The sequence below is a fragment of the Cololabis saira genome, chromosome 14 (genome assembly GCF_033807715.1).
Source record: "Cololabis saira isolate AMF1-May2022 chromosome 14, fColSai1.1, whole genome shotgun sequence".
Classification (NCBI taxonomy): Eukaryota; Metazoa; Chordata; class Actinopteri; order Beloniformes; family Belonidae; genus Cololabis; species Cololabis saira.
The window spans coordinates 20,945,320-21,050,245 of record NC_084600.1 but is presented as its reverse complement, the minus strand read 5'-3'; the positions used below and the strand labels follow the sequence as shown (position 1 = coordinate 21,050,245).

The following is a 104,926-nucleotide window of genomic DNA, read 5'->3' as shown; positions in this document are numbered from 1 at the left end:
AAACAACTTTACCAACTGGTTCAGATTTTTTTTAGTAAAGAAAAAAACTTTTTTCACATAAAATAAAATGATGGGCTTTTTCAACATTTCAGATTATAATAATTACAGCCTCCTAATAACACTTGTCTTTACGTATTAAGTAAATCAATAATTCACAAGTCCTCATAATGATGTCAGCATTGCTGTTTAGCAAGTTGACAAACTTCTGTTTTTGAGTTTTAAACACGACTGCCGTCGGGTTTCTGCTGCAGCGAGCTGGGACCCCGACCCACTGAGTGCTCCTAATGTCTTTATGAAAGTTTCATGTCCCAAACCGTGTGTGTGTGTGTGTTTTTAAAAAAAAAAGAGATTCTGGATCCCAGAAACCCAACCAGGTTTAAATTTTTTATCAAAAAGGATGCATTGCCTTATTTGTAAGAGTTCCTGGAATTCCAAAGTGTGCGGATAAAGAACCTCTCCATTATCCTCAGCAAGAGCCTTATTTTGAAAAAAAGAAGCCAGTTGTGTTAGGAAGATCTTCAAGACTCAATTTTAACTCAGGAACAGAAAATAAAGACGTATCTTTTGGAAAATTCATGTTGACAGTTTGGTTGAATGAAACCTCCCAGATTACCTGATAGTGTCTCTCTCTGTCAGTGTATTAGTTTGTTGGAATGAATGTCTTGTTCTAGTAGTCATATATCCACAACACCACTCCTGAGCAGATATCCAAGTTAATGATTCAAATATAAATGATTTCCACCAAGGATGTTTTTATTTTTATATCCTGATAGGAAGCGGGGTTGGGGTACGCAGGGTGGATCTCCACATGATGTCATGGATTTATGGATGCCCAAGCATTCATTTTAGATGCATTTTAGATTATTTTTTTAGATCTTTTTTGGTAAAACTGAAACCCCATTTTATTTCCAGTCACAGAACAGCCTTGTTTAATCAAACCTCCAACAGGTTCCTCTGATAATGACAGATAAACACAGTTAGTTGCACAAAGAAAACATCCTGTCCTTTTTTCCCCCCACAGGCGCCATAAAAAAGCAAAAAAAAAAACATATCAATGAATGCAAATGGAAAGTTGTAAAAGAGTAGAAGTATTTCTCCCACAGATAAAGCAGCTGGAGGCAAAGCCAACCACCCAGATAGTCCCACATTATCTGCGTCTCCAGGAGGACCACTCACACCCCACAACAGATCCCACACCCTGACCGGGGAGGGTTGCCGTAGCAACCGCCATGTCCCGTCTGACCCAGGGGCTTTTTGGAGAAAAGGTTACAACAGTTACTGGCCTGAATTACTTGCTTTTGTCACAAATGCTAAGTATGGCAGTTGTTTGCTTTGAAAGTGCACATATGCAGCCCTGATAAATGACGTGACCTTAACGTGGCGCGTGAAGACGTGACCTACAGTGAATATTTCTACATTAATGACCTGGTGTTGAAGCCGATGCATTCATCACCAGTGCCCTGTACCTGCAGGAGAAGTGGTTATGAGCTGTATTCTTGTCCACTGCAGGACTGCGATCTGGTTCATTTGTAGTTTTTATGGAGGTTAAGTTGAACTTCTCAAAAAAAAAAAAACATAAAAACCTAAAACAAATCTATTTTTAAGTCCTGTTGAGAAACTGTCAGGAATTAAAGACGAATCTCTGCAGGTGACATGCTCCATCGGCCTCCAGCCGTGACTTTAACCTCTGAATGTGACGTCTCCTTACAGGAACCCACCTCTGGGCTGGTTCTCTACAACCTCGTTGGAGCGAATGAAAAAGAAATATGCTGCTTTTAACAAGTCAGATAACATGCGATCAGCTGAAATATCGTGGTATTAAATCCCAATCCATGAATCCATGGCGCATAAATCCAATGAAGTTATGAGATCCAGAGGACTGAAGAGATGCTGAACATTAGATTTATTACTACATTGAGAGATGAAGTTTCCAGCATCTTTGTAAGACAAAGCATAAATCTTGTTTCAGCCGGCTGCTTAGTTCTTTAAATCAGACGTGTGTGAGAAAGAAACTAGGAGACGAGACTGGGTTTAAAAAAAACTGCATTTTAGAAATTCAGAGTAACTCTGACATAAAGATGGGCAGATTTCACAATTCTGTGAAATCTGTATAGATTATAGTTTTAGAAAAATGTCCGTCGGTCTGAAATATTGAAGACTTTGAACGTGTCATCGTCTACACAGTACATCAAAACATTCAGGGAATCAGGAGGAATCTCTGTGCGCCGGGGACAAGGCCCAAAATCAGTTTGAGCTGCCAGCGATCTTCAAGATGATGCTAAACTGCAACCATTACAAAAACCTTAATTGTGAGAAAGGAGTCTGGTGGCCAGACTGGTCTCCCCTCAGTCAAGACCTTTCAAGACTCAAGAAACCAAAAACAAGGACCGATGACTGTTGAGTTGTGATGTGAGGATCAATACTGATATATCAATACTTCTGATACCAGATCTGTATGCTCTGAAATATATTCTCGAACTAAAATGTTGATACTTTTAATACTTCAGTTATTTGTGGTGATGTATATCATTAACAGGAATACGAGGGAAAGTAACTAAACTATTCAGATTTTGTCTAAATGACACGCTGCTGGTAGGAAATACTTTTTTATAGTACTTCTTATTTTTGTTTATTATTCTCTTTTATTTCAATGGTTTTATATTTTACTTAGGATCTTCTTTTAGTGATGGAAACACCTTTTTCAAACAGTTGTAATAGCTTGGCTGTATAGTGAATGAGGCTGCTACCTCAGTATACTTCTGACTTTAAAATAAATAGCTAAATAAGCGACTCTTTTATTCTCAAGCTATCTAAAATACACCAATTTTTTTAGACTTACCGGGCACATAAGGTGTTTTGGCACAATGTACGGGTATCGAATCGGTCTCGCCAATACCAGCCTGAATTTTACTCAATATTGGATCGGAAAGGAAATCCGTGGTATTGAACATCATTACTGTTGAGCAGCATAACATTCCTACCGATGAGACGTCTCCCAGAACTCCAGTAACTGGTCTCCTCAGTCCAAACTTTTACCAGATGTGTTGCTGCCATCAAATCAAAAAAAAAAATTTCTCATTATGGTTTAAATATTTGACGTGTTTTCCATGTTGTCAGGAATAAAATCTAAGAGATTTGCAAGTCGTTGGAATCCGTTTTCATTTACATTTTTCAGTATTGCACCGTTTATGGAAATGAGGTTGTAGAAAACGACTACTCTGCCTAAACGTGAGCTTTAGCACTGGGAAATCAATACCTCAAGCACTCTTTTCCCTTCATAATTCATATGCAGGGACCAAAAGGGCCAAAATGAGAAGCAGATTCACGTGTCATGTTTCTGGAGCCGGTCCGGCTGGGTGTAGCAAGGGTGTGGGCCCTCATCTCTGGACTGAGGCAATCAGGTTGAGAGCAGATAAGACAAAAAAAAGTGCTGTCTGGTCCACCCCAGATGTCATCACGGTATGCTAATGAGCCCAGGGGGCCTTTAAGTGCCGGAGCCCAACCGCCACAGCAGTCGGGAGACACGAACTGGACGTGGACCCCATTAAAACAGGACAGCCATGCACCCGGGGAGGTGAGTGCACGACAAACGCCGGACTAAACGGGGCACTTCTGTCCTAACTCTGACAGTTTCTTTCTAACCTTTTCTTGCAGATTACAAACCCGACAGGGAACCGGCTGCTCCGCCGTTATGTCTTGTGCCCCGGACAGGATATCATCTTATACTGTAAGTTTATTATAGAGACACTACAGTATAGATGATGTACTATCCAGGGTTTCATTCCACCACCGGTGACGTTACGCAGACTCGGGGCCCGGATCACCGGAGGCCGAACACACTACAGAGGAAGGCCGTTAAACCGTTACCATTACTGAGTTGTAGTAATGGTAAGGGTTCTCCGGCTTTCGCTCAATCTCATCAATCGCCGCCAGGATGAAGGAAGCTGATGTGTTCTCGATTTTACAGTTTTCACATTCATGTAAATAAAGTTTATGAATTTACTTCTCAAGCGAGTGCCTCTTTTTTTCCCCTTAAAGACCTTTTTTTAAATGACAGAATCAGGATTTCTGTTTAAAGGGTTACTTTATTACATTGACAGGCAGACAGCAGCCGTAACATTTGAAACTACAGTTGGCTTGTCTGAGCAGTCATCTCTGCTCCGTAACCGACTGGTCTAATCGCTGGGTAGCAGCCGTTAGAGGGCAGGGACAGCTCAAGGGGGTGACACAGCTGGGACCCTCCCTTCCTGTCTTTACTTAGGGCCGCTAGCTGGTTATTCATGGAGATGGCCCCGGATAGAGTCACCATCGAGTTAACTCGCTGGCAGAAGGAATGAATCTAATCACCATTATCTGACCCATTTTAGCATCAGGTTAGAGCTCCACTTTGCCATCCATTAGGGAGACGATTCAGCCCTCGGGGGGCAGAGCCGGGGCTTTATGCGAGCCAAAAGAGCAGAGGAGAGGGGTGGGTGGGGTGATGGGGGAGCAGAGAAGAGGAGAGAGGGATAAAAAGCAAGAAAGCAGCAGACAAGATGTGATCGTCGCAGGGATGGATGGCCACACTTCAAAGGCAGTAAAGGAGGCTAAAGTGATGTGGGAGTGTGTCTCTGTGTGCATGTGTGTGTGTGGTGGGGTGTTCAGGATTGGACGGTACATCAGGGACATCTGAGCGAACATGACTGTGCAGGTCTCGCCTCGGTTTATCTACAGCTCAGCTCTGTGCCAAGTAAAAAGCTCTGAGAGCCAGAGATAAAGCATCTGCCTTTTGTGGGCTCGCCAGACCTGTTCAGCCATGAACGCAAATCCATGTCAAAACATCTATTTAATGAGCGCCTGAGGCATGTTTGTTTGTCCCCACAAATGCTGCACAACATGAATATTTTATTTAGTTTATTCTTCTGCAGCATTCAAAATCCGTCAACTGTCTGCGTGAATTTGACGGGCCGCTGAGCCCGTTTAAAAGCGTTTAAGTGGTATCTACTGGGACGGCGTGAGCAGACGCTGCAACGGGAAGGTAAATGAAAACAGTCACAACTTTCAGAGGTCCAGGTCCAGGTATGCAGCACTTCACAGTTCCACAACAGACTCATCAGGGGATCTCACTCCCTCTCCCATTCGAGCTCTCTCCGTAATCCAGCAGGATCGGCTCCAACGTCTCAGGATTTCCCCGTGGAAAGTCCCACTACTTTCTTCACTTCCTTATCTTGACGGAGAGCTTGAGCCTCACTTCCCTCAGGTAGACTCGGCTGAGGTCCTCGCCCGCCTCTCTGGCGATCCGCGCTACCATCTGGCCACCTGTGCCGATCAGCATCCTCTGTGGACACAAGATGACTGGACGTGTCAGTCTTAAACTTAAGTTTAATATTGTGAAACAATGACGTTCACATATTCACAGAGCTTCGATTCGCTTCCTCACCTAAACCTCTATCCTGGTTTCAATTCCATGTTTTATTGTTTATTTATTTTTGGGTGGAGGGAGGAGGTCAGTGGCCTCGAAACATTTCAGCCTTACACATGTTGTTTCAAATATTTCTCCACATCAAATATGCATAGTTCAGAAAGGCTGGTGAAATATTTACAAGTTAAAAAACACGGGGAGGAGGGAATTTGGAGATGTGGAGGAACATGAGGAGCCATCAGAGGCAACAGGTGCGACAGATGAGAGGAAAGGGCTTCGCTCCCTCCAGGCGGTCCTTCCTCCACCCCGAACGCCTGAATTAGTCAGTATTATTTCAAAACCGAGCTACATTTGAAAACGACAGACTCAAAAAGTGTGTAAGGAAAGATAAAAAGGCTAATCAGGAAACAGACTGATTATAATCACAGTGTGGGAGTTTTTTTTAATCATCTAGTGAACATAAATGCACCTTTAAACGTCAAACCAACGTCTCATCTGCATCTGTTTTATGTATTTATTAGAAATTCATTTGTATTTAAGCTTTCTACTAAAAAATATTTGTAAAAAAAGTAATAAACTATAGCAGAGTTATAAAGGTTTGGAATAGTTTTTATTATTATTTTGTTTTTCAGTTTGTTTAATTCAGTTTAGGTTTAGTTAGTTTAACAAACGCAGCAGTAGTTTTAGTTTAGAAAAAAATGGTTAGTTTTAGTTTTTGAGATCTTGGATTTAGAGATATTGACAAAAAAAAAATCTAGGATAATAATAATAATAATAATAATAATAATAATACATTTTATTTATAGGGCACCTTTCATGGCACTCAAGGTCGCCGCACAACAACAAATACAGTCAATAAAATAGTTAGATGTATTAGGATGAAAGAATCTTATCAAGAACAAAACAAACATCCTCTGCATTGCCTCGGTGTCCAGTGAGAGGAACCAGGACACAGTTCTGTCCAGTCACTCATAAGAACCTGGACGACATCATACGTCACCTGAACTCCACCACCTGCTGCCTTGATGCTCTGCCAACAGGGTTTTTAAGAGTGTTGGACATTGTATAACCTCAGAGCTTCTAGACGTCGTAAATACGTCTCTGGTTCAGGTATCTGTCCTCAGTGCCTAAAAACAGGCATGTTTAAGCCGCTTTAAAAAAAAGAACAGTCTAGACAGGTCACTTGTGAACAGCTATAGGTCCGTATCAAATCTGCCCTGTCTTAGTACGTAAGTACGGATAACGGCAACATTTCAGTCTTGGATCTCAGTGCTGCATTCAATACTGTTGACTATATCATATTGATAGAGCGGTTAAAGAACTGGGTGGACACTTCCCTGGTTGGAGTCCTATCTAAAAGACAAGAAGTGTTTTGTGTTTTTAGGTAACTCTGTCAAATCGGAGTTAACAGAAATAACAATTGGAGTTCCTCAAGGTTCAATTCTGGGGCCTCTGTTTTTTAACATCTATATGTTCCCATTCATTCATTCAACTAATGTAAAAGAACAAAAAGTGGTACCATAACTATGCAGATGACACAAATCTACATCATCTCACCAGGAGACTATAATCCAATTCAAACATTGATCAGGTGCATTGATCAAATTAAAGAGCAGATGAGCCAGAATGTCTTCAGTTAAATGAAGACAAAACAGAAATAATAGTTTTTGGAGCCAAGGAAGAAAGATTAAAAGTCACCACTCAAGCAAGCAATGAAGCTAAAAACCAGTAGCCAAGCCAGAAATCAGGGAGTGGTTCTGGACTCAGTAGTGAAGTCAGCCTATTATCGCCTAAAAAACATATCGAGCATTAAAGGACTGATGTCTCAGCAGGATTTAGAAAAACTTGTCCAGGCTTTTATCTTTAGTAAACTGGACTATTGTAACTCTGTTCTCACGGGTCTCCCTAAAATATTAATCAAACGGCTGCAGTTAGTCCAGAACGCTGCAGCCCAAGACCAAGAGAGTGGACTATATAACTCTGTTTCTAAGATATTTACACTGGCTTCTTATCTGTCACAAAAAAGATGATAAAATCCTGCTGTTGGTTTATAAATCTCTGAATAGTCTCAGGCCAAAATACATCTCTGATCTCCCGGTCCATTATGAACCAACCAGAACTCTCAGATCATCAGGGTCACACCTACTTACTGTACCCAGAGTTAGAACCAGACACGATGAGGAAGTGTTCAGCTTTTATGCTCACCTGCGGAACAAACTCCCAGAATGCATCAGGGCTCCTGAAACTCTCTAATTTTCTTTAAGTCAAGGTTGAAAACCTTTTTACTTAATGCTGCATTTCAGTAATCTCCCACAATGCACTGTAACCTTTATTTGTATCATTCTTTTCTAACTTATGTCTGCCTGTCTTAAATTCCTGCTTTTAAACTCTTTTACTTTTTAAAGCATTTTTTTAAACAATCTTTTTATGTAAAGCACTTTGAATTGTTTTTACAAACAAACTCACCTTTATTCTTTCCTTTGATTAATAAAAATTAGAAAAAAAGAGATAGTAAATAGAGAAATGACACGCCAAATATCTAAAAGGGCACAAAACGAAAAAGGAAACAAAAACAACAAAAACACCTGGAATTCCATCGTGTTTCAGTTAGTTTTTCGTTTTATAAAAAAAACTTTAGGTTTTATTTTTCATTTCAGTTGACAGGATTATTTTCCCACTTTCAGTTTTAGTCTTAGATTTAATTCACTAACTCTAAACTGAACATAACAATGAAGTAAAGATAAATGTGTTTGGGAGACTTGACTTCAGTTTTTTGGAAATTGTTAAAGGTCACATGATCATTTTAATTAAAAGCACAACTGTCTTTTTTTATTGGTTAGATGTTTTGATATTTTTAAATTTTAATTACAGATTGATAAACCTATTTTACTATTTATACGAAAAAGTGAAAATAAATATACAGCAGCAATGTTTTATAAAGGTCATAAAACACATTTAGAAGATCGAAAACATAATTTATTACAGGAGTTTCACAATTTCAGGGAAGCGACAGCCAAGTTAATAACTTTGGGAGGCTGCACTTAAGTGCCGAGCTTAATGCCAGCAGGTAAATCTATAATCACATACAGCTGATGTCTGGAGATGAGAGGTTCAGGGATCGCCCATCTCATTACAGTTACTGCTGACAGCATTGAGATCCCTCCAACTGAAGGACAGTTGAGACCGTCATTTCATAAATACAGGCGAAACTGAAGCAGAACACACGTCCAACAAACTAAATCATCGCTTTACATCCGACAAAAATAAAGAAATGTGGAAACCACTCACCACATGAGTCTCTTTCTGGGCGTAAAGTTTCACACAAACATCAAGCTCCCCATTTTCTCCATCTTGCCACAGCTCAACAGACTGAAAAAAGCACATACACACACCTTTTAATATCAAATCCCATAAACAATGATAAAGTATGGGATATAATGAACAGCTGTGGAGTTACAACAGGGTGCAGAAGCAGTGGACTACATTTCCCAGCATTCTTTGCTTGTGTGTGGTGTTTCCTAGAAGTACTCATGCTACATGCTACCATAGATATATATAAAGGCTAGATGACTCGCCCGCGCTGCTGCCAATGCAGAGCGACGTCGTCACACGGCGGCCATCTTGCCTCGGGGGAGCTCACTCGCTCATAACATTGTGTTTAATGGTGCATGTACTGCTTAAACAACCTTAACTTGCTCAATTTTCAACAGCTTTTTCAAACAGTTTGGTTTGTTATGAACGTCAGAGATGTAGTTATGACACTGCATACTTGTGAATAATTATAAACATTGACAAACGTACTTTTATATGAAAATAACAAGAAACGGATAGCTATGACATGGTATTTATATTAATTCAATATTTCTATAGTATTCTTAGTAATATTTATATTTACATTATAAACATATATACATATTATTACCTTATAACATGTATATATATATTATTACATTATGATGTATTTATATTATGATATGATGACATTATAACATATATATATATATATATATATATATATATATATATATATATATATATATATATATATATATGCGCATGCTACAGTAACTGCAAGTGCTGCTGATAAGTTTAAAAAAAAAAATCAGAATAGTGAACGGTGGTATTCTACAGCTGCAGATAAATCTGAGCATCTCACAAATATCACTCAGAAAACAGAGACGACGACGACGACGACGACAAAAGTAGACCTTGCAGATGTTAACGAAACAGACGAAAGACCAACACATGAGTCAAACTCAGAAGAATGTGTTTTATCTATACTGTACACAAGCCTGAGAACGAGTGCAGTGATAGGCGTCCCCCGTTTGCCGTCATGTCTGATCACGTGACGTGAGAGCGTCGCTCCAGAAGTGCGTCATTCGTCACCTGCGTCACTGAGTAGGGCACTTCCTGGGGGAGGTACTCCAGCAGCTTCTCTCTGATGGTGTTGGTGCAGATGTCCTCGGGTCTCTGGTCAGTCAGGACCTCGCTGTGGTACTGCCATGACCCCGGCTGAGCCGCAACCATGAAATAGCTCTGCAGGCACAGAGGACGCGAGTCGCCACATATTAAACAGGAAACTGCATCTATTATAACTGGAGGTTGGTTGGCCTCCACCCACCATCACAACAACAACATTGGAGTGTTTTAATTTGCACTTATGAGGAGCTGAAATAGAAATTCAAGGCAGCCTTTCATTGAACATGAAATAAATATATTTTTTTTAAATTGTATAAAGCTTTTATTTTAATTGTTCTGATTCTGGGGGAGGTGTCAGAATATCAATCACATATGATACATCAGGACTTTAAAGGTTTTTACCAGCTGTTTTAAGCATCTTCCTTTGTGATCAAAGTAGGGCTGCACGATTAATCGTTTAAAAAAAAAATCGCGATCTCGATTCATGCTTGAACGCAATCTCATTTCCAAATGACGACGATTTAAATTTTTTTTTTTTTTTTTTTTGGATGTTTATTGTTTTTATGTTCAATGTCAGCTGTTACAAAGTTGATGTCTTTTATCAGGCACCATCATATTTTTTGTAACGTTTACCTTTTGTATCGGCAGCTTCTTAATAGCAGCAAAAGGCAATGGGGGGTTCATCCCAGCCAGAGGAATAATTTGTTGCCTCAGAACTACAGGATCTGTTACAAGTCCCCTTTCTGAAAGGGTGTTCAACTCAGGGAGGAACAAATATTGTTCAAAATTGTTATTATTGTTTAAATTATTCAAAGGTTTGTGTAAAGAAGACAAGAGATGTTTATTGTTATTATATTTTTGTTCAGCTGTTGCAAAGTTAAAGTAATAAGTGCAATACATTTTATATTGGAAAAAAATCGTGAGAGAATCGTGATCTCAATTCTAAGCAAAAAAATCGTGATTCTCATTTTGTCCAGAATCGTGCAGCCCTAGATCAAAGGTTGTTTACCTTCAGTGTCTCCACGTCCTCTGCGTCCAGAGACGACAGCATGAAGACGTCCCTGAAGTGAGGCCAGCCTTGTTGGCCCCTCAGATGGTTCAGCTGCTCTTTGTTCAGCACCGAGTCGGACTGAGCGGTGTCCTCAGCTGCTGCGCTCTCCTCCTCTCCAGACAACTCCACCTCTGGCTCTCTCTCCGGCCTCTTTTCAGCCCACGGGGGCTTGATAACCGGCCTGACCCGGACTTTCCGTCCGTTGACCACTCCACATGTCAGATGGCCTGTGATGTCCAACAGTCTGTCCTTGGCCTTGACCTGGTCCACCTTGAACAAACGGGACAAGTGTTAGGCCACCGAGTACCAGGTATTTCCCTTGTTCCCTTGTAACCTCAGTGCAAGTTCAAGATATATTCTTTTGAACAGATAGGAGCTGCAGATGGCAAATAGTCCAGATATTAAGAATTTCCCCACTTTGGCATCTATGTGTCAGGACGCTTGTATCTTGTAGTTTACAAAGGGTTCAAATGGGACAGCCGAGGTTTGTATTTTAAAAATAAAGCCACACCTTTTAATTTCAAAATGGCGCCTCTCAATCATCCTGATTACCATGGAAACATGTTGAAAACACACGTTCCTGCTCCAGACGAGGACAACTTTAGAGTCTCAGACTGAAATCAGCCGTGAAAACCACAGTCGTGGAAATAGTGAATCTACAATGATATCTGCCAGGATTAGGGGTGGGCAAAAATATTGATACGGCAATATATTGCGATACATAGTCTCCCGATACGATATCGATATTCAATGTATGTATCGCGATATATTGCCGTATCAATATTTTTGCCCACCCCTAGCTGCACTTTATTTTATGATTTCAGTGTGGGTGAGACACTGGATTTTATTTTTGTCATTTTAAGTCAGTGGCAAGTAGCTGTACTGTATTTTTGTGATTTCAATTTCAGTGTGGGTGAGACACTGCATTTTATTTTGAGTATTTTGTATCTAAAAATAATGCACACACTGCACTTTTCATTGTGTGTGTTTTTCATGCAAATATGTTGCATAATTAAAATGGAAAGTTTGAATTACATTGTTTTGACTCAGTCTGTCCAATGCATTATCACTATCATCTGATGTACATATATACAACTTGGATTTTAAGATGTGTAATGCATTTTTAAATTTTTCGGTGAACTATGTAGAATATCGCGATATATCGCATAATCGGGATATCGCAATTTGTATCGTATCGTGGCTCAAGTATCGTGATGCGTATCGTATCGTGAGGTCCTTCCCAATACCCACCCCTAGACAGGATCAGAGCTGGTAGCCCTCGTTTCCACCGGTACAGAACGTACCGAACCAATCACAACGAGCTGGAGCAGGCTTTATGAGACGACTCATGCAGCTGTCACATTAAAGCTGGTTGTCAGAACAAAGTTTTACCTTGTTGCTAATGCTGTTTAAAGTCCTGATACTACAGAAGATAAAGAGGACATGATAGAAAATGTAACATTAACTGTAATAAATATGTTGGTTTTTTTATCCATTTACTTTGATTTGACCAAATCCTAAAGATATTTCCACACCTGCAGGTTATGAGATGGTGTCAGAATTGTCAAACTGTTTTATTTTGTTTTATCTGGTTTATTTATTAAGTTTAAGAACTTTAATGTGAAGTTATCCCAGTAAAAGGTAAACAACTGTAGAGAGTGAAGGTTACAGTAAACAGCTTATTTTAACTGACTTGTTTACACCATCAACAACTTTCTGTGAGCATTCCTCTCATTCCACATTCACATTTTCCACTTTCGTGAATTGTGGTTTTGGTTTATTCCTCATACCCCTTCATTTAAACATCCTATTACACTTGGATGAATTCACTGGCAGGCGACTAATGGACTATTTCGTGAGCAGGAAGTGTCAAAAGGCACATCCAACACCCCCTTTCACAGCTGCACACACTGAGACTTATCAGTTCAAAAAAAAAAAAAAGAGTGCTAGGGCTGATTATATGGCAGAAATGTAATATTATTCTATGAAAGGATACCTTGTTGAGGACCAGGACTGCTGGGATACGTGGGTGCTGGGCCAGACATTTCAGCACCTCCAAGTCGAGCCTGCTGCACATCCATCTGTCTGCCACATCCACCATGACTACAACTGGCAACGAACAGATATCAAGTTAAAAGAAACGCACCGCCTCGTTACAATTGAAGAATTCAAAGAGCATATAAAAAAAAAGGAAAAAAAAAGTGCAGCACAGGTCTAGTTAATTAATGGCTCAGACAAAACATTTCCTACTCAGGTCAGCCTCTTTAACAGAGTCCCAGGGATCCACGAGCAAAGACTTCTCCAGCTGGTGTCTGTGGAGACAGAGGGGCCATTCATATCTTTCACAGGACATTAAAACCACCAGGAGACGAGAGACTTAGAGTAACACAAAATAACTAATCAGGAAAAGCACCTTTTGACCTTTGAGGGGGTTGTGAGACCAGGAGTGTCCAGCAAAATCTGCAGAAACATGCACAAATTTAAGCCACAGGCATTTTTTCCTACAGACTGCATTATTCACGTACAACAGGACATGAAAAAGCTCTTACGATCTGCGTGTCATTCTCCGTTAGGACGCCCAGGGCACGTGACCGTGTAGTGTGCACTTTCTTGGACACAGCAAACACCTTCAAGAAACAATGATTGATTTGTAAATGCCAGTTTCTCCACAGTAACACCAGTGCGTTGCAGCATGTGGGTTTAAGGAACAAGACAAAGACCTTTGTCCCGAGGAGCTGATTGGACAACGTGGACTTGCCAGCATTTGGGGCACCGATTATAGCCACTTTCAAAACCTTTGAGTCACGAGGCTGATCAGGATGTCTCAGTAACAAAGATAGCTGCTCACCTAAAAAGACAAGAACGGCATGATTCATTAGTCAGGAAACGACTCGGAAAGAAAATAATATCATTAGTTTGGCAGCAAGATGACATCCGCGTTTTTTTCGGAGGAAGCTGAGGCTGAATGACCAAAGCAGTTTAGAGACATAAATCTCCGAGGCAGCGGTCTGCTTACTGCCGTCTGGCGGAACTGAGGCTGGAAGGCGATAAGTGCTGCCGTCTGCCTCTGCTGCTTTCCCTTTCATCAGTCTGCTGAGAAATGCCTCAGATGTAATAAAACAGGCAGGAGTGAAGATGAATCCGGCCCGTCCTCCTTGGCTGCAGGCTGCACTTCCTGTAAAGACATCAAGATCTCCATCAGTTTGATGCCAGCAGCACTGCAGGCTGACTGATTATGCAGACTCATTGTTGATGACACAATAATATAATCAACTCAGATGTTTTTGGTCAAAGATGGGATGGGTTTTTTTTTTTTTTTTTTTTTTTTTTTTTTTTACAATTAATCACAGAAACACTTTGCTGAAAGCCAAACCAGCTTTTGTGTGTTTAAATCGTCTTTTTATTTTTATTTAGATTGTATCCTGAAATGTTTCCTATTATTATTTATTTGATAAATCAATCCTTTTTATTATTCAATTAATTTAAAAAGAAATGTTAATGATTTGCTGGTTACGCAAAAGTAAGTATTGGCTAGTTTTCATCCAGGCTTTTATTTTGACAGAGTACATTTTTTATGTGCTATCAGCTATTTTCAGAGTAAAACGATTACTCAACCAACTGAGAACACGTTAGATTAATACCTGACGAATACAGGACGCCATAGTTTGAGCAGAGGACCTGGGCTGGTGCAGGTGATGAAATTTGGGTGATCAAGCATCCCTCACTAGAACATAAACACCAAATCACCAAACGCTTTAAGATATACATAGACACTCAGCTTAACCTTAAATTTTAAATTATATTCATCACTTTTACTTCACCGACATTAGACTAAAGTTTAACGCCTCGCTCACAGATGTGCGTTGGCAGCAGCGTTGCAGACTTCTTAAATGGGGAAAAGTCAAGTGTTACCATCTAAATTGTGGGTATGTTGGATTTTGTTGGAAGTTATAACTGACACATGTGTGTCAGTGCACGTGTGAGTACACAGTTACTGCTGGACACAGTTACTGCATCCTAATTCAGTCCAAACACAATGAGCGTGAGCTGCAGGCAGAGAAGGTTATGTGTCTGGCTCCCTAAGTGGTGTCACAAAATGATGCTCATATGTGCACGTGCGCTTTTCCTTCAGCTGATAAACAGGAAACAGCCTTTTAGAGTCTAAAGGACAAGAGCCATAATTAAATAATAACACAATTTCAGGCGTTAAATTCATATTAATCCATCTACATTCAAAACAAAGTGATCAATGTTTTTTTTAAAGAAAAGAAAATTAAAACTAAATCTGTTTTTCACTGTGGACATGTTGCCTCATTCAGCATCTAAGTAAATTACTCAAACGGAGGAGTTTAATGCAAATTTGAGATAATTGTACCTCATATTTTTGTCATGTACTAACAGCATTGTATGAAGCTCTTCTTCTTTTTTAAAACAGGTTGACACAACTTTGTGAGGTTTTAAAGCAACACAAGGGACTTCTGCAGCTTTTAGCTCCGCAGGTGACCCTGTAGACGTGGAGGGTAATTACTTTCTTTGGTCTTTGCTCAGTCATTCTCCAATTTTCTCTCGTCATCAATTTCTTTTTTCTTTGTTTCTAAACCATCTTTACCATGATGTAAATTTTCTTTGGCTCTTTTTTTTTGCCAATATTCAATTCAATTCAATTTTATTTATATAGCGTCTAATACAACAGATGTTGTCTTCAGACGCTTTCCAGAGACCCAGAACATGAACATAAACCCCCGAGCAATTATTACATAAACAATGTCAGGTAAAAACTCCCCTAGTGGGAGAAAAGCCTTAAGCCAAACAGATACCTAGACCTATAGTCTTTTAATTCAAGGGGTGGGCAATCCTGGCCCTCAAGGTCCGGAGTCCTGAATGTTTTAGATGTCTCCTTGCAACAACACACATGATTCAAATGAATGGTGGTCATCAGCTTGTCATCAAGGTCTGTCTGTTGTAGGGCTGCACGATTAATCGTTAAAAAAAATCGCGATCTCGATTCATGCTTGAACGCAATCTCATTTCCAAATGACGACGATTTAAAAATTAAAAAAAAAAAAAAAAAAAAAATGTTTTGGATGTTTATTGTTTTTATGTTCAATGTCAGCTGTTACAAAGTTGATGCCAGTCTTTTATCAGGCACCATCATATTTTTTGTAACGTTTACCTTTTGTATCGGCAGCTTCTTAATAGCAGCAAAAGGCAATGGGGGGTTCATCCCAGCCAGAGGAATAATGTGTTGCCTCAGAACTACAGGATCTGTTACAAGTCCCCTTTCTGAAAGGGTGTTCAACTCAGGGAGGAACAAATATTGTTCAAAATTGTTATTATTGTTTAAATTATTCAAAGGTTTGTGTAAAGAAGACAAGAGATGTTTATTGTTATTATATTTTTGTTCAGCTGTTGCAAAGTTAAAGTAATAAGTGCAATAAATTTTATATTGGAAAAAAATCGTGAGAGAATCGTGATCTCAATTCTAAGCAAAAAAATCGTGATTCTCATTTTGTCCAGAATCGTGCAGCCCTAGTCTGTTGTTGACACAGCTCCTTGTATCATGGGGTGCTGAAGCAGGGAAACATCTAAAAGATGCAGGACTGTGGCCCTCGAGGACTGGAGTCGGAGATGCCTGTTTTAGAGTTTTGTCTGCTTTAACACACCTGATTCTAATTAATCATCGTCATCACCTTGTCATCAAAGTCTGCACAACTCTGTTAACGCCACAGTCACTTGTATCATGGTGCAATGAAGCAGGAAAACATCTCTAAAACATGCGGACACCGGCCCTTGAGGACCAGGATTGCTCACCCTTGCTTTAAATGAAACTGGTAATTTAACATGCAGGCATCTGTGCTGCTTTGATTAAATGTCCATGCAGAGGTCAAAAATACCACAGGGTCAAAGTACAACAGAAATCTTTTCACCATGACACTAAAACTCTGTTTATAGCAGATGGTTTTAGGAAACGCCCACTGGACTCCACATCCAGTTAGAGTGCCTCCTTTGAGATCTGTCCTGCAGCTTTATGCTATTATCATGCTGTTCAGCAGCAAACGCATCATGATGTGAGAGCTGGAGGAGATGAAGATTGGGAGACTGGATTTTCCATCTTTGGTGGCTCCAAAAAAAATTACAGTATGCTGTTTTTAAATTGTATTTTCCACACACAACATATATGCAATAGAAAAGCTGGACCATATTACACCGGTCATGAAACCACTACACTGGCTTCTAGTGAGTCAAGGGATAGAGTTTAAATCTTACTGCTGGTCTACAAAGCACTGAATGGTCTTGGACCAAAATACATGTGTAGCAAGCTCGTTGCCACTGGGGCCGACCGACAGGACAGAGGACACAGGGTTTAGTGCAGGAACCTTCTCCCAGCAGACCTCTTGCTGGTGTGCAGCCATTTCTTATGTAGCCAGGCAGGGTGGAGAGGTTGATTGGGCACACCTGTGCCCAATCGGCTGAGTGGCTGCTCCTCCACCCTGCCACAACATGGTTGATCTGTTAGTTCCTATGAAGCTCCCAGACCCCTGAGGTTCATCTGGATCTGGTTTGTTGTGGTTCCAGAACCAGAACCAAGCAAGGTGAGGCAGCGTTCAGTAATTCTGCTCCTCACCGGTGGAACAAACTTCCTGTAGACCTGAGGTCTGCTCCAACTGTCAGCTCCTTCAAATCAGGCCTAAAAACATTACTGTTTACTGAAGCGTACTCTTAAATTAAATACTTACCTGCTGTACTTTACTGCCCTTATTTTTAACAACTTGTGCTTTTTATTATTTTACCTCTTTTCTTATCATTTTATTTCATTTTACTCTTTAATTGTGTCTTGCCGCTCTTAATTTTTTTTAACATGAATCCAAACGAGATTTAATAGTGTATAGATTGAAACGTAAAAAAAAATGTTTTGTCTCCATACATATTAATGAACTACCAAGTTGGTAAAAACCTAAATACATATGCATTTTAATATATACACACACACATATGTATATACACACACACACTGCTTTTAATGTTGATGTAAAGCACTTTGAATTACCTTGTGTTGAATTGTGCTGTACAAATAAACCTGCCTTTTTTCATAACATGTCCCCTTTAATCAAATGATGCTATGACCTCTCCTACTAGTGGCACATGCCAGCCTAAACTGGAGCTTCAAAAAACACTAACATCGAGAAAGTCCCACTTTAAACTTCTCCTTTAACAGATTCCCACTTAAAAATTTAACTTTGCGAACAATAATAAGAGAAAACCCCCGTTTTCTGGACTGACCCGCAGAGAGGAGGCATGACGCACTTCCCCGGCCAGCAGCAGCGGGGAGCCGGCTGGAGAGGACCGAGCAGCCGCTGAGGAGCCGGCCGCACACCCGGAGAGCCATGGAGCCTCCCACTCAGCTGCGGCTCCGCTTCACCTGGCAGGACGGGGGGTTTATGTTCAAGAGTCGAGCTGCTTGTTTACGCTCACGTTGCCCACAGGGCGCCACCATATTGTTTTGACCAAAGACAAACCTTTTCCGTTTTGAGGAGCATCGCTGTAGAGGTCTGGCTGGAGGCGACATCGCCCCCTAGCGACGGATGGTGGAACTGCAGATACTGACCTCCTGTAAAAAGCGCAGGTCCTCCGAGCTTTTACCCTGAACACATCAATCACAAACCCCTGGTTAAATGGCTTCTGTCAGAAGCAATTGAAATGTTTTTGCCCCCATTTTTTTGTCTGACCTGACTTGTGTTATTTAAAGATACTCGTGCATTTTTATTATTATTTTTTTGAATATATAACATATATAATTTTCATCATATATAAATACATATCAATATATTTTATATATATATATATATAAATACATACAATTTTTTTAACAATTAATATAAACATATGTGAGGGAGGGTCGGGTGAGGGATGGCATCCGCTAGTAGTATGAAATGAGAAAAACCCAGGGAAACGCACAGGTGAGTGAGCAGGTGTGTATGTCTGTGTAACTGTGTGTGTGCAAAGTCAAAACAAGGTTTTACCTGAACTGCAACTATAGTGGGGGAGGGAGGGCACAACCACTCGTGCATTTAAGTTGACATCTATCCACAAGTGCATAGTCAATAAAAGTCAATAAAAACTATGCAGCAGAATTTGTCTCCCTGTCCTGATATACTGCATATGTAACAGCAGTTTAAGTCTCTACAGCAAAAGAGGAACACACTAAGACAATGAACAAAGCTTGACAAATTAAATGAAAGATTCTTAACTTTAGAGGAACTATGAGAGTAAGAGGAAATCATTCGGCAGGAGTATTTGCATAACTACATGATGAAACAATTATAAAACTTGTCATTTGTGTATAATTTTACATCAAATCCTCTCTAACTGCTTGAGCACCCTGGGGGGCCCAGTTTGGAAACCACCTGTCACCACAGCAGGTAGAAAGGCTAAAAGCACCCAGTGGCACTTCCAAATCCCCTCATCATATTGCAGAAATCCATCTGCTAGGATGAACAACTTGCAGTCAGTGCTCACAGGATGTTTTTGGTATGGATGATATTCTCCAGATTACCTTGTGAAGAATACTTAGCCTGTAACCACAAATGAGATTTCACTGCGCAGACTTTTTCTGTCCCTCTCGTCCCCCGAGTACGCAGAACAGAGCTTTTCCCCGAGGGTGCTTGGAGCGCAGTTGTGGCAATGTTGCTGAGGATATATACAGCATCAGTGTTTAAAGCCATGTCAGGAGGAAAACACTGCATGCTGTCCATAAATACTCCCTGCAAATCTTCATTCACAATAACACACTGAGATAATGGCTTTATAACCATGAGGTCCGTGAGGTTAATCATTCGTCTAAAAGGACACAGTTTGCATATTGATTGATTACCAAAACATGTTGTTCTCATGCATGGCAAAACCAGGCAGAGCAGATGTCTCCCAGTAGTCCATCGAACACGCCGGCTGTTTGTTAGTCCTTGAGGACTTGCTCGGGTTGGAACAAACACCTCCACTGGGGGGAATGATGAAGGATATCAGGTAGCTCACAATCTGTCATCATCTAACTCTAAAAGCTTAGCAGCAATGGAAAGGCAACAAAAATGGAGCTTTTAGCGGACACTTACCGCTGAATTCCAACTGAACCAGAAACCAAAAAGGACATTTGAGGATCTTTCTCTATATTTGAACTTTCTCTCCCTCTCTCCCACTCTCTCCCTGCCTCTCTCAAATTCATTCAGGGCCTTTTATTCCCTTGCTGGGCTTTCCTCACATGGCTGCTTCACGTGGGAGTGTATCAGAGTTGTTTCTATAACTGCATTAACTTTGTCCTTAAGAAAGAGCTCACTCCTAAGAGAGAGAAAGAGAGAAATAGAGAGAGACAAAAAGCCTTTGCCTGTATACCATTAAATTATAACCTGTAGCCCACTTGAAGTGTATTTTCCGATGAGATCCAGGATGTTTTCATGGAAAGCCTCTGCCTGCTGCTCCACAAAGCACTGACAGGTCAGATCTCCTTGAATATGCAGATTTTTGTATTTTTTCCTGCAGCTCAGTCAGGTGGTATCAGATACGACTTCCTGCCACACCAGGTTTCTCAGCATTTCTGGTTGATTTACTGTGATCAGACATGCAATAACTGTCAGTTTCTGTGCTAATAAATAAAGCCCAACACTCATGAGGAATAACAAAGTATAAACACAAGCCAAGGGGCATGTCAACGAGGAGAAGAGGTGGGAAAAAAAAACAATCTGTCAGTGCGTCACAGCATTCATCACTCCATCGCTGCTGTTCGCAGTGAGAGGCGTGATGCTGCACAGCCGACTGACTTTCTAGAAAACATAAAAGTCCTGAACTTCATCACCCTGAAAACTCCAACAAAGACAGGTTATTTGTGAAGGATCCCACTGATCAATGAATGTATGGATGCATTTTTCCCCTTTGAATAATGAGAGAGCAGTAGGGTTTAACTGTTACAATTCATGCGAAGGTCCCCGAAGGTCCCTTGATTCAGCAATCACTACACTGCAGGTTCTTGCTCCTGCTTCCTTTTCAAAAGAGGTGATTTGGCTCGAAAACTACCCATATAGGTCACACTGAAGCTCTGATTGTACAATCTCTCTCTCAGCGGGGGAGATGAAGGGGAGGAGGGAGAAAAAAAAAACAACAAAACTTTTATTCATTTTAGACTTGCAATCGATGGGACTTGTCTGTGAAGTGGATCAATAATGCCTCCCTTTGAAATCATCAATCAAGTCAGTGTTGAATTTAAAAAGCGTAATTAGGAACAACATTCTTAAACATCCTATATTGACGTCTTCTTTGGTATGGAGAAAGACACCATCGTGCGTCATTAACTTTGTATTATTGCCTGATGGAGCCTGCTGCTGCTACTTCCCCACCTGCTGAACTCGGAGAGCTGTGTGTGATTGGGCTTTCAGACCAAATTCTTCCCTCTTTCACTTGCTGATGGGGGAAGTGAAGCCTGCAGGCCTAAATTAGCTGAAGTATTGTAATAAGCCGGGTCTGTACTGGAACCCAGACCTTGGAGTTAGCTTTCACACTGTGCCATATCAGAGATGTTTGTGGGGTTGAATATGTGTAATTTTCTCTGGGACCATCTTTCCTGATTACTTTTTTTGCAAATTCTAACCTGACATGACATTACATGGGCATGAGCACACATTTTGAAAAGCACTCTCATAACCGGCTCCAATCTCCACTGTTATCCATCCGTCTCTCTCACTGGTAATAAAATAGTATCAATACTGTGGAGAGGGCAGGTGGGCGATTGTAATGGAGTAATTTATTTTAGTTGTCACAGAAATATAGGTCTTTGATTAGGGAGCTATACACATCAGGCTGCAAAAATAGAACCTTTCATCAAATCACAAAGCATGTGACACTATTGACCAAGACTCCTCTCGCCAGGCTTCATCCTCCAAGATTCTAGGTATGATATGAGAAAAATACAATAATGCAAACTGTAAAGGTAACTGAGCTCAATAAAAATCTGGAACCAGTGTACAGCGTTTCCTGCTGAGGCAAAACTAAAGAGGTTCATGAAAGAAAGAAAGATGTTACCTATTTTAGAAGATAAGCTGGAATTGGACTTGGGGTCTTTTTGTGAGCGTTACTGGGGCTTTGGAAAGCGCAGTCAGCTGCTCCCACATATAAACAACTGTCCTGTTGTCACAATTACCCATCATACCAGATGGGGACCTAAGCCACCTCTTGTATTCATCACTGCTGTCTTAAATTACCAAGGTTATTAGGACACAGCTACTCACTGAGCGTATTTAGTCACTCTGCTAGTCACTTAACTAAAAGCTCAACACTGACTACAAAAATGGTAGAAACTAATTTATTTGGACTAATTGCGTGAACATTCATCATTTTCCAGATGCGCACTGCATCTTCCAAACCAGTGGAAAAAAATGCTGCGTTTAAAAGGAAAAATCCATTAAAAAATCTTAAAATGTTGCAAAGAAAAACACAACATGACCGAACCACAACTACAACAGGACATCATGAGTTCAGCACCATTCTAGAGCAAACCCTTCAATCTCCATCAACTCAATAGTGTAATGATGAATGATTCAACAGAATCGACACAATATAAAAATACAAAAAGACATCAACACATCTAATCCTCATCAATACTTATTTTCAGGGGGACTTTTGTATTTTTATTTAAGAAACTGATTTCTTTATTCATTTCACTGTCTACTTGAACATGTGAATTTGATACATTGATTTCTTCCTGTGATTTTGTTGTAGCAACATATGATATCATCGCATATCGATCTGTAGATGATGAATCGGACTGGATGGATGGATGGATGGATGGATGGATAGATGGATAGATAGATAGATAGATAGATAGATAGATAGATAGATAGATAGATAGATAGATAGATAGATAGATAGATAGATAGATAGATAGATAGATAGATAGATAGATAGATAGATAGATAGATAGATTTTTACCTTGGTATCCACTTCCTATGGCATGATAAACGTAGGTGCTTAACAAAGTTTTTAGGAAGCACCCAAAGATCACAAAAAGGAGTCAGACACGTTTCACTTGGTCTCCAAACTCCCCAGATGCCAGTCTGAAGGGACCTGATGGCATTAGTGGGACGCAATCGCAAAAGTGTTCAAGTATTCCTATAATTTTCTGATTATGTGAAAATATATTGGCCATGTCAGCAGACCCGGATTAACTCAGTGTGGTACCCCAGGGTGACCACACTTGAAGTGCCCCCCTCCTCCCACATTTTACGGTAAAAAGGGGAAATGTACTATGGTTATAAAGACCATAGATTTACATGAACGTATTGCTGAAGTACATGCTCAACACTCATACTACAAATAAATGTAAGACAAGCAACCAACTAAGAGTAACATCGACACAGATAGACATGAGTCTACAAACGCCAAACTACACTGATGCTCCAATCAGAATAAGACTCACATGCCAATGTAACACCACATGTTAACTATCATCATTTCCATCATTAATGTCCTGTCTGAGGACTACATGCAAAACTATTACAGCATATGACTAAACAATCAAACAGGCCTACTGAATGAGCTGATGTGAAGGTAGGGAACAGCACATTAATAAAATAGCAATTATTATTATTATTATTATTATTATTATTATTATTATTATTATTATTATTATTATTATGTATTTTTATTATATCATTGGTTACTGTGTACCTGTTTGCTCCTCTTCCATCAAATATATAGAGAAAATAACAGAATATGACATATATGGTCCAGTGTGTCATTTGATTTGGTGCCCCCTCATTGGCTGGTACCCCTGAGCACTCGCCCCCTTCAGTATATGGATAATCCGGGCTAGCATGTCAGTGTTCCGTTACATCTTGGACCGGTACTCGTGAACCAAACCAACATTTCAGACGTCCAATTGCGTCGCACGTGGACGGTCCCTTTAAACGCCTCGCGAGCGGCGCAGTGTGGAGCGGTAGCGGCCGACAGCGCATGCGCCGGAAGTTGGTGCCGCAGACAGCAGCAGCAGTGATTCGGCGACGGGAGACAATCTGTCCGCTTTAAAACCATGGCCATGACCTAAAAGATGCCTTTCACCGAGGTAAACGGAGAGTGAGTATGTGTATCTTTGCGACGCGCCCGCCGCCCGGCACCGCGGTGCCAGCGCGTAAAACCCGCAGGGCTGATAAGGAGGAGAGGCTGGAGCCTGAATTATGGTTCTGCGTTAAAGCAACGCAGAGCCTACGCCGTAGGGTACGGCGTAGGCTCTGCGTAGCCTCTGCGTTGGTGTAACGCGGGACCATAAATCAGCCTTGACAAGGCAACAATGGGATTGTGTATGTTTCAGACTGTCTGGCTAGCAGAGCTAGTCGGGAGGCTGGGCAGTCAGCTGGCAACCTGCAGCTTTACAGCTCTGTGCTGGCCCCTTTAACCCTGAAAGGACCAGCAAATGAGCGTCAGATCAGTGATCAGACTGGGACTGAATGGTGCAGCTTTCCTGATAGTTGCATCCAGAGGGGATTAAACACAGATCCACCTGATTTCTTCCTATAAACTGCTCGTTTTCATCTGTGTAATTTGCATCGGGGCATAGGAGATTGATGATTTTCTTTCCAGCTTAAAAGAAAAAAATGTGCAGCCCTCAAAGTGTGCATTAAAATGTTTATTTTATTTTATTTCTGTGTGATCTTCAGCTGCCAGTGTTTCATATAATCATTACATGCATGCATGTCTCTAGATCATAGCGTCCTCGGCTTGGTTGCAGGCAGCTCCTCTTCATTGAGCAGGAGAAAGTGTCTGCACCTCCAAAAGCAAGTGTTAAAGGTGATAACAAAAGGTTGACGTCACCGGGCTCATCCTCGACCACTGAGGAGGTGGAGGAGGAGTAGTTTCAGAGGAGGAGAACTGCTGCTTTTTATCCTTTTATTTCTCTGCTGTAACATCTAATGGTTGGTGTCTGGAAGGAGCAGGTCTATCTGATCACATTTCGGGTATCCTAAGGGCGCACTTAACTAATGGGATCCTATCGATGGCTCCCCCCCTCTCCGAGGCTGATCTCTGCACGGCGGAATGTTAATGTTGCCACAGCGTGTCGGTGTTGTCTTTGGCTGCTCCGAGTCTGGCTTTATTGATGTAATCGGTCTGTAATGTCATGGAGCTTGACGGATTTTATTAAAAAGCATACCGCAGTAGAGCAAATCCTCGGCGACTGGCTGGACCATGGAAGTTATTCCCATCACTCTGCACATGGTAAGGTGATAAAACTGGGGATATTGTGGAGAACATATGAGCTGGTTTATCTAGATTTGCATGACAATTTTTAGATGGGGGAGAGAGAAAAAAATCTGTTATGTAAAAAAGAAAAAAAAAAAGCCTTTTATCTTTTCCTTTTCATAACAAAGGTGAGACTGTTAAAATTTATGTCAGCAGGGAGGATGTGCTCGGTGATATCCTGCACTTACTCAAACAAGAGCCTGATATTACTTGCCCCAAAGTGCAGTTTTGCAATGTAGCTTTCTCTCCCTACATTTTCCAAAGAGCAGATAATTAAATTTCAGACCTTGTTGTTGGGGAAACTCGGGGCCCCAGACTCTGTGCAATTATCGTGCAGAAGAAACCTTCTTTGCATTTGGGTGCTATGTTTCCCAGCACAATGGAGATTAATTAGGTCTTAACGGCAAATTACTGTAAGGCCTCTCCCCATCTGTAAAATACAGTTCACCCTCAATGACAGCAGTCTGACAAATGATTGAAGAGATACTTAGTGGTGCAAAGGTTATAGATCTCTTATAATACAAGTATCCAATTTGCACAACCCCTTCGGAGACGTTGGCGTTTGGTTCTGGGGCCACAGTTGTGACTCTGCACATGCTCACGAGCATGTGCCTGCTTCTGTTGAAGTCTTAAAAATGACGTTCGTGTTTGCTCTTAGTTAAAAAGGCAGGCAATCAGTCTGAGTGTCAGGAGCACCTGGTTCATTTGTTCATGTCATGCTGGTCAGCAATGCAGAAAATTACTGCGTTCCACCAAATTGAAACACCACTTGAATGCATGTGTTAATTAGATCTCTGCGTGGCTTTTCAAAGTGTCTTTCCTCCTCTGCCTGTGAGTCATGTGCTGACTCTTTGACCTGTCACCGCAAATCCACAGTCTTTGCTGAGGGCAAACTGACAGAGAAGCAGTTTGTCGGGATCTAACATGAATGTTGTTTTTGTTAATCTTTTTAAATTTTCCCATGTAAGACATTTCCAGAGATATTTGAACACATGAATCTACATTGTGAAACAAAGATTGTGGCCTTGTTGCTCCCCAGTTTACAGTTGCTTGTAGGCGATACAATAAAAGATATCTTGTACAAATGACACAACTATTTGATTATTGTATCTCGAGTGGAAGCATTTTTGTAGTAAATGGAGCACAGTTTGAATGTAACGCACACCTACGCAGCTTTTCTTGAAACTATTGTTCCTGTATCCAACTTTCTTGTCAGAAGCAAATGCCGGAGATATTAGTGCGGATGATTGGCTTTACGAAGCAGAATCAATTGGACTGTGTATCCACGTTTTCCACGTGACAGCAGACCCGGCGAACAATCTGAATCCCAACATTAGGCTCATTTCAGACGGCAGTGATAAGAGGATAACATCAAAGCTCTGCTTTATTTCTCAGGGACTCCAGAGCAAGACTGTGAATAACAGATCATAAGGCACAAAGAGTGAAACCACAGAACTTGAGCAGCTTTTATGTTTCAGCTGTTGTCGGGATTCACAGGGAGCTCATTAAAATGCATTGATTAGTAACAGTTCTGTTTCTGTGATTGTTGACTGTGAAATCACTTGGCTAACCGGCATCTTTTTTTCCTGATGTGATGATTTCTCTGCGCTGGAATGAGCCACTTTGGCTGATGCTCATTTCGGGGTTATTCAAAGCCAGTGATTTGATGTAGCATTTTAGTGACGGTACTTGAATTGGAAATGCGTAACCGCATGCTCTCCCCAGCGCAACACATTTGCGTTCTTTCATATTCCAGCAGGGGCCCGAGCATGCTAAATCTCTCCCAGGTGCTGTCGGTGTGTTTCATGTGCATGCCGTTTTTGGCACGTTTTCATTTTTCTCACCTAGTCATTTTCGATGAGTAGCATTTGTGGAAAATCACCCATTTGCTAAATGAGGCTGCCAGATAGCTGCACCTTTTAGTCCCCGCAGTCACCGGTGCAGCTGTCAGCCCACACGCACCCACTCGGCACCGGGAGAAACTCTTGATGGAGACACCCAGTGTCTTCTCGGCCGTATGAGTGTGTTTTCAGAAGAACAGCTGATCTGTGTGTGTGTGTGAGGAAAGAGACGAGTAGCTGTCACCATGTATTTTGTTTACAGTGAACGTTAAGATAGCCTTTGTGCGTCCTTACTAATGTCCTTCTCTTTCATGCACAGATTTCCATGTTAGCTGCTCAATTAGGGCCCTGCTCTTGCTTAATCAGCAAATCTGAGGCTTTAAGCTAAGGAGTGACATTACAAACACCAGGACCAAAGGGATTTCTGAGATTGTTATGTCTTCAGTTTGAAGGCAATCACGGAGGAATCTCATCCTCCCGTTGACGGAAGCAGCAAGTCGGTGCAGCATGTTGAGCAGGACCCGGTTTCGGGTGGACGGCATCTCTGTGCAATCAGGCTTGTCGGAGACGCTGCAGATTGTTTATCCACCTCCATCTCCCAGAAACGGCAGAAGAGCAGGGCAGATTCTGTTATCTGTTTATGGCAGGAGATAAGGTCGTCTCAATCGGATCACTGACCCTCCACTGATGCTCTCCACCCGCAATACCAAATCCCCTGTAGCAAGAGGTCGCCAGGCAAGTCCCGTATCACTGTTAAGTAATCCTAATAGATGCCTTTAGCCTGTCCACGGATATCGTTGCAGTTTTCCAATGTCCGTGCCAATTGTACATATCGGGACATCATTAGCCACCACCCGAGTGGCTCGGAGTCTGACCTCGTCTCTGGGGTCAGCAAGAATGCCACAACAATGCACCAGTAAAGCTGCAAGGGATATCAAGTGGAGGGGATGGAGAGAGTGAGCTCAACGTGTCATAGCCGGTGCAGACATTAAATAAGTCTTAGCTAAAGGAGGATTAGAGAGGGAGGAGATGTTAAATGCCATCATTTAATTGGTCTTTATTTTGAATATTTTAGATTGTTCATTAGAAACTAAATCGGTGATGTGTTTCAGCTCTCGTCTGTAGTTTGTGGGACGAGTCTCACAGTCTGAGTGATGGCAGATATTTTTGTATGTGCTAAGCAAAAAATGCACAGCATGAAAACTGTATTTTTATCTTTTTGTCATGTTGAAAGGGACACAGTAACCTGAAGAAGAGGAAGGATATTAAATAGTTAGCTTCTCAGAAATGACAGCGCAGTGAATCCCAGTGGGATTCCTGTCAAAGCAGTTGGAGCGTGGAAGTTCGGTCTGGGTGTCGGGATGAGGGTGGTGGTGGAGAGCAGTCAGTGCTAGGCACTTTGCAGTGACCCTCGTCGGTTTATCATGGGTTACAGCACTTCTCCAGGCCTCAGTGTGTGGGTGTGTGTTCGTGTGTGTGTGTGGGTGTGTGTTCTTGTGTGCGTGCAGGGCGCTGGAGACCAAGCGGTGCTCAGAATGGGGTCCTTTATAACCTTCTAACCCTCCGGTCCTGTTTGCAGCCATTGTTGGCCGCAGTGAATGGTATCTCCGTGCTTTGAAAAGTAACCAGATGACATTCTTCCTGTTGTTCAGAAGGGTCCGGGGTTTTGTTGTGAAAGCGGCTGAAAAGATAGGCTGAAACTGTGACCTTCAGAGGCTAATCTCTGGCATGTCATTCAGTGGCCGTCTGAAGCGAATGCAGACCTCTCTCCCAGATAGGAATGCACAAATTCAAACAAGGCACAAATGCTTCTGCGGTTTTCACTAGATATACAAAAAAAAAATCAAAAATAAATCAAATTCTTGTTTTTTTTCCTGTTTTCTTTCTTGGACTTTGCAAGGGACCAGAGGGTGTTTTGAGGCAGCTGAGCTGAATCATTATTCCAGACAGGCACTGTGTCTGACACCTACATTGTCCAAACACTCTCTCCGGCCTGTGACTGAGCCCTCTGTGCATAGACCTGTGGCATCAGCAGCCCCCTCTGTACTGCATACTGAAATACCGCCGCTGCTGTGAAAGCAGTGGGGATGAAATGCACTTAGTGAGACAGTAAACATCACTGCAGCTTTCAAACTAGCTTACATTGTTTATGTCTCCTCTTCTCCGGTGTATTTGCTGCCTTCAGCTGGCTGTGTTTCCTGGAATGTGCAGAGATGCAGTTGTCGCTCTGCAGGGGGATGTTGGCTATAATCACAGTGCATAGTTCAACTGTGCAGTTGGACTCAACCGAGCAACGACCAAGACAGCGTTTGTGTTGTTCTCCGATGGATCCTCGTGCACAGAGATTAATTTGACATGATTTTGTTTTTTTTTGGTGCATTAAGATAATTTAAACATACTATGTGATGTTTGAATCACAACTCTTGAAGAGTCGTCGCCTCTGCAGCATAATACAGTGTCACTAAGTGGTTGTTAGATTTAACATTAAGACTCTTAAACCCCCCTCCACTACATGCTTTTAGTCTACAATAAGAGCCATTCTTTGCACTTAATTTGTTGCTTAAGAGAAAAATCACACAATGGCATTGAGGTGTCTTAGTGGGGGTCTAAATAATCTGAGAGCAGGTCTGAAAACTTTTTTTTCCCTCCCATGCTTCCTGTGTTAGAGCTGTACCACCTGTATGAGGTTAAGACTGGGGTCAGTTCTCCTGCAGGAGCCCGTTGTCCGGGGCCCCTTTCTCAGGAGCTTGTTGTGTCGTGGATTGACACGGAAAAGAAAAGCTGTCAGGTTTTAAGGGGCCTCCTTTGTCATACATCTTTCAACAATAAATGATTGGCGTATCTCCTGCCATTTCCTCCTTTTGTTTGCAGCCATCGAGTTGGAGAGCAAATAACGACATTGACCATTATGTGTGATGCATTCGCTGCCCGTGCTCATGTGCACATAAAAAGGCGAGGTTGTTTGCAGAGGAAGCCTTGGATTATAAAGGGAAAATGTCAACTTTTATCATGCTACCGCACAGCCATTTCACATTAGTCAGAAATTGTCCCTTAAAGTAGTGTAGCGTCTGCAGAATGTGATTGAGACGGAGAGGGGGAAGCAAAGGGAGAAGGGTGGGCCACAATATGAAAGATGTACTTGAAAGTACTCGTGTGTAAATAGTCCCGAGGCAGGCCGTGTAGCTGTGTGACAGGGAGGCATCCGTCTTAGCGTGCTCCTGACATCTCAGGGTTTCATTGCAAGGGTTTGGCTGCACTATGTGTTGGCTTTATGTAATTAATAGCCACAACCCCCACCCATCCCCAAATCCATCCATCCATCCATCCATCCCATCAAGAGAGCAGGTGCTGCTTAGATCTGCTGTGGTACTAAAATCCACCAGATCTGCTGCTTATGAGTTTCACTGTTAGTGAGCTAAAGCTCCCAGATGTCAGTAACGTCTCACTCCACCCTGCACTCCACACAGCCCTGCTGTGTTCATGTAAACACAGCATCACGGACCCAAAACAAAGACATGAATTTTAATGATGCACAGCTGACGGATGGCTTGTTGGTAAAGGATGTGGTTCATTTAGTTCACTTTGCGTCAAGCACCATTATGGTGTTCACGTCCTGTGCTGCTTAGCAGGGCTTGCTGCCCCTGACAGATTGCCATCCCGATGGGGAGATTTACCCAGCCAGCACTGCCAATGGCACTGACACCATCATTAGGCTTTGATCAGCTGCAGTCTGCAAGGGGAAGAAGAGAGAGTAATATTCTTGATCTAATTACTAGGAGACATTTCAGGCAGTGTAATGTGTGATTTAACCTCTTGTCAGAGGCTATAAAAGGAAGCTGGGTTAATCTTCCTGGCAACCTCTTTTTTTTTTCCCACACATGGGAGAGTGCCTTTTAAATTTTTCCATTTTCCCATGAACCTTTTCAAAAACCCGAATGGCAGTGATGTATGCCTGCTCACAACTGCAAGCTTTCTTCTTGAAATCTCTTAAGGCAGGACTTCTCTGACCTTTTGAATGTTCGCGACTGCGGTTTCGCGGGAGCTCGCGCACTATGTGCATTTTGACAATTGCAAGTGGAACAAAATAGCTGTCCTTTTGACTTTAGCATTCTTCTGCCGAGCTGATTGTTATGCAGCCGCTTTTTTGGTTTCTCTTCATCTTGTTCCGTCTCTCTTTGCGTTCTCTCTCCCTCGCCATCGCCTCCCACTCACTCTGCAGCACGATGAGTGCAGGGGCCTTGATTGAACAAATAGATTGTAAGTGGAATCGAGGGGTTTGGGTTAATCAGTCAAACATACTTAAACAATTCTTTAGACATGAAGGGATTAGACTTGCTTGCGTTGAGCTCATCAGAGCCCATTCTCCCCGGTGCGAGCTGGGCTTTCAGGGCCAAGGGCCACGGCCTCTGGTTCCATGGAGAACCACACACGCACCCCTCAGCATGCTCCATTGCCTCTGAATGCCCCACCACTCTCCTTCCCCTTTGTTGCAGAGTACAATTGGAATGATGGATTAGCAAATTAAATGCAGACCTTTCTATTCATGGCCATTCCGGCTCAAAGTGTCATTCACTGGATCTATCACGAGCCCGCTTTTAAAACGGTTACTAGGTTCCAGTGTATGTTCTCTAATTCCCTCAGAACTTGCCTTTTTACTCTGATTCTGGGAAGGAGAAAAAAAGCAAAAGAAAAGGGTTCAGCAGCACTTTCCCAACATAAAGGCTCTCTATATCTTGTTTTTACAGGTTAACTTCCTGCACATTTTCTCCCCTCCTCCTCCCCCCTTTTCTTTTTTAGCTGAGTGCTGATCACACTGATAGAAAGTAGTTCTGATATGATGATGTGTTGGCAAAGGCAAAGTGCAGCGCGGCGGCCGGCCCGGGCCTGCTCTAAATGAACCGTGTCGCTGTCTTATCCGCGTTCCTGGGAGCAGACCGTTGACCCTGTTTGCCCAGAGATAAAAAAAATCCCTTTTACAAATGGCATTATGTGATATTATTGTGTTAATTTGTCGAATGCTTGGCGCTGGGAACATAAAACAACCTGGACTAACATCCTCTTTGGGCTTTTGTAATGACTTAGCTTTACATGACTTAACAGTTTAACCTCACAGCGCTTAGTTGTTTCAGGTAAAGATAGCTTTGAAGCTTAATCTCAAAGCAGCAAAGTTCCCTTTTTAGAGTTTTAATGACACATTTATTTTGTAAAGCAGCATTTAAAAGCACAAGTGACAGTTTGTTTAATTTCAATTCTTTTCTGCGACTGATTTTTGTGGCTGCTGATTCTCTTTGTGAGAGTTTCAGCTTTTCTCTGCAGTTAAAAGTACATCTCGAGACCTTTGGAACATTAAACACACATTTATTTGAATTTTGTTCTACTGAAACTCCAAAATTGGGCTTCAGGATATTTAGAAAACATGCTATATCATCGTGTAAAATTGTGGAGACAATATGACAAACATAGACACCAGATAGTGAATAAATTAAGACACTGAAAAAAGAAAAAAACATGTTATTTCTACATCAACATCGATAACAACTTTATCTTGTTATACCTTATGTGCCGGCTGTTTTGGAATAACAATAAAAATATATTTTTTTAAATCATTGAGAGCGATTTATTTTGTAAATATTAAACCTGGCAACCCAAACAATATAAGATAAAAATAAAGGAAATAGAGCAGTTATTTTCTAACTGATTGACCCAATATATTAATAATGACATTCAGAGCTTGAATCCACAGCACTTAGAAATAACACGTTACCATTTATTGTGGGGATTTTTTGGTTTTTGCTTTACTGATATTATGTTTATATTGCAATGACGGTTAGTTTTCAATGAACCTGTATTGTGCAGCTCATTCCTACAAAGTGTATCATCAACATTGCTTATTGTGTGACATCTATAATTGAGACTGAACTGAGGTATTGTGGGTATTGATTCGATTGTACTTCCTATAATTATGCAATCCAATCTGAGAGTTTAGAAGAAAGTCTTTTGGTCGGTGTGACATCATCATTTGTTAATTTTGTTCAGAATCCGAGTTAAAGTTGTTTGCTGTTTCCTTTCAGAGCATCTTAGGTTTGATTTGAAGGCAAGTTCTGAAGCTCAAATTCTACTTTTTTTTTGGGTCTGTTTACAATTGATAATAGAGTTTCTTGCTTTCTCCGGCTCCCTCTGCCCTTCAGTCCTCCCTCCAGTGCTGCGGGGGGGGAGTTGGTCTGCCTTGCTCTGTAGAGACCCCAATTAGCAAGACTAGCAGGCCTGCTGAAGGTCACTCTCTGGGCTTTGGTGTGAGAAAAGAGGAGGGCTGGACCTGTCGAGACGAGCTCTGACAGTGATGAGGCTGAAGCTCAGCTGGACCCATTACTTTACTTTGTAGTTAGCTTTTATCCAAAGCAACTTGCAAAAAAAAAAGAGCGGAACACGATCGAGCAAAAGAGTAGAGGGAGACCTTCAGTGTGCCAACAGTGCAATTTTTAAAGGAAAAAGGCAATTACATAAATGCAAGTGGGAGAACATAAAAAAAAAATACAGCTTCGCTCTTGTCTAGCTGTGGAGAAGTGCAGAGGAGAATGAAGTTAGATTCTGTTAGTTCTGATTAGGAGAAGAACCGTCTCCATCTGGAACCAGGAGTTCTCGCACAATAACCACACTTTCTTTACCTCAACATGCGCCTGCATAGTTGCTGTAGTTATTATTCTTTTTTTTTTTTTGTATTGCAGTGCTCGAAGAAAAGCTGGCTGAGGATTTTGTTAAAGGTCAAGTGTCCTCGGCAGATTGTCATAGCACACTGCGACCATATCTGAGAGATCCATTTGTCATTAGCTCCAAAGTCCCCTACTTCATCAGCCCGTGTCTGGTGTCGGCTATCTCGGCCTGATTGATGGCTCTGTCCTTATTGCGAAGAACTGGGGTCGATGGCAAAAAATTTGCTGCTGGGTGCATTAACGCTGTGTTCAATGGCATAGACCTTTGAGCAAGCCTCATCAGTCTTGAATCATCGGACGGCCGCAGGAGATCTGCGGGAGCAGGCATGATGCAAGCGAGGAGGGAGACATCGACGGAAAAGGAGTTTTTATCAGCCGGGTCAACTCTATTACTTGTATGACTTTGTCTCACTGGTGCAGGCTAACGGAAGATATTGGAGACTAAGTTGAGAAAATCCATATTAGCCACATGGAGCATTAATCTCAGTATTGATACGCATACACAGATATTCTGCAGCCAGTGCAGAATTTAGTTAACGACAAATCAGTTAGATGAGCTCCTTTTTTTTTTTTTTTTTTTTTAAATTGTTGCCTTGTCATTGGTACACAGCAATGCAGCATGAACAAGACAACAGTTCTAAAACCATTTTTTATGCTTGTAGGAATGTTTAGACATTATTCAGTGAAATTGATTGAAATCTACTGCCGTTTAAAGACAGAAAATGTAAAAAATCTGACCAAGCACTTGTCTAGATGCTGCCGCGGTTGAAATGGATGTGTCTTTGTACGTCTACAAAGAAGTTTTGCATTCCGCGCCAGCCGTAGTCAAATTATAAACCGAAGCTATTTGATTATCAGAGAAGAGTCCTGCGCTTTTATAAAACTTTCTGAATCACTCGTTTGCTTTCATATCATGGCGACTGCTTCCGTATATCGACCGTACCTGCGTAGGAGGAAATCTCCGGTGTCATGACAACACCTGTATGCACCGACCCTGCGTGTAGGCTCACTTTTAGACGGACGGACGGCCCTTTGATCCCCGCGGGGCCACATGTTCCCATGCAGACACAGAGGTGAGATGTTTGCCCGGGCTCTCTGCAGGATGACCGCCTGGCTGCCCAGTACGCCTGGCCGTTGTCTGTTGGGGAAGGAGCTGGGGGTGGGCAGGTTTTCACATATGCACAGGAGACGAAAGAGAGGCCGCAAATGTCTTGTGGATTGCCAGGGGCCAAAGGGACACATCTCACACAGCTCTGTCCAGTGGGGAGGTTACTCCCCCCCCCCCAGCTGATCTGCAGGCATCAGGGGAGGTTTGTTTGGTCTTGCCGAGGCCAGACTGCCACGGAGGCAGTTGACCTTACCAACATTTTATAGATGTGGAGGCTTTTACTGGACACGGCAGGGTTGAAAAGACACATATATAATATATAGCGGACCTTTTGTATGCAAACCAAAGACGGTGATGTACAGGAGCTGATGTGTGTGTGTGTGTGTGTGTGTATATATATATATATGCATCAGCTCATGTGCATCACCATCTTTAGTTTGCATACGAAAGGTCTGCTATAAAATATGAAAGATTATGTCAGGAATGTTTCAACATCAAACCTTACAAGACATCCCAGACTTAAAGATGACACTCAGGCTCGCTGGTGTTATTTTAAAGGTCTCTGTTCATGAGTTATTGAGATGCTCTGAGTTATTAAAGAATGTAAATTCTCAAGATTGACAATAATCTCGCACTGCAGACATTTTTATGTGAAAAGTCAGCGATAAGACTCTGAAATGACTGAAACCTTTGCATGTGAGCTTAACTAAGATAACTGTCCTTATTGTCGAATATTCAAAGGCGGGATTGTTTGGGTCTGTGGAGGTTTTTCCGTTCCCACTGTAAGTGCATTGGTGTATATGCGGCTCATATGGGAGAGGGGCCAGTTAGAATAATGACACGGTGGATAAATCTCTCACAACAGCCTTGTGTAGCACTGGAAGCAGTTTTTGTGTGTTAAGCCCTTTTAGGATGATTTGTGAGAGTCAGTGCTTGCACAATTTGTCCTAGAAGAGCTGCCCAGATACCCCCAACCACCACCCCGCCACCCCTGCTGGGTCAATAACACCAGTCTAAGTGAGACCAACACGGAGCCTTAACTTTTTCCTGCAGGAGGGGGAATCGCATGTGTGCTCTTGTTATTTATGTATTTATTTTGAATGCACGCACCATGTATGTGCATGAGCAGCGAGAGAGGAGCAGGGCGGACCAACTAACTGCTTCATTGATTTGGTTTTGTTTCGAGCACTTGGAGCCGAGCTGAAAGCTGTGGGAACACCTGGAAAAAAGGGGAGAGGAGACGGCAGTATCAGCTGCACTCCTGGCTCGGTACCAGGCAGACGTGCGTGCACGGACGCACACATCCCGCATGTGCGAGGCCGGCCCAGGATACCAATCAGCGGCACTTAACAAAGCTTCCCTCTTTCTCCCTTTTAATCGCGGGCTCAATTTGTCACTGGGGTGTCGAATTTCTGATAAGCGCTTTTGACTGAGAGAGGCAAGATGAGGGTGTGGGGGTGGTGGGGAGGGGACGGGGGTGGGGGGGGGCGCACAAAATGGATGCACCTGCTAACAAATGAAATCAAACCACTCCGTCTTCATTTCTCCCTTTTATGCGCCAGCTGGAACAATGCTGCTTCACTTCAGCTCCCAGCACATCAGGTTATTTCCCGCTAAGGGAGAAATCCCACTTCACTTACTGTAAGATGGGGAGAAGGAGCTTAAAAGACTGCTTTTAAAAGCTCTGGACAGCCGTGACCAGTCCTTAAAGCAGCTTCCTGTATGATGGTCTGCATCCTCTCTGTTACAGCTCTCATTCGTGCACACAGAAATGGGTCGGATGTATTTCTGAGCTCATCTTTCCTCTCAAAACATTGCAGTAACTCAGCAACTCGGACCCACCTGCTTGTTCAGTACCACCTTGAACCACAAGTCTGCAGTTTGTTACTGTACATTCGACTCCACCTGGCTGGAGTCCGGTGTTCTCCGTCACCGCACGTACCCTAGACCAGACGGTGGATGTGTGTGTGATGCTACCGAGGAGATGAAGGAAGCTCGTCTCTAGGCACAAGCTCTGGTCATGTGACCAGATGGTCAGCAGGAGGCTGATGGTTCCCCTAAGAGTAAAGACTTTGGTTGTTATTGATGAAGTTTAACTGAATTATAGCCGCAAGGGCGTAGGTTTGCATAGGGACGGTAGGGACATAACACTACCAACTTTTCAGGAGGCTCAAATTGTCCCCACCAACTTTTAAGCAACCTTATTTGCATTATATAATGAGTTCAGATGTATATACAGTAGGTGATTTAGATTGTCTTCCCAAATGGTGTAAGGATAGAATTGACCCTACCATTATTAAGTGAATTATTTACATTATGTTCAGACTTACATTTACCCCTTTTCACTTGCTGAATTTGCCGGTACATTTTTTTCCTCAAACGCACGTTTGATTGGCTGATGACTTCAAATATTGCAATTTAAATTGCTAATAAAATCCTGGAATATTCTGGAAGTTTTCAAAATGTTTCTTTAGTAGTTTTTGAAAACAAAGGTTTCAATGGAACCGTGTATCAGGTGAACCAATATACATGAAAGTTAGTATAAGTCAATACAGATTTATTTAGCATTGATCATTTAGCCTATCAATTAATTAGGAATATTCGTGACAAATGTAGCCCTGACCCCCGTTCACCCAATCTGTTTGGTCTTATTAATGTCCCGTCCCCAGCAAAAAGTGTACATGCAGGTTATGCTGTTATATCGTCCCTACCGATGTTGAGACCAAACCGACGCCCGCGTATAGCTGTATTTATCTTTAAATGCGCAGCAATTTAACCCTGTCGTGAATAAATGTAGATCAGCTTCTCGTCAATTTGAATAATTTTGTTTACTGATCAGAGCTTGAGAGTTGTATTAAGAAATCTAACCAGCAGATTTGCTTCGTGAGATCTTTCTGCCCGTTACGGTTTTTTTTAGAGTAAACTGGTCCTTTCCTCTCGGAGGTGTGTTGACCTTCTAGCTGGGCTCTCCATGTTTTTGTGGCTGATAAATAAATAAGTAGGCTGGCGTCCCTCCCGTTTTGGCAGGCCATCCACACCACATTTTCTGTCAGGTGCAAACATATCTGTCAAACGTGGCAGCCGGGGGCGCCGGTGTCTTGGCATCCGCGGCACCGCAGGACGGCTGGCGGCGCTGCCAGCCCCCTCTGCCTGCCCGCCTGACCTTAGCCGGCCTCAACATGACTGAGCACACTCCACTCTACCTTCCACCTTTTGCGGGGCTCCTTGGGAAGCAGAGCCCGCTGAAGTGGCTGTTAGCGACACTGACCCCGAGCTGAAGCCTGGAGCACGGCCGGCTGACCTGGCAGCGCTGATGTAGTCGATGGGGAGCGGCGACGGCGTGGCGGCGGTGGGGGAACTCAACTGCTTAATATCTTTTCATCCTCTCTCCTCCCCGCCGTTCTTGACATCCTCTCGACTGTCCGAGGACCTCCGAACTGCTGATGACATTACAGGAAGGGGGGAATGAGGTCAGTCTGGGCTCAGTTTCTTTCCTTTCAGATTCACGAGTCTGTGTTCTGACCGTGAAGCCATCTTCCTGTGTGTGACATGGATGCAGAGATGAAGCAGCCCCAGTTGTGGACTTTGCCGTTTTTTCTCCATTTCCACTACCTCACTTCAGGGAACTGTCACGACTCGCTCACGCTGCCTTCCACTTGAAAGAAAGCTGTCTGCGTCTCCCACTTCCATGTCAGTCTCCTTGCCTGACAGTTTTACTCCTGTTTTTTTTTTTTTTGTTTAGGTGCTAGTTGCGTCTTGCTTCTCCTTATTTCATTATTTTTCTCCCTCACTTCCTCGGCAGTCTCATCCTTTCTCTGGTGAGAGTTGACACCCTCTGCAGCCCGGAAAAGCAAGCGGGTCATCCCAAACGCCTGGGGATGTGCTGGAATCATCCAGATCCATTGTGTGAGGCAGCAAACCTCCACAAAACGGACAGAAGTCCTCTTTCCAGCACCGTTGTTTGCAAGGCCTAATGGCTTAATGAAGGCCACGCCGAACTGTTATTCCTTTCTGACATGCTCAAGAGCCAAGGCTTCTTTTTCTTTCTTTCTTTTTTTTCCTGCCCCATTCTCATGACAGAATACTCCGGCTTGGTATTCAAGGGTAAAAAGCTCATCTTCCTGCTCCTTTTTCTTTATTTACGTCCTATTCAGAGACTCGGCTTGCAAAAGAAAAGTAATTTCACTCTCTCCGTCCCTGAGAGAATCAACACGGTGAAGTTGCATTGAATTTCTTCTGCAACATTTTTTTTTTTCTCTTTTCTTGGCTCTATTTCAGACCCATAACCTGGGGGTAAACATGCAATTAAAATACCAGCAGCTTGCTTTCTCCTCCACTCTCCTCTCCTTCAGCCATAAGAGGAAGCCATGTACAACATGGCGACTTGCCTCTTGTAATTGCCTTTGCTCGTAATTGGAATAGAAAACCTGCTAATGTTCAACCAGTCACCAAAACATGCGTTCCCACCTTTTTTTTTTTTTTCTCCTTCCTTCATTGTTTTTTTTTTGTTTCCCTCCACCAACATTTGTTTCTTGCTCTAATGAGCTTATTTCTTGTGTACAGTTCTCTCCTTTTTTCCTCATGCATTGCCGTCGGTGGACGCTTTGACAGTTTATTTCCTAAGTAATTAGCCCGATGCCTTTTCCTAAATTTCTAACACAATTCAGATTACAGTTGAAATAAAGGACGGATATTGACGAAAACATTCTACAAAGAAACGCAGCCAGGCCGGGTCTAATTTCCTAAATGGCTTCTGTCGCTCCTGTTCTTCCTCCTATTCATTTCAATTTTTTTTTTTTTTTTTAACTTTCAAATGGCTTTCTTTTTCTCCTTCCCAACTGAGGAATGAAAAGGAAAAAATAGGTCAGCTTTTATGGGAGCAATTTGACACATGACACAAGCCATGCGCATCACTTGCTCAAGTCCTGCTTTGTCTGCCTGCTTTTATTTGTCTACAATGAAAGCCACACAGTTATTCACACACTTTTATTACGGCCCTATAAGTAGCTGGTGGAGACTTGCCGAGTCACCGGGGCCCCCGCTAATACTTTGAGAACCCCGTGGTGTCTGTCTGCACGGGGCTGATAGCGTGAGACGGCTGGCGGAGGTCCATCCAGCCAATCCCTGTTCCACTGGCCCGGCCCAGCCGGCTCTGCCGGGCCTCCGACTCCCGACTCCCGACTCCCGACTCCGCTTCCTCTCCAGCCAGGAGGGGGGGGTTGTCTGTGTCACAAAAGCTGCTAAGCCACTGAGGTAGATGTCCTTACCTGTCAAGTTTTGGATTTAAAAATAAGGGACATTGTCCACTGCCAGCCGTCCCACCAGCCCAGGGGTCGGCAACCCGTGGCTCCAGAGCCGCATGCAGCTCTTTAGCGCCGCCCTAGTGGCTCCTGGAGCATTTTCAAAAATGTTTGATATTTTTTGGCCTTTTTTTCTTCTTTTTTTCTTTTTTTTCTCTTTTTTTCTTCCTTTTTCCTTTCCTTTTTAATCTAGACATTTCGACTTTTTTCTCGACATTTCAACTTTTTTCTCAACATTTTGACTTTTTCCTTGAAATTTTGACTTCTTTCTCAACATTTTGTCTTTTTTCTCTCGACATTTCGACTTTTTTCTCGAGATTGTACTTCAACATTAATCTATACATTTCAACTTTTTTCTCAACATTTTGACTTTTTCCTTGAAATTTTGACTTTTTTCTCAACATTTTGATTTTTTTCTCAACATTTCGACTTTTTTCTTGACATTTCGCCTTTCGCCATTTGCCTTCATTCTAAGGCTTATACGAGACTTATCAATTTTGCGGCTCCAGACATGTTTGTTTTTGGTATTTTTGGTCCAATATGGCTCTTTCAACATTTTGGGTTGCCGACCCCTGCACCAGCCCAACCCAGGTCCAGTATCTTACATAAGACAGGTTTACAAGAAATCTAAAATAACTACCTGTCAACCACTTAAAAACTACAATTATGTGCTCAGAATCTGATAGGCCGACCTTTGTTGACACTGAAATGCTGTGGACATTCTTATCCTATAATAGAGCCTAAATGAAAACACAAAAGGGAATTAAAGCATATGTATTTATTTTAAACATTTTCAGTTAATATATACACATTGATTGTCTTCAAGTGAAACATTTACTTTTTCTTTTAATTTGCCCTTTTAACTCATGTGGCTCTGTGCCCCATCCTGCTCCTCTTTAGGGAAGTAAATTGGTATCTCATTTTTAGAGATATTTAAACGAAGTCTTGTTTTTTTTTGGCAGAAATGCCTTCTCTCTGGTTACATCCATCCATCTCTGATTTGTTGTTCCGAGTTTGTTGCTGTTGTTGCCACTAGTCTCGCGAGAACCAGGCTACAGCAAGTGGCAGTTCTTGCGAGGCCGGCAACAATTCAGTTTGGAGAGGCACAGGAATGCTTTTTAAAAATTATATTATAAAATGGGAAATTTTTGGGAAAATACTAATACGGGGGGACGGCAGGAAAGAGGGGTGAAATGCGGTAGTTTAACCTGTTTGAATAAATAAATAAATGAAAAAATGAAGTTTCCCGGCCAAAACGGGACACTTGACAGGTATGTAGATGGCTGTTTGCCTGGGTGAAGCGGTGAGCCTCGTCTGGAGGTCAGAGGGGAAGCCGAACCAGTCCGGACACTGATCACAACTTGTTAAAAGTCTCAGTCGTCTGGCTAGTTTCAGGTCTAGTTTATTTATTTATTTATTTTTTATTTAACCAGGTAAGTCAATTGAGAACAATTTCTCGTTTACAATGACGATCTGGGCTAGAGGCAGCACAAAGAGTCAAACACATACAATCACAGTGAAACAAATATATAAATTAAAAAAAAAAAAAATATATATATATATATATATATATATATATATATATATATATATATATATATATATATATATATATATATATATATATATATATATATATAAATAAGACACAACACAAAAATATGAATAAAAAGTGGTAGCGCTTGTCCAGAAGAGTTAGAAACATGAGCAATGATCACAGATGAATGTTGGGGGTGATTTTTTTTTTTTTTTTTGAAGGAGAAGAATGGGATGAATGTGTGAAGTTGAAGTGTTTGTTGCAGATGATTCCAATCACTAGCAGCTGCAAACTGAAATTAATTATGGCCAAAGGAGGTAATTAGTTAATGTAACTGCTTGAACGTAGGTTCCGATTACTGATGTTGATATTAAGTAGTGAGCCAAGATATGAAGGGAAAAGTCTAGTCATCCTGCCTCCCATAGAAATAGTCATCTTTGGTGTGTGTGTGTGTGTGTGTGCCGTTTGTAGAAGTTGGCGGTGTTTGGTGTGTGATATTGCATTTGAAGCCGGCGTGGCGGTGCTGCTGATAGGCGAGTCGGAGGACGTCTGGTTCCTGTCTGCTGGGTTTCATCTCCTGCTCCGTTGCTGTAGAGCAGAGTCGGCGTGGTGGGCATTACCATAGGCTGACCTTTGCCGCTGCACTCCCCACCGCACGGTTCTCTGACATTCAGGGGCGCCGTGGGGGAAGCAGGAGGGATGGGGGGGGGTGTCGGCCTGTCGGCTGTTCGTTGCCTGTACTGTGTTCTCTAACACATGATCTGATAGTATCCGCTGGTGTTGTTGTTTTCATTTCCCACATCGTTCCGCCGTTCTCTTTTGAAGCCCCCGTCCACAAAGAGCTGGTCCCGATATTTAGTTTCTCCTCCACCCCAAACTCTGCCCCGTTTTGTCAAAGAGATTGCGGTTATCTTTGAGCAAGATCTTGGCAGCCTGATAAACGAGAGGGTGAGCTGGAAACCTCGCCCGCTGACATCAAGGCTCGGCGCACCTAAAAACCCTTCCAAGGCCGCAGGGAGAAGAATAACATATCAGCCCAATTAAAGTTAATGCATGGTGACGCGCTGAATCGAGGGCAGGGATTGCTGCCATATGGCGGTCCAGGATGTAAATCAGAAAGCAGAGGAAGGGTGGGGGGGTAATAGAAAAGGTGATGCAGCATCAGCAGCATAAAACACTTCCGAAATCCGTCTGGAGGCGGCTGCTCCGGCACAGACCTCTAACCACCCACCGGTTTCCCCCTTCCTGCCCCTCACGACCCCGGCCCCCACGCAGCACCCCCGGGTGCAGCGCCCTCAGGTAAGCGTGTTAGTGGCAGCTTCATTAAGCCTTGTTTTTTTTCTTCCCTCCCCGGGAGGATTTAAATGAGCTGTCATCCTGACCTTTTTGAGCTCCTGCTTTTTAAAGCGTGTTCAGCCCCCCGCTGCCCCCAGAACCCGCCACCCGTCTTTCTCCCTTTCCACCTTTCTCTCCAGCTTTGTCACTCTTTCCTCCACTTGTCTATTCTCCCTGCAGGGGGGCAAGATACTTTTAAGCCGTCACCCTGCGGCAGACAGGCACGCCAAGGTTGTTTTGTGGGTAATTGCCTTTCTCATGGAAGCTGTTTGACTGCGCACGCTCGCCGCCCTCGTCTGATGCTACGCGGCGAACGGGGAGGGCACGGACTCCGTAGACTTAATTTGCTCCCTGGCTGTTCTTCAGTGCTGATTAAGCAAGCATCTGTGGTGTTTCGAGCACAGCAGCAAACCAAGTGGAGCATGGCTAACTATTCCCCCTTTTCTGTTTTACCAGGTTATTGTGCAAAGTGGTCCGCATTTATGGGAGCCGTGTTTATTCATTTCTCCTCTCTGCTTCCATTGTTTAATGAGAAATGAAAAGATAAAGGCCTCTGCTACTTCTGGGGGACTGCTGGATCGATCTGAGCCTCGGAGCAGCACTGTTCTTTTTGGGCGTACGGGGGTCATTAATTTCCTCTGCCGAAATGTAGGTTGTAGGATCCAACTAGGTGACTAACGGCGAGGAGGAGGAGGAGGAGGAGGAGGGTACAGGGTCGATTCGTGAAACCGCAAAGCCCCCTCAGGCCCCATCTAAGCATTTCACTTCAGATGTTTGATGTTTAATTTAAGTTGTTATTGGCATCAAATGTCACCTCACATGATGCTGCAGGTGTGAATCAGTATCTAATTGAAAGCTAACGATGTCTCCCACGGCCCCCGCGGCTCCAGGGACCAGCTCCACACTTCTATTAGTCCGGGCCCGGTCTCTGACTCGCCACGCACCATGTGCTGCCCTGCAGTTATGTCTGACCTCTCCCCCCTTCCCCGTGTGTTTTCTCTCTGTCTGCAGTGTGAGGAGAAGTGTGTGCCCCATGCTGCATTAGTGTCTGTGTGAAATGCTGGCCTGTCTGCCAGGGCCAGGTGACCTCCCCCTCCAGCTTCTCCCCCACACGCAGATGAACACTGGACTTCAGAAATGTGAGTAGCCATCGCAGGACACGCAAACACACACACAAGTTGTTGAATTTTGGCTGGTTTCTGTCTGCAGTTCTGCATTAAAACCAACGAGAGGGAGAGTATTTGTGCTCCAGAATCCCAAATCTGTCTTCAAGGGAAATTAGGATGAACTGCGCCATTAATTTGCTGATGAACAGTGAACTGGGTCCCTCCCTCTATCATCATCCTCATCCTCATCATCCTTATCATCATCATCATCCGCGGCAGCAGTGTGGTGTTGCGTGCCTACTACGACGCCACCATCCCGCTCGTGCGTTACACACACCCCTCTCGCCTTATTTCCACCATCAGGAGGAGTCGGTTACTGTCAGATTTGCAGACAGATTGCGGCTGAGTAGTTTTTGCCCCGCTGATCTTGTAATGCGAGCGAATTTAAGATGCAATCTGCTGCCCCGGTTTAACAGCCGACTCGTCGGCGCTTGCCAGCTGAATTCTGCGTTTTTCCTGAATTTTTACAACTCAACTACCCGACGGAAACGGACACTTAGGGGTGCGAAGGCCGGCGGCACAAACGGAGAGTTGAAGTCGGCAGCGTGACGCTGACTGAGCCTGACTAGTGAAACCGGAGGAGATTAATCGCTAATAACAGTTTTTTTCCATCCCAACACGACGACAGTTAGTCACTTCTCAGTTAACGACCTGCTCCGTCGGTCGGCTTTAGCTAATCAATCCCACATCTCTCGCCCTCCTGCCTCGGCCTCCCTCGGTGGAGACTCAGACCCGGCCTGACCCATTTTTACTGCAGTTTCTTTTTCTTGTTGTTGTTGTTGCTGTGAAATGCTCCCGCTCATCAAGACTGTAATTTCAGAATCCCAGTAATCAGTCAAACCCCCGGGAGATCGGCGAGCGCGAGGGAGTCTGCTAAGTGCCAGCGCCTGCTGCCTCACTCAGACGGTCTTGTGACACGCCGCAGCCGTCAGCCAGACTGCTCCTCTGCCGTTCCTTTTACACGACACGCTGAGACAACATCAGAGGCGCGAGGCAGCAACCGGGGTTCAATTTGTTTTTCTGTCCAACACTGTAATCCATTTAGGTGATGGAGCACGCTTCCCGATCGCACGGCAATTCCTGGAAGTGTCATTTCAACGCACGCCCTCCTTTTATCAGTTTTTCATAACGCGTTTCCTTTCATGCGTTGCTCAGAAGCGGCAGCGTGTGTTGCACCCACAGCCCCGGATCTGTGTTTAGTTAATCGTCTTATCAAACGGCGGGTGAAACGTGTGCATGTGCTCAGGTTGCCAGTGATGATCCAGCACCTGTAGGTGACCGCCAGAAGCGGGACTCAGCCCTCCGCAATCTCCTTCCCGTCCGTCTGGAGGGGTTTCTGTCCCTCCAGAGCCCAGTCCTTCATCCAGCACAGACCGTCATCTGACAGCTTGACAGCTTGAGGTCAAATTTATGGATTAGCTGTCGGATCTTTATTCAGGGCAGTGAGAAAAATCCCACCAAAAAACCCACAAAAAACAGTTTAGATGAGAGTTTAAAACACTCCTGTTTGTTTTCTTAATTGTTTATCTATTAGTTTTTAAATGCACACAGAGGTAAAGTCTCTGATGGTTCAGCAGGTTCTCCACATCACCTCGCCGGCCTCTTCTCCTGCTACTTGCGGGTGAATCTGTGAGGAGAGTCACTTAAAATACGAGCTTGTAGGTTTCTGTCAGAGGAGGCCGGAGCAGCTTCTCTATTTATCACCGGGGAGTGACTGCTAACGGAGGACGGCTGTGAAATGTAAAGGCTGTTTGGGGAGTAGATCAGGTGGGCCATAAAGAAAACGACTCAGTCCCCACTCAGGGTGACTCGAATACCTCAAAGTGACTGTGGTTCCTGCGTTCTTATCGGCAGCACAAACTGAGAACAGCTGGGCCACTTATCGGCCAGAGCAGTGAGCAAAAGCATGTTTTCCTCTTTCTTTTCTCTTTTTCAAGCTTTATTACATTGCTCTATCGGGGTCTGCTTATTGTAAAAGTCTCTTTAAAGGCGTAAGGAGACGGTTTCATCTGAGGAACTAAGGAAGCACGTCCTTGGCTTCAGACCTAATTTCCTGCTCGTGTGCAAAAAAAACTGCAGTTTCCAGCAGTGTGAGCTCCTGCTCCCCGCTGTTTAAACCGTGTTCAATAAAAGCAGTAGTTTAAATAAAAGAAACCTTAATTAGTGCCTGCTGACTTTGCACTCGTGTTCCAATCAGCTTGCGAGCGGCGGGATAATGAGCGCTCGGCCGGAGCGGCCCCTTTCCTCCCGTTTCCTCCCCGAGAACGTGCCGCGCTGGAGATCTGAGTGATGATATCCTCCTCGCCACCAGCAGCCCAGTGCAAGCCTCACTCGTACTCCTCATTAACCCTCCCTTGATGTTTTAAAACCTTTTAACTAATCCAGGTTTCGGGTTAATGTTGAAGCGATCATAAAACCCTCCCGCTTACTGGGATGCATTATCGGGAGCTGACTGGACCTTTAAATGGATCTAAACAGCAAGATTGTATCAGGGAAATTGCTTAAAACAGTAATTTAGTTTTATTGGACATTGTATAACCATGATTTCCTTTTTTTTTTTTTTTTTCTAATTAAAGGTTGAATGATTTCTTTTTCAGTCCAAAGGTTTGGTCGGTTGTTTTTGCGGTACAGTTGTGCGCCTCTGGTGTTGGGTAGATACAACAGGAGGTTTATTTAAAATGTTCACAACTTAATTTGGTTTTTCATGTTAAAGGTTTTAGCTACTACTACTGTTATTTAGCAGACGCTTTCATCCAAAGCGACATACATCTGAGAGAACAAACACCATGAAGCAATTAGGGTTAAGGCCTTGCTCAGGGGCCCAAGGTGGTTCATGGTTGCCTTGGTTCCAGAGCTTGAACCGGGTCCTCCAGACCCAAGCCCACCTCTTTAGACACTAGACTACCACTCCCCATTTTTCAGAATCAGAATCACAGTTTGACCGTATTTTTCTTTGGAAACCTTTTTAATTATAACTATCCTGATCACGGGCAGCACGGTGGCTTGGTGGTTAGCAATGTTGCCTCACAGCGAGAAGGTTCCCGGTTCAACTCCTTGGCCCGGCAGGGTCTTTCTGTGTGGAGTTTACATGTTCTCCCTGTGCTTGCGTGGGTTTCCACCGGGTACTCCGGCTTCCTCCCACAGTCCAAAAACATGCACGCTAGGTTAATTGGTGATTCTAAATTGCCCGCAGGTGTGAGTGTGTCTGGTTGTTTGTGTATATGTGGCCCTGTGATGGACTGGTGACCTGTCCAGGTGAACCCCATCCTCTCACCTGTGATGAGCTGGGACAGGCTCCAGCAGACCCCCGTGACCCTGTAAAGGATAAATCGGGTATAGAAAATGGATGGATGGATGGATGGATGGATGGAAGTTGTCCTGTGTTGGGTAGATACCACAGGAGATTTATTTAAATTGTTCACAATGTAATTTGTAGTTTGACCATATTTTTCTTCGGAAACCTTTTTAATTACAACTACCGTATTTTCTGGACTATAAGCCGCACCCGCTCTATTTAGAAAAAAAGATATGCAAGCCGCAGATATTTATGTTGTTAGATTAGACATTTACTACATGTACAGAAGGATTTTGAACTGTAAATGATGTACATGTTTGTACCTAAATAGATCCTTTCCTAACAGTGTCTTTTAACACAGCAGCAACTTTGCTGATTAAAACGGGACAGAACCAAGAGAAAATAACCGGTATTTATTCATCTATTTATCTGTTTGAAATCTGCTTCTACTTCTATCTGCTAAAGAAGAAGTAGCGTATTCTTCTTTGCATTTATTTTGTCTTAGTTTTTATTCTAATTCCAGTTAGCACTCCCCCTAGCGGTGGAAGAAAAATCCACAGAATAGCTGCACCTTTGTATAAGCCGCATGGTTCAAAACCTATGAAAAAAGTAGCGGCTTATAGTCCAGAAAATACGGTATCTTGATCACTCAGTCACGTGAGCAAGCACTAGTGACGTCACCTCCTCCAGGTCCATCGCCGGTCACCCAGGTGCGCCGGCTGACCTGCTGACCTGCTGACCTGCGTTTAAATCGAGCAGCAAAGTCGTCGAGAACTTTTGCAGGCGCAGAACCAGATATCAGTGGGAAAGATGAGCTCCCCCACACAGAAACCTGGACCACACATTTCCAACTGTCTGCTCTGAAAATGCATAGTTGAGCTGACAACTGTTCTGACGTTGTTGCAGCTTTCCTAAACTGCACTGCAATCATCGCCTTCATGGCCCTGCTTCAGCAGCCCTTTATACCCAGCTTCAGAGTGAGAATGATACGCCTCTGGTGCCCATTGGCGTCTCGCGTGTAAGCACCTAGGAAGATTAGAGGGTCGAAGTCGCTGGACAGAGCCTCTCTGAGTCAGCACGGGGGACGGTTGCAGAGCATAAATCAATGGGTGTGTGAAACACGCCACCCTCAACAACGATGTTCAGTCAGATCTGTCCAAAAGGCCAGGATGCCGAGTGTAATCGCACCGACGCGGCGCTTAGCCGCCTCTGTTGGATCTCTGTGAACTTTCAAAGACGAACTGTGACAGTTTTCCAGAGGATAACTTCTTTTTTTTTTTGCTCTAACGAGGCATGAGAATGTGTGAAAGGACCTGATGACTAAATCATGTTGTAATTCTTCCACCGGTTGTTGGTTCAGTTAACCCCTGGCATCCCGGTCTGTTCCTCAGGGACGTGTCCTGGGCTGATGGAGGCCGACGTTGAGGGCGTCATTCATGTTGTTTCACCGTATCAGCGTGCAGCTTCATCACACATATTTTCTCTTCTGCCAGGAAAGCGCCGGCTTGAAACAGGAGCTAAGAGAATTAAAAAAAAAAAAAAACAGAATAGGAGCTGCAGCTATCAGTTTTGAAGAGGTCTGCACAGGCTGAGGATGCTATTCATAGATTTAAGTTAAACGTTCAAAACCATCCTTCCTTGAAGCTGACGATTCTGAAAACCGCCACGTGTAATCTGATACTGGACTTCATTATTGGAAGACCTCAGTCAGTCAGAGTCGGGAACAGCGAGAGTACAGCAGCAGCGAGGACAACACAAATGATGGCCTGGGTCTCTCTCTGTCTCTCACTCTCTCATCCATCCTGCCATCTGGGAAAAGGCTCTGGATCAAAAGCGGCCTCTATGACCAGGCTGGAAAACAGTTTTTTTTTGTTTTCCTCCAGGCTCTCAGACTCCTAAACCAGACATGAAGAGATGTGCTATCTTGCCACACACGCGTACGCACAACCCGGGATCCAGACTCGCTGCCACTCACCTGCCATTATTCATTATTTATCATTCTTCCATTCAGACTATATTGCGATATCACAGAACCAAGCTGCCGCTTCACAGATATGGAGCATCTGCCCTCTATATTGCACTCTTGTTTTTTTTATTATTTTCCTTCATGTGGTTTAATCATATTGCTTTTTTTTTATTAAGTAGCCCTGACGTTTGCTGCGCTCTGGCGGTCCAGGAGGACTGCTTTTTAGTCTTGCACGCTTTAATTAAAGACTTTGGCTCAGCGTTTGTGGCTGGATGTCGACTGAAAACCGTTGCATACAAAGCCTCACTGTTGTGTCCGTGATCTTTAACTCCAACATTTAACTCCAATAAAATCACAAAAGATGTTTTATTTATTCACAACAAGCAATGATGCTTCCTTCCCTCCCGCTTACAACCTTTTTCTAATGCAACACATGAGGTTTCAAGGTGGTGCTACACTGTAAAAAGTCACACCTGAGAGAGTGAAAAAGCCTTTTTTTCTAGTAAATTAGAAGACTGTTTATTTATTTATTTATTTAACCTTGATTTAACCAGGTAAGTCAGTTGAAAACAGGTTCTCATTTACAATGACGACCTCGGCAAGAGGCAGCACAAAGAGTCAAGCACATACAGTGAAACAAACAATCAAACACGATATATAAAAAAAAACACACAACACATAGAAAAACTGATCTGTTCTGATGGTTTGAAGAATTGTAGTCCAGGACTGGCTTTCTTGTCCCATTTGCAGAGATATTTTGCTTAAAATAAGATATTTCTGACGAGATTTGGGAATATTGGATTCATTTTTAGAGAGGCTGTTTTTGCAATGTAGACCATGGTGACTATGCCAGAATTTAAAAATGTAGGGTGGAATTTCTTCACTCTGTTTCTGTCACTGAGATATAATTTCCAGCAAAAATCATTAATCATTTCTTGTGTTTGACAGGTGAAATATCCTCAGCACGGCTGTATTCTTGTGTGTGAGGGTTCATTTATCTCCGTTTGCTTACCCTGGCATTTGTTCAGTGACAGACATGGGGCCTCAATGATGACGGGGTGTCAGGCTCCAGCTCTTTGGCTCGAACCCCTGCATTAATAAGGCTGTCATCAGCAAGCAGAGGACTTAGTTAGAGCAGCCCCCTGTGTGCCACACCATACCAGCCCCCGAACATAACTGCCCATTGTTTCCCGTCCATATAAAGTGGGAATTAATTAGCCAGTTGGCACAAGCCTTGGTGCTGCCGTGTCAGCGCCCTCAGTTTTCGGCTCCGTGCCTCACATCCCACAAGCCCAATCTGCTCGCTGTGAGACGGAGCACAGCGACCACAGCCACATGAAACCGTGCCAAAATCTCCGGCATTTCACACGACGACTTCGCTTGACAAACAGAGAGAGGTAGTCGCTATGCTGCGAAGATGTCAGCTGTTTAACCTGAGATGAAAGTCACCCCTTTCGTCAAAGAGAAGGATGGTGACATCTAAATGTGGATGGAGAGGCCTGCGAGGCCGGCAGTCTTCACCTCAGGTCAATCATCTCATCCAGTACTCGAGTTGTAAAAAAAAATCAGGGGGGATGGTGGATTTTATCATATGGGGACAGATAATTTGTGCTGATTACAAATAATATAATATATTACAAATAATAGCACTGACCAAAACACCTGCAGAAATACTGCAGGAATGACATAGCAGCAGTTAAATGCAGCCTTCTGTAAGCTTTAAATATCCACTGGGCTTACATCAAATACATCAAAACACAACAATAAAAAACAGTTTTCTGAACTTATCAATATGCCTCTGTCCTTCACAGGATAAGTAAAATGGATCACTGCAAAAACTCAAAATCTTAACAAGAATATTTGTCTTATTTCTAATTAAAATGTCTCATTTTAGTAAAAAAAATCTCATTACACTTAAAACAAGACTCATCACTGGAAAAAACAACAATTTTCACCTGTTTCAAGTAGATTTTCACTTAAAATAAGTAGAAAATCTGCACGTGGAACAAGATTTTTTTGCTTGTAATGAGAAGATAAATCTTGTCCCATTGGCAGATTTTCCTACTTATTTCAAGTGAAAATTTACTTGAAACAGGTGAAAGTTGTCAAATAAGTTATTTTTCTGGTGATGACTCTAAATGTTGAAATAGCAGTAAAACCACATTCATTGATGAAATGGCATAAGGGATGGAAAGGGGGGATGGCAGTTTTACAGGGGGGATGATTTTGACCGTTTTTATTTCAGGGGGGATGCCATCCCCCTCATCCCCCTCAACTCCAGTACTGATCTCATCCATCATTAGTCCATCATCTAAAAGCTGAGGTCCAAGTAAGGTTGGACGGGCTGGACTGAGGCGATCGAGATGTGGAGACTAGTGAAAACTGGGAAACAAGTCTGTCATATCCTAAAAAAAAACCCTGACTGTCACTAACTTATAATGAGATATTGAGCAGGCCGTGTTAAACCATAGCAACGCAATAAAATCCAGTCAAACCGAAAACGGCCTCATTACAAACAGAATTGTGACACAGGCCAGCAGCTCCGTGATTGTTGTTGCACATTTTAAACGGTCTCGAGCGAAAAACACGCCCTCGCACACACGAGGAGCAGGTAATCACGTTCACGTTGTCACTTCGGCATTGTTAAATTTAGCCTGCGTGTTTAGCAGGTGTAACAAATGTCTGCGAGCGGAGGCCTGGGAGGTGTTCCTGCAGATCAGAGACGCCGCTTCCGTGTCTGATTACTTGTCTGCTGTCATGGAGCGCTGCTCTCGGCATCTCTCTCTCTCTCTCTCTCCTTTTTTTTTTTTTTCTTACTCCCAATAGCACCCACAGGGGACAAAGTGACTGCTTCTCTATTTCTTTGTTTGATTTTTGATTCGGTAACAGAATCGAAGCCCACCCTCAGCTTCTCACTTATTCTTGGTCTGTGTGCATCAGTTGAGGTCAGTAAAGCTCCGGACCTCAAAGCCCCCAACGACACCACGTAACTGGATTTTTATTCTCTTTATTTTCCATTTTTGTTCCACTTAAAATGTGTGGCTGCAATAATTCTGCAGAGACCGTGGCAGGAAATCTCTCTTGATCCTCAATAGATGGGAGTTTATGAAGGTTTTAGGAGGGGAACGGGGAGCTCTTTCCAAATCTGCTTCCACTCAGCCACTCAGATTTCAACTGATGTTCTTTTGTGCCACATTCACTTCTAACTAGATTAACTCCTCTTTCAATGTGCTTCTCTCTCTCTCTCGTTTTTTTTTTCTTCACTCTTCACCTTCTCCACTCCATCTCCTCTCGCTTCCTCTGTCTCTCTCTGTCCTGTTCTCCATCCCAGGGGACACCACACAAAGGATGAGATCCGCTCCATTTCCAACCCCCGCAGAGTTGGATGCATATGCTAAGAAGGTTGCCAATAACCCCCTCACCATCAAGATCTTCCCCAACAGTGTCAAGGTCCCCCAGCGGAATCACGTGCGCCGAACGGTCAACGGGCTGGACACATCGGGCCAGCGCTACAGCCCTTACCCCTCCTCTCAGGCCAGTGCCAAGACGGGACTCCTCGCCATCGTCAAGGTGCCCACGTTCAAAGGCATCCTCAAAGATTTCGACGGCACTCGGGCTCGCTTGCACCCTGAAGTCATGATGAACCCTCCCGCAGGATCCTATCAAGGGGCTTCAACCAGCACTTTAAACCACCACCCACCTCTCCCGAGCCTCCCCCGGCCCCAGCATAGTTTATCCCTCCACCCGCAGGAGCTTCCTCAGACTTTACACATGCCCCTCCCTCAGCAGCAGGCTCACGCCCAGAGCCTCAGACACCCGCCGCCGTTGGCCCAACACCATCAGGGCCTGCCGAGATTCCAAGCTCTGTCTCAGCACCCGAGCCTGGGCCATCCGCAGGGCCCCCCTACCGTCATGCTTCAGCAGGAGCACCTTCAACAGCAGCAGCCGCCGCCCGGCCTGCAGGGGAGCAGAAAGCTGCCGGATGGCGACGCGCCACCTAACGTTACCGTCTCTACCTCAACCATTCCACTTTCCATGGTTGCCGGGCCTCACCAGGGCCGCCAGGCAGACCTGAGCACCATTGTGCATCAGCTCAACCAGTTTTGCCAAGCTCGGGCCCAAGGTGCAGTAGCCACCTCCATGTGCGAGGGCCAGATCGCCAACCCCAGCCCCATCAGTCGCAACCTGCTTATCAGTGCATGCTCCAGGGTGTCCATGCACAGTAACCCCGCCACCCCCGGCTTCCCGCCTCACTGCATTATTGGCCCTCAAGAAAAAGCCTCAGCCCCGCCCAGCGTTGTTGCTGTCAACCACATGCCTTCCAACCACGCTGATCTCAAGCAGCAGCAGCAACACCTGCAGCAACACCTTCATCTACAGCAGAAGCAGCAGCAGCAGCAGCAGCAGCAGAAGATGCACTGCTGGAATCAGCATCAGTTGGCTCACATCCCCCAAATTCAGAACGGAGGGACGCATCGCTGCAAACAGCCTTCCAGGGACCTGTCCCTTCATTTCAAGGGCATGGGCTACCCTACAGATGTGAGTGCGGGTCAGCCGTACTTGCTGAAGCCTCCCGTGGAGAGGCCCACCCCGTCCCCTCCCGTCAACAGCAGCATGCCTTGCCCCATGGCCCACTACACTAACGGCCACTACTTCCAGTCCCACATTTGGAACAGCAGCATCCTCCCCACACCCAACAGCGACAGCTCCGGGTCTCAGGACGTAGCCATGCCTTTCCATGGTGCAGGCCCAGGAGGGTGTACCACACTAGACTGTGGGCCCCCTGGGGCTCCCCATTACAGGATAGGAGCAAGCTCCGCAACCTCCTCCTCCTCCGCCCAGACTAATCTGATGCAAACTGCAGATTACATGGGAGGGGACTTCCAGACGCCCTACTTCCGCGATCAGAATCTAGGGTTGATGGGCAAGATGCACAGGCCTCCTCTGAGCAGGGCAGGTCCAGAAGCTGGGGATGGCAGAACCGCTCTCATCCAGCATCCAGGGTACAGATAAGCTATGGCCTTGTTTCCTCAACAGTTTCCAACCCCCTTTGTTTAGTCTTAAGAAAGGAAACACAAATAAAACCAACTGATTACTTAAAGGACAACTAGTATTAAAGAGGGTGAAATAATATATTTAATGCAGAACAGTAGTTTGTTTTTCGTTGTTTTTTTTTATTATTATTCATCTTGCAAGTGATCAATTGCTACTTTTAGTTTTGTTAATGAGTGCTTTTTCCCCCCTGGCACTTAAGGAAACTTTTGAATGTGTGAGTGTGTGTACACATCTGTACTGTTGACTGATCCATATTATTTGTGTATCCAGATCTTATTTCTATGTCAGCCTGTTTGGTAAAGTTTTCTTAAGCATGTAAGAAGTAAAACTGATCCATCTCTGAAACATGGCAACATCTGATCATGTCTGGATCCCCCCCTTCCCCTTCGACTTAACAGGATTATCTCTGGATCTTTGGCTATGACTAGTTTTCTAGACTAGATTTAAACACGTATGATTACATACAATCACTTCAGGACAAAAGAGACAGCAATGATCTTGTGTCAGTGCAAGGCCATTGGACAGGGACTATAATAACTTGGAGTCTGCACATGTCAACAGAAGTTTTATTCTGTTTAAATGTATTTATTTATATGTATAATAGGAATATTAAAGATTCATTCTTCTTAGCCAGTAAAGGGAGCATGTTATCAGGTTGTTTGTATGTTTAAACAGTTCTAGCAAAGGAGCACATATGTTGAAAAGATGATGCTCTATACTGCTTCAAATGCTGCAAAGAATTCAGGTGTTTAAAAAAAACAACTTTTTATCAGTGCCAAGGTTGGCAATGAGATTCTGAAGCGTTAAGGTCGGAGAGAGAGAAAGAGAAAGAGGTTCGCTCCGTGACCTTACAATGGCCAAAGTCGGGTCAACGAGGACATGCCAGTATCAAGTTGTGCCATTTTTACAGGATAGTTTTTGTGTCAAATGTATTACTTGAATGTTGAGTTTTTGTTTTGCAGGCGTTGAAAGGGATTTGTTGGACGGAGTTCTGAGATAGAAGACGTACTTGTTAACACTGTCGTGCAGAAGCTCAATCAAAACTGTTTTAAACCCCCCCCCCCAAAGACGGGGATTTGTCAGAGTGGAGTCGTGTGTAGTAGCTACTGATTCAGATGTGAAGACTGCTCCAAGAGGCCAAATTGATCACTTGCAAGATCACTTGAAGGTAAATGAATCAGATGTTTGAGTTTAAAGTGAAACAGCAAATGCATTGTTTATTTTATCTTACACTGGCTTACCTATTAGACTACTGTAATTTTAAAAGATGATAAATGATGATTGTGTGCGAATGCTGTCCACAGACGTGGGCACAGTTAAGTGTGTGTATGTGTGTGAGCGCGTGTATAATAACACAATGACACCCATGTTTTGTTCACTGAATTCCCTAACAGCCCTTAAAAAGCCTTAAGTGTTCAGTCCTTGGACTTTCCTTTGAAAATGAGCATGGTTTTAATAAAAAACCCAAATACTGAGAAAGAAGATGGTAAGAATACACAGAAACAGCAATTGTTTATTTTATTTTATTTTTTTTGCCTTTTTATTTCGATGAAGTCTTTTCATAGAGAGCAATTTCTTAGCAATTCTTTATAATGGAAAGCAGGAACATGAGTAATATTTTGTAATTATATGTTTTTAGCCATGTGTAGTTACTGAGCTGTAACTTTTTTCCAGTTTCAAAGCTTCAGTTTGCGGTTGTGACTATTTATGATACTTGATTTGCTTGTTATTTAAATTTTATTTTCTTCTTTGTTCCTTGGTCTATTGCTGTGAAAAAGGAAGAAGGTCCACAAGCCTTTCTTTTGTGTCATTCTGTACGACAGATAAAGAGGCAAAAGCGTGAGAGCTGTGCTACTCTTTTTGTAATATTGTAATAATAAAATAAAGTTCTAATTTATGCTTTGAAATTTTGTCTGAACTCACTCGGATGCGAAAACAAATTGACATGTTTATCGTGTCGTAACTGCGGTGTTGTGATGAACTCGCCTGACGTCTGTGATCCTGTCTGACAGCCTCAGCAGCTCACTGATCTCTCGGTTGTCTCCTGCACGAACCAGACGTATGAGTGACTGACGGGCCCGAAAGGCCCACCTGAACCACGTCTGTTTTTCTGAGGTGCTGATTGTTGCTCCAATTACTGTGCTTTCATGCCATTTATCCAGGCCTGCCCTTGCAGAGTAGCGGGAGGAAGTGCAGTAGACGACGCAAGCTGTGAAATCCGCAGGACTATCTGGCTGCAGTAGATTTAGCTTGTCTGACTGTGATGAAAATGGGACTCGCATAAAGGGCACGCAGTGGGGGGGCAGGATCAGCACCTTCGTGATCAGCATTGCTCCATGGCGGATTTTGAGCACTGCCAGAGGTGCTGGCAGGTTATAGACTCTGCAGAGGATGTGCATCCTGTTCACGTTCAGAAACCGCCTGTGGAGAAGCCTGTAGGTTAAATGTTGAATTTGAAATGCATGAGTTCTCCGGCCTATGAGCAACACTTGTTACACTATTCATAAAGTCGGCTGTGGAACACCATTACTACATTATTTTTCTCACCACTCTTTGTCTGTGAAATACTGCCTTGGAGACTGAATTTCAAATGAATCTGACACACTGAAATAGTCTAAAAAAATATTTTAATCCATTTTGTAGTTTCATTTTTTGGGGGGGGCAGCCGTGTTGATGTTTGAATGGCTGGTTGCTTCTGTCAGCTGAGCAGCCTTGGTGCAGCTCTTCAGATGGGCATGCTATTCATCTCCCTGGACTGGTAAGTCTGCCACCCCCTGCTGCTGTCCCTGAAGATGCCTCTCCAGCTCCTCCCTGTGGACACACACAGAATTATTTTATTAATTTTCCTGTCTTGGGAAACTGCACGCGTCCATGTTTCTGTACCTCTGTTGGGCCTGCTCTGAGGGGAGCCTGGGCCGGACTGCTGATTCCGGTCCCAACACCCCGGATCCTCATTGATTTTGCCCAGGTTGATGTTCCATTTGTTCCAGTTGACTTCCTCCACTCTTGAGACGACAAGAGGACACATGCTCCAATTACTATCTGCTGTGCGACGCATCAATCAGTTGTCAGTAAAGGCACATTGGTGTGGAGCAGGGTGTCCTGCACATCCGCTGATCCTGCTCACACAGCTGCCATGTTATGTTAACTGTGAAAAGCTAATCCTCTGGCCCTCCTTCCCAATATTTACTCGCTGAAGCGTTCTCTCTTTCTTTTTGCCGACCAAAAGCTTAGCCAGTGGTGTTGACCAGCTATGTTTTTCTAATTTTCCTGTTTTGTAAAATGGCAGACCAGGTCTTACAAACAAATCCAAAAACTTGACACAGCACTCAGATGACAAGTCAGGAGGGCAGTACACCTCTCACAGCATCCTGCTCATCACCAGAAAGCCTGATACAAATCTGCTGACACTTGCTTCTATAGAAACCTGTGAAGGATGCAGTTTATCCAGCACAAATGGAAAAAGGCTGACAACTTGCAGAAAAATTGATTATGCAATCTCCCTTGTTAAAAATAACCTTTTTTAATAACAATCATTTATTCAATCAGTGTAAATGCAATCGGACAAAAAAAGGGCTTAATCTCAATCATTACTGTTTTCTTTGAGTTATTAAAGACAGATTTACCTGCTTAAACTCTTACTAAACAAGACTGTGACTCTGCAGCCGTGCAATCAGCGTGATTATTACTTCTAATTGAACTAAGAAGTTAATATTGGTATGTTTATGTGGCTAGTTTTGTTCTTGATGTACTGTTAGATGAAAAAGAAAGCTAATTTATTAATTGTATGTCTTAATGATCTAATTCCGCCACGGTCCTAAAATAATTTAAATACATAACATGAAGAACAACACAATTTTGCAGAAGCAGTATGTCAGTAATGTCATGCAAAGGCTTGTGGTACCACATTTAGCAGCAAAAGGTTGAAGTTATTACCACTCTCTTACATGCCCATATCTTTGTTTCATGTGTCACTGATGTTTGCAGTCACTTGTCCATAGTTAAAATTAGATTGAGGTCTTTGGCTAGAGTACACTCTAATACACTAGTACATCCTGGTACGCAGGTGAAGGTATAAACATTCATGGTTGATTCAGTGGCTGCAAGCTGCCAATGTTTTGTAACCTAAGAACAAGTCCTAGTCACCACTTCTTTTCTGCTGTTGTTGGCGGTTAGTCTGATGAGTTGGTGCTGATTGATATGCTGCTAAACGTTCACTTTGTCTTATCTTCCTGAACAACATTGTTCAACAAGTCTTTTGGTTTGTTCAGTTGCAGCTTTACAAACTTAAGTTGTGTTGCCACGTTCTTATCAAACAGCCTTGAGATGGACTGGTGACCAGTACCGGTTATATCCAGACAGGTGGAACGGGACTGATGCAGGTGAAGGAAATAACGCTGACGTTCTCTTGGCAACCCTTCTACACACATCACATTTGTCCTCTCTTTTTCTACTTGTGTTCAACTTTAGCATTTGACATGCTAACTGTGGCATGGTGAATCCTACATGTAGGTCTTGGTTGTTTGGGGTTTTTTTCTGAACATGACACAGTCTGATGTTGGGATGAGTGTGCTGGGGCATCCACTCCTGGAAAGCTTGGCAATGGTCTTGAATAGTTTCCACTTGTAAATAAACTTCAACCACAATTTTTTTTTTGAAAAGTCGTTGCTGATGTTGTTCCTTTGTGTTTGCCATTGTGTTAATGCCGAAATACTCCATAGCAGCAAACCGGCTAAACTTTTGCTTTTATAGAGATCTATGCATTTTAATGATTAATTCATCAAGAACATTTGATTAACAGCAAATGGTGGTTACTTACCCTCTTAATTCATGGGTGTGTATTGTACTTAGTGCACTAATTTATGCACTACTTCTGCCTTTTAAATTCGTTTTGTTAAGTAAAAAAATGATGAAGATGAGGATGATGATGCTTAAAATATCCTTATATTAGACAGATGAAACATAAATAAAGGGTTGAACAGAATGTTACTGTCAGCATGATAACATATTATTGAAGTTATTAGAAAGATGAAATGTTATCATTACTGTGTCATAAGAAAAATGTTAAAGTTCTCCTCCTGGTTTTGTTTAACCATAAAAAAGTATCTTTCTTAGAAAAAAATAGCATATTTTGAATTTTACATAAAAGTATTGCTTTCATGCCTCAAGAAGCACTAGACACTAATGTGCACAGTCCCATTAGCAGGCAGTACTGTGAAGATCATGTTCTCCGATTTCTCCAGTGCATCTAACACCATCCAGCCTCCAGTACTATGTATGAAACAGGATGGAAGGATGGATGCCTCCACAATCACTGGGATTACTGACAACAGGTCACAGTTTGAGAGACTGGCTGGTCCCCACAGCACAGGAGCACCCCAGGGGACTGTACTCTCACCATTCCTGGCGCTGGACACCTCAGATGTCCACGACAGGTCGGAGGCCCTGTCATCTGCAGAAATACTCAGATGACTCTGCAGTTGTGGGGTATATCTGTGATGGACAAGAGAACTGGTGGACTGTTTTGTGACTTGATGTGGGAACGATCGTCTCATCTTGAACGTGAACAAGAAGATGATCTCGTATTTTACAAGCGCCAGAACTCGTTTTTCCATCATGAGAGAAGAAGTGGAGGTGGTGGAGGGTTGAAGGACAGACTAGACTGGCGATGCAACACTGATGCTGTCTATAAGCAAGGACAGGACAGACTTTACTCCTTAAGGAAGGGTCTTCAGCGTTTGCAGAAAGATGTTGAATATCTTCCCTCAGTCTGTTGTGGACAGTTCACTCACATCTGCAGTCGTCTGTTGGGGAGCAGCATCAGAGCCAGGGGCTTAAAGAAACTGAACAACTACTGTTCTGGGACTGTCTGGAGCCGGCACTTATGTGTGTATGCAAAAAGGGAAAGACATCAGCAATGGTCTCAGAGAAGCAATTGTTGCTGCACATCAGTCTGGAAGGGATTATAGAACCATTTTTGAACTATATGGAAGTTACAGAAGAGGATTAGGGCCACTGAAGAAAAAAAATAGAATTCTGAGAAAAAAAGTAGGGAGACTTTTTTTAATAAAAAGAAAATCCTACCTAAAATTTTCTGTTTTATGTTTCTGAAAAAAGTTGGAATTCTGACTTTAATCTCAGAATTAATTTTTTTAACTTCAGTGGCCCTAATCCTCTTTAGGGAAGTAGGAAGTCAATGTTCCACATTAAGAACAATTATTAATGCACAATAAGCTTCCCTGGATTGGACATCCCAGGAAATGCACACAAAGGTCAGACCACGCGATGCTCAGAGAAATACAAAGGACCCTTACTAAAGATGTTTAAATGTTAAGAATGTTTAAACCATGGATGTAAACACTGTGGTTCAGTCAGCTGCGCCCCCTGCAGGTTTGGAGCACTTCCGGTTATAGTGACCGGTTATGAAGCGTTTTTCTTTTGAAGATGGTTTCTTGTTTTATATAGTTTTGTGCTTTGCATCGTTTCTCTATTTGCAGAGCGTTTGATGATGCTGCATTTGTCTTTGTTTTTTGCAGCACCTTTTTTCATTTGCACCACGTTCCTCTTTTTGTACCTTGTTTTGAGTTTGTGAATTTGACTCGTTTCTGTACTTGAAGCCGTTTTCCTTAACTGAGACGCATTAGGCCGTTGCAGTGCGTTTGGTCCTTGCCGCCCACCGTAAGTTTGGCTTCAAAGTTCTTTTGGACAAAACCAAATAGCATCTTAACAATGATAGCAGTGAGGGTGGGCCCTGGATAGCTCAGTGGGTTGAGCCATTTGTAGAGGCTATAGTCCTCGTGCGGGCAGCGCAGGTTCGAGTCCCGGCCTGTCGCTCTATAACTGCAACGTCTCCCCCGCTCTCTCTAACCGTTTCCTGTCTACCTACTTTCTCAATAAAGGCCACTAGTGCCACAAAAACCTTCAAAAAAAGGATGGCAGCGAGATGATGATAACAGGGTCAATAAGAAGAGTTCATGACATGATTGATTCTCATCAGAGTGACTAATGGGCCACTAAAGGGCCATCATTCTCACTACATTTCTTCAAAATCTTCACCTGCCTCAACTTCATAGTTCACCATGTAAAAATATCAAAAGATTACCAGAGTTAGAACTCATCGACCGTGAATATCTGCACAATATTTATCTGTTTATAACTGTCTATTACATGTCAGTGTGAGGTTCTGGTGCTTTGCATATAATCACAAGTGGACCCTTTCAAAATAAAGCAGTCACAGACCGTGTTACTTGAAGTGAGAGAGGCAGACCTGAAACACCAGCGGCGGTCGTCTCCGAGAGCAGTGTTGAGCTTTCTCTCCACCCCACAGCGAAACACCTTGCTCAAACCGCAAGGCAATCTTCTCTCCATGTCCATGATAGTGACCGCCCTCTGAGAGCAAACAGATCACTTCATTAAACCCCGGCACCCTTGTGTAAACACGTCACATGACCGGCGAAAAATCACCTGCAGCTTCCAGATGCTGGCGCTTTCCGTGGTGATCTTCTCCACGGTGCGGTTCATGAGGGCGATGAGCATGTTGAGCAGCAGGATGTAGGTGAGAATGATGTAGCCGATGAGAAGCACATAGAAGACCTCTTTGTACTGGTATTCCTGGGTGAACTCCATGTCACCCATGCCGATGGTGAACTTGAAGAGCTCCAGCGTGGTGTAAGAGATGCTCTTGAAGCTGGGCTTTACACAGTCCTCACTGGGGCCGACGGGAACATAAAGGCGGCCCTGTCTCTTAGTTGTGTTGTTTTTCTCAGGATGCTCAATAAGCAAGGTGACCACCGCTGTGATGGGAGACATGAGGCACTTTACATCCAAATCTACATTTAAGGTACAATGCCATAATAACGTTTATTTCTGATGATTCATCTCACTTATACAAGATAAAATACCTGCTGAAAATCCAAAGAGGAAGACCATGTAGACAAAAAGAAAGCGGAGGATATCACTTAGAATCATCTGCAACGAAGGAGAAATAATTACTGTCTATTACTGTTTGCAGCTATTTAAATCTGGGTACAGTGAGCGAAACAACCAGAGTCAAATTTCCTGTCTGGCATGTTCATACTTGGCCAATAAAGCTGATTCTGATAAATATGTTTCCAGTTCAGAGAATACTGTACACCGTGGTGTCGTTCGCTGCAGGTCAGCACAGCCTGGGAGGAAAGTACCTTCTGAATCATGACGCTGTAGACGCCCATGTGTCTGTCACCCCTGGAGAAATAGAGCAGGTTCACCCAGCTGAGGGCGAGACACACCACCAGGAAGCCAAGGTACTCCATGCGGTCACACAGATACAGGCCGGCGGAGGCCAGGAAGAGGATGCCCTGCACAAAACTACAGAAAAACTGATCAGGTGCAGCTCCGTGTTTGATTCGGAACCAAACAAGTTCATCTGAACTTTAAATCATGACATCATAGCAAAGTTTAACCATAAATCACATTGTTGCCGCAGCTAAGCCCCAAAAAAAAGAGTCTGCCTGGGTTAATTATAATACTTGAGATTAGGGGTGTAACGATACACTAATCTCACGATACGGTACGATACACGATACTGAGGTCACAATAACGATACGATACGATATTATAGCAGTATTTTTTTAACAACCTTGCATGAGGAACATATGACTGGAATAATTTGTCTTTTTTTTGAAAGACACAAAATACAAAACAATGCTGTGCATTTGCCCTATTGTTACAGTTTGTAATGCTTTATAACTGTTTAAGTTTTAAAGAGAAAGACATTTTCCACAAACTGAACTAAAAGTAAATGTCAGGTTTGCATTATGCATCTTCAGTTTCATACAAGTAAAAATATTTTGCCACAAACTGAATAGTTTCTCTCATGTATGATTTGACTTTTTTCTTTTTTCGGATGCGCGTTACTACACAATAGATTAATATTAATATTCCAATACCGCGATACACTTTGTCACCTCCACGACACGTATTGTGACGTTTTTGTATCACGAAATTTTGTGGCACGATATATTGTTACACCCCTACTTGAGATACATAGTTCATGTAGTTTAGAAATGTTAATACCAGTTTATTGTTGTTGCACAGGAAAAACGTCACCATACAGCATGAAAGGAAGAAATTTGAGAGATTGGATCTGCAGAATAAGCTTCACTACTTACAAGAGAATCTCATAGTATCCATCAATCAGAAGTGTCTGCAGCTTTGGGCGTTTCCTCTTCATTTCTACGATCTAGAGATTTAGACATGGTTAAGATCTTTAATTTGCCACATTGTGAAGTTAAAACGTCCACGTGGTGGTGATGTGCGAGCGCTACGTGACGTTCACGCCGTCTACATACCCCCATGACAAAAAAATAGCAGTTTGCCAGTAATATCAGCAGTTGGCCTGCGACGTACAGATAACCGTTCATGGTGTGTTCGATGGGAAACGGCATCTGAGGAGCACAGAGGACACTAGGAGAGTGAGCCCATCCAGTTCAGATGGAGGTAAAGATTTGCCAAAGCGTTTGTGGAAGACAGTTTACCGTGCCATCTTTCTTATTGTAAGCCACTATGGTGAAGATGATCAAGTACAGGCAGTAGACCAGGAAGTTGAAGAAAAACATCCCACCAGCAAACCTCTTCCACTTTTCCTCCAGCAGTTGGCTCAGTGGCTCCGTTTGGAGCATCTCGTGGCGGTTCTGCAGGAAAACAGGGAGAGACATATAGTCCAGTGTAGGAGACCAGCTTCAGCTGCGTCGACCGGGACTGCAGTAGTGGCACTCACAGGAATGTCGCTGCCGTAGATCAGTATCTCCACCACAGAGTTGGCCTCGTGTGAATCCACGGAGGCCAGGTCATACAGGGAGCAGTGAACGGGTCCGTAAACCCACTCAGTGAACTTACGAGACAAATGTTTGGTGTTGTTCTCATCAAATTCCCGTTTCAGGATGTGTGAAAAAACCTGCAGAAAAAGAGGGAGGTGGGTTACTAAAACTAATGTCTGTGAAGGGTTAAGGTCATTTTGACAGACTGACAGGCACTCTGATCAAGTCAATAAAACTGAAGAAGCTCCAAAACCCAACTTCCACTTTTAACCAGTGGTGGACAGTAACGGAGTAAATTTACTTGAGTACTGTACTTAAGTACATATCCAGAGGATTTGTACTTTACTTGAGTATTAGATTTCTTTGGTACTTATTACTCTTACTTGAATACATTTCCAAGACAAATATTTTTACTTTTACTCGAGTAAATTTCTAGGAAGGCTGAAAAGTACTCGTTACTTTCAGGTCTGCTCTTTTTTCTTCTTCCCTAAAATCCTATTGGACACAAGCTGTTTTTGTCAAAGGAGGAGACCTATCACAGTGCACGCTCTCCACTGGGATGTACGTAAAGCGGAAATACGTCAAGCCTCCTCAAAACGATACCGCCAAAGTAGCCTGCGTTTGTCAAGACAGAGCCGCAACAAGTCAAGACAGAGCCGCAACAATGGCTACGCCTGCGTCAGGAGAAGAAAGACAATCCGCTGAGTCGTCTGAGTCTGATAATGAGCCGGACTCGGAGCAGGGACTTTCACAAAATCCTTGGCCGTATCTTAACTCAATGTTTGAGTTCGACTGAGTAAAAAACGAGGGCACAGTTTTTTGTAAAGCAGTGGTCTTTGAGGGGGATCCAGACTTAGTTGGATGGTGCAGGTTCATTTGGTTTCAGTTCATGATTGTTAATAAACTCTGCATCATCTGCTGTCCTCTTATGATCCCATTCATTTGATTTGTTTTTGGTGTTTCTGCAGGTTTTATATAACATTGTGGTTCTAAAAGCAGCACATCAGTGCAGCTGGTTTCAAAGAGTTAATTCTCAGAAACAAGAGTTAAAAGATCCTTAAATTAATTTAGAAAAAATATAGTAATTTACTGATGTGGAAAATAAGAAATTTACTCTTACTCTTACTTTTACTTAAAGTAAATTTAAAAGCATTTACTTTTGGATACTTAAGTACCTTTAAAAGCAAGTACTTTTCTACTCTTACTCGAGTAATATTTTGACTGAGCTACTTTTACTTGTAACGGAGTAAATTTTGACCAGTAGTATTTGTACTCTTACTCAAGTACTGGGGTCGAGTACTCTGTCCACCTCTGCTTTTAACCCTGTGTCTCTGTCTGCTCTGACCCATCTGCTTCTAGTATCTTACCCCGATCTTGCCCTTCTTGGCAGCCAGTTTGAGAGGCGTTAGTTTCTTGTGGTTTTCGATGTCCTCCAGTTTGTCTTTGGGATGCAGTCGAGCAGCGGTCCTGAGGATGAAGTCGTACATGCTGGTGATGAACTCCGTGTTCTCCTGGGAGTTGTCAGCCACCATCACCAGCGCATGCAGCACCGTGTTGCCCTGAGAGTCCGTCAGCTTGCCGTCCGCTTGCTGGAACTCATTCTCCATGAGGTAGCCCACCAGCTCCGGCTGGTTTGTGCAGGCTGCCAGGGACAAGGGCAGCTCACCTGGAGACAAAGCGTATTGCATCAGAACATCTGAGTAGAAGATTCACTTTTGAAAAGTGAGTCCTTATCAAGCAGCGGTTGCCAGATTTGGTCAGGTCTTGGGTGTGTGAAACTGGATGGCTTACAGATGAGTTAGCAATACATTCATGACCTCATTAGGGAATATAGTATAGACACAAGAGTGATGGAGGCAATCCTGGGCACCGCAGTGTACTGCAGTTGGGCAGTGTTACAACCTCTGGCAAAAATAAAATATAGACTCAGTCCTCTGAGAGCATGTGGATTCATTAAAGTATTAAAAAAAAAGAGTGCTGGCAGACCTTAACAAACGGTTGCACCTGGCTGATTAATAGGAAACAGCTCAACAATGAAGAAATGCCTTTGAGAAGCTTATTCAACACAGAAAGTGGTAAAAGATGGGTATTATTTCCACCCAGCTGTTTATAAAAGTTACAGCAAGGACAAAGAAAATGATAAGGATGAAAAAGGGAAACCTACACATAGACCAACGAAGACAAAGTGTCAGGACAGGAAAGCCGAACCACTATTGCTTGAAATTAGTTGCACTCTGGGTATTATGACTCCCTCCTATAGTCCAAAAACATGTACATTGATCGGTGATCCTAAAATTAACTGTCGTAGGTTACAGCTGTAGCCATAAAGTGGACCCGCCTAGGCTCTAATCCCCTGATAAAGTGGGTATAGATTGGAAGATGGCTAAAGGGATGGTGCATGTGGCCATAGAGCAGAGAAAGTTAAACAGTTCCTTCACAAAAGACACTTTGGCTCGGAGACACCACATATATTTTCTGGGACTGTCCAGTATTACAAGGATTCTGGGATAATATTAAAAAGGAAATCGATACTATTCTGGAGATAGATGTTACACTAGAACCAATGTTGTTCTTGTTGGGAATCATACCCAAAGAAGACATGTATAATGTGTAGACAAACAATATATATTGAGGATTCTTTTATTGGTGGCGAAGAAAATGATTACAGTGAACTGGAGAGAAGTAAAACCACCAACTATAGCTCAATGGACCCAGAGACTGAAAGATGTATACACGATGGAGCGAATGACAGCTAGTCTACAGCTCACAATGGACACTTTCCTGCGGAGATGGACTTGCATTTCAAGATACCTGAGGGTTTGATGGATGGGATGATGTGAGGGAGAACTTTTGGGAGTTCCTCTTTATAAAATCCTGCTCAGCCACTATCCATAGATATTTGCTCTTCTACCTATCGTTGTTACCGTTATTATTTTTAATATTACAATTATGTGGATCTTTAATTTACCTTGCTTTTGGCAGATTCATTTCTGGTCTGCTCTGTAGTCAGTTACTCTGTTTGATGTGAAGATATATGTCAGGATATGTTCTGTAAAATGTTTCAAATGTTTAAATAAAAAGTTAAAAAAATTAAATAAAAAAAAGACACTTTGGCTCAATGACATGACCAGCAAATAGTCCAGGTTTCGGCCTGAGGGATTTATGAATTCATGGAGGAAATCTACAAAGCTGATCTGTCAACTGCTGCACAATAAAGCTGGAACTTGATTGATGAATAATTTCATCTTTAACATCCTCCAAGAGCAGTCGTCTTATTGTATTTACCTTGGCCAAAACATTTTAACTACCAATTTGCTTTTTATATAATTGTACTTGAATTGTTTGTGCTTTCTGTGCAACATGATGTACGCAAACTCTGATGTTCATTTGCAGCAGGAGACACTTCTTTTAGTAACAAGTAAAGCCCGGTCCAAAATGTAAACAGCAGTTTTTGGCAATGGGCGAGGGGCCTGAGGCTTGTATCGGAACCTCCTCCTGTCTAGATAAGAACAACTAATGCAGAATAATGATATCCTCGTCCAACCATTACATTTAAACAAGAATTTATATAGTTTGTCTGTTTTTTATTTTACCAAATATTCTATCCACAACAAGTACTGACATTAGACTGATTTTAAACTTGGTAAGTTAGGTTTCTTGTTTCTGTTCTTGTCATATAGTATCAAGTGTTTTTGTTGTTCTTTTGTGTGTGTGTGTGTGTGTGTGTGTGTGTGTGTGTGTGTGTGTGTGTGTGTGTGTGTGTGTGTGTGTGTGTGTGTGTGTGTGTGTGTGTGTGTGTGTGTGTGTGTGTGTGTGTGTGTGTGTGTGTGTGTGTGTGTGTGTGTGTGTGTGTGTGTGTGTGTGTGTGTGTGTGTAAAATGCAATAAAAACCATCTAGCCATTATTTATCTAATAAGAATGAAGCCAAAAAGAAAAACAATCCTTTGATCAATACCAAGTACCCCTTGCTGCTTCTGTAGGATTTTGAAGGGTAAGTTGGAATCAGGTGAAAGGACATCCCAGCAAATTCAGCCCAAACATTGGACCGTGCGATGCTCAGAGAAACACAAATTCATTTTCCCTGCAGCTATGAGCCAAAGCCACACCACATCTGCTCCTGAATGGCTGAAACACAAAATAAGGCAAATGCTGTGGTAGAATCTATAGACAGCTGTGCATCTATTAAACAGATAAATACACAAATAGATGAAAGTTCAATGAAGTATAGTAATGTTACAAAGCCTTATGGGCCAAACTCCATCAACAACGGGACAAGAGAGTCACAGTAAGCGCTGTACAATGTACAAATACAGGCTGTTGAATCATGTGGGTACTAAATATCACCCACGTGTTTTTTTTTCCCTCTCCTTTTGGCTTCATTTTTGCTAAATAATGGTCTGAATATTGGTAAAGAAAATGGGCTTAACAGAGGGGGTAGTGATCTCCAGTGTTCAGTGGGAGTTAAACGGTTGGTTTGTGGTGACGCGTCATTTAAGGTTTGCTGTTGCACTCATTACAATGTGTTGTTTTTTTGGCCACCCACTGATAGCACACTTCCTGTGCACCAGCCTGCTGACTGGTACGCCGCTCCCCTGCAGCAACATGTCCTCACTGAACCTCACTGTTGAATTTAACAAACGACCACGTCTTGACACATTAAAACATACTGACTGTTGATTTCTTTCTTGAGCTTCACCGGCTCTCTATCAAAACATAACTAGATCCTCAGATACTTGCTCACAGTATGTCTTGAATATGTCTGCAAGCGCCTGAGGAGCATCAATGTCATTATTTACTTTGTGTCAGTGTTTCAGAGTCATGGTTAGTTTGGGAAAATCCAAACACAAAGAGGAAACGACTTTAGCGGATGAGACATCGAAATAAACTGCTGCAAGAAAGAAATCCAAACAAAAAAAATCTAAATACAACAAAGAAATCAGAAGAAAATGGCAAAACAACCCTGGAGGGGGGAAAAAAACAAACAATTTGGGATGATGAGGATCTGCCAGAGAGGCTCTCAACAGACGAGAAGCAACCCATGAAAAAGGATGCTAAATTACCAAAGAAGCACAAGGGAGTAAAAGGAGAATATCCCAAAATATATAAAACCCAAAACCCTGGACAGATTACTTTAACACTTATGTATTAACAACTCAACTTTTTGAATCCTTTCTGAATGACATGAACACTTTGCATGTACACTTTTGCCTATAAACCTTTTTTAACGTCTTCTCATGAGATCACTGTACATGAAAAGAGGAATAAGAAAGAGAGCTGTCTCTGAAAACATGTTGAAGTCAACAAAAAGTGTGATTATGTGGGATGAAAATAAACCCTCACATGCCAGCACCTTGTCCTCTGCGTGACTCATCCCGTCATATGACCGTCCGCGTCTGCGGCTTCAGAGATCACTCCCTTCTGAAAAACTCACCAAAGTAGAAGTTGGGGCCGTCATGCGGCTGAAAGAACGTCCCGCAGGCTCTGGCGTGGACGTCTGCGCCTTTGCTGACCAGCAGCTTCACGTAGGACAGACTCCTCCGCTCGATGGCTATATGCAAAGCTGTCTGACCTGTCACAGGATGGGTTATGGCTCTTTTGTTTTATATACACTTACATTTTTACAAAGGAAAAAAAACACTTCTGTTGTCTTTGGAGACTCAGAATCAAACTGAGACCTTCATTTTCTGATGACAGCTCACCTTTGTAGTAGCTGTTGGTGTAGGCCGTGTTTACAAACTCCTCAATGTCTCCAATCCTCTCTGAAATGTCGATCAATAACTCTATGGTGTCATTTTGGCCATCTCTTAGGTGCAGCAGAGCTTTCATGAGGGCAGTTTTACCGTAGGACTGATCTGAAGAAGCAACAGTGTGTTTGTGGGGGGTCAGTTCACCAATCAGCAGATTTCAGTTTGGTGCACCTTTTTACGTCACACTTACACAAAGTGTCAGAGAGCTTCTTCATGCTCTGGTTCAGGTACTGATACAGTCCATCCAGCTGCGTGACGTCTCTGCTGGCTGCGGCTTCAAACAGCCGTTCAATGGGGAACGCGGAGCTGTCTCTCCTCGTGTGCTGCTCCTCCCCCCGAATCCCTCTGGAGGCAAAGTGCATCAGAAAACAGGGTAATTACACATTACTGTGGTTCCAGCAGCCTCACTGTCCGTTTTAATCAAAACCATGTCCTCTGAAGACGCTCACCAGCAGCTGTAACGAGAGATTAACAGAGGCAGGAATCATCTTATTGCTGCATGGAGAGGCTTACTTGTCAAAGTTGAGATTGAATCTGATTTTAGGTGCAGCCCCCTCAATTTCTTCCTGGTAATCAGTGTCCATGGGAGCCTTCGGGGCTTCCTGGCCCGAAACCAACGCAGGAAACAGGCCATCCTTCTTGGGTCCTTTTTTCTGTGATCTCTCCTCCTCCGTTCTGTCATCTGCCTCCAGAGTGAACCCGAACATCTCTGACTTCTTCATCTTCACTCCCAACTCCAGGAATCTGGAGCCAAACACACGTGTTCATCAGCACCACAAAGACAACAACTCCAGTGTTAGAGGGAATGAACTCATGGTGAAGTATTAGTATCTGGTTTTACATTTTAAAAAGTGCTCAAGAGCAATTCTTTAGTCTGAAGTACGGAGAACTTGACCATCTGCACTAATTTTATCTTCCGTAACAGGAATTAAGGACAGATTATTTTCAGTGACGTTCCTCAGACTATAAAGTAATCAGAACCAGAAATATGTGTGAAAAGGTCACACTTTTGATTTAATATGTCACAAGGCGGAGATCTGAGCTGTACAGTGATGGACAGATCTGCACAGTCTGGAGCTCACTAAATGAGCGATGCCGTTCAGGGCACAGACATGTGATGCTTCCTCGGGGTGACTAACAAAGCTGCGTATTTATAAGATTTCCATGGCTGCAGCAAACACACAGCACTTGATCAGCCACTTGCTTCTTTAAAGAGTGATCTACCCTTAAGAGAACAATTTATCTGTAAGCTAATGCTGCAAGGAGAACATGTAAAACATGAATCAGTCGCAATAAAGCTGCTTGACCTGCACAGACATGATGTAAAGGAGAACAACAGGAACCTAGAGAAATGTTTGGCGGCTCCTTGTTCTCCTTTTCCACAACAATAATTGGAAATTGCTGACTGAGTGGAACTCTTAAGACTAGGAACGTCATCAGAGCAGAAAATAACAAGAAAAAACAGAAGTAAGTGCAGGGTGGTATGCTTTGGAGAATGAATGAAAAAAATAAGCTTTCATTGTCATCACTCAAGCTACAGCATGTTTTAAAGACTGAGGTCACACAAAAATTAGGCTTTTTTGAGCTTTAAGCATGTACAGGAATACAGCATGTAGTATGTCTTGCTGCATTATTTAAAGACTTATTGATTCATGACGTACAGTAACATGAGACTACACCAAGCATAGTGATTTAAAGTAATCTGTATTCAAAGATTCACAATTTACACTTCAGTGATACAACCAAAGAATTAAAATATAGGCATGATCAAACTATAATGAAACCGTGGATTCTATTCAATTCAATTTTATTTATATAGCGTCTAATACAACAGATGTTGTCTCTAGACGCTTTCCAGAGATCCAGAACATGAACATAAATGACCATTCTACTTGATTAGTCTGTCCTTATGATATTTGAGGAGAGGTTTGAGACAATTTAATCAACACAATTTGTTAAAAAAGCAAAAACAACAGTAAATTCCAACTCACCAGGAGCAGGTCTTTTCTCGCAGGCTTTTCTTCTCAATCAAAAACTCTGATTTCCAAGTGTAAAACAAGACAACAAGACGGTGTCCTCCACAGATCAGGGCGTGTGAATCCTGCTGCGCTGCGTCCTGAGATGCTCATGACCCACCCTACACAACATCAGAGTGCATGAGTGCATGGCTGTATTGATTGTCCGTGCACTGAGAAACATGGCAAACATATCACCAACAGACTCCAGATGTACTGTAAGAGTTCATGTGCATCATCTGACATGAGCACAAATGTGGGTTATGATGACTTCATGAGACTGTCAGAGTAGATCAACAGATAACCACTGCGTTAAAAGCTTTTTGAATTTGTCAAATGGATCTAAAACAAGAGATCTTTTTAAGCAATTAGCTCGGCGGAAGTCTGCACCAAGAAAAAGGTCAAAGAAAGAGATAACTCGAAACTTAGATGTTCTCATGTTACCATGAAGAGAAGATAAAATGTAGTTAGAAAGACATACGCCTCAGAATGCTGCGATTCCTCTTGTGTATCTTCAGCGTTGTTTCTTTAGTCCATAAAGTAGCTGAAGGGCTTCCTGCATGTCTCATACGCCCTGTCACACTTTCATTTCACTTTAATGCGTGTGTGCATGTTCTCTGTGCTGTTGTGGTCCTGTGACTGCGGTTGCAGAGCTTCTGTCTACCAGGGCGAAACACAAATTATATGTGCTTTGAAGATGTCTGTTTCCTTTTCCAGAGACTACTTCCTTTTGTTCACAGTTAACACGACGTAAGATATCTGCTGTTGGCACGAGGCAGTGACTAACATGTCCCCGTAAAGGGGGCCAAACTCTTATTTCTGACTACATGCAGCTCTATCACATGTGTGTGCTTTTCCAGTATTTTATTTTAATCAATAACCCCTTAACAGTTTAGCTTAGGATTTCATGTTTGTTTGTCAAAGCTTAGCAAGAGAAGCAGAATAATACACTAATATTATGTAGGTATACAGTGGGGCAAAAAAGTATTTAGTCAGACACAAGTTGTGCAAGTTCTCCCACTGAAAAAGATGAGAGAATACTGTCATTTTCATCACAGGTATCTGAACTATGAGAGACAAAATGAAAGGAAAAAAAAAAAGTATAGTAGAAAATAAGTATTTGGTCAGTAACAAAAGTTCATCTCAATAATTTGTTATATACCTTTTGTTGGCAATGACAGAGGTCAAAGGTTTTTTGTAAGTCTTCACAAGGTTTTCACACACTGTTGCTGGTATTTTGGCCCATTCCTCCATGCAGATCTCTCTAGAGCAGTGATGTTTTGGGGCTGTCGCTCGGCAACACGGACTTTCAACTCCCTCCAAAGATTTTCTATGGGGTTGAGATCTGGAGACTGGCTAGGCCGCTCCAGGACCTTGAAATGTTTCTTACGAAGCCACTCCCATGTGTTTGGGATCATTGTCATGCTGAAAGACCCAGCCACGTTTCATCTTCAATGCCCTTGCTGATGGAAGGATGTTTTCACTCAAAATCTCACGATACATGGCCCCATTCATTCTTTCCCTTACACCGATCAGTCGTCCTGGTCCCTTTGCAGAAAAACATCCCCAGAGCATGATGTTTCCACCCCCATGCTTCACAGTAGGTTTGGTGTTCTTGGGATGCAACTCAGCTTTCTTTCTCCTCCAAACACGACAAGTTGTGTTTCTACCAAAAAAGTTCCATTTTGGTTTCATCTGACCATATAAGATTCTCCCAAGCCTCTTCTGCATCATCCAAATGCTCTCTAGCAAACTTCAGACGGGCACTGGTCTTAGTCTTCCATTTTCTAATAATTGCTCCCACAGTTGATTTCTTCACACCAAGCTGCTTACCTATTGCAGATTCTTCCCATCCTGGTGCAGGTCTACAATTTTGTTTCTCACGTCCTTTGTCAGCTCTTTGGTCTTAGCCATAGTGGAGTTTGGAGTGTGACTGTTTGAGGTTGTGGACAGGTGTCTTTTATACTGATAGGCAGTTAAAACAGGTGCCATTAATACAGGTAACGAGTGGAGGACAGAGGAGCCTCTTAAAGAAGTTACAGGTCTGTGAAAGCCAGAAATCTTACTTGTTTGTAGTTGACCAAATACTTATTTTACCCAGGAAGTTACCAATTAATTCAGTAAAACTTCTACAATGTGATTTCATGGATTCTTTCCCACCATTCTGTCTCTCATAATTGAACTTACCTATAATAAAAATTACAGGCCTCTCATCTTTTTAATGGGGAGAACTTGCACAATTGGTGGCCGACCAAATACTTTTTTGCCCCACTGTGTGTGTGTGTGTGTGTGTGTGTGTGTGTGTGTGTGTGTGTGTGTGTGTCTGTGTGTGTGTGTGTGTGTGTGTGTGTGTATATATATATATATATATATATATATATATATATATATATATATATACATACAGTATGCAATATATGCAATATATGCATGTTTATGTGTTTGTATGACTATATGTGTGTATGTTCCCTCAGTGCATTTAGTTCTCCTCGGTGGCGGGATAGGGCAGGATCCTGGGAGTCCTTGTGGTCTTTGGGAGTGTCTCTGTGGGGGACAGAGTCCGGTGGGCGGACTGGACTTGTTGGGTGTATATAGTTGTATATATGTATGCTTTAATGCGTGTATCTATACATGTATGGACAGTAACAGTGCTTCGTCTTCACCTGCTGAAGCTGCATGTGAGTTCATCAGCTCGGTTGTTTGGGGGTTATGAACTTAGAGCTTGACTTATTTGTTCTTGGTACTCTGAACTTCTGACTTCCAAGTCAGGAGTTTAAACTGGAACAGCTCCAGAGGTGAGAAGTCCAGCACGGGAATCTCCTCACCAGCCTGACGTCAGCATGACTCTTGCTCACGTCAACCACGTAAAAACACTTACTGTAGCTTATTTGATTGTTTTAATGCCACATACAGCATTGTTATGGATTTGTTTTGCTAATGAATCCTAGCAACAGGAACGGCTAGTCCAACAGCTGGAAAGAGTCATAGCGTACGAGTCTTAATAAGTGACATTTTCCAGACTTGAAACTGGAACGTGGTCCACTGAGTTGTGATGTCATTCCCAATCCTGAGTTGTGAGCTAAATGGATCGCAGCCTTAACACCACGCTGCTCTTTGCAGACGTTAATCACAACTCTCTGCAGCATTTTACAACGTTACAAGAGTTTAGCACCTGACTTTTATCCATGTATGTGTCTGTATTTCTTACTCTGAACAATTTATTCTGCAACAATGTCCTTCGGGGATTCAGTAGATATTATTCCTTTTTATTTATTATTTGTCAAATGTGGCCCGTAGTTATTCCTTTGTAGGACTTAACCAGTTTAAGTTGTATGACTTTCAGATTTTGGCAGAATTATCAGGGTTTCTTTAAATTTATTTATTTAGTCTTGTCGGAAAATCTCCCACACTGCCAATTGTTTCTCTAAGTGGCACATTTCCTGCTGCTGAAGCTATTTTAATAATTTTCTTTAGAGGCAGAGACCATCTGTGCTTCTCCGGTCTGAAGGTAGCTGAAACTTTAAAGCGCCAAGTATGTCTCCATTCCTAATAGTCTAATATCACAAATATATATGTATATATATATAAAAACACATAACTAGAGCCTTATGTTTCTGTCTGCTCCAGTCCATTCTATTTGTGTGATTATATTTTTCACAATCCACTTTGATGAATAACAATAATAATTTACAGATCATTAAGAAACTGGTTGCGTTTCTGAGGATGGCTGGTCTCATTTCCATGCAGCGTTGCCTGACTGGGAAACAAAGTGTTAACTCAGACAGATGGGAAGCAGCTTGATGATGCCACTCATCTGGGATCAGAAATACTAAGAACGCTGCAAGCAAGCTATAGGTAGTGGTACATCCTTATGTGACGCAGGAACACAACACCACCTACACAGCCTCTCCTCTGTAGTTACTGCGGTTTTAAAGATCTCCCAGCATGCTGCAGTCCACTTCATGGTCCTCTGTAAAGTTTTCAGCTATGTGTAGAGAAACACTATGGCTATGATTCGTCATCTATTTAGGGATTTAAAGGCTCTAAAGCTAGCTGAATGTTGGGTTTTTAAGTATTTACAGCACAGCACCTTGCGTTTACTCAGAACTCTGCTCTGCTTTGTTCTAATGAATCATCTCTGCAAAGTGTCAACTCTGACAAAAGACTGAAAACTGAAAATATGAGAACTAAAAAAAGTACTTTATGCTTTCTCCCGTCAAACACAAACAGAACCACACACCCCCATCACTCTTCAGTCACAGTGAAAATGTTTGAGAGAGAATTTGGTGCAGTCAGAAGTTGAAACCCCAAATCAGAAAATAATGACAACTACACAGATACTCTTCATGTACATCAATTTTTGCATTTCTATTTTTGGTGTTACATCAAACAGGTGACATCAACATGTGATTGTAATGAGAACTTGAACTAATGAAATATCTATGAGTCTTTGAGCAGCATAGATGGCCACTTTTTTTATTATGTAAAGAACCTTGAATTGCCTTGTTGCTGAAATGTGCTAAACAAATAAACGCACCTTGACTTGCCTTCCAGCATTGTGTGAAAGAATGTTATAAAGTGCTAAAAAGGTTTACTGTCTAAATGTATCCAAAATGTGTTGCAGGGCTGGAATACAAAAATGCATGTATATTACTAAATTTAAATAAGTTAATCAGAGAAACGTTTAAAATAATTTGGGTTAAAACTGACTGCAAAGAATTAAAAAGTCAAAGTAACCGTAAGAATACTTGCGTTCCCTTTTTTATTTGTGTTTTCCAAACTGCCCCAACTTTTTCTCATCTGGGTTTATACATAAAGCCATGAAGTTGGAATAAAATATTTTTTTTTACCTTTTTTCATGAACTGTTTGTAAATGAAAAGAGGGAAAGAAAGAGGAATGCTTCTGAAAACAACATTTTTGCAACTTTGGAGCCATAAAGTTTCTCATTTCACAGCCCAAATTCTGTGCAAGCAAAATTTCAAGCATTGGATAATTTTCCTTCCAAACACAACTTGTACTTGTAATTACACCAAGCAAAGTCCTTTAATGGTTTGTTTTAAACAAAGTGATCCCATGTAATAGGTCAGAGTAATCACAGTTGTGCAAAATCTCAATTATTCCTGTAAACAGTGAGGCAAGGTGGGACCCCACATTCAAAGTCGGTCACAGAGGACCATGGCCACACCAGCAGCAGAGTCCGCGTTCTGTCCGTAGACCACCGGAAGAGGAAACGCTTTCTCCACTTCCTGCCGTAGCACCTCATTGCGAGTGAGGGCGCTTCCACTGCCCACAATCCTGGTGGCCCCCGCCCGCTGCAACGTGTCTGCAGGCATCATAGAGATGATGTTGGTCAGGACTCCACGACACAGTGCCCTGGTCACATGACCCAGGGAGAGATTGGTGGCGGAGATGTCGGTCACCTGACCCAGACAGAGCGGGTTGTGTCTCTCTCCCAGGATGGTGGGACTCACTCTCAGGTTGCTGGTTTCCTGGTTCAGGGCGCAACAAATCAGCTTCTCATACAAGCAAGAGTCGCTTACTTCTGTACCTGAGGGCAGCAAGATAGAGGCAGAAATGAGAAAAAGAAGATCAGCAATTGGAAAACTTCAGATTTTTTTGGGTGAAGCTATGTGCCAAATTTCTTCCAAAAAAATTGCCAAAGCCATTAACTTTCCAGATTTGAAGTGCTTTTATCAGTTTATTGAAGAAACCTCAGTCAGACATAATTCACTTTTATGTTCCTGCTTGTCAAGTCTATTCAGACATTATAAGAGACAGTATGGATAACAAGATGTACTATTTTTGTGAGCTGATCAGTTCACATTATCAGAGATGAGACTCTCCTGGAAACAGATCCTTGGGCTGCTCGAGTATAGGAAAAACATAATAATGATCATTTTAGTCAACAATGAAATCTAGATTATTCACAACCATTATCCACTGACTTTTGAAGCATGTTGCATTTATCAAACCTAGGATAAAACGTATCCTTAGACTAAATACGATTTCAGAACAAAAACAGATCAGGTCCAACGTGGAAAAGGCTGGAAGGGCTTCTCGAATGAACCCCAGCAAATCAAGCTCCAAATTAAAGTGAAAGCATCCGCATGAATGCTAAACGGTCCGACTGCTCCAGTGTGCTCTAATAAACGTAATGCATTCAGATGCTTTCAGGAAAAGGGTAGATGTCTGAAATTAGGTTACAAGTTTGGCTCTGCATCATCGATAACACTTTAGGAGTAACTTCATAAACATTTTACAGCCAGAAGCTGTAGAGAGACGTTCTGGGTGTACACTGCTCCACTTTAAACTAATGACAAAAACAGGATAAATACTTAAATCTTCAAAACACAACTTGTGATTTTTACAGATTTTGAATAGTTTAGACAAGCGACATCTGTAGGTTCACTGTAGAATCCCAAAATAACAAAACCCTGTCACTTATTTGGGGTTTCTTTGGTCTAAAAGTCTTTCAGTCATTAAGCCGTTCAGACCTTCAGAGCAGTGCAACGTCACAGACTCACGAGTAGAATATCATCTTTATCTTCACCTACATCTTCAAATCCCTCTGCATTTGTCTCCTCTTGGAAGTGGGAGGTCAAATCTCTCTTTTTTTTTTGCTTTGCAATTGACAGCAAACTTTCATCAACAGTATAGTTTACTTAAGAAATGTAAATAAAGACAGTGATATTCAAGGGAGGAATTTGACGATATTTCAGCTTTTCTATTAACAGCTGGATTACCGTTACGTGACTTCTGTAAAGCACTTTTAGGAACAAAGATCAAACCATAACTCACTCTGAGATTTTACTTCAATGAGAGGTCAGCTCTAACCATTCGTAAAGGAACGACAAATAAGGAAAATGTAAGTGTTTGAACTGGTCTGTGTTACTGTGAGCGCTCAGACTATGTACAGAATGCTTTGTCACACAGTATTTCATGTTTTAAGGATAAATAATAATAATAATAATAATAATAATAATAATAATAATAATAATAATAATAATAATAATAATTCAATCATTTCTATAGGTCAAACAATATACTAAAATACATACCAAGCTCTCTCATCCAGGACGTCAACATGTCCACAAAAGTGGCCAGCACATTCCCGCCGTTGAGCGATGCTGCTACTGCCAAGTAGGAGGACTGGAAGTATGGGAAGTAGGAGATGGATGAAGTGTGTTCAGGACAATCTGGAGGTTTGAAACCAGCTGGCATGGCGAAGGTCAGCTGGGCCGAAGTGCTTATGTTGAGAACTGGAAAATGAAAAGAACGATACAGACAATTAGCTTAAGAGTGCAAAGTATATTTACACTTCTTAAGTGCAGAGACATCATGAAAACAAACAGAAAGTGGGTATCTTCCAGTAGGTTTTGTTTATTTGAAATGCAATCAAGCAGGAAAGCTTTTCAATTAACAAAATTGGAGACGTGAATCTCAAGTCTCCCAGCCAGAAGGACAACTTTGCCATCCGGTGGCAAAGTCAAGGAAACTGCAGTGGAATAAAATTATATTGCAGAATTAAAATGTGAATCCAAAAGTTTGGTTTTGAAGCACCAAATCCATGTCTTACTGGCAGTTTCATGTTTGAACTGGTGACTTTAGATCATTTTTGTTTAACTAATTTGGCATCACAAGTTTGGTTGTAGCTTTAATTGGGATGAACAGTGACATGCTTTAGAGTCATATTTATTTCAGCTCAGGTCCCACAGGTCCCAGGAGCCTGAGCCCAGCAGCTATTTGCAAACTTCATGTTCAGATTTACAAATTAGATTTCATTGAAAAGCTTTTTCTGTTTGATGGGAGAATTAAAGAAACAATAATGGCTCTCAAGTTCCCACCACATCAGCTCTGACGCTGAGTGAACTGCAGAGAGGATTAGTAAATGGATGCAACATTTTTTGATGGATAAATTGATCTAGTAGTAGAGTAGTTTAAAACGGATACACGTTCAGAGCACAGTGCATTAAGAGCAATGTGTGGCAAACAGGCCTGAGAGGACTGCACTTCCTGTTTCACCTGCATCTGTTGTGGCGCTCATGCAGGAGTAGACGGAGCACTGGAAGTCTCCCAGGGCGGCCCCTACTGGCGTGCCGGCAGGAACGCCGTGCCAGGTGGAGCGCGTCTCCCCCGCCAAGCCAGCAGATGGCACACACTGAGGAAGCAGGTGCAAAGGGAAGCCGGCAGCCTTCAGACTAGAGCATGCACACACACATTTACAGCAGTTTGTCAAGTGGATTACACACACCTCTGACAGCTTGTGACGATGCAAACTGTTACGCGGTTTCAAGTTCAAACCAAACATGCACAAGTCTGAGAACACTGTTTTTCACACATTTAGTGATTTGACTGTTAGTATTTTTGAAAACTGGATGTTTAGGACTCTGCGTACATGTTTTCATTCCACTGATTGGTTGAGGTGTTGAAGAAACCCCAGCTGGCTGCGTTCTGCGGCGTCATCACACAGCCGTCCAGACCACACAGCATCGACACCACGTAGTCCTGGATGGTTCCTGCGATGGCGAAGTCCTCCAGAAACTCCGGTCTGCAGTGAAAACACACCACAAAATATTACCACAACACGTTGGGGACGGGATGTTTGTCTGTTTGTTTTTCCTTCACAGTTCCTGCTGACCTGTGTTTCATGTACCAGAAGATCGTTGCACACCCGAACCCGGTGGCCACACTGAGATGGGAGTCTGGTTTTGGGAGAGAGGACAGGAAGTCACTGCTGCACCGTCCATCCTGCCACGTGATCAGCTGACTGGTGTCTCTGGTGGTGAAGAAGTCCCCGCTGGACCAGTCACAGCCTGCAACACACACAACGACGACACGTACAGTTGACTTTGTGGCTCGGTACAAACACAAATATCTCCGTAGCAGAAATTATAAAAAAGACTTCTCAGGCTGCTGACATTCCTGCCACATTGTTATTATGTTATTATGCTATTGTTTCCTGGAAGTTGTGTTAAACATAAAGTGAACTACTGCATCATCCAAACCACACAATGGAATACAGGACCATTACACTAATATACAGTGTAATATACAAAAGTGCTGATGTTTATTCAGAGCATTTAGAAACCAGTACTGGGGACATGTGAGCTCTTGCCCTTCATGGGGTTTAACTGTAAGGCTTTCAGTAGAAATGGACACTTGGCAACTAAATGAGCTCATACACCAAAGTGCTCTGACACGGCTCAATTTAATCCAGAGAGAAGTCAAAAGTAATCAATGTAAAAAAAACTGGCAGGAGCATAAAACGCGGAACACATATGCCCTTTAAAGGAGACGTGTTGGGTTCTTTCTTTTAAAGGCTGGCACAATTTCCTGAGGTATTAATGAGATGTTTGTTTCATACTTTAGTCAGAAATACCACAAAGATCCATTTCAAAACCTTTGTTTTGAAACACTTCTCTTGTCTGAGCAGGTTTAAAGTGGCAGAGTCTGGATCTAAACTCCAAACTGGGGTGTGGCCTCTTCTGCAACTGGTGTTACAGTTTTTTGAAACCAACTCCCGAGGTGCAGCAAATGCAGCGGGAGGTGAAGCTGTGAAGAGATGAAGATGGGAAACTTGGATAACTCCAATCCTGCACATCTGCACATCTGAGCTGACTGAATGACACAGTTTCAGACTTAGTGGCCCCATGCTTCAGCTACAATTACACAGCAGATCTTATCGAACATTTATTTCCTACTGAGAAACTCTTGAGATCCCCTCATTAGGGCCCGGGCACTTACAGTGCGAAGGCCCTATTGTATCTGTAGGAGTTCTCGTTCTCGTTTTTATTTTTCCGACGAAATGAGGGCCTTTTTGCCCCCCTAAATGTGCCCCAAAAGTCACCAAATTGTGCACGCAAGCCAGGCCTGACGAAAAATGTGATATTTAATGGTTGCATTAATTGGCGTGGCCTAATGGCTCAACAGCACCCCCTAGAAAACTTTGTGCCTCAAGCCCTACAATACGGTTTGATGCACATGCACGAAAATCGGTACACACCTGTATCATGTTGCAACTTAAAGAAAAGTCTCTTGGCGCCATGGCCGAAACCGAACAGGAAGTCGGCCATTTTGAATTAATCGTGTAATTTTGGTGCAATTTATGCCACTTCTTCGGCCGTTAATACGGACCGAACCGTAATGTGCAGGTGTGTTTTACATCAAAATGTGCGTCTCGATCCTGCGATGACGTGCATTACTTTTCTCAGTCAAAAGCGTTACCGTGGTGACGCTAGACGCCAAAAAGCGCACACCCCTTTCATCTGATTGGTCCATATTTGATAGTTCCTACTTTCTGCCATAACTTTTGAAATGTTTGACATAGAGTCGTGGGTGGTGTCATCGGACTCGGTTTTGAGTACTTGACCTTCATTGGCCTGAATTAGCCCTGCCCCTTCTTCTGATTGGTCGATATTTGATAGTCCATATTTTCTGCTATAACTTTTGAATGGTATGACATAAAGAGTCATGGGTGGTGTTATCGGACTTAGTTTTGAGTCCTTCATCTTTATGGGTGAAAATTGCACTCGCGAGGGTTACTTAGAAGTGAAGGAGACGCAGCGCAGCAGCCTGTCCACCTGGTTTATGTACCGTAACTCATCATCGTCACATTTATTGTGAATATTTTAGATTCACACATTTTTAACACACTCAAAATTAGTTCCATTAGTGTGTAATACATATCTGTGTATATTCCATTTTTAAGTGTACCTACAATATTGTCTACATTAGTTCATACTTGGTTTTGTAAGCTGAATGTTTTTTTGTTGTTGTTGGGGGGGGGGGGTCTGTATGAAGCTCTGCAAAAATCAGCAGACTGACCCGATGATGACCAATCTTATTTTCTCTTATACCAGGGATTTGCATATTGATGAGTGTCTGAAACAGATCTAAAACCACTGATAGATGAACATTAGATTCCTGACTGCTAATTAAAATATTATGCTGTATCACACAGATATCAGTGTGTTGTATTGTCATTTACTATTAAAAGACAATGTCAAGAAACAGTATGTGAATAAATTGCTTTTCTGGATTTATTTGCTATAAAATTTGATCTGAACTTCATCTAAGTCACAAACGTAGACAAACAGAAAAATACACATGCTTCAGCTGATAAGACACAGTTATAATTTCTTATCTTTGTTGAACATAAACAATAATTCTTCATATTGCTGGAGGGAACAACTGTTTAATAATGAGATGACAAATTATAACTGTTATGTGTGTTATCAGCGACAGCACATTGTATTGTTGCGTGGCTACGGATAACATCACATTTCTTGGGAAATTAAGAAAGAAAACCAGTTAAAGATAGGATATGTGATTCTCTGCAACACTTTCTTTCACGTTCAGTGGATATCTCCTCCCCATCTACCAGTTGCCCATTGAATGAGCAGACAAAAAAAAACTGGTATTCATACACAGTCTTGACTACACAAACAGATTGGGGGCCCCTGTCCCCCAAACTGTAACAAATATTTATAATATAATATTATTATATTTATAATTATCACAACATCCGAAACGAGGACTAACAGAGATCTGCTGGAACCCATGATAGCTCAGCTCTGTTAGACCCGGTTAGACCCACTGCAGCCTTGTGGTCCTGCGGGATGAGTGATTGCAGGTTAATTTATAGGGGGAACAGCAACAGCTCAGTGGCTATGCTTACATATATAATACATTTACAATACTAAGTAGCAAAAGTAATGACAGCTAGCCATTGGCTGTGCTGGCTGCCACTCAAAACTCCACGCCCCTAGTTTTACATACATTTGTTGCTTTATTTATATAATTAAACCTGATACAAGGTTTTTTTTTAAAATCAGCCCCCTTATAGATGTTATAAATGTGAAATCAATCTATAGATATGAAAATGGGTTTTTAAACCACGCTGTAAATATGTTTATTTGAGCTTCAAAGACTTATAAATATGAGGATGAGTGGCTTTTAGAGTCAGGCACGTATTTCGTTGATCCCGGTTTGCTTCACGTTGTACAGATCTGCAGTCTAGGGCAGGGTTTGGTAACCCTGGTCCTAAAGAGCCACATTGATGCATGTTTCAGATGTTTCCCCACTTCATCACACCCTGATACAAAGGACTGTGTCGTTGAACTTGTGCAGACCTGAATGAAATGCCGATGATGCAAAAAGGGTAGTAGAGTACAGTAGTCTAGTGGCTCGGGTCTGGAGGACCCAGGGTCAAGCCCTGGAATGGCAACCAAGACGAACCACCTTGGGCCCCTGAGCAAGGCCTTAATCCTAATTCAAATGGTGTGTTTGTTCTCTCAGATTTAAAGGGGACCTATTATGGCATCTAATACCTATTTTAAACAGGCCTTGAATGTCTTAAAAACAAGCTTTTGATTGTTTTTGCTAAATAAATTAGAAATTCAGCCTCTGAGCCATGTCTTTATCATCCCATTCTCTAACCTCATTATCTATGAGGGATTCTGAGTGGGCGGGGCTATGATAATGAGGCTCTGTGCTGATTGGCTGCCTGAATGACGCGATACACCGCTACGAAAAAATGGCGGACGCTCAGGTCGGGCGGAGTTTGTTATGGCCGTGGTTTCACGCATCGGAGGCCAACCGATGCAAATTGCATTTTGGTTACGTAACGACGGGAGCAGAATCTGAACGGCTCGTAGAAGCCACATCAGACTGGATGGCTCATCCGGGCGGCTGTACAGACACTGCAGAATTTGGTTGCTTTCCTCCTTCTCTGAGTTGGCAGGCTGAGGGGAGACCACTTTATATATGTTAAAGCAAGAGAAAACTTGTTTTTCATAATAGGTCCCCTTTAAGTCGCTTTGGATAAAAGCGTCGGCTAAATGACAGTAGTAGTAGTAGGAGACATCTTTGGGATCAGGGTTGCCTGGTCTACGGTAAAACTTCCAGCTATAAGCAGAGCAGTAAAGGCATGATTAAAAACTAAACTTTTGTGCTGGACCTCATTGCTTGTGAAAAAAGGTCAGAACACTCTCAACCACATGGTGCATTGCAAGTGATTAATATTTGAGCACCTCAGTATTGGGAATGTAAGGTCACAGGCTGTTTTCCAGCTACCTGGATGCAGAGGTGTCAAGTAACGAAGTACAAATACTTTGTTACCTTACTTAAGTAGAAATTTTGGTTATCTATACTTCACTGGAGTAATTATTTTTCAGACGACTTTTTACTTTTACTCCTTACATTTCCACGCAATTATCTGTACTTTTTACTCCTTACATTTTAAAAACAGCCTTGTTAATCTATTTCATTTCGGCCTTTAAAAAAAAACTACCCAGTTAAATTGCTCCATCCGGATAGAGTGAATTTGGTTGTGGTTGTTTCAGATGTTCTTGTCCAGTTTTGTTCTTACATCCCTCAGATTCCTGCAACTAAACTTGGATGTACATTCCAATAAAGGTTAGGATAAATGATAACAGGCCTCTGAAGTTTGACTCTTTGCACCATTACAATACTTATAAGCAACTAGTCATCATATCTCCTGCTCTCTGAAACACATGTTAATGCTCAATAGTACACATAGATGGTTCTTTAATATATTTGCATTATACATATGTGTATATGTATATGTATATATATATATATGTATATATATTAGGTATATGTGGGGAGGATATAGTTGACTTGGTTTCTGTTCTTGTCTTGATTCTTAAGATATCTTGATTTTGTATATACATATTTTTTTTTTCTTCTTGCTCTTTCTGTGTTTTTATTTTTTTAAGTTTTTTTCTTTTGTATTGCATTTTCTTGTTAAGACCCCAGGAAGAATAGCTGCAGTTTCTGCTGCAGCTAATGGGGATCTCAATAAATAAACAATAAACATAAACTAAGATACATTCATTTTCAATGGCTTTTGTCCTTAATGGCTTTTTTCCCCTTACATTACTTTTAATTTTATACTTTAAGTAGTTTTGAAACCAGTACTTTTATACTTTTACTTGAGTAAAAAACTTGAGTTGATACTTCAACTTCTACAGGAGTAATTTTAAATTCTAGTATCTATACTTCTACCTGAGTAATGAATGTGAATACTTTTGACACCTCTGCCTGGATGTCTCATGATAGAGACTCTATCTTTCTATATTTCAAGAATACTTCAGGGTCCACTTCCACAATAGGGAATTACAGACATTTGATTTTATATTCTATTTTATTTTTTCACTCTTTCCTGTTGCTCAACCCACGCCTGAGACGTTGTTACACAGTTAACTGCAGGTTATTATGACATGTCACAGCGTCCTGCTCTCTCAGACAGCTCGTAATCGTCTCACCGGTCTTTGATGTCCAGAATAAAACTCCGTGCATCTGTCCGGACACCCCGATGCTGCAGACACGCTGCAGTTTGTCTGCAGGCAGCTGACCCATGCACCGGTTCAGAGCATCTATTATCCGACCAGGGTCCTGCTCTCTCTCCTGCATGTCACACACACACACACACACACACACACACACACACACACACACACACACACACACACACACACACACACACACACACACACACACACACACACACACACACACACACACACACACACACACACACACACACACACACACACACACACACACACACACACAGTTTAGTTTAGGTTCAATGTGAGGCTCAGTATTGCTCATGAACAGCTCACCTCTGTCCTGCTACCGCCGCTTATATCGGCAACAGTTGGTAAAGCGTGACTCGCAGCCACGTTTCTGGAGTCAGCCGATATCAAAACAGCTTTTACTGACGTGGTGCCCACGTCTAAACCCAGAATAAACTTCGACATGACTGCTGCTGACGCTCTGCTAAATGCAGATCTTCATGCTGCAGGCAAAGTCGACGTTATGCGTTCACGTTCCAAGAAAAAAGATGGGAATTCTTCGTTTTAACTGGAGGTTATTATAAGACATTATAAACGTTCATACTTGAATTTTTAACGAAAATGCATTTTTTTCTCATTTGAGGACGCATTTTTTATAAACCACATTGAAGATCAATCAACAACAAAGTAAAAGGAACCCAAATCCATTTTGAAAGCTGCCTATATATGTGAGATTGTTTTAAAGAATTGCATTTTAGGTTACATTTTTGCAGCTCATAATAGTTGCCTTCTGTCATTTTTCAACCTTTTTGTGTTTGTTAATTAATCAGTGCCAAATGTTTGGTCTTTACTGTCCTGCAGCTATTCTTTGCTGCTTTTAGATTTGTGTGTGTTTTGTTTGAGTTTGACTACATATTTATAAATAATTGTTATAGATCTTATTTCAGTAATTTTGTTTTTCTTTCTTTTCTTCCACACCTACATGGCCACCGACTCGTTATCAATTTAAATATTTTCATATAAACAAAGACAAATCCTGTGGTCATTGGGTTTGATTGTGCCGCAGGCCCCCATCAGTAATTCCTGAGTAATTACTGAGTAATTCATACTCAGTAATTGTCACCCTTATCATTTATTCGTACATGCTGATAAGGGTGACAAAATGGGTGAGAAAAGTTTGGAGTCTTTATTAATTGTGATGTTCCGAAACTCTTACTTTAAAAAAAACCTTAAAACATAAAAACTAAACAAGCCATATATGTATATGAAGGTTTAATTACTTTAATTCCAGATACATTTTCCGACTTAACAAAATAATAATTAAAATTACTTATCACCTTACTCTCTGGGGGATTTTTGTTACTGTTGTTTATATGAAATATATGCTTGGTCATGTTAGGAACATGTTGACCAAAATATTTTTCATTGTTTGTCTGACTATGTAATGCTGGATTTTGTCATTTAAATTGTGATTAAATAATTTTTTTTAAATAATTAAAAATTGTGATGTTCTTTTCTACAACGTTCATAAACGTCGCCTCCTTTACCCACAATGCACTGCGGAGGAGCATGGTTGCACCGACTACCTCGACTGTCACTCTTGAGTGAATAAATGCCGTTTTTGTGCCATAGCTGCTGACAACACCCAGAAAACAACACCCAGAAAACTACTGTACATCCAAGGTAACTCCTCTGTTTGGGTTTGATCAGCGAGGAGCCTGTTGATTCTACATTTAGACCCGGTAAGTGACTGAATTACCTGTCAGCGACGCGGCTAACGATGCTAACGCGTTAGCCGCATTTCAACACGTCTCCGCCGGTCTCGGTGTTTAAATCAGTCCGGGGGTTAGGGCCTGCACTGTTTGTTTCGTTGTATGCTTGTGTCACTATAAAGCTACTGTTTTGATCTGCAGAGCTACTTATGATCTGAGCCCGTAGCTAAGCTGACGCCCTTTCACCCTGAACATCTTGTACAAATGTGCTTATTAACAGAGTCAAATGCAGCCTAAGAACATTACTTACTTTCCTAAAAACATAACATTATCAACAAGATTATTATGTTTCATTATTATACTATAATAACCAATGCATATGGTTTTTAGATTATTTTAGCTAAAGCTATTTGATTGTCTAAAGTAGCTACCAAAATAAAATCTCCTCCATAACATAATCTGTCACTTTGTTTTTGACACCCAGATCTAAAGTCACTCAATCAATGTTCAAGTCTGCGAGGTCCTGCAGCATCACACAGACCCTATAAAAAATATCCAACCTCCATCTTTCCCCAGGTGTTTTGGTGTGTTTGCTTTACCTCAGATGGGAGTAGGGCTGTTCGGTTTTGCCCAAAAATAAAATCTCTATTATTTTTTTTCTCTCAAAATCCGATTTTCGATTACGATTATTTTGTGAATTGACAAAAGGCAAAGAAATGATTTCAAATATGCAGTTTTTTTATTGAACATTTGCCCCATTGGGCTTTAAGTGCAAACTTTGCTTTTATTAAACCAAAAATGAATGAATAAAGTGCAAAACTCTGTAAAATAAGTTGAAAAAAAGTTTTAAAAAATATAATAAAATATAAAGTTTTATCTCTGGAAAAAAAAAAAATCAGCAAATCATTTCCAATTAAATAAAACAAGACATTTTCTAATCAAACTAAACTGGGTCTTTGCATGCTAAATAATAATGCAACCCATGAAGGAGGTATAGGTGTGTAATGTCAGTCATTACATTTGCTATTCACATTTGCAAGTTTTTTGCAAGGAACACGAGCCGGTCTACGGCATCTGGCTTGAGGGATGCCCGGTGGCATGTTCCAACGCCCCCTCCTACACTAAAGAGCCTCTCTGATGGGGCACTTGTCGCAGGTATTGAGAGGTATTTCCGTCAATCATTAATATGGTATCAATCATTAATATGTGTGCAGACAAGGTAAAAAAAAAAAAAAAAAGTGAAAAATCGATTTTACGAGTTTCACGTTTTAACATCGTTCTAATTACATAATCGCGATTACGATTTAAAATCGATTAATCGAACAGCCCTAGATGGGAGTGATTATTGAAAACCCCAGTTACTGAACAACTACACTCTGTGTACGCCTTAAAACTGGCTGCTTTGCACAGCGCAAAGAAAAGCTAGAAAAGCTGGTTTTTAACCAAGTAAATTATTTTTTAATAAGAAACAATATTTCAGAGAAATTTCAGTCTGGCTTTAGGATGAACCACAGCACCGAGACAGCCCTTTTAAAGATTTTAAATGACATCAGGTGCAATTTAGATAACCGCAAACTGACAGTCTTGGTTCTACTGGATCTTAGTGCCGCCTTCGATACAGTAGACCATCACATTTTATTAAACAGACTGAAGCACCTGGTGGGCCTCTCTGGTACTGTTTTTAACTGGTTCCGCTCCTATCTCACAGATCGATCTTTCTTTGTAAGTTTGGATACATGTTCCTCCAGAATGCATGAAATTAAGTGTGGGGTCCCCCAAGGGTCAATTTTAGGTCCGCTTCTTTTTAACCTTTACATGCTTCCCTTGGGGGACGTCATCAGGAGACACGGCATCAGCTTCCACAGTTACGCTGACGACACACAGCTGTACATTGCCGTGTCTCCTGATGACACAGGGCCACTTGATGCCCTTTTTAACTGTATTTTAGATATTAAGTCATGGATGGCAGATAATTTCCTACAGCTCAACCAGGACAAAACAGAGGTTTTAGTTATTGGTCCTGAAGGCCGGAGAGAGAAACTTTTACCAAAACTACAAGATTTTAAACCTTCGCAACGTGTAAAGAACCTGGGTGTTATTTTTGACTCTGAGCTCACTTTTATTCCACACATAAAGAATATCACGAAAATAGGTTTTTACCATCTTAAGAACATAGCCAGAGTCCGCCCGTTTCTCTCTCAGGCCAGCACGGAGGTGCTGATTCATGCTTTTATCTCTAGTCGTTTAGATTATTGTAATGCCCTGCTCTCTGGTCTTCCTAAAAAGAGTATTAATAACCTACAGCTATTACAGAACTCAGCCGCTCGCGTGCTGACGAGGACCAGAGGGCGGGAGCACATTACACCTGTTTTAAAATCGCTGCATTGGCTCCCCGTCCGTTTCAGGATTGATTTTAAGGTTCTTTTACTGGTTTTTAAGTGTCTTAACGGTCTTGGGCCATCTTATTTATCTGATCTGCTTTTACTGTATCAACCCTCCCGGACCCTGAGGTCCTCAGGTACCGGCCTTTTAACCATTCCCCGAACCGCGACCAAAACCCACGGTGAGGCTGCATTCAGCCATTATGGCCCCTCTTTATGGAACAGCCTGCCAGAGAACCTCAGGGCCGCAGAGAATGTTGATATTTTTAAAAGGAGGCTCAAGACACACCTTTTTAGTTTGGCTTTTATCTGATCTCATTTACCTAGTGTTTTTAGCTATGTATTGTGTGTACTTCTTTAGCTCTTTTATCATCTCTAAAACTTTAATCCATTTTAGTGACTTTTTACTTTATGTTATTTTTTATTCATCTTAAGTTTTATATATATTTCTCTAAAATTTTACACTTTTAGGCATTTTTTACTTTCTTTTAATCTTTTAGTTTTTAGCTCCAGTGTTTCCTCAGGGGGGTCGTTCACACTGGGAGGTGTGTCTGCTCCGCCCATGGGGGTGTCGTCATGGGGATCCCTCAGGCCTGGGTAGCTGGGGGGGGGCTCCACCTTCTGTGTGGGGTCTGCCCCGGTCTGTCCGGGTTGGGGGGGTCTCTGTGGGGATGCTTCTGGTGGTCGTGGTCGGTGATGCCTCTCGGTGTGGACGGCCACCCATAGGTAGTGTTTTCCTCACCTGGATCGTTAGTGCTAAGCCATGTCACCAGTCCACTTATTGTGTGTGTGTGTGTGTGGGTGTGGGCGTGTGAGTGTGTGCACAGGTATATGAGTGTGAGTGAGTGTGTGTGTACGCGTGGGGGGTGGGGTCGTATGGAATGTTTTAAATTGTGTTTTTTATTGTTATTTTATTCTGCATGTAAAGCACCATGTGTTGCATTTTATATTGTATGATTTGGCGCTATACAAATAAATAAAGTTTAAGTTTAAGTTTAAGCGCCCTGAAAGCGTGGTTGAAAATGATGCTTTTTGCACTCTATTTTTGTGTTATTTTTACCCAAACCATGTTCCAGCCATTAATGTATTGAGGAACTTGTGACACACATCATTTCTTCAGAAGGAACTAATAATGTTGAAGCCTGTAACTGTGCTTTTGATATTGTGATCTTATCGCAAAGTTCTACATCAAATCTGTAGCTGTACGTCTATGATTGCAGTGGAGTGATAAGCTCTAAAAGTAAGGAACATAGAAGTCTCCAGTAATATGAGCTGGATTTGAGTCATCTAACCTGCTCTGTTATAAACATGTTAATATCCCTCCTGTTACAGAAGCACCTTCCCGTGGTAGCCGACCACAGCTGAGATGGCAGCAGTTGCGGCCAAGCGTGAGGGACCACAGTTCATCAGCGAGATAGCCGTGAGGGGGAACGCTGCCGTGCTGGACTACTGCCGCACCTCTGTGTCCGCTCTGTCCGGAGCAACAGCTGGCATCCTTGGCCTGACGGGACTTTACGGCTTCATATTTTATTTGCTCGCATCCTTTCTCCTCTCTCTGCTGCTCATCCTCAAGGCTGGACGGCGGTGGAACAAATGCTTCAAATCGCGACGGCTTCTCTTCACCGGAGGCCTCGTCGGAGGTCTTTTTACTTACATTCTGTTCTGGACTTTCTTGTACGGAATGGTGCATGTGTATTAAGATGATCTAAAACAGATATCACTGAAACATTTGAATAATACTACATAAATGATTAGAATTATCTGCCCTGCTGTTTGTAGATAGGCACTATTATAACACGTTTTTCAGATTCAGATGTGTGCTGTTGAGTATGTGATATTAATTATTTCTTTTCTTCTTGACCCACATTTACCGGTGACTCTCGACTAAAGCTTGTAATTCTTGCTCTGTGCTGGATATCATCCACACCATGATAGTAACCACCATTATAATGTACGGTAGATTAGCTCATAACATTCTAGCAAGGTGTCAGTTTATTTTCATGTACAAAACGTAGTTAGACAACGAAAGCTGTGATTACTGGTTGGAATAAATGCCTCCCTATAAGATGTTTGTAGATATCTTTTATTCATTTGTTTGTCCTAGGCAGGATAACTGTCTTATCATGAAATCAACATGACAATCACATTTATTTCTAACAATAAAGTACATTTAATAAATAGAGACAGCAACGGCAGAAAGGACAGGGAATCCCTGAACTCAACCAGAACATCATCACAATGGACAAGTCCCTTCACAGTACGCTCAAATGATGGGCTGCTTTCCTCAGTTTCACAGGTTGTATGTTGTGTATCCTGTCACGGCATTGTGTATCATGGCAACTGCAAAGCTGACGTCAAAGTCAGGAATCGGCACGACCATAACTGAACATATTGCAGAAAAAATAGCAGCGGTGTTACACAGTACACATGAATGCTCTTTACACAACGTTGTGTGTTCATCTATAAAACCACAACTGAAAACATTCAGGTATTTTCCTACATATTGTTCAAAGAGATTTATCAAGTGTTTATCGTATTGAAGTATATTCTACAGAAATTTTAGAAGTTTTTGCTATCACTAAAGGGCAAAAATAAAACCTTGTATTAATGAAATTAGAAATGGTGCTTATAGAGTGATAAAATATTCATATAAACATTTAATTCCTCAGTTTGTGAAACGGCATCATCTGTAGTTTATTTGGATTTTCAAGTTTCATCGTAAATGACTATAAATGGACCTAATGTTTTCACCTTTCTGCTCTCATGCGTGTCCTGGTGCCTTATGCGCGGTGCACAGCGCTGACAGTTCTCTGGACCAGCATGCCTTCAGTCAGTGCAAGCATCACTCATGTTGTGGAGTGTGCTGACAGGTGAGAAGAGGACAACAGTCTGACTTTGGGACCCACGTCCTGCAGTGCAACACAAACATCTGCAGGATGTTTGACCGTGTCTGCCTATAACCTTAGTTCTGTGAAGCGAATGTGATATGATGCTTCGGCTCTGCACCTTTATGAGACGAAACAGTAGGGTATCTCTGGCCTGTGTTTCGTGGGACGGTGGGACCTCTCTTGTCCACAGGCGCCTGACTCTCCACTGTGAGTTCAGCTTCCTCTGGATTCTTGATGGAGTTCACAACATCTATCTCTGTAGCCGGTTTCCTGGATCTCCTTTCCCGGTGTCCTTCTTTTCCATTCTTGGATTTGGTCCGCTCTTTCCTGTTGCACACGTAAAAGTAGGAAAGAATCGTGGATAAGATTGTTGTGATTAGAGTTTAAAATGTAATGTTTGTGCATATTCACTGAGTCATACTTGAAGTTTATGATTTCAAACTTCTTATCTCGGTAGAAGGAGCTTGTGTTCATCATGTATAGTAGTATCATATCACACACAAAGGCTCCCTGAAAGACAAAACTAAAATCAATAATCTATATTCCATGACCAATATAAATTAATTAATTACTTACCAAACCCATCAGAGCCAGGCCTGAGCCGATAGCAATTATTGTGGGAACAATATTGAATTTCCCTGCCTGCAAAATAACAAAAACATGTATTCCAAGTTTGTTTCTGGCACCATGTCCTTTGTTTAGGAGATAAGTGCTTGTATGCTTGCTGTACCTTGCCATTGATCATTATATCAAAGCGGATCCCGTACACTTTATACAGAGTGCGATAGGTCTCTCCGTTTTGATCCTGGTAGTACCTGGCATATCTGTGGGGGGAAGAATAAAATAAAACCTACTTGATCACAGAAAACAAGAGCAGAAAACAAAAGCAAGGACGCAGCAGACGGACAGTTTAATGCCCGACAGGGCAGACCTGAAGTTGTATCCTGATGTTACTGAGTTGTTGGTGTTCAAGTCCAAGCGTGTGAAGCTGTACTGTGGGTTACACTTGGAGTAGTCCTTATCCAGGTCACAGTTCCACTCAATGAGAATACCAACCGAGCCGCCCTGATGAGCAGAAACATTACGTAAATACCTCGTGCTCACGACACCCAACAAGTGCACACACAGTCATAAATGAAAAACACAACATGTGGATTGGAAAGGACATCTGAGCTCATCCATAAGAGATTTAATAAGGTGGTCGACTTAATAGACATTGCAGTATTTGCAGATTGTTAACACCTTTTTTATGATATTTTCATAACAAGCCACTATGAGTGTAATACATGAGACAGAAAATTCTGGTTCCTCTAGCTACTTCTGGGGCTTCAACTTAACTTTCAACGACCCCCCTGCCTGAATGAAAACAATAAATAAAAGACAAGCGCACTCGGTAAAAGATGCCAATGACTGGCACTGAAGCACAGCAGAGAGGGACCTGGAGAATGGAAGTGCTTACATTTCCAGTTCAGCTTCCTTTAAAATGTACAAAGTTGTATATTTCATGAGAAACTTGTTGGGAGTCTAAGGTGTCAGGAAGAGGACTGTCATTTTTCTTTTTCAGTGCTTGACATAAAAGGAAGTGAAAACATCCGTAATAGTTTTATTACTTTGGAAATCCTCATCTTTAATGAAAATATAATGTATTTTTTCTCATGTGGCTTCTTTATCGTCACGTATCCTGGAAAGACGTGTCAGGCATACTTCCAAAAATATTTTTTAAATGTGTTTTGGAATTAGACTTTAAAAAACATTTGAAATACAATTATTAAATTTTTCGGAGGGATTCTTTTTTTTTTTGTGCCTGTTTAAGAAAAGATGAAAACAGCAACAACTTTCTTGTTCTTCAAAGTAATCCACTCAGTTGCTGTCAAGGTGTAATTTGAAACTTCAGTGTGAATCTTTGTTACATTTAAATCCCTGAATCTATTTTTATGTTAATTCAAGTTATAACTCAGCTCTATTTCAATATCTTCAAACAAAATTTATGTTTTAAAGAATTTCATTACTTTAATGTTTGTGTTGAATGTTTGGAGACAAAGCGGGTTCCAGTGGAATAGGTAATGTATTAGTCCAATCTAATCTTTACATCTGCTTGGAGAGAGAAACTGCTGTTTTGGACCAGAACTGACCTTTTTTTTTTTAAGAGACACCTGAACTGCACTTGTTTGGCGATTACACACTTCGTTTTAATATTTCAGGCAGGCTATGAATGATTGGCTGTTAACAGGAAACACAGAGAGAAAAACAAAGACAAACTGTCGTCTTCAGGTTCTAATGCAGACTGAAGTTTTTTTCTCCTTTTCAGTGCAGGGTTGTTTCCCACCCACTCCATCTGCTCAAGTAAATGCACCACGAATAACCAGGACACGCCTTTCTGATAATTCTCTTCCAAGTAGTAACCCATCATTGTTAGTAAAAGGTGTGATTAAACAGATGCTTTGATTTGAGTTATTCTGCACTTATTACTGTACTCCCAAAGAGATTTTCCTAAAACTGTGAGAAAGTCAGGAACTGTCATCACTCTGATACACAATCTGGGCTGGTGGATTTTACCCTAGAAGCCATGTCCTGGAACTCATGTCCAGTGTTGCTGACCAGATCCCTGAGGCGGAAGATGGGGCAGTAAGGGTGATTCTCTCTGTCAAAGGAGCACTTCTTCAGGTAGTGCTCATCTGAGGTTTCAAGGACGTTGGACCTGAGAGGTAAAGAAAGCAGATGTGATTGTGAAATGTGAGTCAAGTGAGTCTTCCATCTTTCCATAAATGGCTGGACATTTTGGTATTTCGGCAGTTAAATGTACATGATACCCTGTTAACTGTGAGCCTGGAAGTCTTGAACTGATTCATCTGAGGTTCAAGTGTGAAGATACTTATATATGAGGAGGACAGTCACGACAATTTGCCCTTCATGATCTGTAGAACGAGTTTTCTGCTCCTTTCTGGTCAGCTGGAGAGATTCAATGTAGGTGTCCAGCACCGCAGAAACTAACCACAAAGATTTGTTGTATAAGGTGCACATCTAAGTACAGCTGTCCAAACTGAAATGATGGTGTGTCTTTACTGCAGGCTGCAGACTTTTACCTGGACACCTACTTAACCACAACGTTGCATTGTTTTCCTCTTAAATTCTGCATCTGTAATGAAGTTAGTTTTTGTACTATCAATTAAAGCAGCTCAAAGTAGTTTTTTCATGATAAAACATCAGTTTCAGTTACTTTGAAGGCGTATTTAATTACTTTCAGAAAGCACGGTCTCTAGCTATTGTTATCTTCTGTCCCTATTATTGGCTAAAACCATTGCTGTCTGTAGTGACAACAGTTTATTACTTCATGGCACTTTGTCATCTTGAAAAACCCTCCTGAGACGCTACTCATAGATTTTTGAAGAGTGGTGTTGAAGCCCATTCTTCTGCGCTATGGGTAACATCATCTTGGCATCTTGAGTGGAAAGAACAACCCTGGCTGTTACCCGTTACACCTTACCAGAATGCCAGACATTCAGCCGAACTCCACCCGTCCCTGGCTGCGGCCGGACTGTTGACTCAGCCGGAGCAGCAACAGCAGCGGCTGGACTGCAGCCGTGGGCCAGACCTGCAGACCTGTCCAGAGGTGAAGGTGGTTCACCTGGAACAACTGACTAACACCAGCTTGAGGCCTTCTGCTGCATCCACCACTTTAAAACCGCTTATCCTGTCCTCTGAGTTTGAGTGGTGCCACTTGAAAGCCTCTGCTTGACAAGCTTTGCCTTTAATACACACTCCAGCGGCAGCATGCACAGCATGCTAGTGTCAGTCAAATCCCACCAACAGTGTCCGACACTGAGAATAGAGCGTAACTGGATAAGTCTCAATGTATGATGTGCATAGTTGCCAGCGACTTTGGATACAAGGGATTATATTACCCATCATCCCCTATTGAGCATAAGCATATCAAGATTAGCCAGGAAGCTTGAGAGAGATGGTTGTGTAATTAGGAGATCCTGACTGATGAATCAGTCATGGCTTGCTGCATCGCTCTGATCTCCTGCAGGACGTGAACACGTTACGTGGCAGTGATGCAGCTCCCTGAGCAAGCCCCGTCTGATCTGACACCTGTCTGGTGCAAGCGCTGTTGTCAAGGACGTCTCGGATGACTGTGTCACTGTCTCATCGAGCGCAATGCACAGCCCCGGTATAAATAGAAGGCTCTCTGTGCTCCTAAAGCTATTTAAAGCAGCCATTGGAGCATGTGTATCCCCCATCTCGTTCAACGCTACGATGCCTTGAAACCACAGGCACACCAGCGATCCGTCGACACTTATGCCTACTCACTTGGAGAATTCAAACTTTGGGAACCTGATGAAGTTCTTGATATAGATGGTGAAGTTTTCTGCTTCACTCAGCAAGGGTTCACTGGAAATTTAAGAAAGAGAAAAAGAAAGACAGATGGCTTTGTGAACCAAACAATATAATTTAAACCAAAAGGTTGTATTGGTGTTAAATAGAGAAAGTGTGTAAAAAATATCTAATTCCACATGAGGAGTGTTAATAAAATGACAGAATATGGCAAATAGAAATTTTTACGGGGGTCTGCTCTTGTTCTCAACTGGACACCAGGCGTTAATCTCACAGGTCCCGGTGCTGTTCAGGCACAAGCCCGTCTTTATTCCTAACAGAGAGAGCAGAGTCAAGCCTCAAAGAAAATCACTTCCAAAAAAACCAGACCAGAAAAGTGGATTTTAAAGAACTGTGTTGATCATTATAACAAACATGAACAGTTTCCTTGTAATAACTCTGTAATAGCATTGTCTTTACAGTTGTAACAGTGACATACTGTCTGTGAAATGTTGCTTTTAGGTTTGTAAGTGAGACGATACTTGTAAAGGAGACATGTATTGTTCCATGTTTTTTACACAACTCCTACGTGTAAATATATAGACCATGAAGACTTTCAAGCCTTGGATGGGTTATAATTTCTGTATAAGTAACGGGTAAACACAACTGTAAGTAATCTTATTAGTGGAAGGTTGCACTTGAGTTCAGAGAAGGCCTTAATCAAAGCAATTAGTAACAAATAAGTTTACTTTCTGCTTCATGTCAAGTGCTGTGAAGAGGTTTAAATCCTATTCAGATTCTGGATGGTCATAGTTTTCACGGCACTCACCGTGACCAGCTATTACTGTATCTCCTTCAAGGCAGTCATCGTCGCTTTGACATCGTCCATTCGGCACTTTGAAACTCTGCGGAGAGAGTGTTAGTGTACAGATTACATTACATTATTTACAAATTAAGATGGAGAGTGGAAACAAATGGTGCTCTAAAGAAAGAGAAAGGTTCCTTTGGATGCTCACCTCCGCGCAGAAACCCAGCCTCTGATTGGGGGTCTCTATGTAATTTGTCACTATGAAAAACACCTGCTCGCCCTTGAAATGAAATTAGGTCCCAACAGAGAGGTGGACACGCAAAAGGTTAAACCAATTACAATCAAGCAGAAGTTCAATATTGTTAAATCTGTTGAGATTGATGAAGCTGAAGTTAACGATATATGGCAAAACAGACTTCTAACAGCCTGATAATCTGTCTCGCCTGCAGGAGACTCGGAGAAAGAGAGGGACAGGCTCACATTTGGGGGTATGGCGTAATCCTCAGCACTCCACAGGTAAGGCCCGGTCTCCGAGGTGTTGGTCAGAGTGACACCTTTGAGTTTGGTGATGACAGACGTCTGGATGGCCTCCTCTCGCTCTTGGTAGCCTTTCTTTACAACAAACACCCACCTAAGACATCAAGTGTATCTTTTTTATTCTTTATTATTTTCACACATTTTCTTAATTATTTTAACTCTTTTGAACATTTGGAGGAGCATGGCTGGTCGTTTCTCTATCCCCTCGTTGAGAAGCTTGGTTCTGATCCTGTGTCCCAGGGTTGAACCAAGGTTAAAGGAGACATATTAAGCCCTTTGTTAACAAGTTTACACCATTTCCACAGATCTTAATAGTATGTTAAGATCTATACAGTTCAAAAGGTTTGTTTTTTTCGTTCCACGTCTTTACAGTTCTGCACATAGCATCCAGTTTAAGACAATAACTGCATAACCTTTTCATGTAAAAATCATTGTTTCAGAATCCGTCAGACATTTCGCTGACTTATTTGCCTGGAATTGCACTATATATGTTTGTGGTGCAGACTGGATCACTCTGATGAGTAGGGATGGGAATTGATATTATTTTTATGATTCTAATTCCATTTTTGATTCTGCTTAACTGTTGGTTTTTTTAATCGATTCCCTTATTGATTCACATTTGGAAAAAAAGGACAACAATGAAGGCAAATGGCACTAATATGATAGGCAGTGTTCCTTAGTTAATTAGTTACCTGCAGTATTATTAGCCAAGGACATGAGAACGTTGCTGCTGCTGCTGGGCTGAGAGTTACTGACGTTGATCCGGAGCGGATCGAAAACACAATATTCATTGATTGTTATTGCATGCTGTGTGCATAAATGTCCTTTGACAAAATATTTACTTGGCAAGTATGGCTAGTTGCCCTGTTGTCATCTTTTTTTACTGACATGTAACCAGACTTTCGAGGGTCTGTATCACTTGGGTGCCATGTTTACCAGTTGAATGGAAATTAATTTGCAAATGATTCCAAAGAATTGAAACACTGGGAACCGGTTCCAAACAAGAACCAGTTCTCGATTCCCATCCCTATTGATGAGGAAAACTACTTCCACAGCAACAGCTCCTCATGTCCCTGATATATACTGTAAAACGGGTCACTTTTCATGCAACGGACAAACCCGTTGGGACAGGATCTTCAAAACACAATTACTTCCATTGCAAGACAGCTGACAAACAAACACCAAACATCCTACATTTGGCAGTTGGCGGGTAACTTACTCCAAGTTCTGACTTTGAAAGTAGATCAAGTTCACTATAAATCAATCTCTACTTTGGCCTGTGGGGGAAAGTGTTGAAGCACAAAACCTCTTTTATGCATACCAGCAGGATATTACAAAGAGAATTAATAAAACGCCTTAAAGAAAACAAGAGTCTTCCATGGTGAAGTCTTCCACTGTTTTTTCTATGGAGCTGAAAACTACAGATGTCTGAGTTCAGGTTCTTGTGAAACTGATGGTCAACAATCATTGGCACATCTGCATTAGAGGGGGGGCTTAAGGATAGGTCACTTACATTCCACCCCTCTCTTTAGAGGAGTGTGTCTTTTAAGGTTTGTAGAATAGCTTTGAGCAACACGTTTCGGAGGAACAGCATGGTGTCAAATTGGTTGGGGATGAAAATTAATATTCTGGATAATTATACTGTAGTCTTGGTCTCTGACGTCACAAATCCTGAAAGTATGCAGGACGTGTTTTCAGATCTAGGTGGCCCCAAAACAAAGTGACAGATTTCTGTTATGTCAAAGTTTTTGAGTGGGTTGCCAATTGAGAAATTCAAATATATTATCTCTCATGCAGGCAACCTTTAATTTTTGTCATCAAATGTCCCCTTCAAAGTCAAAGATTTAAGTTGTGACTCTTTTATCAAGACTCTTTTGTGGAGCTAGTTTTAAATTATTTGCATGGCTGCAGCAGCAAATGCATGACAGTGAAAACAGTTAGTCTGGACAGGAGAAGTATTTGCAATTTTAAGTAAATAAAATATAACTTTATAACTTTATAACTTTATAACTATGCTGTTACTGCGTCAATTGTCATTTTACGCTTTGACTTAACTTACAGACAAGTAAGGTCATTTCATTATTCCTCATTCATTCCAGTCTTTTCCTCAGAAGACTGAAGGGGAACCGTGACAAGCTGAAAGGCGGCATAAATAACTTCACCAGAAACCAACAACTCTTTTTAAGACACGCAAATGAAAAAAGTGAAAACCAGCTCTGTCACCTCAGCGCCTGGCGCAAAGTAAAAACCTCGCACACGCTATATTTAACTTTCTGAATCACCTTCTATTTCTTTATTGCGTGCTCACCCAATTATGTATCCCAGCACGGCCAGCTGATAGATCCGGAATAAAATTCCAATTCTCCTGTTTTCGGCGATGACAATTTTCCCCGTCTTGTAGTTGAGCAGACCAACGCAGAAAGCCCCCCAGGTTGCCATTTCTGCCCCGCACACGCAACTCGAGTGGCACGGCGGCTCCTGGTCTCCCTGCTGAACCCTGAATTATGGTCCCGCGTTAAATCGACGCAGAGCCTACGGCGTAGGGTACGGCGTAGGGTACGCGGCGTCGCGCAACGACGCGGAACCATAAATCAGCCTTGATACGTGCGGCTGCTTCACTTGCCACGGACAAACCCACACTGGGACAGGGGCTGCAGGACCTCCACGTCCACTACACCTCACAGACGCGTTTGATGTCATTGCATAGTCTATTAAACTGTAGGAGTGCAAAAGAAGGGGAAACAAAAAAAACACAGGGGAGCAAATCCTTGTCGAGTTTATAGTTGCTCTTTTTTCCCCACTTTGGGTGATTTATCTGGTGTGTTCTGATGTTAAACTAATGAGGCTGATAGTTATCCTTCTTTAAGCCAGACAACGTGCTGTTCTTGGTACTTCATCTTCTTTTCATGGGTGGGGTTGAGGGTGTGGGATGGGGTGGGGGTTCACTTGAGAAGAGTTGATAGTGCATGCAGAGGCGATTCTAGGGTCTGTTGGGGCCCTAGGCAAAGATTTCTAGGGGGCCCCTCAAACCAGCGTTCATCACCGTTATGTTATAATAAACTGACACCAACGAAAACTTTATGAAATTTTGTTTTTTATTCCAAATGTTCACACTAAAGTTTCTGTAAATACCAACACTGTAATAAAAATAACAATTAAGTACTTTAAATAACAATGAATATAAACAGTAAACATAGTATATGTTTACTGTATAAACATATACTGTATATCATCTGGAGTTCATGCCAACTCGTCATACAGGTAATGTGTGGCTTTGAATACTAATGTTCTTTTAAATGACTATCACTATTGAGCACAGTTCATTATGGCCTAGGACACATGGCCATTGTGCAGGGTCATTTGACATGCTCAAACCTTTTTTACTGGTAACAGTGCCATCTTCATCTGGAGCAGGTGTTGATGTCTCGCTGGAGGTGGATGTTGAGAGAACTGACATGACAAAAAAACAAAACGTATATATGTTGTCATAAAAAATATTTGTCATAAAAAATATTATGCACTGTCCATGTATTTGGATTTGGAAGTAAATTGCAATTCTACAAATGGGGATTTTCCTTGAGGCGGATTTCCAACTGATGTTTCGTGGAAGCTACTTAACACATCTAAAAGTTTAAGTTCCACCAAATTCCGAGGGGATTTCCTGTGCATTTTGTTTTTAATCCTTTTTTTTTTTCAGTCAATTCATAAGTTTTTGTTTTTTTCTTTGGGGGCATCGCTGTCTGGGCTCTGATCCATTTTTTTCTGAAGTCATATCTTGGTGGATTTTGTTGTGTGTAGTAATTATTATTGCAGTTGTTGTTGTTTTTGTTGTTGTTATTATTATTATACTCACCAAATGTTGCACACACATCAGGTGTGCCACCTGATCTGTGCGTAACATTTGGTGAGTAAAATTATTTTATAGACATGGATGGGCATTTTCATATAAAAGGTGTATATAACTTTACTAAATTTTTCTAAATGTTTTTGACATTTAAAATGTGTAGTTTCATTTTTAAGCTATAAAATGGTTCATGAAACATGTTTGTCATTTTCACAGTAAAAAACAAACAAGATTTTGTGTAATTTTAGGGCCAATGTTTTAATACTTAAGGGGACAGCTTGGTGGTTGTTCTCCCCGTGGATTCCTTATGGGTACTCCGGCTTCCTCCCACAGTCCAAAAACATGCCTACGAGTCAAAATACTCCAGAGGTGTGAGTATGCCTGGTTGTCTGTCCCTATATGTGGCCCAGCGATAGACTACCATCCCATCCAGGGTGAACCCCTGCCTTTCGCCTGTAATGAGCTGGCTCAAGCAGACCCTTGTGACCCTGCAAAGGATAAAACAGGTATAAAAAATGGATGGATGGATGTTTTAATGAAATGAAAAAGTACATTCAGGTGAGGTTGTGCTAAAAATGATCCCAAAAATGATATCAAGGCAAGGTAACCCGTTTCTAAGAGATTTAGAGAACCAAAGAGCTACATTTAAAAGTAGTCAAAAATGGCCAATTGTACCCAAGACTCCAGATTGTTAGTGTGTGAATGTGCCCTGCCTCGCAGAATGATCAGAGAAAAGTCAAACATTTTGAGAAAATGGTGAAGAAGTTGATGATGCCTCACGGAAATAAGGGTGAGCAAACATTTAGGGTCATGGCTGTGACACTATGCCTAAATGACAACATGAAGCGATTTGTTGCTTCTACATATGTTTTTCTCTTGGTGTGATGAACCAGGCGCTGATGATTCACACCTTTAAAAAGCATTGTGATAAAAAGAACATTGTCTACACTGAATGTGGCAGTGCTGGCGGTGTGGGGAATTATGATGACTCGCCATGGCCATTCAGTTTGCTGTAGCTCTGGCATGCAGTGTTGGAGAGAACTCAGATTTCCTCTGATGATCAGGGTCCCACTCTGTACAGATCCATATGCTCATAGGTGCTAATGGTAATAGCACCATTTTGTGGTGAAAGGAAGTGCCTTACTTTAGATTTGGATGTGCCATCCCTCTCAGAATGATCAGACATGTCAAATATAGTAAGTTAAAAAGTTAATGATGTCTCACAGATATAAAGGTGAGCCTAAATTAAGGGGCTTGGCTGGTACAGTGTGGCTAATTGACAGCAGGAAGAGATTTTCTGCTTCAACATTATGTTTTTCTCCTGGCTGTACAAAACTTACCTTGATGAAGAATTGTTGTAAAACAATTATACAGTATTATCTTACATTCATCCTCATTTCAAGGTACTGTAATGACTATGAAATGAGTGCTGTCACAGCTGAATCCAGAGCTCAGCTGTTGCCCAGCTGTTGCCCAGCTGTTGCCCAGCTGTTGTCCAGCTGTTGCCCAGCTGTTGCCCAGCTGTTGCCCAGCTGTTGCCCAGCTGTTGCCCAGCTTGTCACTAGCAAGGTTCGACCCACCATAGATGGCCAAGCCTACCAGCATTGGACTTACTCAGTGTGGGTCAATCAGCCCACACTGAACCTAGAGCTGAAACAAGAACTAGCAGAACTCTGCTGGACCCTGCAGTTGTTTGGCCCACTATTAGCTAGACCTGGTTTCATTTTGGATGTTGTTTAGGTAGCTGCATTTGAAATGAGGCTGTTTTTACAGATTTAATCCGGGTGAGTGTAAAGTCAGATTATTTAGTATCATAGGTTATCATAAACTAAACCCAGTCAAGCTAAAAAAGTTACCTTGCAGGGACTGAAGTAAGGTTGGTTTTCCAGCTGATTTCCAGGTCTGCTTGTTCCATCCATTTGTTCATTTTTGGATTAACTTGGGTTGGATGGCATCAGTTCTTACCATCATGGTGCAGTGATACAAAAAAGAGAAGGGATCAGGAAGGTGAAACCATGTCTCCCATCTAGATCATTATGGGAAACATCACATCAGAGGCAAATAAAGTGAAAGAAATACTAACAAGGACACAGCAGGACATTT

At 42.2% G+C, this 104,926-nt stretch overlaps 5 protein-coding genes across 7 annotated transcripts; 1 reads left to right on the top strand and 4 right to left on the bottom strand.

The window, feature by feature from the left end:
- Positions 1–4,878: 4,878 nt before the first annotated feature.
- eral1 (Era-like 12S mitochondrial rRNA chaperone 1) lies at positions 4,879–18,366 on the bottom strand. The gene is made up of 11 exons (XM_061740106.1): positions 18,153–18,366; positions 13,888–14,046; positions 13,592–13,719; positions 13,421–13,498; positions 13,285–13,331; positions 13,122–13,183; positions 12,868–12,980; positions 10,830–11,141; positions 9,788–9,937; positions 8,690–8,770; positions 4,879–5,317 (listed from the first exon to the last, which is right to left on the bottom strand). Exons 1-11 carry the CDS (start codon positions 18,256–18,258, stop codon positions 5,195–5,197), a joined length of 1,359 nt encoding a protein of 452 aa, XP_061596090.1. The 5' UTR covers positions 18,259–18,366; the 3' UTR covers positions 4,879–5,194.
- A 5,482-nt stretch (positions 18,367–23,848) lies between these two features.
- On the top strand, positions 23,849–56,355 carry fam222ba (family with sequence similarity 222 member Ba). 3 transcript variants are annotated; one of them, XM_061740103.1, is made up of 3 exons: positions 23,849–23,984; positions 43,988–44,115; positions 52,735–56,355. In XM_061740103.1, the coding sequence occupies exons 2-3, from the start codon at positions 44,034–44,036 to the stop codon at positions 54,414–54,416; spliced, it is 1,764 nt and encodes a 587-aa protein (XP_061596087.1). In that variant the 5' UTR covers positions 23,849–23,984; positions 43,988–44,033; the 3' UTR covers positions 54,417–56,355. The 3 variants fall into 3 exon arrangements, with proteins under 3 accessions (XP_061596087.1, XP_061596088.1, XP_061596089.1); XM_061740104.1 differs by having other exon boundaries at positions 23,875–23,973; XM_061740105.1 differs by lacking the exon at positions 23,849–23,984 and adding an exon at positions 24,885–25,121.
- On the bottom strand, positions 56,000–72,639 carry trpv1 (transient receptor potential cation channel, subfamily V, member 1). The gene is made up of 17 exons (XM_061740102.1): positions 72,499–72,639; positions 71,994–72,139; positions 70,516–70,746; positions 70,193–70,347; positions 69,955–70,107; positions 69,687–69,824; positions 65,623–65,921; positions 64,216–64,392; positions 63,974–64,129; positions 63,788–63,883; positions 63,608–63,678; positions 62,639–62,804; positions 62,360–62,426; positions 61,923–62,251; positions 61,726–61,847; positions 57,342–57,463; positions 56,000–57,269 (listed from the first exon to the last, which is right to left on the bottom strand). Exons 3-17 carry the CDS (start codon positions 70,722–70,724, stop codon positions 57,184–57,186), a joined length of 2,346 nt encoding a protein of 781 aa, XP_061596086.1. The 5' UTR covers positions 70,725–70,746; positions 71,994–72,139; positions 72,499–72,639; the 3' UTR covers positions 56,000–57,183.
- A 3,559-nt stretch (positions 72,640–76,198) lies between these two features.
- shpk (sedoheptulokinase) lies at positions 76,199–86,841 on the bottom strand. The gene is made up of 7 exons (XM_061740962.1): positions 86,667–86,841; positions 86,307–86,448; positions 80,657–80,831; positions 80,414–80,566; positions 80,041–80,216; positions 79,077–79,277; positions 76,199–77,566 (listed from the first exon to the last, which is right to left on the bottom strand). The coding sequence occupies exons 1-7, from the start codon at positions 86,802–86,804 to the stop codon at positions 77,172–77,174; spliced, it is 1,380 nt and encodes a 459-aa protein (XP_061596946.1). The 5' UTR covers positions 86,805–86,841; the 3' UTR covers positions 76,199–77,171.
- Positions 86,842–92,578: 5,737 nt separating this feature from the next.
- p2rx5 (purinergic receptor P2X, ligand-gated ion channel, 5) lies at positions 92,579–101,593 on the bottom strand. The gene is made up of 12 exons (XM_061740100.1): positions 101,288–101,593; positions 98,923–99,073; positions 98,651–98,722; positions 98,464–98,539; positions 97,884–97,968; positions 97,632–97,712; positions 95,877–96,018; positions 94,252–94,385; positions 94,051–94,144; positions 93,897–93,962; positions 93,742–93,830; positions 92,579–93,647 (listed from the first exon to the last, which is right to left on the bottom strand). Exons 1-12 carry the CDS (start codon positions 101,416–101,418, stop codon positions 93,395–93,397), a joined length of 1,374 nt encoding a protein of 457 aa, XP_061596084.1. The 5' UTR covers positions 101,419–101,593; the 3' UTR covers positions 92,579–93,394.
- Between the last annotated feature and the right edge of the window lie 3,333 nt (positions 101,594–104,926).

Excerpts from the sequence above, each read along its gene's own strand:
- shpk (XM_061740962.1), bottom strand. The coding sequence starts at position 86,804 with ATGTCGAAGTTTATTCTGGGTTTAGACGTGGGCACCACGTCAGTAAAA. Across the intron at positions 80,832-86,306 it reads ATTCTGGACATCAAAGACCG|GCTGTGACTGGTCCAGCGGG; the intron begins GTGAGACGATTA and ends TGTGTGTTGCAG. Across the intron at positions 79,278-80,040 it reads GAGCGCCACAACAGATGCAG|TTCTCAACATAAGCACTTCG; the intron begins GTGAAACAGGAA and ends TTCATTTTCCAG.
- trpv1 (XM_061740102.1), bottom strand. The coding sequence starts at position 70,724 with ATGAAGAAGTCAGAGATGTTCGGGTTCACTCTGGAGGCAGATGACAGA. Across the intron at positions 64,393-65,622 it reads CCAAGAAGGGCAAGATCGGG|GTTTTTTCACACATCCTGAA; the intron begins GTAAGATACTAG and ends CTTTTTCTGCAG. Across the intron at positions 63,679-63,787 it reads GCTATTTTTTTGTCATGGGG|ATCGTAGAAATGAAGAGGAA; the intron begins GTATGTAGACGG and ends CTAAATCTCTAG.
- eral1 (XM_061740106.1), bottom strand. The coding sequence starts at position 18,258 with ATGGCTCTCCGGGTGTGCGGCCGGCTCCTCAGCGGCTGCTCGGTCCTC. Across the intron at positions 11,142-12,867 it reads CAGTCCTGGTCCTCAACAAG|GTGGACCAGGTCAAGGCCAA; the intron begins GTATCCTTTCAT and ends CGTTTGTTCAAG. Across the intron at positions 8,771-9,787 it reads TGCCCTACTCAGTGACGCAG|TCTGTTGAGCTGTGGCAAGA; the intron begins GTGACGAATGAC and ends TGCTTTTTTCAG.
- p2rx5 (XM_061740100.1), bottom strand. The coding sequence starts at position 101,418 with ATGGCAACCTGGGGGGCTTTCTGCGTTGGTCTGCTCAACTACAAGACG. Across the intron at positions 98,723-98,922 it reads ATTACGCCATACCCCCAAAT|GGCGAGCAGGTGTTTTTCAT; the intron begins GTGAGCCTGTCC and ends TTTCATTTCAAG. Across the intron at positions 97,969-98,463 it reads TACAGTAATAGCTGGTCACG|GAATAAAGACGGGCTTGTGC; the intron begins GTGAGTGCCGTG and ends TCTCTCTGTTAG.
- fam222ba (XM_061740103.1), top strand. The coding sequence starts at position 44,034 with ATGCTGGCCTGTCTGCCAGGGCCAGGTGACCTCCCCCTCCAGCTTCTC. Across the intron at positions 44,116-52,734 it reads GAACACTGGACTTCAGAAAT|GGGACACCACACAAAGGATG; the intron begins GTGAGTAGCCAT and ends TCTCCATCCCAG.